General features: G+C 37.7%; 1 protein-coding gene across 3 annotated transcripts; it reads right to left on the bottom strand.

The window, feature by feature from the left end:
- Nucleotides 1-385: 385 nt before the first annotated feature.
- Nucleotides 386-118,604, bottom strand: PPP1R1C (protein phosphatase 1 regulatory inhibitor subunit 1C). Of its 3 annotated transcripts, XR_012000346.1 has the most exons (6): nucleotides 118,140-118,604; nucleotides 116,344-116,404; nucleotides 65,202-65,239; nucleotides 63,036-63,096; nucleotides 3,554-3,714; nucleotides 386-3,217 (listed from the first exon to the last, which is right to left on the bottom strand). XR_012000346.1 is itself a non-coding variant. In XM_072752102.1 (5 exons), the coding sequence occupies exons 1-5, from the start codon at nucleotides 118,218-118,220 to the stop codon at nucleotides 3,650-3,652; spliced, it is 306 nt and encodes a 101-aa protein (XP_072608203.1). In that variant the 5' UTR covers nucleotides 118,221-118,604; the 3' UTR covers nucleotides 386-3,649. The 3 variants fall into 3 exon arrangements, 2 of the variants coding, with proteins under 2 accessions (XP_072608203.1, XP_025874185.2); XM_072752102.1 differs by having other exon boundaries at nucleotides 386-3,714; XM_026018400.2 differs by lacking the exons at nucleotides 386-3,217; nucleotides 3,554-3,714 and adding an exon at nucleotides 8,135-9,317.
- Between the last annotated feature and the right edge of the window lie 3,474 nt (nucleotides 118,605-122,078).

Genomic DNA, 122,078 nt, shown 5'->3' with positions numbered 1-122,078 from the left:
TCATTGGGTGAGCATCTGCTTTTGGTTCAGGGTGTGACCCCGGGGTCCTGGGATCGAGTCCACATTGGGCTCCCTGCAGGAAGCCTGCTTCTCCCTCTGCCTGTGGCTCTCCCTCTCCATGTCTCTCATGAATAAATAATAATAATAATAACAATAAAAAAATAAAAGGTTTCCTTTCTTATTTCAGCAGTTACCTTATACATATGCATTTGTACACATGTATTTTGTATATACATATGTGTACATATGCATGTATACACACATATGTATAAATTCTGCACACGCACACTCATATATATATATATATATAATTATATTCCTTAACAGAAAAAAATATTTTAACTCCACATTACACAATGAAAGAAAAAAGATTTGTAAACAGTAATTCATTAAAAGGAGAAAAGCATTCAAATTTATTTATAGTTTAAATCAAAATTTATTGATTTTGGCAATTATTTTCCCCCAGAACATTGCATTAGATTATCTTCTACCAACCCAGCTTTTGGTAGTTTATGATGACAATGTCTAATTTCTAATACTTCTCTGCCCATACTCTTAAGAATTATTTTTAAGAATCTCATTTAGCTAGCAATGGGTTCCAGCGAAATAACTTGTTCCAGTGAACTGCTTCCTATGAAAACTCTATTTATAGTGACAATGAAAATAGATAGCTCAAGCCTGGCATCCTGTGAAAGTCCAAGATAACTGCGCTAGTACAGTATAGTTAGTAGAAGTATAATTAACAGTATAACCCCTACCCCGGTCATCCCTGGCCTTCACGTCAAGTTCAAGTTTTAGACCACTTGAGTGTTTTCAAAAGCAAATAAAGGACCAGATAGTGTTTAAAACACTTGACAAATATAACACATAAGTGGCAATTTCAAAATAGGAAATTCATGTCCCATTAAGGCAAAAGAAGAAAGATGAGAACATCTGGTAATGTAATTAGTATGATTAGAGAAACATCCACAGAATTTATGCTGCAGGGAAGTGTCACGTAACCTGCCCATCTACGACAGTGCCTCGGCAAATGCCAGTCTCTTTAAAAAATAAAGAAGAAAGAGAAGATATTCTCCTGCAATTATTAGAGAGATGGTCAATCAGCTATGAGCTTTTTTTTTTTTAGGTTCTTATCATCCCATCATTTTGATTCATATTAAGCCCATGCTATGCCTTTGCTACTGTAGGAGCCATAAAAGGTTTCTGGCTGGGTCTGAAAAGTTAAACTGACAAAGACAGAATAATAGGGAAAAAAGCATACAGATTTACTTAATATAAGTTTCACATGACATGGGAGCCCTCATCAGGAAATGAAGATCCAAAGAAACAGATCTGAGTGTTTTGTGCTAGGGTTGAGGAAGAATGGGGTCGGTCGTGGAAGACCAAGATGAGTTAAGGAGTATGAGGTCAGTGCAGTAAACTGGGGGAACTTAGAGAGGATAAGTGCTTGTTTGGATTCTCCTTTGAGTCCCTTTGTCTTCAGAGACAAGGGTGCTCCTCTCTTTTGGGCATAAAGCACTTCTCACGTGAGGGTTCTATGGCCCATTTCAGGGAGAAGGGCAGAGGGAAGCTGACCTTCCTGCTTCTGCCATTTTCTCAAACTCCTTCAGCCAACAATATTCACTGCCAAGGTGCTGTGTTTTTGCAGTGGTGGGTCCTGAACCCTATCGTTACTCTTGAGAAAAGAAAGGGATTTTGAAATATCAATAAATTGATTTCTCAGTTAGCTTGAGGAGAGCAGCAGTTAGAATGTTCTCTGTGGTTCCTCATTAAGTAACATACTGTTTTCTAATGCCATAAGAGCCATACTTTATTTCACAATTATGCATTTAAGTCTATGGTAATTATGCTTGTTTATATTATTTTTACTTTTTGGGTAATACAAATCTGGGAGTGGTAAGTAAAAATTAGTATTCTTCAGATCCTGGGGACAGGGGTGTAGAGAAAGGGGAAGGCCATAACAAAAAATAGCAATTTGTAAGATGATTTTTCAATTTATTATAAATCAAGGAAAAGAAACTTAAAAAGATCACTGCCTTTTTCTTTAAGAAAAGATTGTACCCAACAGTGGCATAAACTCAGTAATTCTCTCCTACTTTTTAAATATTAAAGATTGTTTTTTTAAAGCACAGATTTACATATAAAAAATATTTTTAAGTGAGTCACGTAGTTTAAAAGGAGTTTCAAATTTGCCTCTTTTATTGGACAAAGGTCATTTTAGTTTGAGGTCAATATCAAAGAATTGAAGTAGAACTCAGGTGCTTCTTTCCATTCCAGCACCTCTAACAAAATTATTCCCACCCACCCCCCCACCCCTTCCCACCCCCGTGCTTTTAGGTCTGAAATGTAGAATGCAGTCTACAAGACACTCTAAGAAAATGCAAAAAGCTCTGGTTTCTAAGGAAGATGGGCTTTGCCATCCTAAAAAGTATCACAATTTCTCAAAAAGAACATCAGCTAGTAAAAGGGTTTGCTGGATTATTAATTCGTTTAGGGCCATTTATTTTCCTTGGACTCCAGTTCTCTGATCTATAAACTGAATCCTAACTGTCATATATATTTAATGTGATTATTAACTGAGAAACATAGATGAGGCCACTTTATTAATTATAAAGAACTGAACTGATATTAACTGGCAGGAGGGGAGCAACAATAATATCCTTTACATTTTTATAACTGAAATATGGTCAGTGTGTAGTAAATTATCAATAGGTATTGGTGGAACTAAACTGAATCAAGACCAATGGATTTGAAAAAGAAACAGAAGAGTAAATAAATATTATGAAATTTGAAAAGAAAAAAGGAAATATATTTGAAAGCTTCTCTATTGTAAAGGAAGGCTCAGATTCCAGACTTAGAAAAAAAAAAATGAATCACTTAAAAGTTACCCAAATTCAAGATCTCCCTTTTAGTAGTAGAGAAAAAATAAAACCAAAAGGAAGAACTTGGCACATAGAATAGCATAAATAATCAGAAAAATAAATAAAACAAAGGAAAATTTTCTGAAAAACATGTCAATATTTATGCATCAAATATCTAAAGTGCTTCAGAAGGCGATCCAAGAGGGAGAAAATAACACACAATGATGCAGGTGGAGGTGACGCTGCTGGTGGTGGTGGTGGTGGTGGTGGTTTTGTGTTGGTATTTTTCCAAGCTCCCACTGGAGCACAACAGCACTGACAAGTCAGCTTCTGGTTGTTATCAACCCATTTTGCACCTGGTGGAGAAAAGTAAAACAACAAACTATTCCAGAACCCCGTGGAAAAGTTCCAGAGAATTTCATACCATGTCACATAAATCTCTGTAAAGGGAAAAATCTGGTATGCGACTTAATAGCAACAAAGCCTGAGTGCTAGGATAGAGTAAATTATCCAATTAGTGATTTGTAGGAGGAAATTTTTCTTGCAAGGACGTTTAAATCTTAAGGAAAACACTACCACAACCACAAATGAAAAAACGATCACCATTTTTTTAGGTCATCTTCTAAGGGGAAGTTTTAAAAGACAGAAAATATAATTGGTTACAATGCTAACGTTGCTAAATACATACGTACATATGGGTGTATATTTCTTAATGACAACAATTTTGTCCTGTTGACTGTCATACAACCATACAAAGATACCCCTTCCTCTTCTGATTCCATTCTCTCTTAATGCTGCTCTTTTCTGTCTATTCCTGTCTCTTCTTTTCTCCTTTGCTGCATGTCTGCAGTTCCTGAAAGAGAATCAGAGGGGAGACACAGATCTCAGAGTGGGAAGGAGCCTCCTAGGATCCTCTGATCCACCTACTCGTATCACTATATTTGACTCTTCAGAAAACTGGAGCCCATTTCGATTGAAGGGTTTCCCCAATGTCACACAGCTATGATCAACGAGGAGATGCCATCCTGTGCCAACATCATCTCATTCTTTTTTTTTTCTTAAAGATTTTATTTACTTATTTTGAGAGAGAGAGCGAGTGAGCAGTGCACATGGGCACGCAAGCACAAGGGTGGGGAAGAGCAGAGGCAGAGGGAGAGAGAATCTGAAGCAGACTCCACGCTGAGTGGGGAGCCCAACATAGGGCTCGATCTCACAACTCTAAGATCATGACCTGAGCCGAAATCAAGAGTCAGATGTCTAACGGAGTCAGCCACCCAGGCACCCCACCATATCACCTCATTCTATTTCCTTCCAGGAATGTATCACTATGTGGCATGATTTCATTTATTTATTATTAATAATAATTTACGTATTAATTCACATGAATATGAGCAGTCTTCAAACACTAGAATACACATCCATGGATTTGAGGACTTTAACTATCTTAGTAATACCTGTGTCCTCAGCATTCATTCATATGTATTTACTGAATAATAAACTAGAATATTGGTCTCTTGTTTCTAGAACACCCTTTTATAATGGACACCAAATTATCCCAGGAAAAATACTGTAGAATAATTCAGGGCATCTGAATTTTCCTATCTAACTACCACCTATCATAAACACTAACCTAATTTATGCACTTTAAATAGCAAAAATACCTAGTAAGTATTAATATTTTTAACTCTTCGACATGTATTGAATAGTCTATACTTCCTTTGGATACCCCAGGGAAGAAGAAATTCCCTGAATTTTGTTCATTTGGGAAGCAGATATTGCTCGTTGCTCAGCTGATATGATGGTCACTTCAAAACTTACAAAGAGAACCTTAACTGAGTTGGAAGGTCACAAGGTTCCTGGTTTAAAATACTTTTGGGGCACCTGGATGACTCAATCAGTTAAATGTTTGGCTCTTGATTTCTCTGCTCAGGTCATATCTCGGGGCAGGGGCAAGGGGTGAGACCGAGCTCCACATCAGGCTCCATGCTCAGCAGGGAGTCGGCTTGAGATTCTCTCTCCTTCTCCCCCTGCCCCTCCCACTGCATGCATGTGCACGTGCACACACACTCTCTCTCAAAATAAATAAATAAATATTTAAAATATTTACTTTCTCCAAGTCCTTTGCATCAAGGGCTGGTCTTGTGGCACAGCTCTGGTCCGTAAGACAGAAGTTGGGGGCTCTGAGATAGCTTTGCTTCTCTGCTACATTCTTTGCCTTTCTCTTCCCACTATTCTTTTTGCTCAGAACAGATTGGATGCCTGGAGCAGCAGCTCTCTTGGGAGCATGAAGTTACAACTTTTGAGAATATTAAGGAAGATGAAAAGTGTCTGTATGCCCATTGGAGTCCTGAGCCACAATTTTAGTCCTGGATGTTTAATCGCATGACATAAATAAGCCTGTATGCTATTGTTTGCAGGGTTTTCTATTATTTGCTGTCAAATACTTGTTCTGAATAATGATGATGAATCATTTGCCAAACATATTCTAATATTCTTCTCCTTCTAAGATTCTCATCCTAGTGACATATACTTCTAGGGTTCACTGTGCTCATTCCTTCACATTAGGGTCCTTGTTACTAAACATAACACAAAAGGGAAAAGATGCTAAGTCCTATTTGTACAGTAAGAAACAAAAAATGAAGATAAATCCAAAACCATTTTAGTTTGCTTTCCCCAGCGTTTTTCCTCAAATTCCCAGGCTCCTTTGAGTTCTCTCCTTTGCCTACTTCTCATCGTAAGCAATAATAGCTATAAAATCATGGGTTTGGAGCACCAATAGTGTCTTTTCTAATATGTATTATGACAATTTATAAATATAAAAATAAAAGTAATTTGTCCCTTACCGACACAAAATAATCAGTTTCCACAATGTAGAAAACATTGCCATAACTGAATTAAAATTTAAAATGGATGGTGAAAACACTTTTAAGAACAGAAAAAGTCTCAGAATTTTGTTTTTTATAAAGACCCTTACCCTGGCCCACTCTGGGAAGAAAAGAGGCTTACAATATTACTGTCTAGTAGAAAGAACCCTGGCCTAGAATTCTGCTCTGCCCTGACACACTCTATGCTTCGGTTTCTCATGTTTAGGGAGATTAGGGAAAAAACCCAACATATCTACCTGACATAACCTTTCTTAGATTCGGTATACACAATTAAAGAGGATCCATAGCAAGTGGCCAGGATGATGAGAAAGGTTGGGAGGACCTGGTGGTCTTTTACATAGAGATGAGGCCATGTATGAGATGACATCACAGGGTTGAATGGCTGTGATCAAGGAGGTGAAGGACAGGAAAAAGAGTTCACACAGAGAACAGAGCTCTGTGGCTGGGTTTGGGGTTCAGCTGGTGTTATTAAAGAAGGGAGGGGATCAACCACTGGTCTGTGATGTTGAAGAGGATCGTGTTTTGGGTAAGGCTTGGATAGATAGCATCAGGTCCTTTCCCACCCTGATCATAATAATAGGCACCAGTTATTAAATGCTCGTTAAGCTAGACTAAGCATTTTAATGTATCTTATTTAATTTCTACAGTAACCCATAGGGGTAAGTATGGTGGTACCCATTTTACAAATGGAGTAACTGAGTCTAAAATTTGAATGAGGTTGAATTTGAACCCAAGCTGAAGCGACTCAAAGCTCATCTACTAACTATTATATTATAAATGTGTCTGAGAAAGATAAAGTTTTTGTTTTGTTTTGTTCAGAAAGTTTCTTTAACCATTCAGCCAAACTGAAGCCAAGTTGTCTTCTTGAAAAAAATTTGTTGTAAACTATAATTGTGTGAAAAGGAAACTGAAAAGCCATTATCTCAGCTGGCTTCCTTCAGATTTCTGAGAAAGTCAACATATTTCCCAAGGAAAACTTATGCTTTTAATTGTAATCTCTGTTTTGAGAGTAGAGAACAGAATGGAATAAAGCAACATTTCCTAAGGAAAACTTATGCTTTTAATTTTTATATTTTTGTGTTTTTAATAGAGAACAGAAGAATCCAGAAGCCATGCTATTTATTTACCCAAATGATGTTACAAAGTCAGCAAAAGCTTTGGTTTCTTTTGTCTGAATAAAAAAAAAAAAAAGAAAGAAAGAAAGAAAGAAAGAAAGAAAAGAAAAGAAAAAAATTGAAAGTGTGTTCAAGGAAAGAGAAGAGCAAACTTTATTTTTTAGCACCTTGGGTATCTCAATCTCAAGTGCTATCAGAATGTTTTCCAAACACAAATAATTAAAAAATCATGTAAAACAAATCTGTGCCTTAATCATGTTTTAAGTAGAAAGAAATTTAGGAAATCAAATAGTCACAGCAGGTGATCTAGAAACTCCAGAAAGTATTGACTGAAACTGGCTTAAAAACAACAAAAAAAACCATAAAAGGCTAGGAGTGGGGTGGGGAGGAGGAGAGGAAGGAAAGAAGGGAGGAAGGAACAAAAGAAGGAAGGAAGGAAGGAAGGAAGGAAGGAAGGAAGGAAGGAAGGAAGGAAGAAGAAGGAGGACATGAAGGAGGAAAGACCCTTGGAACCAGAGTACTCATTCATACTTGGTGATACTACTTATCCATGAGTTTTGCATTTATTTTCTTGAGGAAAAGATACTAAGAAAAATGATTGTTATCTCTAATGCATTGTCTGATTCACATATTTCTCTTAATCTCTATATTATAAAGCTTGCATTAAAGATAAAAACGATAGTTTTACTTCTTTGAATCTTGATATAACATTCCACAGTGGATTTCACATTTTTTTCCTTCCAGTCTTAATTTCCCTCTTTACTGACTTCTGAGAAATATTTTCATTTTTTTCATCCATGAAACATTGAACCTCACCAATATCATGAGTGTGGGAACCAAACTGGGCATTCCATCATCCTTACTAAATTTGTGGCAGATACTTTACCTTAAATGCCATAAACAATTAATGGAATGCCTCGGTGGCTCAGTCAGCTAAATTGACCCCCTCTTGCTTTCCACTCAGGTCATGATCTCAGGGTTGTGAGGTGGAGCCCTGCATCAGTCTCCACGCCCAGCACAGAGTCTGCTTGAGATTCTTTCTCTCTTCGTCCCCCTCGGCCCCTCCCCCTGCTCATGCACGAGCTCTCTCTAAAATAAATAAGTAAATAAAAATCTTTAAAAAATAATTAGTATTGTCCTGGAGGCCAGAACTTTTTTTTTTCAAAGATTTTATAAATAAATTCATGAGAGACACAGAGACATAGGCAGAGGGAGAAGCGGGCTCCATGCAGGGAGCCTGACGTGGGACTCAATTCCGGATCTCCAAGATCACGCCCTGGCCCAAAGGTGGCCCTAAACCTCTGAGCCACCCGGGCTGCCCAAAGCCAGAACTTTAAAAACCAAAAGTCCTCTTCAATAAATATGTGTGTACTGTCCTGGAAAACCTGCTTTATGCTGATGCTTTATCTTCTCTGCCAGTTGTAAGGATGAGAAATTATCTTTCCTTTATTTTTATAACCCGAAAAAAAGTCGTTTGGTGGAGGTAAACTCATTAAAAATAGTTATTGAATTAATGAATAACTATATGCATGGAATAATGGAATTTCTTATTTGATAATAATAGATTTATAAAATTCTAATGATTTCTTAAAATGCAATAGGAAATAGCTCGCATTTCAAGTAATAGCCAAAAAAAGTGGAAGGGGAGATTTGGGCATATTTTATTTTAGATTTAGCATTTTTGTTTCATAATACCTAGTGGAGATGCTGGCAAATATCTCTCTCACAGCTCAGAAAAATGAGAATTTTGCAGTCCTTTAACCATTAGCATGTTGGAGGGAAACGGATGTTCAATATCTAAAGACCATTATATTATAATCTTTTGAATCATGAAATTGGACATTTCTTCATCATTTTGAAATAAATACCACGTACCGTTCTGTATACAGAAACATGATAAATGCCAATCTTAACTTAAAAGTTTCATTAAACATTCCTCTGTAAGTTAAACCCAGACACACACTCATGTCTAAATGTATTTAATATTTATTTTTTACTCTTAAAGTGAAGCTATTTACATTTGACCTTAGAAGGCAGACCACATCAGTAGGACATCAGGGATTAAGCTGGGCAGTTATTAAAGTTAGAACACTCACATGTTTGCAAATGTCTATGCAGATATCATTAAAAAGAAAAATCACCATAAAATAAATGTTTATTCTTTAATTGGAAGTAATTTCGCACAATCTGTACTTAGTTCTAAAGTTCAATCAAGGAGAGCTTCCCAGGAGGTGTATTACTACTGTATGAGTGTGGAGAGCAGAGGTGGAGAATGCTTCTGGAAGTCAAGCAGTGGCCTTCCATGGGATATTCAGAAAGTTAATAGTTCAGTTATTCCCAAGAAGCCTTCTTGCTGCAGACCCGTAATTAATGTTCCCACTGCTCCTCTCTTTCGTTTACACCTTCTTCTTCTTCAGGGAATGCTGATTCATTCTGGCCTTTCAGATGCTTAACCCCTGAAATTATAAAAAATTATGCTCTATATAAGTGAAATTTATTTCTAGCAGATTCAGTGCTTTGCTGCAAGAAATAAAGAAAGTGAGTGGAAAGTTTGCCCTGGTGTATACGTGTTTTCTCCAAGAATTTCAACCATCTAACCCTATATAAACCTTTTAATTCAAGGAGAAATAAAAACACACCCAGCCAAATTTCCATTGGAGACGGGCTTCCTTTATAATTAAATCTTCTCCATTAAGAATTGCATCACAGCCTATTAAAAACCTGTTAACTAAAAATGTGCTCACAGGCTCTTATCATAATTCTGATATATCATTTAGTTCAAATATTTCTTTTGGCATCCCTGAATTCCATTACAACGAGAACCACTGAAGAAACCCCTAGGAACAAAGGGGTGTGTGTGCCATGCCTGTAACTTGTAAACAACAAAAGAATCACAATATTGTTAGTCTCCTTCAAGAATAAGAACATATTCATTTGATTACGAAACTTCTGTATACAAAATTCTTCAGTAACTTCCCCCACAGCCCACAGAGAGGCAAAACCCTGGCACACCTCTGCCGGCCACACAGGCTTGTAGATCTGGGCCCTCCCTACCGTCCCAGGCCTTCCTGCTTCCCCTTCCACAGTTATTTATGGGTTAGGAGTGAAGGACACCAACCTACTCCCGCACATTCCTTGATCGCTCCAGGCTCCTTCAAGCCTCCATGCTCTTCTCTTTCTCTTCTCACTGCCAAGGAGCTTCCTACTCACCCACCCCATCATCCCCTATTCATGTCTCTGCCTCAGCTTGCTCCTCTGTGAAGGCTCTTCTAGTTCCCCAAGCGGACTTGGCTAGGTTTTTCTCATGTTTCCCTACTGCTCTTGGATCACTTTGTCTTGTATCAATTGCCTTATAGAACTGATTTGTTTACATATCTTTCTCATTGGAGCAAATGTTTCATCCATGAAACATTGAACTTCACCAATATCATGAGTGTGGGAACCAAACTGGGCATTCCAACATCCTTACTAAATTTGTGGCAGATACTTTACCTTAAATGCCATAAACAATTAATGGAATGCCAAAATTATACACTTTCAGTTCGGGGTCCCGGGCACAATACCTGGCAGACGGTATGCACTCCCTCATACTGATTGAGCAAATGACTGATACAATAATAAGTAAGTTTGTATGTGTCTTTGGCCTATTCTTTTTCAAAATTTCACATTTGGGAGTATAAACCAGAAGGCAACTACCACAACCATACTCAAAATCTACAAAATCACCTTCTGTTTCACTTGGGTCTGTTCTGTAAAAACACCATCCCAGTGGACACTCCACGCATTGCTACTGAACATGAAAAATTTTGTATTTTAGAAAATGGGTTTATGAGATTTTTCTAAGTGTCCCTGAAAAATATTCCAGTTAGAATTGATGAATGAAAGGAAGTCACTGCTCATGTTTGTTATGAAACAAAGAAACTCAAAAAAAAGTGTAGATTTGCATGCACTGCAGTCAGCAAGCCTCAGAGTGCTGTTTGGCAAAGAATGACATCCTTGGGCTTGGTGGATTATCTTGCAAAAATATTTGATCAGTTGTAATAATATTTAAATACTTTGATTTCATCCACAAGCACAGATCACTCACAATTCCTGTTGACCCAAAACTGTAGAGAGACATTTATTGTTAACAAATGGAATTTATTTTATATTATTATAAATAACAGCATGGGAAGGGGAGATCTAAATGTTGAGAAGGTAAGGGAGCTCATTTATTCAGTAAGTACCCAATCAGTGACTCTGCTAGAGTCTTAGTACTAGACCTCACTAAACCTATGACAGAAATACCTGGATGGTAAAATTTAGACTTGAAGACGGTAAGGGATTTGTTCAAGGTCATAAGGATGGTGTAGTTTTAAGATAAGTTATGACACATCATATTTCCTCAGTATGAGACCCTAACTCATGTTCACCTTTAGCCTTTTTGGATATTGACAAATATTTTCCTGTCATTCTCTAGGACTTGTTATAGGTTTGCAGTACCTATAAACCTTGCTTAGACAATGTTGGGATTCCCTCTGACATATTAAAGCACAATAATCATTCAGCCACCTGTCACTCTCCTAAGCTGAAATTGTCTGTACCTCTCTCAATTGGGGAGGGTTCTATGACCTCCAGAGCTCATCCCTTTCATCCACAAGGTAACTACAGAGTAATAAAGTTGTGTTTAAGACAGTTTTATTTATTTATTTATTTATTTATTTATTTATTTATTTATTTATTTTTTATTTATGATAGTCACAGAGAGAGAGAGAGAGAGAGAGAGGCAGAGACACAGGCAGAGGAAGAAGCAGGCTCCATGCACCGGGAGCCTGACGTGGGATTCGATCCCGGGTCTCCAGGATCGCGCCCTGGGCCAAAGGCAGGCGCCAAACCGCTGCGCCACCCAGGGATCCCAAGACAGTTTTATTTAAATTAGAGTTAGTAACTTAATGGCAACATTGATTTGTTCATTTGAGGGGCTCAAGCATTATGAAAATATGGTAACCAAGAAGACCAAGTTACTAAACCGTTAACTACTTCCCTTACTTGAGTATAGGCCTACATGCTTATCCTGACCTACATTTAATCTATTTTATAACCCAATAATGGTCACACATTTAAATGAGGAAAGCTTTTTAAAAGTAAAATCACTCACTTGGGCAAACCTTGGAAGATGTCTTCCTTAGCTTTTTTCAAGTATGACAGTAACTATTTCTAGGTGAAAGATTTGATGAGACAGGAGTTGGTAACATGAACATCTCTGCAGACCCACACATTCTTTGGTTCTCAAAGCAATTTACATTCATGTCATCTTTCCATTGGCTAATGGACAGTCGGTTACTTTGCGTTTTCAATCTTTTTTTCCTATCAGTAATATTGTTTGGTTACAGATGAAATAGTAGTAAAATTACAGTGTGAGGTCTGTGAGGATTATCTGATAATTTCTGTCTCCCCATGCCCTCCTCCTATGTCCAAACACACATAAATTTGTGCCTATATTTTCTTTGGACTTCCATTTAATATTAATGCAATTGTGGAGTTGGAAGAAAATAACTGGGTCTGGGGGGTTTGAGAAAATCCTCAGAGCCTCCTCCCCTGCTGAATGCTACAGGCATGTATTTAAACACTTTGCCTGCAGGGGACTGACTCCCACCAGCACACAGCAGAGAGCCTCCTGGGACCAGCCGACTCAGCCAGCCCGGCACACAGGCAGAGGGCAGAGATCCCAAAGAACACAACGGAGCTTCATCCCCTGTAGCCAAGGAACACGGGAAAAGGAAACAAATATAAGACCAAGATGTGCAATAGAAACACATGAAGAAATGAAAAAAAAAAAAAAAGCAACAGAGTTTGAGGAAAGGAAACTAGACTGAATAAAAGAAGAAAAGGAAAGAAATTAATGTTGCCCCAACAGGACATAATCTTCCCACTCTTCTCCATTCTGCAGATCACGCAGTTGGATGAAGCTGTGAAGTGACTGAGTGAAGAATCATGAATAATGAATCCACAGAGGGAAGATTGTATTTGGCAACTGCCGGTCAATGTTTATCAATTAATTTGGGGGGGGAGGGGGGAGGCAGGCTTATTTACATTGGTAGATAACACAGCACTTGGAGGGAAAGAAGGCATGATGAGAGACAAAACTAGCTTTCCAAAAGCTGTGCAAGAGGTGGGAAGAGGCTGATGTGGGTAAGGTGCAGGTGAGCAGGGGGTTTGTGTTTAGGAAGGTGACTTTGCTTCTAAAACAACGGAGAATGAGGGCAGCGCCATGGATGATAAAGGAGTTTCAGGTGACCACAATTCCAACATGACCCAGCAGAGTCACCTGTTTAGGGACCAGGCTCTTGGTGGCGTGGGCAGCACTTCTCACAGCAGTCAGCAGTTTAAGGAATTACTGCCCAACCATGTGTTTGTCAGACCTTTTCTGGAATATGCTGCCTAATTATGGGCTGTTTCAAGAGTTCCATTGAAGAAGGAAATTGAGATTAAAAGTAGTCTTATGAAGTCACTTTTCTAGAACAATTGTACTTGAAACTGGAATGTCTGGCATAGAGAAAATTAACAGAGGACAAAAGAGGCTGCCATTGAATTCCTAACAGACTGGAAAAAGAATTAAAATTTATGTGGCTCCTGAGGGCAGAAATAGGGTCAATAGCAGACATTTACGTGGGGAGGGCAGATTTAACTCAAAAAAGACAAGACAATTCTGAAACTCTTTGCCCAGCAATAAACGTGAGTGAGCCCTCATCACCGCATGGGTTCAAGTCTCAGCTACACGTCTGTCTCTGAGATGGGTCATAGAAGGAGGCCTGCACTGTGTAGCAGGAGGGACTGACCACCTCGCTGACCCTGAGATGCTATTAATCCACAAAAGAGATCTTTTTTTTCTACTGAAAAATTTGCTCTTGCTGTAAGTACTTGAAATTACAAAAAAGTAATTATGACTTCGAATGACATAAATGGCTCAAATACACATTTTAAAACTAATTCACACTGGGAGTAACAAATGCAAATGGATTCTTTTTTTTTTTTTTCAACCACATACTTTAGACCTTGAAAATCATTCTAAAGTCCGCTAGGGAATATGTGGGTGGATTTTACAGAGCCTCTGACCCTCTTGGCATTCTATTTATAGACGTATTTGTGCTTTTTTGGGGAAAAAGGCCCATAGTTTTCAGCAAAATCTCAGAGGGGTCTCTGACCCACAAATAATTGTGAATATGAATCCTGATCTAATCTCTTTAGCTTCAAGATGAAGGAGCAATTTCAGATAGCAAAGTGATTTGCTTAAATTCACACAGCAGCCTTTGGCTAAGCTGGGACACAAATCTTGGCCCCTAATTCCTACTGGGGGCTCTTCATCTGGGTCACCAGGACTCAATCTTGCCCAGTCATTGACCTTTTCCCAAGTTAAAACCTGAAGGAAAACCAGGCGACCAGGTCATAAGGGCCTTTTTTTAGTATCACGTTCCTTGAAAGAACTTTACGTGGCTGATAGTTTTAGATGTAACTTGTCAGTCTTTTGTTGTTGTAGCTGTTACTGTTTTTAACAGAATCTGGAATTGGAAAGATATAGAATTTAATCTCACCCAGGAACATTCCCAGAATAGAACCAAGTTCCAAATAATGTTCAGCGTATCAGAAAAGCACTTTTTCTCTCTGCTGTGCTCAAACCTAAGACAGGACTCTGGAAGACATAGAAAACACATCATGGTCTAGTCTGGGAGGTGAGACATAGTAGTCATCAAGCAATATGAGTTAAATATCAGGAAGTAATAAAGCCCCTACCGTGTGTTGAGCATAGGAGAGACACAACTACAGGTCAGAAGAGGATGTAGGTCAAGGGGTGATGATGTATACGTAAATGAAGTTAACTCTGTGAATATATGTTTCATACTAGTACTACAGATAATACATTTGGAGAGTGCTGATATGGGAAAAAAAGAGCTCCAACTTGGGAGATATTAATTTGGAGGGCTATTTACTGAGCAATACACTGGATAGAGTAAGGGAAACAGCAAGTCTGAGTTCTAGATAAAAAAAAAAACTATTTGCAAAATACAATTAATAGCCATTCATTTTCTGAAGGCCTCCTATGTACCAAAGAGTGATTTCAGTGGCCCTAGAAAGATGATTTTCTTTTTTTTTTTTTTTTTAATTTTTATTTATTTATGATAGTCACAGAGGGAGAGAGAGAGGCAGAGACACAGGCAGAGGGAGAAGCAGGCTCCATGCACCGGGAGCCTGATGTGGGATTCTATCCCGGGTCTCCAGGATCGCGCCCTGAGCCAAAGGCAGGCGCTAAGCTGCTGCGCCACCCAGGGATCCCCGAAAGATGATTTTCTAATGGTTCCTTGTGAGTTGACCCTTCAAATCTTATCAAAATACTCATCTGTGCTAGATATACTTGAAGGATGTATATTATAGGTTACATATAACCTATAATATGGTACCTATAATATGGTAACCTATAATATGGTACAGCGGGGCCCATCATCTCTCAGACTGAAAATGTGCTTTCCATTTCCCAAAATGCTTTCACATGTATTTTGTTTAATCTTCTTGTCATTCATTTATAATGCATAGCTATACGTTAATACACTTAGGGTCACAGAGATCAAGAGACATATTGATTTCATTTCAAAGCTAAACACATTATCATGTCCTCAACTCACTCTAAATCTATCCCTTTCTACTTTATCTGAAGTAAATTACGTACACACAGCACAGTCAGTCTCTGCTCTAATATGGTGACCGGTCAGTTAACATAAACTACAAATCAACACGTGGTCACTTCATGTAATACCCTATCACTTGGGGAAGCTTTTTCCTGGAGAGGGTAAATGTATGATATGCTTCTCTCTTCGCCATACACAGAAACAGGGGCAGCGTGTTTATGTGATATTCATAACCATTTGCAAGTATTATATAACTTAAGTATATTTTTACTATGACATATTTCACCAGAGCTCTTGCCCAAGAGCAAACCCTAGGTAAAAGATTTAGCAGCAAATATGAAGGAGAAGGTAGGGGAGGAGGTATACTTACATACTGTTTGCTAGAAGTGTGAATTCAAATACTGTCTTTGGAGAGCAGCTTAGTTTTAAAATGTAAAGTGCCCACCTCTTTGTCAGTAAGTATGAGGTAGGAGCCAGGCTTTTGCGAGAATCCTGTGCTCAGCCTAGGAAGAGAATCACTTTGATAGACTGAGTGCCTCTTTTGCCCTCTACAGTCAAGTGCCCTTCTAATACCCCTTTTTGCTTCTAAGCTAATGCATTCCCTATGAACTCAGAAATAGAGTTAAATTTTTAAGCCTACATATAATGGAGCTAAATGTGTTGAGCAATTTCACTTTAGAAAGGGACAGAAGGGCTCCCTAGCTTGCAAGACTTGACTGCCATTGATTGAACACAATAGCATGTCCAAAATAAAGAATGCATCAATCAGCAGGAGTCAGTGGTTAGCCTTGAAAGCACTAAAAATAAAGTAACGAAAGGGGAGTTGCATTTACAGCCACAGAAGCTAATGCTGTCTGGGTTTTTTTAAGCATGCCCATTGGAGGAGGTCCTGTGCTGGCATTTTAGAAGGTTCTGTCTTCCAGGCAGGGCAGTTTTCTGGTGAAGCAGTGTCTCTATAGGCCACCATAGCCTGATGCCAATATATGCCCCGAACCAAATCATCCAGCTCTGATTCTAATCTCACTGAGAAACCTTGTGAGAACAAAAGAGCTTCCTCACAAGGAGAAATGACCCTGACCGGCCTTAAAGAAGGTAGGAATGAGTTGTGGAGTTACCTAGAAGACCGTCCCAGGCAAATGGAACAAGAATTGTAAAGGCTTTGTCTGAGGCATGTCTGCCCTGGTCAAAGGACAGCAACGAGCCTGACGTGTCAGGAACGAGGCAGTAGGAGGAGGTGAGCTCAGAGAGATGAACTCAGGCAGGGAGCAGAAGGAGCTGACAATGTGGGACCTCAGGGGACGTTATAAGCATTTTGGCTGTTATCCTGGGAAGCTACTGACAGATATTTTTGGTGTTTTTGTTTGAGTAGAGGAGCAACATGATCTGAGTTTCAAAGCATTTTCAGAGACTCACTCTGTGGTCCAAGCTGCAAGAGCTTAGACGTCACCACTCTATTCTGAAAAGTAAAAAGCTAAACAAGCTGAAAAAAATCAACAACTTAGATCTACTAGAAAAGCAAGGTCACAGAGCAAACCACTTCCAAAATATAGAAATAGAGAAAGGTGGATACAGAGGAACATAGTTTGCTCGAGCAGAAACCCACGCGGAAATCAGTGCCAGGGTAGGAAAACCGGGACTATAACTGATGAATGGCTGAAGGCTCAGTGTGGACAAGACAGATTAAAAACTCCAGGGATGGGAAGGCAGCTGTTTGGGGCCCTCACAGTTTTGTGTATTTTACCTCCAGGAGTTCTACTCTGTTCTCACAATAAAAATCAGAGAAAAATCTCCTCATGCTTTTGAAAAAGTAAAGGAGATAGTGGCCATTTTAAAAATCAGAGCATTCTATTCTTAACAAGGTTGGCTTCAGGGGGTTTTTACCAGAGCCTAACCTTCTGGTATTATATTAAAGACTAACCCTACCTGGGGCGGGGAGAGAAATATCGAATTTCACCCCCTATAGCCATCCTATCCCACCTAAGTGGGGAGAAGGAGGACTGAGAAGCACTGGTGAGGTTTACGGTCCACAGGTACAGGCTCGCTAAAAGGCCGAGACCTTCTCAGAGACCATAGGACACTTCCTCCCCACCCCTTACCACCACATTACTAAAGATGATCTGTTTACCACAGTTGCTTTTACCAAGTAAAAGCATATTTACCTTTCCACAAAAATTACAAGGCAACTATAGGCAAAAAAACACAGTTTGAAGAGATTGAACAACCACCAGAACCAGAGTCAGATTTAACAGGAATGTCAGAATTATCACACCAGCAATTGTGTCTTAAACCATAATTAAGGGACGCCTGGGTGGCTCAGTAGTTGAGCATCTGCCATTGGCTCGGGCTGTGACTCCAGGGTCCTGGGATGGAGTCCTACATCGAGCTCCCCGCAGGGAGCCTGCTTCTCCCTCTGTCTACGTCTCTGCCATTCTCTCTGTGTCTCTCGTTAATAAATAAATAAAATCTTTAAAAAAAATAATTAATATCCTAAGGGTTTTAATGGAAAAAAATGGATAATCTGTAAGAACAGATGGATAATATAAGCAGAGAAATGGAAATTCTACGGAAGAATAAAAAAGAAACCCTGGCAATCAAAAACACTGTAACAAAAATGAAGAACATCTTTGACAGGCTTGTTAGCAGACTGCACACGGATGGGGAAAGAACATCTGAGCTTGAAGAGATGACAGTAGAAAATTCCAAAACTGAAAAGCAAAGAGAAAAATACAAAACAATATGCAAGAGCTGTGGGACAACTACAAAAGGTGTAACATACAGGTAATGGGAACACCAGAGTGAGAAAAAAGAGAGAAAGACATAGAGGCAATATTTGAAGTCATAATGATTTGAGAACTTCTTTCTAATTAACATCAGATACCAAACCATAGATCCAGGAAGCGCTGAGAATTCCAAGCAAGATAAATGCCCAAAACACTACACTTAGGTATATAATATTCAAACTACAGGAAAAAAAGGGGGCGGGGACAGAAAGAGAACACTGAAAGAAGCCAGAGGGAGGGGGAAAAAAAAAACACCTTGCCTGGAGTGGAACAGAGGTAAGAATCACATCCAACTTCTCCTCTGAAACTATGCAGGAGAGGAGTGAAGAGTAATATTTAAAATGTTGACGGGAAAAAAACCTAGCAATCTATAATCCTGTTCCCTGTAAAATTATCCTTCCAAAGTGAAGGAGGAATGAAGACTTTCTCAGACAAAAAAATAATTGAGTGAATTTGTTGCCAGTAGATCTGCCTTGCAAGAAAGTTTGAAATTCTTTAGATTCAAGGAAAGTAACAGATCAGCAACATGGATCTACACAACGAAAGGAGATCATCAATGAAAGAATAAATGAAAGTAAAATAAAAACCGTTAACTTCTTAATTAATCTAACAGCAGATGTTCCAAAATAATAATAGCAACAATGTATTCAATTATGAATGCTTATGTATATATGTTAGGTATATATGTTTAAGCATGCTTATATACCAGTGAAATGAATGACAGTGATGATATAAGGTACAAGAGAGAATAAGATTATTGTATTGTATTATTGTATTTATTATTATTAATAATCAATTGTATTGATTATTATAAGGTATTCACACTGTGAAGTGGTATAGTGTTATCTGAAAGTAGACTTGGAGGGACACCCGGGGGGCTCAGCGATTGAGCATCTGCCTTCAGCTCAGGCCATGATCCTGGGTCCGGGATCAAGTCCTGTATCGGGCTCCTTGAGGGGAGCCTGCTTCTCCCTCTGCCTATATTTCTGCCTCTCCCTCTCTGTGTCGCTCATGAATAAATAAATAAAATCTTTTTTTAAAAAGTAGACTTGTAAACGTATATTGCAAATTCTAGGGCAACCATTAAATTTTTTTTTTTAAGTATTACCAATAGTCAAAGAAAAGAAAGAAAATGGAGTGATACAAGATGCTACATTGAAACTACAAAAGGCAAAGAAAGAGTGAAAGACAAAAACAGAGACAAAGAACAGGGCGACAAATAGAAAGCATGGTATTTATGAACATAAGACCCAAACTACAGATTGTGTATAAAAAATGTCTTTAAACCAGGGTACCTGGGTGGCTCAGTCAGTTAAGCATCTGCCTTCAGCTCAGGTCATGATCTCAGGGTCCCGGGATCAAGCCCTGCATCGGGCTCCCTGCTCAGTGGGGACTTTGCTTCTCTCTCTCCTTCTGCCCCTCCCTACCTCACTTGCGGACTCTCTCTCAAATAAATAAATAAATAAAATCTTTAAAAAAAATAAATTTCTTTAAATATAAAGATATATACAGATTAAAAGTATAAATGGGTGGAGAAAACATATTTTGTTGACATTAATCAAAGAAAGCAGGAGTAGCTATATTACTCTTTCGCCAGCTAGACTCCAAGACCTGATCTTTACTGCCCACCTGTTGTACTCACCCACCTTTGTCCCATAATTTTCTTTAAACTCTTTTCCAGCTTATCTCTAAATTCAGGCAAATGGAAAGTGAAATTGCCCCTTGTGTGCGAGCAACTGCCCTGACAAGATCTCCGGTGGCCCAGACCACCCAGACCAGTTTGGGCATAACCACACTTGGGCCTGCACAGAGGATCGAGGAGTGACCTTGAGAATGACCGACAATTACACTTACCTCATTATAATACTAAAATCTCTGCCCAAGGAGGAGCACAAGCCTCATTTATATGACATACAACATACAACGTACGTACAGGCATGTTTCCTTAAGGCACATATACAACCTTATGGCTGCCTCTACATATGGTGACCAGGCTCCTCTTTTTCAGTATTTTCCCTAACCCTAAATAAAAGGAACCCATTCACCTTGTTCAGGGAGTCATGGCTTTGGAAGTTATTCCCTGTGATCTCCTTATTTGCTGCAAAAATAAAGTTGACTTTGTGGGACAACTCCACCTGGTGTATCTGTAACTCACCCAGGAGTGAACTCATGTTGGTTTGATTACACTTTCGGACTGAGTAGACTTCAAAGCAAGGAAAATTTTCAGAAATAAAGCAGGACGTTATACCTGACAAAACTGTGATTGAGATGAAACCCAACTCTATACTCCTAATCCCTGAACCTAGACAAGGAAACACAGCTGACAAAAAGTTTTCAACCACGAAGACTACTTTCACATAACACTTTGAACCACATTTCTTGAGGAAGCTTTCACATTTCCTGAAAGACATTTTATTTTCCTGTTTAAATCATTCTGAAAGATCTTCACTCCTGCAATGATGCCTTAATAGCACGGATGCTCAGTTTAACTGAAGAAATGACTGACTTCAATCTCACTTTCCTATTTCTTATCCATCTCGTATTTCCCAAAGTATAAATAATTTTCAACCTAGTCAATTTTTTTTTTCAGATGAGTGAACTTCTGCTCCATCTGTCATTAGATGTGACAAATTGGTGTAGACACCAACTGTAAAAACTGGTGACAGAAAAAGTAGAGTGCTCTTGATCTCAAGTTACTTCGTTCTTCTCAGTCTCCTGTACTTTTTTAGATTACCAGGCTAGACTCACTTAGTCATTACAATTCAAGACAATGTGTAGTAAGACTTAGAGATGGAAACGAGATAAACTGTACTTGCCCCAGTACAGAAGGTCGCTCTGATCCCCAAACACAGGTAATTAATCCCTGGGGGAATATACAGCTTTTACAACAAATGGGTTTAAGTGGTGTGGTCTCTCCAGTCCTCTCTTGTTACTTAGAATTTTCTTTTATTGGAAAGTGCTAATCCAGAGGAGTTGCTAGTTCACATCCAGCCCTCCATTCTGCTCACTTCTCTCCATGTCCTGAGGCTGTTTTCCTCCACTTTGTCTGTGGAGGGCCTCAGCTCAGTTTGCTTCTCATTATGCAGCTTGCTGGCCGCCAGGAAGCTTCTGAATGATGACATTGTTCTGCTGTTTCATCCTCTGCCCAACCCAAGGACATGCAGTTCACACTCTGAGCCTTGCAACTGTTTTGCTCTGACCCTGCTTTTCTGTTCATTTACCATTGTTCTCGTAGGCATTCTTGTTCACAGGCAGCTTAACTCTCTGACCATCCCTTTAAATAACAGCAATTCATTGTATTGCCATGGGGCTCGCTGACCTACTTTCTTCTTTGATTTGCTGCCCTACAGTTGGTCTGTTTTACTTGTCTCCCTTGTGTAAAATCACAGTATCTCTTCTTTTTACATATCTTTAGCAAACTCCCCTTAGATGAGGTGATACCATTTTATTTCTTTCTTCTTAAATTTTGGTTTTATTAAGAACATTTGATGCAAAGGAGCAATTGTATACTCAAATTCTCCAGGCAGTAGCAACAGTGGCAATTTTATATCGTTTACATGAAGAAGAAAAAAAAACTTATAACATTTTTTGGCTTAAAATGATAATTTTGTTATTTCTATCCTATGATATTCAAATGTAACAACAAGGGAAAAAAGTGTTTGCTTACCTAATTTCCTTAGTTTCTCAACACTTACTGGAAAAAAAATTCTTTTCATTACAAAATTGGAACCTTGCTCCAAACCAACCCCTTGGACATTACAAGTCAATTGCACTAAAATCATGGCTTTTGAATTTTCAAATTCTTCTCTTAAAAAAGTAAACAATCTTACCTTCAGTGTATACACGTTACATTCAATTCACAAAAATTCATTATCTTTGTATTAGAAAACTTCTAAAATTATTAATAAAAATTAATGTAAAGTTTTTCCAAAACCATGAATTTCATGTAAACCCACAGTTCACGAGGAAGGATTCTCTTGAAGTATGTTTATGGCTTATCACACCCCCAAATGATATGTTTTCAATTTGTTCCCCACATTTACTGTCCATCTGTCTATTTAATTTTCTTAGTTGTTTATTTCTATTTCTTCCTCAAATAATAGAAACTACTTTGAGGGAAAAAATACATAGATAACTTATAAGGTAATCACCAGATTTTTAGAAATAACACGAAATTATTGAGAATAAGCAACTAGTAGCTCAGAGAGCTGTCTTCCCTTGAGTAGCCATAGTGCTATAAGAAAAGTGCATTTTATCAGTTACTTCTGTAATTGTACTTCGGTACAAGGGTTGAAAGAACTTTAAAAGATAGCTTTGAATGTAAACAGCATTCCAACTTCCTCCTAACACACACACACAACACCACCACCACCACCACCACCACCACCACCGCCATCATATTAAGATGTAAAAAGCCAGGGCCTGTCTTCTGAAGTCTCACAGCAAGTAGCAGTCCCTTAGTCTAGAACATCAGTTGTCAGACTTTTATTCCATGTTCTCTGCATCATACCGCATTAGATGCAGAGAGTGCCTGGAAATCCCAGCAGAGTTCCCCTTCTTAACTTCCCTTACTCAATCATGATCTGGTGGCCTGATGTCCCCTAAGAGATGAAATGTATTCCATGGTGTGTGGAAAGCAGGGTCTTTAGAAAGATACTCCAGTGAATGTTTGGTGACATCGAAATGGACTGTTATTATAAAAACTTAAGCATATTATATTCTACTTTTATAAACTGACCCCCCAAAATACCACTAGTAGCATTGATTCCATGTCTTGTCAGGTTCAAATCCCTTACAAGTCAATTTAAGAACACAATCCTTTTTATAATTGGAGGCTGCATGGTGTGAAATCCGCCAACATTACTACCAGAATATAATTAGAAGTGGGTAGAAATAAGAGGTATAATTTTCTAAGTGTCTAAGGAAGACCTGTTTATTTCTCAACAAATAATATTATCCCCCAGATATTCCTGATCTGTTCTTTATAATGAATATGTATTGATTAGTCTTTTCAGCAATGCTCTCTACCCTCCCCTGCTTACAGGGAATGACTCCTTTCCACTGGCTTTCCTTCAGGAACCACTCCAAACATAGGGAGGGAACCATCAGCACTTGCCTGGTTCTTATGTCACCTTGCCCTCTGGTCATTGTGCCAAGATGAAGGGTGCTTGACCCAAGCTGAGCCAATCATGATCTTTTCCCCATGATTTTACTGTCTGAAACAAGTCATTACACAAGACTTTTGAAATTATAGGTGGTGTAAGACATTAAACTTGTTTGCTCTCGATGATCATACTTCCTCCATGAGAAGATGGCTCATCTGCAGGGGACTTTGACAAGGAGGAAGTTGACAGGCAAAGTGAAGGACGTGGAAGACATGTAGCCTTTGATTAATCTGTTTCCTGGAGCTCAACTGCTCCCCCTCCTTCCCTTCCTAGTGGTTTGTTTTCCCTTTACCTAAAGTAACCAGGTGATCTTTCAATGAATTTCCCTTTTGCCTGAACTAATTAGATTTGGGTTTTGACATGTAAAACCCAAAGTGACCTGACTAGTCTATTCTCCCTATATTATATCTTCCCTGGAACCTTCCTTTGGCATGGAAGACAGAAAAGAGAAATGGAAGGAAACTGGGTTATTTCTTTTTTATTATTTTCTTTTCTGTTTCTACCTCTATCTTTGAATGTAACATATGATGAGTTGAGAACCAGACAAAAATGGGGAATGTTCCATTATGTCTCAGGAGTGTCCTTTAAATTAAATCTAAATCTTAGACTAATTACGGGAACTACAGTAATAGAGAAAATTTAGGAAATCTTTTATAAAAATCAGCAACTGTCTCCTCATGGGCAAGGCAACTTTTGAAGGATGGATATCATAGACTTGCAGGTCAAAGGTCAAAATCATTGCAAATTATTTCATGCTTTCCTGAGGCAATAATTTTATTATTACAAAACCCTGAACATTTATGGCCAGCTCTCACTGTGTGGATTTGTAAATAACCAGATGACAGAATTTGAGTGATTCTAAAAGAAGTGTTTTGCCCAGAATGATCACAACCGAGGTTTTACGACACTTAAAATCTGTCAGTTTTCTCAGATTAAACATCTCCTTCAGTAAATTGTGAAGATATATTGACACACATGATGTTACAGCACATTCAAAGCAACCTCCTCCTGAAAACTCTAAAAATACATAGCAAAGAAAAGCTTTTTAAAATACCCAAATTAGCTCTTGAACTTCCTTCCTTGACATTATTTCAATTTGACTTTGAAATACAAGTAAATAGGATCTACAATTTTGGATGCCCCAACTTTTGTTGTTGTTGTTCATTTATGCCTTCCCACTCACTTAGTTTACTCTTATATTATGATCTCAGCCAGTTCTAGGTAAAAGTAAGGTTCAGGTGATGCACGGCTTCCCTCAACCTCCTGGCGGGACATTCAATCTGTCTTGGAGTAGATTACTTTGAAAGTTTCTTTTCTTTGCACCTTCATCCTATATTATCAATGTTTGGGATTAACACTAGCTAACCTAACATGGGCCTTTCTTCTGCTTTTCCTATTATTTTCCTGATCCTAATTCTATCATCCTGTTTATTAATAGTAATAGTATATTATAGCACCTTTAATTTTTCAAGGCAATAAATGCATTTTTCTATTCTTAACATAATGCTGAAAAGTGGGAGGGACTATTGATACTATTCCCATTTCACAGTTGGAGAAATTGTGTTTGCCAATAATTAAATGAGTTGCCCAGGATCTATTAGCAAGACAGTATCAGAACTAGCATCAGAACTCAAAATTCCTGAATTCTAATCTGGTTGGTTTTTTTACTACGGCATTCAAATTCTCATTCTCTTTGGGTCAAGATCTCATTATTCGAGTTACAAGCTTTTCTTAATGAAGGCTCTTCCTCCATTCCCTTGAGATATAATATGATGAACATTTTAACAATTTTTTTTTCCTAGAGAATTTGTATTCTTTTCTCATACCCCTGAAGAAAGATTCAGGTAACGGCAGTAGATGAGATATATAGGAAATTAGGACTCTGTACTGCCCCTTTACATCATAGTATATATAGATGGTCTCTGTTCTCTGCCTGTTTGCAGGGCTAATGCTACTAAGGGATATTTTTCGGATATTTTTCTAGGACAGTACTACTTTAAATTAATCTTAAGTATTTTTCTCATAAATTATGGAAATGTCCTAGGAATTCCAACATAGCCTAAACCAACATTATTGCAAAATTGCAAATGACCTCAGTCCTGATTTTTTTCCTAGAAAATATCATCACTAAGACACTAAAAGAATGCAGAGAGACAGATTACATCTGTTGAAGAGCCGATTACTAGAATCAAATTTTTCATTTTTTTCCCTACAAAGTTATTTTAGGAAGCTTATTATGATCTCCCAATTACTTTTAGATATTTGTTCTTAGGTTAATACTTTGTACACAAATAGCTGTAGATTAGTGTGTATTGACTCAGAACAGCTTGTACCTTTTTGTTACGCAACAAATATCATCATAAGAAGCCACATCCATTATATTTGAAGAAAATCCAAAATTAATGAGCATTTTTTTTCTAATTCCATTAGTCAAGAAGTCAAGAAGAAATTGTGTCCCAAAAATGTGTTTGTAAGATGTTTGGAACTGAATCTATTTTTTTTTTATAAGGACAGATATAAAATGTGGGGAATTTTTTTTCTAGATTGCTGATGTACAAATCCTCCAGAGGAAAAGACCTATATTTGCTGTTTTGATAAATTCACTAATAGTGGAGGCTCAGGCCTTGGGGTCTGGCCTATCAGTTGGCATCCAGGATTCAGAGAAAACTGTGGGGTATTATGATGTGAGAAAAAAGGGAACCTTTTGCTTTTGGAAGAGAAGGGACAGAATCAGAAGGGAGTGGACACTGTCTGAGGAAGGGAAGAGGAGGGGAGGCTCTCGGTTGGACCACACGAAAGGTAGAGAGACCAGAAAGGAGAGGAATGTCTCATGAGAATTTTGAGAGTTAATGTTGGAATATTTGATGTTAGACTCTCTCTTCTTTTTATCTTAAAGCGAAATTGTCAGTAAATTCCACACTGCTGCTTATACTTGTGTGCAATACATGTACTTGAAAGACCAGGAAAAGAAAAAGGGAAGACATAATTTGGGTTTCATTGTAGTTATTCAGGTAAGCTTCAATGCCTATTTAACCCATAAAGATCCAAAAATGCAATGCCAGCAGATCCATTTTAAGCCAAATCAAGACTGGCCTTTTTCTGTAAAACAAATACATTTCAAGTTATAATGGGAGGTTCCAGAAACAATTTCTTCAAATCCCATTATTTCTATCGATGGAGGAAAGGGAATGGCACTTTTAGTCCCAGTAATAAACTAATTTTTTATTCTCATGTTGATTACTCAGAATTGGTTTGGGAGTAGTGGAGAGTAAAGAATTCTCATGGTTTGGCTTTATGGATGCGTGATTGATTCCTAACTGGTATGTTTCCTATAATGCACATCAGAATAGAGAATATGATACATGTGAGTGTATGTGGACAGGAGTAAATATTTGTTAATTTTATCTACCCCTTAGGGATGGTTGATTAATATTCAAGTACACTAATCACAACTAACACTCCAAGGAGAGCTAGTTAGCATTTGAAGGACCTTAATGGAAAATCCACTTCAGAGGAGCACCATTTGTAACTTCAATCAGTATAAGAAAGTTTATTAATTAGTGTATAATGTGCTAGAAAGAATTTTTCTTCAGGGAAATGAGTGTTAATCAAGATATTTCTACTGGCTAGATACACTGAATGGGCACACTTGCATTTATTTGCATGAGTTAGGTTTGAGTGCCTAATAAGCCTAATAGCATATATTCTTCAAAGCAGAATCTAGGGAGTCCAATCTATCCTGTGTGCAATCTTTGCCATTTGATTCTGTCTAGCAATTTAAATTAACCCTACCACCAGGAGATTGCCTCCCTTGCCTTGACTAACCCATTCATGCAGGTTGCTTGTTGGAGAACTTAAAAGGGCAGGAAGCTGAAATTCATTGAGATTTCAGAACAACTTGTATGGTTCTGAGGGAAGGAGCTGCTTATTAACTAGCAGCCAGCCACGGTGATTATCTGAAGGAAAGAAACTGCGGTAAAGGAAACTGAAAATGTAAAGGCATAGAGACTGGAGGGAGCTTGACGTATATAAGAAAAAGGAAGTGGGCCATTGAAGACAGAAAACCAAAATGGATTTAAAGCCAAGTGGTGATTGTGAATGGTGGTCAAAGGATGGAAGCAGCCAGCTCATGTAGGGCCTGACTAGCCATGGTGAATTTCACCTACTTCTAAAGTTATTGGAAAACCCCATTGGAATAGAAATTACTTGTTAGTTGAATATTATCAATATTATTGACTGCAGATACATTTGCCCAAAGAGGCCAGGCAGGATGAAGCAGCCACACTATGAAAACTAGTAGCTCAAGTTCAATAATAAATGGTGACTGACAGTGGACTTAAGTGTTGAGGATATCATAGTGGATGGGTAGGACTTTGGCAAGTGAAGATCACGTGCTTTATCTTATGAGCCCACATCCTGGAAGGTGGTAGTGAGGGGACAGCCTCAAATCAAATCCAGGTGATTGCTGTTATGCAGAGATGAGTCAAATATTACCACATCCTCTTGCTTTCCAAGATAAGCCATTCATCTGCACCTCTGAGTTAAATCTAGTGGGTTTTTTTTTAAAAGATATTATTTATTTATTCATTAGAGACACACAGAGAGAAAGGTACAGACACAGACAGAGGAAGAAGCAGACTCCATGCAGGGAGCCCGACATGGGACTAGATCCCGGGACCCCAGGATCACACCCTGGGCTGAAGGCAGGCGCTAAACCTCTGAGCCACCTGGGCTTCCCCTAAATCTAGTGTTTAAATGATGGTAACTTATTAAAAATAAAAATAAACTATTATATGAGATAAACAAATGAATTTAAATAGGGCTTGTGAGCTATTTAAATAAGCCTTCTGATAACATCTGATCCAGTGAGTGGTTGACTTTCAGTACGTATGAGGTCTCTCTTCACTTTACTCTTCTTGTAAGTTGCAAATTATTTCTACTTAGCCGGTTAAAAATAAAATCCTTCAAGCTAATCTCAACATTTTTTAAATTCTACGATCCAGCATTTTTTCATTCAACAAGTATTTATTGAGTGCCCACCACGTTCAAGGTGCTTGAAATATGTGAATGAAAAAAGATAAACATCTCTGCCCCTGTGAACTTTATAGCCTTGGGAGGACACTTCCATTTAAAGTGTAAGTGCCAACAGTAGGAAATGAAAAGTTCACAAAAGAGATCGAGGTAGAGAAGACAAGTGACAAATATAGCAAATACATGAATTATACAGTATTATAGGAAGTAACTGATGCTACAAAGAAAAGAAAAATAGAGCAGAGTAAAAGGGGTTGGAAGTGCTGATGGTCTTGGGAGGATTCCCACACACATCCTCAACTCCAGTCTGCTCAGGGACCTGTCTCTGCCTTTTATCTAGAACTTCATTCTCTCCTCCCTCTACTGCCTTCTTCCACTCAGTTTGTAAAATGTACTCAACTATCTTCTATCCTAAAAGTAAGCAAACAAGCATAAAACTCCTTTAACCATGCATATTCCTCTTGTTTGTATCTTACCCTAGAAGAAAGGGGCTGTCTATGCTGCCGGGCCCACTTTCTCACCTCCTGTGCACTCAACCACCTACTCTGATATGATTTCCGTTCCAATCCCTTCACCAGAATTGTTGTAGTGACCTTTGATTGGCCTAATCCAACTGGTGTTCCTTAAGCTTTAACCTTATTTCACCATCCCTCAGCTTTTGCCACTGTTAAATGTTCACTCATCCTTGAGGATTCAACTTCTCTTGCCTCCTGAGAGATCATTCAACTGGTAGTCCCTGTGCTGCACTTAATTAAATCCTCCTTCTCAGTTCCCTTTGTGTTCTATTTTTCTGCTTTTACTAACTTCTTAAATGTCAATATTCTCCCAAGAAGTAATTTATTACTTCTTTAAGGTTAAAGAAAGTCCTTTACCAACACAGGCACCACAAACTCAACGTATCCAAAAGTATATACTCATTTATCCTCTTTTAATATTGATCTTGATTAACCACTTTCAGTATTTGTTTTTGGGAAAGGAGGGCAAAATTTCTGAATAACTTGACCTTCCCTGGGAAATAGGTTACCTACTTTCATTTTCAAATTTTAAAGTTTTTATTTTTTAAATGATGGTTTATACTCCCATGTAACTGTGAAGACTATGCATGTGTGAATATGGAATTTGGGTTTAAAAATTTAGTTTGAGACTTTAAATGTTATGAGAAACCAGTTATCATCTGAAAGCACTTGACTTTCAAAACCTGGCATATTATCTAAATTTATTCTCAAAGAAATTAAGATTATATTGGCATTCCTGGGAGACTTCATTCAGAATGATTTTTGTCTATTCATCCTACACTATCTTTTCAAAAAGATTCAGTGTAAATATTAAGCACGGAGTTTAAAGAAACTGAGCTTGTCTAGTCATCAGAGGTTAGAGCAGAAAGAAATTCTCATCTGGTTTTCATCTGTTATAAACAGCAAATGTCACCCGATTTACTACTTGTTTAAGGTTGAAAAAGCATCCTTCACCAATCAACTCCCTGCAGCCTTATTTTAAGAAAGTATATTCAACTACATACCTTCTTCTCTCCTCATGTCTCTCTCTCTCTCTCTCTGTCACACACACACACACACACAAATTTACAGTTCATGAGAATCGTTTAAAAGTAATTTGACACAGTATTAGGTGACAAAATGAATTTTGGTTTAGGTTTTCAACTGATATCTAATCAGAATTAGTATTTATCTTTAAACAATGTATTTTTTTGATAGGTTTGTTAAGTCTAGATAGACAAGAATGTCCAAATGAAACATATGTACTATACATGTATTCTAAGGGAAAATAAATCAATTTCTTCTGAGAGACTAAATATTTATACTTGACATGATTTGCTTTTGGTCAAATGTTCAAATGAAAACCAAATTCAAATGTACAGTTTATAAATATGTGAGTATTAAGAGAGAATATACTATAAGCATGTGAAAATGGAATAGATTTAAATAAATGCAAAGTGTTTTAAAATATTTGTGCTATTGGAAGATAGTTCTGAGCACAGAGTTAAACTAAGGAAACTTATTTACCTAGACAATGAAATTATTCAATTTAATTTTCAGAGACTGATACTATTATTCATTTTACTAGTAATACAGTATATAGCTAAGAATAGTACCAAGTTAATTAGCAATATAGTGATGATTACTGTGGTTAAAGGAAACTGCCAACTGGTGATCCACCATGTTGTTCGTATTTCCGTATACTTTAAATAATATTTTATGCTATGTAATGAAAATGAGACAATCTGTAGAAATATCTGTACCTGCTTGCATTTATAAAAAGACAAAAAAATTCTGCCCATTTTTAAACTGGATTATTTGTTTTTTGGGTGTTCAACTTTATACATTCTTTATATATTTTGGATACTAAACCTTTATCAGATATGTCAATTGCAATATCTTCCCCTACTCCATAGGTTTGCCTTTTAGTACTGTTGATTGTTTCCTTCACTGTGCAGAAGCTTCTTATTTTGATGAAGTCCCAACAGTTTATTTTTGTTTGTTTCGTTTGCCTCAGGAGATGTATCTAGTAAGAAGCTGATACTGCCAATGCCTAAGAGGTTACTGCCAGTGTTCTCCTCCAGAATTCTGATGCTTTCCTGTCACATTTAGGTCTTTAATCCATTTCGAATTTATTTTTCTGTATAGCGTAAGAAAGTGCTCCAGTTTTGTTCCTTTGCACGAGTAGACATTTTTCCAAAGAAGATGTACAGATGGCCAACAGACACATGAAAAAATGCTCAACATCATTCATCATCAGGGAAATGCAAATCAAAACTATAATGAGATATTACCTTATACCAGTCAGAATGGCTAAAACTGACAACACAGGAAACAACAGGTGTTAGTGAGGATGCAGAGAAAGGGAAAGGGGGACTTTCCTACACTGCTGATGGGAAAGCAAACTGGTGCAGCCACTTTGGAAAACAGTACAGAAGTTCCTCAAAAAGTTAAAAATAGAACTACTTTATAATCCAGCAACTGCAATACTAGATGTTTAACCAAAGGATACAAAAATACTGATCTGTAGGGATACATGTAGCCAGGTGCTTATAGCAGCACTGTTAACAGTAGCCAAAATATGGAAAGAGCCCAAATGTCCATTGACTCATGAGTGGATAAGGAAGGTGTGATGTGTGTGTGTGTGTGTGTGTGTGTGTGTATAGGAGTATTACTCAGCCATTAAAAAAGAATGAAATCTTGCCATTTGCAACCATATAGATAGAGCTAGAGAGTATTATGCTAAGTGAAATAAGTCAGCCAGAGAAAGACAAACACCATATGATTTTACTCATATGTGTAATTTAAGAAACAAAACAGATGAACATGAGGTAAAGAAAAAGAAAGGCAAATTATAAAACAGATTCTTAACTACAGGGAACAAACTGTGGGTCACTGGAGTGAAGGTGGGTGGGGGGAAGGGCTATATGGGTGGTGGGGATTAAGGAGGGCATTTGTGATAAGCACTGGGTGTTCTATGTAAGTGACAAATCACTAAATTCTATATCTGAAGCTAATATTGCAGTATATGTTAACAAACTGGAATTTAAATAAAAACTTGAAAAAAAGAAACAAAACAAATTAACATGGGGGGGGGGGGATAAAAAAGAGAGGCAAACCAAGAAATGGACTTTTAATTATAGAGAACTATGGTTACCAGAGGAGATGTGGGCAGGGAGGTGGGTTAAATGGGTGATGGGATTAAAGGAGGGCACTTGTGTTGAGCACTGAGTGTTGTACATAAATGATGAATCACTGAATTCTACATCTGAAACTAATATTACACTTTATGTTAACTAAATGGAATTTCTATGAAAACTTAAAAAATAAAAAGGCAAAAAAAGCTAATTATGAAACAAAATACACAATCCATGAGCAATTATGACTATTGAGGAAATTCACAAAAAGTTTATCACAAAACTGGCAAATTTTAAAATTTCCTGGAAAAGGACTAGCTTTTCCAACTTGGAAATATGCACATCTAGCAAATATTCATTCTCATGCTTGGAACAGTTTGAGACACCAAGAGACTTGAGGTAGTTGGGCCAGTTAAAACCACAAGCAAGAATTAATCTCTTCCTCTTATTATCCTTTCCAAGCTCCTGCTGAGTGGGAGGGCTCTTTAAGGATTTGGCTTTTATGTACCTGCAACTCCAAACCAGAATTTACTACTGATAGTCCTTTTCATGGCAGTATTTAGTTGTTCTTGGGTCAAGATAATCTAAACAGCTGGAATCTATTTCAGAATTGCCTGGCTTTCGTAGGATATGCTTTTGCAAAAAAAGTCTCCTGTTCGGTGCTGGATTTTTACTGTAATCACAGAACTTAGTTTATAAAACCAAGCCATAAATGGTGTTCTTGCACAGGGCCAGTTTGACCTGATTGCCTAAATAGAAGAAACCTCAACTGCTTTTTCATTCTTTTTCTCCACTATTTGAGATCATCCTAATTATATATATATAATTATATACATATGTATGTTTATGTACATATACATATATATCGTGTGTGTATATGTATATATATATAAAATATCATATCATATCAAGAAGCTGTAGAGATCTGGTTCCTACTGGGATTTTGTTAAGACTGTGTAAATGAATTTAAATAAGAAATGCTGAGTAGGGATCCCTGGGTGGTGCAGTGGTTTGGCGCCTGCCTTTGGCCCAGGGCGGGGTCCTGGGGAGCTGGGATCGAGTCCCACATCAGGCTCCCGGTGCATGGAGCCTGCTTCTCCCTCTGCCTGTGTCTCTGCCTCTCTCTCTCTCTGTCTGTGACTATCATAAATAAATAAAAATTAAAAAAAAAAAAAAAAGAAATGCTGAGTGCACCAAGTAAGGATTCTGATTCATTTACATTAAGTGTGTTCACAGGATGCTTGCTACTAGAAACCCTATGAGCAAAACTGTTTAGTTTTGATTACTTTGAACCAAACATGTAGAGCTAAGGAAAGAAACACATTACTAAGGAGCAGGAGTAAAGGAATAATCAACATAGTCGAAACATCCATGACTTTCAGGGTAAGAGGAATTAAGTGATAAGAAAACTGCCAAACCCTTAGCGCTGCCAGATGTCAGTCTCTGTGGCATCAGGAAATCACACCTTTTCCCTAAAGCCTCACTCTGTGTCACCATCACGTTACTACTCCCTATGAACTCTGATGACCATGCAGGTGGGTAAACACTTCCTATGGGACAGCCACGAATGAACATCAACAATCTTCTCTAAACTTTATCCAACTGTGGCTTCCAGTTTAGTGATAGTTTAGAAGTCTCTTGAAATGGAATTGTGGGCTAGAAAATTTCTATAGCAGGAGTCCCCAAAATTTGTGTAAACTATGTTTTTACTAGTCTAAATCATTTAGACCATCATCAGACTTTACTGATAGTAAAGTCCCTGGGTAGGAAATGGGGAGTTGTTACTGTCTCCTTACTACTTATCCCAGGAAAGCAGAGAGAAAATGTTCAAGGCAGTTGCCTGAGAGAGAGAGCCGCCCCTAAAACTTTGAATCTTCCATGCAATGTCTGTCTACAACCAGACAATGTATGTATGCAGGTTTTTAAATTTTCAAAATAGAAGTGAGGGAGAAAACCACCACCACAGAAGTTAAAAACAGCTACTAAGCACTACTGGAAAGAATTTTATTACTCAGAATGTAAGTGGAGCCATCTCTCCACTCCTAGAAGATGGGGATAGCATTTGGACTGGGTCATAGCATCGTTTGCCACAGCAGGTGATTACTGTCACTCCACTTCTTAGTCTATGGTTATGCCCTATGGGAACTCATTAAGTATTTACTACTTTTGTGTAGCTTATAAGGCTTCCTTTTCAGGCCAATGAGAATAGTAAAATTATCTCACTGGTTGTTGGCTGAGTTTGAAGAAGGAAGAATGTGTCTGAGATACTGTTTGAGATCACTCTGTGCAATTTATTATTTATGTGAACGCTTCTGGTCAAGGAGGAGGGGTTGGGCTGCCCCTCAGCCTCCTCCCTTCCGATCCCCAGTGGCTGTCAGTGGACCTTCCGGGGGCTTCTTCCCATCACAGCTGCCCTGACTGACCCAATAGCCACTTCACCTGGATCCCACCTGCACTCTATGCCATCCCTTGGCTTTTTTTTTTTTTTTTTAATTTCTGCCTGATTGGATCTAAATTCTGCAGTCATGAAGTCTCTTGAGTCCTTTTTGCTTTTATCTAGAGCCACCAGTAGCTGTATCATAGTGCTTCTGAACTGGCTTTCTGACATTGAATTGTAATCCAGATTTTGTAACTCTGTGGGAGAGAGGACTGTTTCTTTCTTTTGAGGTGAGGTTTTCCTTCTAGTCATTTTGCTCAGTGCAGAGTGGCCAAAAACAAGTTGTATTGGAAAAGGAGAAAAAGAGAGAGAAAGAAGGAAAGAAAAGAGAAAAAGAAAAAAGGAAGAAAAAAAAGAAGAAAAAGAGAAAGAAAAAGAAAGAAAGGGAAAAAAAGGGTGGGGGAAGCAAACAGAAATCAAAAAGAAAAGAAAAGAAAAGAAAAGAAAAGAAAAGAAAAGAAAAGAAAAGAAAAGAAAAGAAAAGAAAAGAAAAAACCACAGGGGAGTATCTTCTGATTCTGTATACTTTAAGTCCTAAACTAATTTGGAGCAACAAAAAAATATATGCTATCATAAACTATGGACTTATGACCAAAGGTGTGTCATGATTAATAAATTTGCTTCTCCCTCTCATTCATTCATTCATTCATTCATTCAGCAAATATTCATGTAGCATAGTAAGTGCTAAACCATGCAGTAGGCCCCGGAGATCTAGCAGTGACCCAAATAGACATGATCACAGCTTATAATCATTCACAGTCCATTAATTCACTCAATGGATATTTCTGGAGTATGTACCACATGACAGGCATTCTTCTGTATACTGAAAAAATGCAAGTAAACAAAAAAGAAAAAAAAATTTCTGACCTTGTGGAGCTTATTTTTAGTGGGAAATTTCCAGTAATAAGCACCAAACATGATAAACAAATAAATGATAAAAGATGCTAGAAAGATAAAAGTATCATGGAAAGATATAAAGTCGGGGAAGAGATCTCATAAGTTTGGTCTGACTGGTTATAATTTTAAATATAGTAGTCCAGGTAAGTTTCATTGAGAAGGTGACACATTTGAGAAGACTCAAAGGAGCTAGGAAGTTGGCCATGCAGATATCTAGAGAAAGAAAGTACTGGGACAGAGAGAACAGACAGTGCAAAGGCCCTAAGGCAAGTGGATGACTGGCATTCTCAAGGAAGAAAAAAGAAGCCATTGTGGCTTAAGCCGAGCGAGCTATTGAGAAAGTAGCAGGTGAAGAGGTCAGAGAGGTATCAGGGATCCAGATCCTGGGCTTTGCAGGTCTTGCAAGAAATCTAAAGAATCACTCTTGTTGATGTAGTTAGAATAGACTGTAGGGTGCAAAGTTAAAAACAGACCCATTAAAAGATAATTGCCATAAGCCAGGTGAAGAGTACTGATGGCTTAAACTTAAGGGAAATATCTTCTGAGAGCAGAGCCAATGGGATTTCCTTAATAGACTAGAAGTGAAATGTGAGAGTAAAAAAGAAGTCAAAGATTGAAGTCTTTGATCTGAACAACTAGGAGAATGTAAGTATCATTAACTGGGAGAAAGAAGGTTGGAAGGGAAGCAAGTTTTGTTTTTGGCTTTTTTGGGTTTTTTGTTTTGTTTTGTTTTGTTTTTCCCCCTCCTTAGTCAGGAGTTGCTAGAGGTCTGGAGATCATGGTTTCTGTTAGGGCCTATTAAGTTTGAGGTATCTGTTACATATCCAAGTGAATATGACCTGTATTTCCAAGGTGGTTTTATACGTGAACATGGAATTTGAAAGACATAAATTTTGGAGTCATTTGTGTATAAAGGTACTTAGAGCCGCTTGGCTGGATGACATTACCAAGGGGGTGAATATGGATAGAGCTGAGGACTCAAACTAATCTCTGGGTCATACCACCATCGAGAGGTCTGAGAGAGGAGGATTAAAACACACACAAAAACACACACACACACACAAACAAAAAAACAAAAAAACAAAACAAAACAAAAAAAAACCCCAAAAAACAAAACAAAACAAAACAAAAAAACCAAAAAGAACTGAGAAGGCACAACCAGTGAGGTGGGAGGAAAATCTGGCAGGCGCAGTGCTCGGAAGTCATCAAGAGAAAGTACATCACGAAGGAGAAAGTAATCACGTGTTAAATCCTGGCTGGCAAATCCTTCGGTAATTCACCATAGTAAGGGAAAGACCAGAAAGATCATTGAAAATATAATTAAAGTCACAAAAGAACCATTTGTAATAGACCTTCTCAGTGATAGGTAGTTACTGATCACCAGCTAGTAATAGATTTTCTTTCAACTCTACAAACAGTAAGTTGTGTGTTGGTCATCATTTCTCTCATCAATTCATATACAAACTTTAATGGCCTAAACTTAATGAAGAAGGTATAGGGTCAAATATACTGATATCCTATGTTAATGCTATCTTAACTCACCTCAATAGAGGGAGAGGGAAAGAGGTTTCTTAAAAGATGCATTTGAGAGCGAGAGAGTGACAGCGAGCGAGCACGTGCGAGCAGGGAGAGGAGCGGAAGGGAGGAGAGAAATTTCAAGCAGACTCTCCACTGAGCACGGAGCCTATCAAAGGGCTCAGTCCCAGGGCCCTGAGTGAGACCAGGACCTGAGCCAAATCGAGAGACAGATGCTTAGCTGACTGAGCCGCCCAGGCACCCGGAGAAAGAGATCCTTTATACAATTTTTGTATCATAGGGACCTTCCAATTTGTTTGCAAACTATATTCTTTACCTGACCAAAAAAATAGAAGAAAATTCAGTCCGTCAATACCTCTCATCCATGAGAAATTCTATCAGTCACATAATAGGTCTTACATCGGTAGTTGTTGTGCTAATTGATGGATTTGTACATTTATGTGATAGGAGTAGATTTAGATATATTAACTGATATTTTGTGTACAGGTGTAGAAGCCCATTGTTTAAATCCCTCGGTTCTATCTTGATTTAAAACTGCCTTTCATACTAGTAACCATTATTAATATTGCTGTATGTTTTTTTTAATTTCCACAATAAAATTGAGACCATACAACAGATGAGGCAGGTATCACCGTGAATCCAGGTTTTTTTCCACTTAACGTTTTATACGGTTATTTTTTCCATGTCATGTTTATAACAGATTCATAAATGCGGAATTTTGTAATAAGAGGTTGAATGTTTTTGTTTCTTGCAAAAGTGGAATGAATTTATATTCTAATAACAACGTGTGAATGTTTCTTTTCCTACGGTCTCACAAAGTTTGAATATTATCTTTTTAATGAGAATTCTGAACTTATAGGTATTTTATATTTCTTTGATTATGAAAGAGATTTAGCTGTTTGGGGGAATTAATATTTTTCTGCAAAGTTTTCATGCCTTTAGTTCATTCTTCTTCTAAATATTTGTTTTATATGCCATGTTTTCCAGTCTGCCACTTACCTTTCAATAATGTTTTGGTTTTCAGATTTTTTTTCTATTCACTTCTAGAATCTTCTCTTTCATTTTTTATTCTCTGTAAATTCTCACCTTAACTTTTCATTTAAGTCTTAGATATATTCTGTAAATATATTTTTATCTCCAGACTCAATATTGTGTATGCACCCATATTGTTTTCTAGGTTATTTTACACCATCATTTTACAGTTTTTATTCTATGACCCATTGAGAATTCATTTCTAAGATGTATTTACCAATATACTTTCATTTGACCAAAACACTAAAATAAACCGTAGGGCAAAATAGACCAAACATGTGTGCTATGTGATCAGCTTTCTTATCTGTCCCTTCTCTGTTTTAAGACAATTCCCCTTGTGGCATGTTGCAGTGTAGTTTATTCATCGAAGAAATACCAAATATTTGAACTTCAATTCTGTCATAAGAGTCAAAGCAGAGAGTTGCTTTAGATAGAAAAAGCATTCCATGCAGCAAATCCTTTAGGGATTGCTTTTAGTGTGAGAAGCTAGAGGCAATAAAATACACGATATTTCCCGGTTTGTCTAAAGTGAATTGAACCAGAGTTTAATTATCTCGTAGAAGTATCATCTTTGGCACCCATATGCACATTTATATTCCAATGGGGGCTGGAGGGTAAAGCTACATAAAATACCAACAGACATTTTAGAAAATAATTTTTAGTAACTACCTATGTCTTACAGTCAAAGGATAAATATTCAGGATGTTTTATTTTTATTGGAGAAAGATGTACATTTCCTACAACTATGAGACAAAACTTAGAACGTTGTAGTTTTATTGGAGCGAGGTGTGCATATTTATATGCATGGAGACGAGTGTGTGTAAGGGAAAACTTGCAAAATAAAATATTTAAGGAAAAGTTAGTTTTTATCTTTAATTATTCAACCCTGTCCATTTGAAGACTCGAACCAAAAACCTATAAACAGTTGGAAATACGAAAATTTAATCTTTTTATAATTTGATTTATAATTTGATTTGATAATATGCAACCTGAAGATTTAATGGGATCTTAAAATCAGTGAGTGATACTTTGAATCTCTTTTTTGGCTGTTGGACCCACCTTCTTAGGCCTCTTTGAAAATCCGCTCTGCCCTGTTGCTGTGTCCCAAGGCATTCAGGACTTTTCAGAGTATAAGCGTGTAACAGTGTTCACGCTTAAGGACATTCCAGTAGGACTGTTTTGAATCTGTCCCATCAGGTACAGCGGTCTCCCACTGGGTGTCACCAGACTCCACTAAGTGCTGCAGCGTCCCATCAGGTACCTCTTTGCTCCATAAAGTGCTGTCAGCTGGATTCCTCTTGACATCAAGGCAGAGGGTGGTCTGGGTCAAAGTAGGAAAACCTATCCTTTCTTCCTTCGTATCCTCGTTGATTAGAGGGGCCCCTAGTAATACTGCTTGGATCTCTGATGTGCAATCGTGCCTTTCCCAAAACAAGTCTTTCAATCTCTTATTCTTTCCTAGGTCTCATGCTATCGTAGTCAACATACATTCGGCATCTTTTCAGGCTGCACTCTTCTAGGGCTCAGACATGGGGCCAATAAAAACAGAGCAGGAAACAAGTGTGAGTGACAAAATGGACCTGGAGCTCAGGTTCAGGCGTCTTCTATGACTGAGGCTCTTCTCTGCATGACAGGCTGAAAGGGACTCCGTGAGGTGGGGCCCTCCGTCCTTGTCCTTCAGGGTAACTTTGCAACCGGTGGTTTCTATGCCATATGTATGCAAATATGCTTCAGAGGCAACACTTCATGATTTTGTCAGATACAATCTGAATCCTTGACAATCAGGTGAGACTTTTGCTACAAAGTATTTTCCTAACTGTACCTCCTCTGATCACCTTTCTATCACTTTAAAAGCAAACGACTTCCAACATCACATGCATGTACTCATCTCTTGCTTTATGATGTGTTTCTGTTCTTTGCGTACGTAGGTGCTCTGAGAATTTCTAACCAGCTCAGAGCATGTTTTTGTGTGTCCTTTCGGGAAACAGAGTGGTAGGTGCAGGACAATATGCAACCCTGCACAAATTTCAATATGTTGTTACCTCCTTTGTCAAAGTAATACTTCAGTGTTTATTTCTTTACGCTGCTTCAAAAAATGTACATATGTACATACATGTATATGTAGTTTGAGCTTTTTGTTATTTATTTTCCCACTAACTACAAAGTTTCTGCACATGAACCTCCTCTCCTAGACATTTATGACCTACTACTATGGAGAATATTGTTAATAAGTGGAATAAAAATATGTATCCACAGTGAAATGGGCATGGCCTTACTCAAGACATGAGGCATATGCAGCGTCCTCTGAGTGTTTTCAGCCACACACATTAGACACAGTTAATGTAATTGCTGTTAAATGCACTTTTTATTGACAGCACGACATTTTTCAGAAGAAGTCACCCAGAGGTTATGAAAACTCATCTCTATTTTAATCCTGCTAGTTCTATCTCAGAATTAAGGTTATCATTCACTTTACTGAGTGATCACTTTCAGCAGATTCTACGTGCATCAGAATCCCAACATTCAATAGGTGCTAAATATATGTTGACTTCTAACAATAGAAATATAAGGATTTTAAGATCGTCTATCACAGTGCTCTAATTCTTTCTCCCCAGATACCTTTTGTAACTTCTGCGCCATAATGGATGGCACACTTTTAAAAAAAAATTGGGGGGATGTAATTGACACACAATGTTACATTAGTTTTAGGTGTGCGACATGGTGATTCCACTTCTCGTGCTCACCACTGTAACTGCAGCTACCACGTCGCCATTCGATGCTATTACAGTATCACTGACTGTTCCCTATGCTGCACTTTTTATTCCCGTGACTTAACTCATTCTGTTCATGAAAGTCTGTATCTGTGGCTTCCCTTCACCCATTTTGCCCGTCGTCCCACCCAGATCATATCCTCTTTTTGAAAGAATGAAAAGAAGACCACCCATTGATATTCACCTAGACCCTGAGACCCAAGAACACTTTATTATGGCCAGCCACCATTTATTGAATGCTGACTGTGTATCGTTTAGTTCTTGTAACGTCTTTTAACCCCTTTTTATAGATAAGGACACCAGAGAGTGCTATGCTCAGAAGAGTACATCCCTAACCTAAGGATTTTTCCCAACAGCGGCTAATGACTCAGAAGCCAAGTTCTTCCTAACAATTGCACACACCGCACCCAAATCACATGGCTTTGTTTAAATGCAACAGAATCTGGAAATATACTTTAAATGAAATGAGCCACCAAATGAAACAACAAAATAACTGCAAGAATTTTAGGGAATTAAGGTCTACAAGATTCAAAAATTATATAGAGTAGTTAACACTTATTATGCATGTGTTAAGGGTATAGCACTATTCGAAAGCATTTTACATATAGTTTTCCCATTTAATTTTTATGTCAAATTTATGGGTAAGTATAATCTAAATGGATGATAAAGCATCATCTGGAGGAAAAGGAATTTAAGTAACTCTTTCAAGGTCACATTTTACTGATAAAGAAACTGAGGCCAGGGCTGTAAAATGTCTGGACAGATTACCACGCTTTTGTTTACATATTATACATTAGAAGCACCGTAGGTATTTTCCCTTATTCCCCTCAAAGTTTCTCTTTTCTAATAGAGCTAATTTACATACAGAGCCACTAAGCCCTCTTTATTATATATCATATCTCGTGTTTTATCATTAAGTCATTAAACAGACATATTATCTGAATTAAAGGAAATGTAGTTATTTTTCTGTGCTCTGAAATACATGTGTGCGTGTGCATTTATTGCGATTTACTGTGTGACTGCCCTTATGCTATTTCTCACTGGGGTGACTATTAAAGAAGCCTGTGCTGGAGAAGCGAGAGTATAACAAGTTCTACTTCTATCAGTGCTGAGGCTTTGAATCTTGGGAAATGAAAGGCAGGTAAATGAGGTTGGTGATGCCCCTTATAAGAACTGAGGCATCCAGTGGTTCTCACGTGGGGTGAAAATGAAGGCAGTTTTAAGTGGCTCTTGTTTAAGATACAGAGGGCCCTGCGGGGAGATGTCCAGCGCATATCTGTAACAGGGCGTCTGTAAGGTGGGTGAAACTGCCTGAACAACAGATAAAATTTTAGCAGTCAACCTTAGCCAACACATCTGTGACAGCCGTTGTTCCAGTGCCTTAACTGCAACTCATTTAATCCTCAGAACTGTCCTGTGAGGCATGTAGTAGGTTGAATAGTGTCCCTAAAATCCACGTCCACTTGGAACCTCCCAATGAGATCTTATTTGGAAATAGGGTCTTCACAAATGTAGTTAGCATGAGGTCTTACTGGACTGGATCCCAACATCCTGGGCCCAATGACGGGTGTCCTCACAGGAAGGCGACGGGACACACAGAGAAGACAGATCATGTGATGACAGAGCCGTAGGCTGGGCTGGGCTGCCACATGCCAAGGCACAGCAGGGGCCACCAGAAGCTAGAAGAAGCCAGGAAGGATTCTTCCCTAGACCTTCTGGTGGGAACATGACCCTGCTGATAATTTGGTTTCAGGCTTCCGGCCTCCCAATCTGTGAGAAAATACATATCTGTTGTTTTAAGCCATCGAGTTTGTGGTTATTTGTCAAGGCAGCCCTAGGAAACTGATACAAAGCATATAATTTTATATCAGTATCTTATACGTGAAGACAGTGAAGCACAGATGACGCATCCCAGGTCCTCCGCCAAGGTCCCAGAGCTAAACAGAACGAGAATTCATACCCAGGTTTTCTGGCTTCAGAGTTTTTCACTTAACTATCACCTGTTCTGCCTCTATTATTTTTTTACTATCTCATAATAAAGAGTGACCTAGCCTGTGTCTATAGGACTAGACACCGCACAGCACTCCCTAGAGGCAAACTGTCACTCAGAAAATAGAAACACTAGGCTTGGACTACTTTTCCCTATCTTGCTATTTGATTGTGAAACCATTATTTACTGTCTTGTCAAAACCTGATAGAGTAAAATAAACACTTTTACTGCATCTGTAGCAAAAGAGGGCTATCAAAGACATGAATTTATTTGTAATAATCTATGACAACCTCTGTAACTCATTATCTAAATCCCCTTCATCAGAGGACTTAGCCTCTGTGTACCTAGCTTCTTTTACAGCACAATTTAATAGGCTTCTGGGACCTACAATTCTGTAGGGTCGCCTATACTTCTCCTCTTGTCTCCATATCAAAAAAAAAAAAAAAAGAGGATTGGATTGTAGATTGTGCAACTATGGTGAGGTCAAATCATATTAACTTTTTTCATTAGAATTTATATGATTGAACATATGCTATGTGGTCATACTTTTAGAATTTTTGGAAGGGACATGGTTTCTCTTTGACACGCTCTGGATTGTTTGCTTCATTGGAGGAGAAATCCAAATTTCTTAGTAATTGTGATAATTACGATTAATATGTATCTGCCAGATGCCAGGCACTATACATAAATGGCTTTATTTAGCGGAGACTAGACAACGACTCCTGAGAATTTTCTCTCCGAATCAGAGATGTGAACAAGAAAGAGCAGGGAAAATAAAAACTTGATTTTGTCAAAGCTGGGATTCAAACCATATTTCTCAACTTCGGTCTTTTCTTTTTTGACTACCTTTGGCCTACTATCCCAAATGAAGATGGTCACCAATGCCATGAAAATGAGATGCACAGGATTTTAACTGATCGGTTTGAAAAAAAAAATGTTTATTTCTTTACATCTTTCACTTGCCACCCCCCGTAGATGGAGTAACGATACCTTAAGGCCTCCTATGAATAACGCCCTACCTTATGGAGGGATAGAGCTATTAATGTGGACCTGATAGGCTCATGAATCTTACTTTTGTTGGACTTGTCCAGAAAAATTACCTGCCTACTGCTCTAAAGCCTGCTTTTTAATGCAAAGAGTAAGATAGTACAGGCACATAATGGTAGAATGATTAAAGACACATAATGAGTACAGTGGCTCACAACTTGAGAAACCAAAAAAATAAGAAGTCTTTCTGTTGCTTATTTCTTCAGTTTAATGCCCTGGCCTCTCCGAAATGACATGTTTTTCTCTTAAGAGGCTCTAGGTCATAACATTTCCTATTGTATTTCTTAAACTTTGGAACCAGCAGAGGGAGATATATAGTCACAAGCAGTTTGTTCTTTTTAAAATGATGTAATAAGTACTGAATGTGAAGCTCTTCTTTCTGGTTTCATTGCCAATGAAGAAAATATGACCCTCTCCTCCTCTTGCCCATATAGTGTTTATTTAAGGGATCAAAACACTCCTGGGGGGTCTACTGGCCAATTACCAGGGGTAGAACAGAACATTATTTACACAGCACACACTGGAGTGGCTCCATGGTATCTGTCCTGTTCTATTGAGTAATTATATAATTACGTGAAAAATATATTTATCTCAGAGATCAGAAGGGATTAAAATGTCTGTCTGGAAAACTAGGAATGCTGATATAAATGCAAAGAATTCTTTGGTTTGGCTTTGCAAGTAAAACACGGGACCTGTGGTGATTCAACAATTAATTAATCTTAATAAAATGAAAGAAAGCTTTGACATTAACAAGGTCTTGCAATATTTACTTTTGGAACATTTTTCATTGCTAACTTCAATAAATTGATTAATTAAATTTATTTGCATTAAAATGAAGGCTATGCGGTTCTCCATTTTATCTTTGTTCAGCTCCTAGAAAATGTATCATAATCCCCCCCAAATCAGTTAAGTTTATGACATTTTAAGTTATTCAAAAACAAATAGCATACTGTAGCAATGTTTAAGTAATATGAAATTTGAAGCATATTTTGCTATGTCTTGGGATTCTTTGAGGTTATAAAAGACGGTTTTAGTTTTCATTTTACAAGAGTGTATTCATGTACTTTTTAAAATTTGAAGAAGGAACTAGAATCTTTTAAAGTTTTCATTACTTCTAGAACACATAAGTATGTCCAAGTAATTACAGAAGATTAATTAAATAATAATCAAATGACATTTTGCCTATCATCTTCTAAGAAAGCCTAAAGTAAAATTAACTCTATTACTATTTTTTCACAATGCTTAGGATGAATAAGATTGGTACAAAGGAGTATGTGGGGAGCAGCACTATCAAATAGGCTAAGATTCTTTGCCAACTGAATCTCTTTCTCATATTTTTTCATGCTAGGATTTGCAGGTGTGTTATAAAAACCTGGTGAATTACTTAAAAGTAGAAAAATTGTAATGTTGAAGAAAATAGCACAAGCAAGAGACTATAGGCATACATAATTGGGAAAGATCAATAGAAAATAATTTGGAGAAAATTATTGCACGAGTGCTAATTAATTTACTGTTTAGAGGAGGAATTACATCAAGGAGTAATAGTAGTGTTGGAAGATGTGAAAAAAACTCTGATCAACTTCATAACCCATCCAGGCTTAAAGGATGAGAAGGGAGCCGTGCCAGAGGGAAATTCCAGATGCAATAATCCTTCCCTTCAGTCCTCTGACCTAATGTTTACATGTGTTCTTCCTTCCAGAACATCAAAAGTAAGGGCAGGTATCTTTTGCTTGTGAATTTTAAAAAGATGAACAGATGGAAGGAGAGGACTTCTCTTCTTGTCCTATTTTTCTAGAAGTCCAAAATCCTTGATAGTTCCTCTGAAAGACACTAACAGCTGTCCCAAGAGATCCAGACTAATTCCCACAATAATAAAATAAATATTTTCAAGGCAAACATCAAAACAATAAATAGTGGAACTAAATTTAAAAGCTAAAAATAAAATATTCATTATAAATGCATACTAAAAATGTATTTTTAAATCACTTCGCAAAACGTTTCTTTTTTTCTGTATAGCGTCTGTATTCAGACCTCTCGTTACACAAGGGTTATCATGCGGTGCTAATTTTCAATACAAGAAATATGTTTATTTTTCTGCTTAATTACTAATAAAGGGCAAAACTGATAATCCAGAGATTATCCAATGAACCCAAATGGAAACTATCTTCAAAATTTGAACTAAGATGCTTTGACTTCATAGTTTCACATAAAACGGACAGACTCTTGCACAGGGTCAATGGTCAGCACGAATTTTAAATTAAGTGAATTAGTCCTCCAAGTGCCATAGTAGGGCAGAAGGATTTATTTTTACTTTCAACTATTTTCTGAAATAGTTCCCTGAAAGGAGCATTTCAGTGTGGTTATCTGTGGTAATAAATCCCAATGGCACTGGCAAATTTGGCTCCAGAAAGCTCACCACTCCAAAGTGAAAAATAAGAACACTTGCTATTGTTTCAAAGTGACCCTTTTTAAATTTTCCAAACCAGATGAAATTCTTTGCAGGGACTGGAAGAAAACTTGAAAGTGGGTCTTCACCTTCAGATTTCTGAGAAAGATTTTAAAGGAAACCTCTGCTGTGTCCTCTGTGTAGGAGGCAAGGTGCTGGCCTAGGAGCATTGCTTAAGTAGGCCAGATGGGTTTCCACACCCTTCCTAAGGTCCTAGAATGACTTGAACGCCACTGAGCTCTAGATCTCTCCCCATCTCCTGTCATCTCACACTCATCAACCCCGTGGGTCAATGATAACAAGAGTGGGTGGGTGTCAAGGCTTCAGAAAGGAAAGATGCCAGAGTGCATGCATGTGTATTTCCATAGAATGAGGAGCACACACCACACTGAGTAGAAACTATTTTTTTTTAAAGCAGGATTTAAAACCTTTCATTGTAGGGGCACCTGGGTGGCTCAGCGGTTTAGCGTCTGCCTTTGGCCCAGGGCATGATCCTGGGGACCCGGGATAGAGTCCCATGTCAGGCTCCCTGCATGGAGCCTGCTTCTCCCTCTGCCTCTCTCTCTGTCTCTCATGAATAAATAAGGTCTTTTAAAAAATATTTCATTGTATAGTCTCGCTTTCCTGCATTTTAAAATACATACTATAATTAAAATAATACGACTTTTTAGTGACTCTAGACCACCTTTCTGATCATCTGCTGTCCTGTGCAGGGCTATAGTTGGACACACTTGCAGTCCTTCTGCTTCTCCCTTGCTCAGACAGCTTTTGTAGCTCTTGCAGTCATTTTACTTGTTACTTCTACTGCTTCCTTTTTTTTTTTTTTTTTTAATTTGCCTCTAGACTGCCAGGGTCTAGGTGAAACAATAAGCTATAAGAAATTAAATATTTAATAATAGATTGAGCAATGGGCTCAGATGCAGAAGAGGCAGGATGACGTAATTTCATAATCTCAAACACTCAAAGTCTTTTGTCAATTCTAGTCCAGCTGTATTGAAAGCTAAGCTGTCTTTTGACTATTATACTGTTGGAAACATGTGAGAGCCTTGCCCTATGACGGCTAATCAGATATCAATAAGATACTTTTTTAAAGACTTTAAACAAATTTTTAGGTAATCTCTGCACCCAACGTGGGGCTCGAACACAACCCCTAGGTCAAGAGTTGCATGCTCTACAGATGGAGCCAGTGAGGCATCCCTCAATAAGATAATTTTAAGTTTGGTTTTGAGAAGAAAATCTTACAAAGTTACTCAAGAATGCAGTGAGTAAAATTTCTGTTAAAAAGAACCCCCCCCCCAAAAAAAAAAAAGATAGCTTCAGCATAACTATGAAGCATAAGGAAAGCACAGCATGGCGCATGGCTCCCATTGGTGATTATCCCAGAAAGGAAGGGATGTTGAATACAGGTCATAAATGCAGCGCTTATCATGTAATTTTTATCTTGTAGGCCTAGTAATTTCCTGAAACTGTAACCTTTGGACATTCTTTCTCCTACTTGGTATTTTGTCCTTTAAGAAAAAACCAAAATAGTAAACCTTCCTCAAAATTTGATCTGGGTCATTCATTTAAAGTAACACACAGCTCAGAGCTTCAGCACAGAGTTTGAGTTAAATAAATATTCGTATACTGATTGACAGCAACGCCGATACCTCTGCTACCCTATAATAAACATGCCACAGAAAGAGTGCAGCCAGCTCTGGCAACCAAAGGTGGGCTATTTTGTTGCAAGGACCTTTTGAGAAAAGAATTAATGAAACTTTAAGAAAGTATCTTGAGGTTCAGACTTTTTTTTTTTAAGGTTTAGACAAGAATATAAGGTTTTATGAGGGAAGACGTTTAGAAAAGTTTCATAGACTAGCACAAATTTGTAAAGAATGTAATCCTATCTTAAACTTACCCCCATTAAGTACAAGTTGCTCAATTGATCTTGACATTTTTATATTTTAACACATTACTAATTGGATTTTCATTAACTTATTTTGGAACATAATACGATGACTATTTCAGCTTCTCACAGGTCATAACGATTTTTTAGAAAGTCTAAATGCATTAAAGAAAAGGAAAGTGAGGCTGGTACTAGCAGTTAGCCATTTTTATATAAATAAGTATTGGAAACAGGCAGATGAACGGAGACAAATAAAATCTAAGGTAGACTGATCTTTAAAAATTAGCTCTGTAAGTCAACTTCTTTGTCCCTTCCCCTTACCCCCACTTTCAAAGCACTCAAAAGAACATGGTAACATATCATGGAATCTTAAGAACTGTCCAGAAGTCCTCTGACGTCTTGGGATAAATTCCCAACACCAGGGCACACGACACATGGGACCTTTGTTTGACAAGTCCCCAGCATCTCTCCAGAGTTCTCTCCTCCACTTGTTCCGCCCCCAGCTTCACAGAGTTCCAGGTTCACGAGCTCTTTCACATTCTGTGCCTCCCACCTGCTCCATCCTTTGCCTGGAATCCACCCCTCAGGCTTCTCTATGAAAATCTTGTTCATTCCCTCCAACTAAAAGATGGGGTTCATCTTTTCTTTGAAGTCTGCACTCTGTGACAGGGGCAGCTAGCGAGTCCCTCCTCTGCATGCAAATACTGCTGTTCATTTGATGTCATGGAATTTACTGTTATTTTTTTACACAACTTGCTTTTTTACTGGACTACATTTATCCTAGGGACAGGGGCTGCATTTAACTCATCCTGAACTCACAGAGCCTCATACATGACCCGGCAGAGAGTAGGCATTCTATCCATGGCTGTAGAATGAGTAAGTGGGCAAACAAAATACACACCAGAAATTCATAAAATTTTTTTCCACGTGGCTAAAATTAAGCTATTAAATTCTCATTTTTAAACCAGAAAGATTATTCACTCACTGATTCAGCATTTACTAAGAGCCTTCCGCAAGACAAGTGGAAGACAAATAAGGTGTTGGTTCTGTCCTCTAGGAATTCAGTCAAGCTCAGTGGGATTACGGATACATACAAATAGGTGTGTAAAATGTATTCTGAGTCTCGAACTAGCACGGCTCAAAGAATTTAGAAGAGGGGGGGGGGGGGGAAGCCTTCAATGCAAATGAAGCTGCAGAGCAAATGCCCAGGCTAGAAACCATGATTTATTTTCAAGGAACTCAGTATACTCAGCATTGCTGGGGCCTGAAATACAAGTGGCAGGAGATGAGGCTAGACAGGTATGAGGGGCTAGATTTGAACAGCCTTGCACATTCTTGCCAGGGCCTCATTCTAAAGGAATTGGTATGCATTTGAAAGGTAAAACAAAAAGTCACGGGGTCAGGTATGTGTGGTCAGCTGCCAGAGGTTAGGGGGAAGGTAGGTTGGAGAGAGACAAGATTAAATGCAAGCTTAGTCTGGGTACAAAAGTGTTATTCTATAGGGGCTCATGCTGTGAGTTTAAAATACAAGATAATTGGGAATCCCTGGGTGGCTCAGTGGTTGAGCACCCACCTTTGGCCCAGGGCGTGATCCTGGAGTCCCAGGATCGAGTCCTGTGTCAGGCTGCCTGCATGGAGCCTGCTTCTCCCTCTGCCACCCGCCCCCCTCTCTCTGTGTATCTCATGAATAAATAAATAAAATCTTTTTTAAAAATACAAAATAATTAAAAACAAAGGTGCTAAGCATTCTGTAGGAACTTTGGTATAAAAGACCTTGTAAAAACTTTCCATTAAGTTATGAGTTTGAGGGATCACTGGATTCTATTAGGGCAAACAGGATAGATGGGTACAGTAAATGGAAAACATGAGGCCTAGTGTTATTCCAACAGAAAAGCAAAAAAAAAAAGGCTCATGTCACAAGTTAGCCTTGTAAAGAAGAATGACATTTAACACAGGAATCCTGCTCTTCTGTGACCCTCACTTTCCTCTAAAATAAAAGATCCTACTTACCTTACAAGTTTGCTGTAAAAACAAATAAACTATATGAAAGCATGTATGTGGCAGCACAACACAAGTGTAAGGTGTTATAAATGTTACTTTTTAAAATTTAAAAAGATTTAAAGCAAAGCAAATAGCCAATCTCCAAGAAAGCTGCAAATCTATTACTAACTCCATTTCTATAAAACAGCAACACAAATGTCATCCCAGAAAACATTGTATTAGGTTTAAATGAAGGAAGGCAAGCCCATAAAGACATCTGTTCTTAGGCGCTGTTTTTTTTTTTTTCTTCCTGGAACTTCCATTAGCATTAATAAGAGTGGAGTGTGTGCATCTGTATGTTGATAGTATAGCATTAACCCTCCTAAACCCTAATGGATATGATCCACATAAATTTCTGCAGAACAAGAGATAGATTTCTCTATCTTTAGTAACTATGTGCTGACGCAAACATACGTTTTATAGTATACTGACTCAAATAAAAAATAGCATTGTAACATGAGGGCTTCTTGGAGAAATGGCTGATTCTAAGACAGGGGTTGGAAATACATAAATGAATCTAGAGGATCTTGAAGTGCCCGAAGAACATGCTCAAACAAACAAACAAAAAAATAAACCAACAACAAAACTCCCATAGTAATGGGAATGTCAAAGGGAACAGGAATTAAATGGAAAAGCTCCCCAGATCCCAACCTAGAATAATTCGTGCAACAAAATAAAGTAGTGCTGATTTATAAAGTATAAAATAAATATCCATGACTCTATACTGATAAAAATAAATGGTTGAATAATTAAGAAATGGAGGAGAAGAAACAAATGCCCTGTGCACAAGAATTCCAAATAATTTATACATTTCCTTCTAGAAGGCGGAACACAACTTCCCACTGCTTAAGTGTGAACTACACATGGTGACTTCCTTCCAAAGAATACAGTATGGAAAGAGAGTGAAAAAAAAAAAAGTAACTTTACTAGAAAATCCTGCCAAGTGCCACCTCAGCCAGTGATCGAGGTCAACATTAACAGTGGTAAGTCAGGTTACCCCGGATATCATGAGATGACAAGGTCACTTTGTATCTGCAGTCTTTCTCCCCAAAACCCACAAACCCAGTCTAATCCAGAGAAAAACATCAGACAAATTACAATAGAAGAACCTTTTAGAAAACACCTGCCCAGTATTCTTCAAAACTATCAAAGTCATCAAAAACAAGGAAAGTCTGAGAAACTATCATAACCAAGAGGAGACTAAAGAAGACTTGATAACTAAATGTAAATGTGGTGTCCTGGAAGGGATCTTAGAACAGAAAAAGGACATTAGGCAAAAACTAAACAGCAATGAATAAAATACGGACTGTAGTTAATAATAATGTATCAGTATCAGTTTATTAATTATGAAAAATGTACCACACTAACATATGGTATAAACAGTAGGAGAAACTGGATGCAGGGTGCATGGAAACTTCGAACTATCATCATAATTTTCCTGAAAATCTAATACTGTTCTAAAATATAAAGCTTATCCTTAAAGCGTAATTCGAGCTGGAAATTACTGTTTTAAAAGCGATATTATTAAGAGGAAAGACAAAGATGTGAACCAGAACTTTTAAACTGCAATCAAACGCACAAGGGTTTCCACCTGCTCTGGAGAGTGTTGTGTGCACAGTCCATTGGTGGGGCCTAGTTAAACTCGGTACCGGCGCAGAGGCCCGGTGATGACCCATGCAGGACTTCGCTCTCTGCATTAGGGTGTCATCTTAAATGCTTTTCAAGTTCATATGAACGGGTGGGATGAAAATGGTGCGCTATGTACTCCACGTTTCCATGACCCAGCCCGTTTTACTCTCCAGGCACATGTGGGAAGATGACTGTTCCTTCTGTGATAGGAAAGTGGCTTCACTCTCCGGTCCCCCAGGCCCAGTGAAGTCTTCTCAGGTCCTCTGATCACTTTGTCAGATCCCTATTCAAGGATTCACTTGGATGTGCTCTACCTGTCTACTTAAATGTTGCTTCCTTTAGACTGGTCTCCCATTGGGCAGGGACTTTGCTTTCCATCTCTGTAGAAACAACACTTTATTGCGGTATGTGATACACAGGAGAAGCTCGTCTGTGACTTGAGGCGGTACATGATCTGTGCTTATGCAGCTGACGTTTACCATAACGTATGTGGAAAACCTTGACACTGTATCTTAACTCATCTGTTCCAACCAAATGCAAAAGTTCATCTCCTTCCCTGCTTCTAAGATAGGAAGCAATTTTTAAAGTTGCTTGTTATTTATAGAGCAATGTAAATTAAAAAGATTAGTTTAAAAATAGGTAAATATATACAAATACGTGAATGGAACCATATTGGCAAACAGCGGTCTCCTTTGCAAAGTATAAGTAGCACCGCGCACCATGTGAGATTAAGTTTCTTGTCCCAAATATAAAAGTTGCAATTGAATTCATTTCCAGGTCCTTTGGACCTCTCAGCCTAATAATCATGGACAATGCTATAAAATATGAAGTCCACTTATACTTGCTGGCATTTTCCTCTTGCTTCACCCAGAAAAGAAAAAAAAAAAAAAAAGACATCAGAGTCGCTTTCAAGAAAGGGACATTCTCAGATCAGTTCCCTACCCTGACACCAGCCTCTGCATTTAAAGATATGAGGAGAGATGAACAAATACGTAGTGGAAGAAATTGAAGGAAAGTGAAGGAAGTGGATCTAGAAATAGAAGCACTCTTTTTTTCAAAAGCAAGACTTGTGATCTTTAGAAAGTTCCTTGTTATCTAGAAATCTGTTAAAATGTTTCTTGAGTTGCCTACGTAAGCCCTCCCCTACACAGTAAATAAATTGAGCCAGCACAAACAAAAAAAGCCAAGGCTTAGAAAGGCAAATGTGAATACCTGGAAAATGCCCAGAGAAGGACAGAAATGTTAAAAAAAAAAAAAAAAAAAAAAGAATGTAGTATGGTAGAGATTGCCTGAAGAGAAATTAAAAGATCTTGCTAATTCTCTCCCTGTCTTTAATTTTCACTGTGCAGGAAGTGATAAGAACTGGCTGGCTTATTGCTTCTGAGTATTTTTTCAGTCACAATGACAAGAGGCTTGACATCAGGAGGGAAAAATTGGTAACAATTCAATATAATCATTGTTAATCTACCTTGGTTGGCTAATTTCAGGCTGGATTGATATGATGTGATTCTTGTTCATCCTTCCAGTTAGACATGTATATATATTGCATAATCTTTAGCAATCCCTAAATTCACCATTAACCATCACTCTGTTCTTATGCTTTTTTGAAATACAAGATTTATAAATTAAGCATAAATACTTTTGAAAGGGTTGTTAGTTGAGAAATAAGGGACATAGCGTCTGAGGTGAAATCAAGGAAAAGCCAGCTGGATTTTGTCGAAAAGGAAAGGAAAGATCAAAGCCTACCTGCACAAATGAACTTGAGACAGGTGAAAATAAAAGTGGAGCAAATGTTGCAAAGCTGGGTAATAATCCATATGCTTAAAGGATGGGCACTCTTAGGTAGATGGCACCTTATGGGATTAGGGCACCTCTAACTCTGGCTTTTCCATTCCTGCCAAGATGAGAGCAAAATCCTGGCAGGGATTTCATTTTCCCCAAAGTCCTTTTGTTCCTCTTCCATCCTTCTCCTGGGCTCCTTCCTCCCTTCTTCAGGGCGCAGTGGAAATGGAAAAGGAGTGCACCTGACTTTTCATCCAGGGTTCAAAGAAGTTTTGAAGTAGTTGCAGCATATTCCATGCCTGTTCCAAACGTTCTCTTTTATATATTGTTTCATTATGTCTCCACACCGATCCTATAGGGTAGGTATCATCAACATGTTACCGATGAGACAAGAGAGGTTAACTAATTGAGTTGCTGAAGCCAAACAGTTCATAAACAGTGGCGCTGAGGTCTGAACCCTGATCACTTGCCCCTCAAAGTCCATGTCCCCTCATGTCGGGTCTGGTAAAATTATTATGATCAGTGGCTTTCCCTGACTTGAAGATTATCCCTCAGTTATTATGACATGTCACATCCCTGCTGCTGTCATCTACCACCCTCTAAAAACCTACTGAGGGTAGCCCTGGTGGCGCAGTGGTTTAGCACCACCTGCAGCCCGGGGTGTGATCCTGGAGACCCAGGATCGAGTCCCACGTCGGGCTCCCTGCATGGAGCCTGCTTCTCCCTCTGCCTGTGTCTCTGCCTCTCTCTCGCTCTCTCTGAATGAATAAATAAATAAATCCTAAAAAAATAAAGAAAAATAAAGAAAAATAATTAAAAAAATAAAAACCTATTGAACCTTCGTATTGTTTCCTATCTTAGGTTATTCCTTATTTGCATTTATTGCTTAAGTGTGAAAAGAGGCTGAGTTAGGGTAAAATATCAAGATCCCAACCATCCTTGGAGAAAATAGAACGTAGGAGTTCCAATGCTGCAAGCATTCAAAGATGTCTTTGACATACCAGAAGAACAACCTCTGGACACTGAAGTAATCGAAACTTGGCTTTAGAGAAATGAAAAAGAATGAGAGGAAGATCTTTTTCAGAAGTACACATAACATCTGACTTGCTATGCATTAAAAATGGTAATGCAATCCTAATAGAGCCTGCTATACAATGCCATTTTGAGCCAGCTGCTTGGCTTTGCGTTCAAATTTCCTTTTTAAATCGATGGCACTTGCTTTGCTCTCTTCAGTTGAAGGCATTTGCATTCCAGTAAGAAACACACACACACACACACACAAAATGAGGATGGAAATGAGTCAGCTATTTCCTGTCCCAAGACTCAAACCTACTTTGCTTTTCTGAAAACATGATTCCAGCTCTCCAACAATAATTCAATTGGCTGTGCTGTAAATTGCAAGGCTGACCACCAAATAAACACCGAAAACGTCCACATTGAGTATTCAGTAGTCAGCTGTCATTTTCCTGATAATCCTCAGAACTTTCTACTTATATAATTATAAAGCATTATATTACAAAGGGTAATGGAAAAGTAAGTCTGTTTTCCATGCAAACTTCAACTTCTGTCATTTTTGTGCATCATATGCATTATAAATTTATGACTCATCTGCACAGATGAAAAAATGTAGTCAGCACAAAATATCTGAAACACAACAATATATCTAACAATAATAATCATGATATCCTCTGGCTTTTTGGGATGGAGCCCTGATATATAAGTCTATTTGATAATTGGTTGAATGGTGGCTTCCAGGGGGACTGATAGCAACTAGAGAGAGAGAGATGTGTTCTACAAGGCCCTCTCTTTGCCTTGTTCTGTTTGATATGTTTATTACAAGTGTGGATAAAAATACCAAAGATAAGTTTATCTTATCTGTGGTGACACACGATTGAGATAAGAAAGGGATGAAAGAATCACAATACAAAATATGACATATTCATGTGACAGCCTGATTCTAACAAGAGGAAATTCAATTGGGATGACAGCACTGTCTTACTTTTTGGTTAAAAAAGGACATAATGCTAAAATGGGAAATGCATGGTGAATAGGAGGGTTTAAAAGCAATACGTAAGAAAGGCTTGAAAGTTTTGATTCGCTATTTTTCATCAACATATATGGATGACAGAAAACGTTAGTAAGATTTTAGGTTGCATTATTAGAATGAAATAATCTGGGTGGAAGGAGGGGATAAGCATAATTGAAGTCTGTATTCTATTCTGATCAAACCACACTTAAATATAAGGTTGCTAGTGAATGATGCACTTTTAGAACGATATCGGTAAAGTGCAGCTTATTAGGAGATCAAGAAAGAATGTGAAAAAAGCTGAATGGGAGGCATGATTGACATGGTGATTATTTTAACCTTGAAAGAAGTAAATTAAGGGTGAGGTGAGGACCCATTAGATGTCCTGAAATATTTAAATAGTTGTCATTTTGAAATTTGCCACAAATAGTAACAAGATGTAAAACAATACATGGACACAAATTTCTAGGGACTTCAACAGAAAAAAGTTTTCTAACAGACCAGAGAGAAGGTAATATCCTTAGGAGATGATTCATTCACCAATACTTGTGCATTAGGCATATTTTAAAAACTATTTAAAAATACATTTATAAGCACTGCTCATGTCCCAAGCATTATGTGAAGCCCTGCAGATACGGGACTAAATAAAATTGACGCTGCCCCTGTGGCCACATACATTACTTGCAGCCTAGTTGAAGACACATTAGTACATAGCTGGACCTCATGTTTACTTGCTATGAAAGAACTCTAGAGATGATAACTATCAATAGGGAGTTTATAGCTATAGAAAATTTAGACTGGAGGGTTAGCAAAAGCGCCTTTCAGAAACCGATCTTTAAGGACAGGGCTTGAATGATAAGTAGGAGTTATCCAATGAAGAATGAGGACAAGGAGGAGGCGGAGAAGAACATTCTGGGTGAAGGGAAGAATGTGTGACTTTCGTGTACCAGCGAAGAGCTTGGTGCCTTCAGAAGCTCGCAGAATACCAGACGTCTGGGACTCAGTGGAGGAGAGCAGAGACAGACTGGAGCCATGGTCCAGGAAGCTTTGAAAACTTTCCTCTAGAATAGGGTTTTTACCCAATGGCAAAGGGGGGCTATTAATGAGTTTTAACTGAGGAAATAGCATATAAAAGTCCACTTTGGCTACAGTATAGAAAACTCATGGGAGGCAAGAGAGAAAGACTAGATGTTGAGCAACCCGGTACAGGCATAGCTTGATTTATTGCACTTCTCTTTATTGCACACCGCAGATACTATGTTTTGTTTTGTTTTTTGTTTTTACATATTGAAGGTTTGTGGCAACCGTGCATTAAGGAAGTCTGTTGGTACAGTTTTTTTCAATAGCATTTGCACACTTTGTGTCTATCACATTTTGGCAATTCTCACAATATTTCACACTTTTTCATTGCTACTATATTATGGTGATCTGTGATTAGGGATCTTTGATGTTGCTACTATAATAGTTTTGGAGAGCCATGAACCGTGCCCGCATATGATGGTGAACTTAACTGAAAGATATGTGTGTTCTGACTACTTCACTGAACAGCTATCACCCACGTCTCTCCCTCCTTCTTCTTGAGCCTCTCTATTCCCTGAGACACAACAATATTGAAATTAGGCCAGTTAATAACCCCACAAGGCCTCTCAGTGCTCAAGTGAAAGGGAAGAACTGTAAGTCTCTCAGGTTAAATAAAAAAACTAGACATGATTAAGCTTAGTGAGGAAGACATGTCAACAGCCAAGCTAGGTCCAAAGCTAGGCCTCTTGCGCCTAGGTTAGCCAAACTGTGAATACAAAGAAAAATTCTTAAAGGAAATTTAAAGCGGTACCCAGTGAACACATACACATACACACGATTTAAAAAAAAAAAAATGAAACGGTCTTATTGCTGATATGGAGAAAGTTTGAGTGGTCTGGATAGAAGATCCAACTGGTCTCAATATTCCCTAACCCAAAACCTAATACAGAGGAAGGCCCTAACTCTCTTCAGTTCTATGAAGGCTGAGAGAGGTGAGGAAGGTGTAGAAGGAAAGCCTGAAGCTAGCCGAGGTCAGTTTACGAGGGTTTTTTTTCTTTTTTAAGAGAGATAAAGGACATGCATGAGCAAGGCTGGGGGAGGGGCGGATGGAGGAGAAGAGAGAGAATCTTAAGCAGGCTCCATACCCAGCACAGAGCCCCATGTGGGACTCCATCTCACAACTCTGAGATCATGACTTGAGGTGAAATCAAGAATTGAATGCTTAACCAACTGAGCCACCCAGAAGCCTCTGGTTTCTAAGGTTTAAAGAAAAAAGCCACCTCCATAACATCAAAGTGCCAGGTGAAGCAGCAAATGCTGATGTGGAAGCTGTACCAAATTTCCAGAAGATCTAACTGAGATCATTAATGAAGGTGGCTACACTAAACAACAGATCTTCGATGTAGATGAAACACCTTCTTTTGGAAGAAGATGCCTTCTAGGACTTTCGGAGCTGGAGAAGAAAAGTCAATACCTGGCTTCAAAGCTTCAAAGGACAGGCTGGCTCTCTTGTTAGGGTTAATGTAGCTGGTGACTTTAAGTTGAAGCCAAAGCTCATTTACTATTCTGACAATCCTAGGGCCCTTAAGAATTATGATAAATCTACTTTGCCTGTACTCCATAAATGTAAAAGCAAAGCATGAAAGACAGAACATCTGTTTATAAAATAGTTTACTTAATATTTTAAAGCCCACTGCTGAGAACTACTGCTCAGATAAAAAAAAAAAAAAAGATTTCTTTTAAAAGATTATTGCTCAATGGCAATGCACTTGACTCCCCAAAAGTGCTGATGGAGATGTACAAGATTAACATGCCTGCTAACGCAATATACATTCTGTAGCTCATGGGTCAAGGAGTAATTTTGACTCTTGAGTGTTATTAATCAAGAAACTCATTTCATTAAGCTCTAGCTGCCATAGATAATGATTCCTCGAATAGATCCGAGTAAAGCAAATCAAAAAGGTTCTGGAGAAGATTCGTTATTCTAGGTACTACTGAGAACATTCATGATTCATGGGAAGAGGTTAAAATATCAACATTAATAGGAGTTTGCAAGAAGTTGATTCCAACTGTCACGGTTGACTTTGAGGGGTTCACAACTTCCATGGAGGAAGTAACTGAAGATGTGGTGGAAACAGCAAGAGAACTAGAATTAGAAGTAGAGCCTAAAGATGGGACTGAATTGCTCTAACCTCATAATAAAACCTTAACAAATGAGGAATTGCTTCTTACAGATGAGCAGAGAAAGTAGTTTCTTGAGGCGAAATCTATTCCCAGTGAAGATGCCGTGAAGATTGTAGAAATGACAACAAAGGACATAGAATACTACATAAATTTAGTTGATAAAAAGTGGCAGGGTTTGGAAAGATTGACTTCAAGGTTGAAAGTAGTTCTATTGTGGGTAACATGCTTTCAAACAGCCTCACATGCTACAGAGAAATCATTTGTGAAAGGGAGACCATTGATGTGACAAACTTCATTGTCATCTTATTTTAAGAAATTGCCACAGGGGCTCCTGGGTAGCTCAATCAGTTAAGCATCTGACTCTTGATTTCAGCTCAGGTCATGATCTCAGGGTCATGAGATCAAGCCCCCAGGATGCCCTCCATGCTCAGCAGGGAGTCTGCTCAAGATTCTCTTTCTCCCTCTCCCTCTGCCCCTCTTCCTGCTTGCACTCACTTGCACTCTCCTCTCTCTAAAATAAATAAGTAAAAATCTGAAAGAAAAACAAAAAGTAATTGCCATAGCCACCCCAGCCTTGGGCAACTACCACCCTGATCAGTCAGCAGCCATCAATATGGAGGCAAGACCCTCCACCAGTAAAAGATTATGGCATGCTGGAAACTCAGATGATGGCTAGCATTTTTTAGCAACAAAGTATTTTTAAATGAAAGTGTATACATTATTTTTTTAGACATAATGCTTATTGCACACTTAATAGACCACAGTATAGTATAAACAGCTTTTATAAGAAACTAAAAAATTCATTTGATTTGCTTTATTGCAGTGGTTTAGAATACCTCTGAGGTATGCCTGTATATCCTGGCAAAGAGATGATTGTGATTGACTTGAAATATGGTGGTGACATCGAAGATAAGAGAGAAAGTGGAAAACATAAGAGGGCTAATGGGGTGAAACCCATGAACTAGTGTTCTACTATTGAAGAGACTGAAAGAGAAGGAGGGGCCCCTGGAAGCTCTCAGAACTCAGCAATACACAGGTAGGCAGATAGATATTCCACTTGCTGAGAAGGGAAACAGTGCAAGACAAACTGATTTGGTGTTGAGAAGATTCCAAGGTCAGTCTTGAACATACTAATTTTGATCTCATTATCTCTTTGATCTCCATGAGACATGTTAAGTAGGTGATTGGATATTTGAATCTGGTCAATCTTTAGACTTACTATAGCAGAATCACTTGGAGATTTTGATTATCTGGCTCCACCCTAGGCCTAATATGCTGGAATCCTCAAGAGAACATCGCCAATATGGTACCCCAAGGTTAGATGCATTGGAAAAAATTCAGTCATCACTGGCTAGTTGCCCTATTTAACCTGTAACCTCCTTGAACACATTGGATGCCTATAATGTTATGAATAAAAAGGCAGACCAAGTACTAAATCTGTTTATTACGTTCTAAGAGTAAATGTGTGGACAAACCATGAAATATCGCTGAAAAAAGAGAGCCATATACAGATTCTTCCATTTACATTGTCATGGACAATGTAACATTACATGTCACGTACCATACGATGTTGTTGTCTTGGCCATAACTAATTGATCCAGGTACAAGGCCCTAAAAGGCAACCACCCGATAATTCCAGTGGTCCTTGAGATGATCTTTCTTCAGAATCCAGCCTAACTGATACACTATTCTGGATGGTAAATAATTTACCAAATCATATTTTTCTCTTTGACCATAGGGGAGGGAAGTGGGGAAAATTAAAACTAGAACAACAGAAGCATTTGGATAAGTAGACCTGGACAGGTCTCTGTTTCCTGAAACTTGGTGGAGACATAAGCACCACTGTTAGTGAAAGAGAAAAACCAAATGCACTTAGGAGACAGGAGACTAATCTGTCCATGCGTTAAATGAAACAGAAATAGGTGGGGTGTAGCATCCTGCCCTCCTGCCACCTTGGCCTCTGTACCTGGTAACTCCTGAAAGCAGCAAAGGAAGGGGGAAGCAAGGAGTTTGGCCAGTTTGTTTTTTGTTTTGTTTATTTTGCTTTGTTTTGTTTTACTAACCAGTTATTTACTGGGTCCTTCATGAAATCCTGGTTGGCCTTTTTGTCAGAGTAGTTTTTTTAGAACTATTAATCACATCTGTTTCTGCTTTGCTCTCCCAGCAAACTTTTTTTTTTATACTCAATAACATATAATGATGCTCCACTGCAATTTGAAGAACTACACATTTCAGAGCAATTGTATTATCGTATTTAGCATCTCAATAACATTTCCTTTGCTAATTCCTCTTTCTTATGATTGAAGCTTCTTAATATGCTCACAATGCACCATATGTTACCATAGCTTAATTTTGTCTTGAAATATTCATTTCTAGCTCTTGGGGACAGGTAGCCTGAATAAAACATGTGGATTTAGCTTTCTCTCTCTCTTCCTTTTTTTCTTTTTTTTTTTTTTATCAGAAGCAGGAGACTTACCTAGGTATTTATTGGTTATCAAGAGGGCCTAAGTAGCTTGTAATAACTGCCTGGTAGCCTCTTGAAAGAATTACTATGCTTTCCCAAGCCTTTAACCCAGGACCACTATGACTGTCACTGAATGTTCATCTTGGAGGGACTGACGGTAGTAAGGTCACATGTGAAAATGTGCAATATGACTAACTTCCCTAAATGTTAGGATCCCACATTCTTATGATATTTGAGAGCTAAATATAATGAAAGCTCCTGGGACTTCGATTTTAAGAATTTCCTTTAAAAATAATATTATTATTCTCTGAGGATATGAGAACAGTATTTCTTTATTTAGTTAAGCCATCCCAAAATAGAACAGAGGAAATCATTAAATAGTGAACATATATCTTTTACTGTTGCCCATTCATGCCAAAAGTGATGTGTCTTAAAATTACAAGATGACTTACAATAGGAACTATATCTTCAAATGATTATATTTATCTTTCAGGAGAGGGAAGCCTGATAGTCTCAATAATTACCCTGGAATAAAGTACAATACTGGTGATTGTGTTATTTACTGCAGTCTTACAAACAAACAAACATGGTGTTTTATAGCTGCACAGGAAGGAAGTTTACTGAGAGTAGTTATTAATGTGTCCATTTATATTCCACCTTCCTGAAAAAAAGCCTCAAATCTAGAGAGAATACAGAGTGGAAAATTTCACTCCCAATTTAGACATTTCTCCAGACTCCAGAGGAAGCTGCTCAGCTGGCCTCTCTTGTAGTTGAAACTGAGCTTGATGAGCCACTGGGCCAACAGCCCAAGTGACAGGCTGGAGTAGGAGCTACTGGACAGAGCACACTCTGCCTCATGTCAGGAACATTTCTGTGTGAGAAATAAAAGAAGTAGGGCACAGGGGTGGCTTAGTGCTTGAGCGTCTGCCTTTGGCTCAGGTCATGATCCCGGGGGGTCCTGGGATCGAGTCCCGCATCGGGCTCCCCCCAGGGAGCCTGTATCCCCCTCTGCCTGTGTCTCTGCCTCTCTCTCTCTCTGTGTCTCTCATGAGTAAATAAATGACATCTTTAAAAAATAAAAAAAAATTTAAAAAATAATAGAAGAAGCCTTCCCTGGAACTGGTGTCAGTCAGAATTCCGACACACTTAGATGTTCTTTTCCCAGTTCCAGTTTTGGGGGAGAAATTTGGGAAAATGCCAGGATCTGAGCTAGCATTTCTAGTTGTTATTTGAACAGCTGTTACATGTACAGCGAATAGCTGTTTGATTGGGTTTCTTAGAGCTACTCTTGATACAAGGCAATGAGGCAACAGTTTACATTAAATTTGCCCCAAATTCAAGTTACTCTACTTTGCATAAGCCAAGAAAAAAAAAAAAGGCAATCGTCTGGCAACACTGGCAAGAGTAATTAGGGATTCTGGAAAGATCTCTTCAAAGAAAATATGTGAGGAAGGGTAAAAGAAAAATCTCTGTCATTATTTTGGAAAAATGAGAATTTCCAGACTGAATTTCTGAGACATTTCTAGTTATTCCTTCTTCAGCTACCTATTTTATTCTTGATGAAACTAAGCTTTCAGTGGATAAAGTAGCTTATTGAAAGTCACATGATCAAGCTGTAGAGCTGAGACTAGATCAAGCTTATGGTCCTTGCAAACAGACAGCCTGCCAGCCGTGAACTCAACGTTCACAGCAACCCGGCATAGTCAGTACCTGAACAGTACCTTTCATGGCCGGTGGTGTGTACACGCTCTGCTTCCTTTGCTTCGGGGATGCATTTTGTGACTGTGGACAAAGAGAAAAGAGGAAAAGTCTTATTTGAATAAAAATTAGCCCTATGAGGGAGATAAGCTTTGTGCCACATTTCAAAGAGCTTTCTGATTCCCCTTTGTTATGAAATACAACTCAAATCAACGAGAAATTATACACATGTTCGCTGATAGCACTGTTTTAAGAGATATATAAAGCTACTTTATCAGAAAACCCTTCATCCCTTGCAGTCTTGAAATTACTCTTTTACTCACTTCATAGCATTCATTTATTTTTAAAAGAAAAAAGAAAGAGACACCAATCCCTTTTGTTTGAGAGAAAAATCGTAAGTGCCAGAACAAAGTGTACTCCAAAAGCTATGTCCATGGGATAACTATACCTGCTCAAAGGATTTTTGATTGGTTCTGCATAGATAATGAGGGTCTTCAGTAAGTGATACCAGTTTGTAAACTTCTGGAATTGACATGTTCAGTCTATCTTCCCCATTTACTTGGAATTACAATGTGGAGATGATATTCTCTTCTTTTTTCAAAAGATAAATAAGTCCTTTCCTAACCAAGCTGCTGCATAACACTCTTACCTATGCACACGAGACCAATAAGACTCTCTTCTTACCGAAGAGAGAATGTTTGCATTAAAAATTACAAAAATTGCAACACAGAAACATATTTAGAGGCCAAAACAACAAACTATTCATATATATGTGATACATATATTATTTATTATGATAAAATACATATACACCATCTATACCCCAATCAGATTATGTCAAAGATTCCTTTTTAATCGTGTGTTGATTTATATTTCAATGTGGCAAAGGTAGGGGTCTTCGTCAATGAGTTTTAGTATCTAGAGCAATTATTTTTACTTTGACAAGGTCAGGTATGAATAGTTACAAGACACTTTTGGGGAATTATTCTATGCTTTGGGAATTTTTCTAGGTGTATTGGAAAGAATATACAGAGTCTGAAAAACTAGAAGCTGTTTCAATGACGGTAAATAGAATTTAAGGTATCTTTCCTTGTACATACTAAAGCTTATTTGCCTTCAAAGGTATCATCAAGATATAGACATTTGCTTGATGCAAAAACAATATATTAAAAAGTAAAAAAAAAAAAAATTTCAACCAAAGAGTTGTCAAATCCGTATCAACCAAACAAATGGTATGAGCAGATTTCTTCAGAATAGAAGGTCTTAGTACCACCAGTTTATTATGTTAAACATGTGGATGGTTGATATTTCTGGCGTTCCCTTACTGTATGCAGTCTCATCTGGTTGATTTCAAGAAGCAATCATTTTGGGATTTCTTGTATATTTCCATATATACATTCAAAGATCAAGTAGAAAATTAATCCTACAGGAAAGTTTGTTTAGCAACATGTAGTAAAACTTACTAAGCAATAAAAACTGCTTTATATGTATGAGTTCTGTTGTCAAAGTATTTCAAATACACAATCTCATTAAAGTTTTAGAAAAGTCTCAAAGAGATACTATTCGGTATTTTGTTCTCTCTACATTTTCCTCTGGGTATTGCTCTATGATTAATGCAGCCATGGGAATTGGCTAATATGTCTGCACACTACGTGATAATTGTTCTATTCCTGAGCATGAGTTTACTTATGTCCTTGTATTCAATTTATCCTACATTGTCAGCTGCCCTAGCCTCCCCTGGTTCCTATTTTCCATAGGAACTCTCCTCTGAACTCCTACATGCGTATGTGAACCTCTGGCCTCGGGGTCTGCTCGTGGCTTCACAGACCAGCAGACCCTTCCAGGGATGCCCGCTCCCCAGCTTCTTGCTCCAGGATCCGACTTTGGCTGGCCCTGTCTGTAGTTGGTCATAAACAGCTAGTCACTAAGTTGGACATATCAATACCATATCTTGCCACTAAAAGCAATGGTTTATCCTACCAGTTTTTTCAGGGGTTGGCATTTCGTAGGTTGACAACCAAAGTACCATAGGGGCAGAGATCTAATGACCCCATTTCGTTGTTTCTTTACTCAGGAAAAGCAAACCAGTTTTTACATGACATATTTTTATAAAATATTATACCTAACTAATCGTGTTTGTAATTAATTTTTAATGAACACCTATTTATACAAAATATAAGAAAACTTACTTCAGCTTGTGTGTTGGTCACCCTCTTGTCATCTATTTCTGCAAGAGAAGTGGATATAATTCGTTAGAAAATGGGTTTCATCTTTATAATATGCATATTAACATTTGCAACAATTTGATAAAAATAATTTAATAACTGCCTCGTGTTTCTTTTTAAAGATTTTATTTACTTATTTGACAGAGAGAGAGAGAGCATGCATAAGCAGGGGGAACGGCAGGAAGAGAGAGAAGCAGGCTTCCTGCTTTGTAAGGAGCCCAATGTGGGGCCCAGTCCCAGGACCCTGGGATCATGACCTGAGCTGAAGATGACCTGAGCCAGAGGCAGATGCTTAACGAACTGAGCCACCCGGATGCTCCACCTTGTGCTTATATGACATCTGTGGCTTAGAGAAAGGGGGACAGAAGATGGTTTTCTTCTGAGATAGCCTTTTCCCTAAGCTTTAAAAAAAAAAAAAAAAAAGGCAGATAAAAAGAAAAAAAAAAAAAAAAAAAGGAAAGGCATCCCTTTTGAAATTTCAAATTGCCCTCCTTCCAGTAATCCAGAAAGGAACCAGGGAAATGGCCCTTGAACCAACTGTTGGTGCCACCAACCTCGCAGTGTTAAGGCGTAAAACAATCTCCTCTGTGGATCTTGCTGCCAATCTACTCACTGCAGCTTGTCAGATTTCCTCAAGTTTTCCACTAAGCTGAACAAAGCTCCTTTTCCATTCCGCTCAGTCACTCAGACTCTGAGAAGCCCTTTTTCTATATGTCTCTGGAAAGAATCAGTTACCCTGTCAGAAATCTTCCTTATGACAAAGCAAGGGAAACATGTACCCTGCCTGGGGGAGGAAGAGCTGCTCACATGCTGCCCTTCGACACAAGCAGGGCCTGCAGGGCTGAGTTTCTTTCCTCCCTCACTTACTTTCCTTGGATCCTGATTTTTTTTTTTTTTAATATATTTACACATGTATTTGACTTCCTTTAAAAATCTGTCCCTCTCTCATCTGTACTGCAGGGGCTGGGTTTCTCCAAGTTTCAAGAAAATGAGACTTGGAGGGGCACATGTGTGGCTTAGACGGTTAATGGTCCCACTTCTGGTCTTAATCTCCGGGTTGGGAGCTCAAGCCCCAGCTGGGGCTTCAGCCTAGACATAGAGCCTGCTTAAAAAAATAAAATAAAAAATGGACTTGGAGACTGTTTTCTGCAACCAGACTGCAGCCAGCTGTGCGAGCCCCTGAGCGCCACGTGCAGGGCCGACGGCAGCACCAGCATCGGTACTGGAGGTGGTGGGGGAGGGCTCCCGCCCGGCAGGAGCAGGGGGAAGGCAGGTGCTCAAGGCTGCAAACCCCGAGCTACCTGCAGTCCCAAAGCCACCTGGCTTCAATCCTCCCGCACATGCAGCCGTGCAGGCCCCGACCTCCTTCGTCCCCCGCCTTTTAGAACGTTCGCGGCCCGGTGTCCCCGCGGCCCAGGGAAGCCTGCGGCCCTGTGGGGCGGCCGTGGGCGGGTCCCAGGATGCACGGCCCGGGCAGGGGCGGGGGCGGGGGCGGGGCCGGGGCCGGGGCCGGGCTTCCCGCAGCAGGTGACCGCGACCCTCCTGCCCTCGTCCTGCGTCTCCGCGCAGCGGGGCGGGTCCGAGCCCCCGGAGCGGATTCCGGGCGGCGGGAGAGCGAGCTGCGCCCAGGGGAGGCCTTCGGGGGCAAGAGAAGAGCCGCGGGTCGGGGCCGCTCCTGCATTTGGCTCCACCTTCACGCGCAGAGGAACGTGCCCGAGCGCGGGCCCTGCACGGGGGGGGGGGGGGGGGGGACCTCGAGGCCGCCGAGGCCTGCAGGTGGGGGCGCGTGCTCGGGCCGGGCGGGCTCCTGCGGGGCCCCCTGTCCGCCCGCGCGGGTCTCGCAGCTCGCCCCGTGCCCCCCAGCCCCGAGCCCCGCCCCAGCCCCTGCTCGTCCCGGTAGGCGACCCCGCCCCTTCCCGCCCGCGGTTCCGGCTCCACATCCCCAATTAGCAGCAGGTCCTACCCGATGCACTTGTGGGGGCGTCGGGGCCCGAGCGCTGCCCCGGAGTCGCCCCCAGCTTCGCGCTACCCGGCGGCCGGTCCACTGCGGCCAACCCCGCATGGGGTCCCCGGGGGAGGGAGGGGGCGGGGAGGGCCCCGGTGAGAGAGGGGGTGGGGCCCCCAGGTGAGAGAGGGGCAGGGGAGGGCCCCCAGGTGAAGGAGGGGGTGGGGCCCCCAGGTGAGGGAGGGAAGTGGGGGAAGGTCCCCAGGGTAGGGAGAGGGCAGGGAGGGCCCCAGGGGAGGGCGGAGGCAGGGCGGGCCGCAGGGGAGGGACAGGGCGGGGAGAGAGGGGGCGAGGCTGGCCCCAGATGAGGGAGGGGGCGGGGAGGGCCCACAGGGGAGGGAGGGGGCGGGGTGGGCCCCCAGGTGAGGGAGAGGGTGGGGAGGGGTCCCAGGTGAGGGAGGGACCAGGGCCCCCAGGTGAGGGAGGGGCCGGGGCCCCAGGGTGAGGGAGAGGGGTTGGGCCCCGGTGAGGGAGGGGGTGGGGCCCCCAGGTCAGAGAGAGGGGCAGGGGAGGGCCCCCAGGTGAAGGAGGGAAGTGGGGGAGGGCCCCAGGTGAGGGAGAGGGCAGGGAGGGTCCCCAGGTGAGGGAGGGGGTGGGCCCCCAGGTGAGGGAGGGAGCCGGGGAGGGCTCCTAGGTGAGGGAGAGGGGCGGGGGAGGGTCCCCAGGTGTGGGACAGAGGCAGGGGAGGGCTCCTAGTTGAGGGAGAGGGGCGGGGCGTGGGCCCTGGGGGTTAGGAGGAGGCCGGGGCAGGGGGAAGAGGCTGAGGGCATACCCGCCCCCTCCCCCTCGCAGCCGCCCGGTGGGGTCTCCCTACCGCCTAACTTAGGGGCCGAAGCGGAGAGCGTGAGCTCATGGCCCAAAAACTGAAGGAGGAGTTCAGCAGAGTAACTGGAAGGACAGTGATCGAGGTCTGCACTTGTGGATGTGAAAACACCGTATGCAAATTAAAAGGACTTCAAAACTCTAGGTATGGTATTTTTTATCGCATAAAGTATAGATGAACTATCTGGAGAGAGATGATAGAAAAATGCATGTGTATTCTTCTAGTGAGCAGGCATTACTTTTATAATGAAAAACTATATGTACCATGTGGATCTATAGAAACACAGGTATGTAGTAAAATTTCTAGGTAAGTCCACAGTACAGAACATTGGCGTTTCATACAGTAAGAGACCAAAACGGACAAGCAGCAGCACAACATAAATACATGAAATAAAATAAACTTTAAAAATGAAAATTAAAAAATAGACAAGCAGTTAGAATCACTAGTATTCGACACTATTATTTATGCTGAACTTGTATCCTGATCAGCAATATTTGGAAGTTATGGAACCTAATAATGAATTGACCCGTGGCTTGTACAGGGGTAGGCAGACAGGAGCTACTGGCTGGGGACAGCAATCACAGTTATTTGATAAAATCGCTGGAAGTATATTATATGGGTCATTATCAGACGGCTGTGAGTACAGTGGATGAAGCAGTTCTATCAATGCAAAATCTTTGCTGTCTTTTAAGTAAATATCAGCTATGATCCACTTTAACAGTGCCTCTTTGTGACCCACTGGATCGTTAAATGCCAATGTTTTGTTTTGATTGTTTTAAAGATCTATTTATTTATTTTAGGGAGAGAGAAACTCAAGCTCACTCCACCCTGAGCAGGGAGCCCACTCTGGGCTCCATCTCGCACCCTGAGATCATGATCTGAACTGAAACCAAGAGTCAAAGGCCTACCCAATGTGCCACCCAGCTGCCCCGGCCCCTACTGTTTCTTAATATTTTATTTATACCTTAGGAGTTGAGAATTCAGCCCAGGACTCAGAACCTATTGTTTTAAGAGCAAAATGGTGTCCAGTCATTCACCTTTGTGCTTTTTAACTGTCTGTGTAACACACTCTAAAAGAGTGTCTTTCTAGGGCAACTGTGTGGACGTTACTCGTTGCATAATTCAATGAAAAAAGGCTTTTATTCTTCTTGGTTAGTTTTTCTTATTAGTATTTTTCTTGAACTGATTAGGTTAGCCAGATAAGTCTTTTTTAAAAAATATAGAATTGTATTCTATAGTATAAGCCTGTTTTGCATGATTCCAAAATAGCTTATATTGCTTTTCTATTATGAACTTTTGGGGAGTTTCAAAAAAAGAAACATAAATTACTTTTTGTTTAGAATTCAAACATATGGTTTTTTCCCACTTCACTCATTTGGGACTTGTTCTCATTAGTTGACAGAAATATCGTCTATTTTAGTCTCCTGATGAAAATTATAATTACGCATTAATTATATGATCAAATGATCATTTTACTTTACTGAAAATATTAGCACATGATAAGAAAAACTGCATATTTTGTGATTTCAGTCATTTCACACCAAAAGGCAAAAACAAATAACTAATCCTAAAATATGGTAGATGATTTCAGTCATTTCACACCAAAAGACAAAAACAAATAACTAATCCTAAAATATGGTAGATAATTTCCTTCCGTCAATTTACAAAATTGCAGGTTGAAGCAGCGAAGCAACATTCTGCTGTATTGTTGCAATGATCTCACATTTGTTTTATTGATGTGGGAGTGTCCCTGGGCAAAGTAGTGAGGCCAGTCGTCATCCAGTCCAATGGAATTCACTACAATAGGATTGAATTTCACGAAACCACCACTATTGTGTGTGATGACAAGTGTCTCTCTCACACACACACCCCACCTAGATTATTTTATTTATCAAGGCATTCCTTTGGCATTATCTACACATAACTACACAGACCCGGCTAGAGCCAAATATGCCTGCTCAAATGGGAGGAAGGAAATTGAGATTTTCCAATATCCTTTTCTTTCTATGGCAAAGGCTATAGGTTTGTTTTCACTAATTCTTATTTCATCTGACCAATTTCGCATGGAGCCAGAAACTTAAAGCATATGCAGAACTTTAATTATAGATACAATTTTTTTTTTTTTAGATACGAATTTTGAATTGCTTTCGTGGTCCGTGAGTCTTACTCACTTGATCCAGTGTGTACACTCCATCATTTAAGTGCAATGTGATAGATTCCGTTTCCAAAGCTTTTCTTCTTTGTAGCCGTCGCCATAAAAACTATGCTTTAATCTGTTAGTTGCCTGCGACTTTGTTGGAATAAGATTAAGAAAAATCAGATTCTCTCATCCCTGTTGTCTCTACCAAAGGAAGGTTCAGGAATGTACACTGGAATGGCCTCTTTTATGTGTCTCTTTGCCATCCACATTGAGGTTTCTGTTGGATTGTCTCCTTATAGGGACACTTAAAATTGTTACTTCGTATTCTAACTAGTACGTACTTCTCCACTTAGGAAGAGGGCTATAAAGTCAAGTGAAAAGAATTCTAAAATCCGGAAAAACCTTGCGTATAGAACCTTCATATTCTAGTTGGTCATCATACCGTGACACCACCAAGCTTTTTGATTTGTAGCTTTATTTGACTGTGTAGGTTTATGTGACTGTCTACGTTACATTAACAAATATCTGCACTGAATATGTGGGTGAAAATGGACTCAGGGTTCTTAATTTCCTATCAATTAAATGTTTCATTGTATGTGTAATAAAGTGATCCATTAACTTACAGCACTTTCCATGACTTTTATTAATAACTGGAAGAAATATTACCTCTATTCCATACTAAGCAATCTAAGATAGTGCTTCTGCAGACAGATCCTTCTAAAGGCAGAGGTCATTGACACCTTTATACTTAAACTAGAATTACTCAAAATCATCCCTTAAAGTAAATCCTGAAAGAGACCAGACTAACTTCCTGGATTACCTCGAACCAAAAAAAAAGTAAAATTTTAATATATTTTGCTAAAATATTTGTTATAGTGTCACTTAATACTTTTTCTACCAAATTTATCATTAAAAAACATCAATCTATAATTGATGCATTATAGTTTTAAAAATACATAGTATGAATCATTGTATTATTACATTTTTAAAGTTTTATGAAATATTGACCATCCATCTTCACCAAACCTGAACTATTTCACATACATTTTTTATATCCAAAACCAGATGGCTTAAATATATTTGAAGAGTGGAAATAGATATGGAAAGGTCATTATTTGTCTGTCAACATTCACTTCTATATGCTAGTCAAATTTTTTTATTAAAAAATATTTTTACATGTCTTCTGAGGCAGTGAGACTCATCTGATGTATCTATAAGAATTCCATATGCCTTCACAGCAAAGTCTGAATTGAAAAATAGAGGTCATGTAAGTTTACAAGGCGTGATGACAAAATAATAATCTCTTGGCTGATTTTTCTTTTTACTTTTTAAAAATGTCCATCACTGGAAATACTGCAACTCATTGTGGTAATGATATTTAGTTACCAAGAAAAACCAGACTAGCTCTTATGAACATTACCACTTTTCCCTGGATAGTTCTGCACTGAAAAAGTCCCTCATTAAACCACAATATTCCAGCTGCCATAGTAAATATTACTAGAAGTTGATTTTTCACCTCTTCTACTAATCTACTAACAAGAGAGTAAAGGCAGCAGTTAGCACAGAGTTTACACACTAGCCAGCGTCTTACGTTATTATTCCTTTTTCTTAGGAACAGTAATAGCAAATTGAGCACAGAAAATTGTAGAATAAGTCTCATTCACGCACATGCTCTTTTTCCCATTTCTTTTTCTATCCTGTTGAGCTAGTGTTGGAAGGGAATTCTTCATCTTTTCTCATCAAATCCCTCAGTAAAATTTAAAGTATTCAGATAAGGATAGGTTATTTTTACATCCAACCTGTGTGTGTTGCTGGATTATGAAAGGCTTAGTTGTGGTTTTGTTTTTGTTTAAAATCAGAATGTACTTCCTTCTCCTTGGGAAGCTTCTCCGAACATTCAGAGAGAATGTTTTTGATTCTCTTCTTTTTAAAGTTAGCCAAGAGAAAAATATTTGACTGCTATAATACAATCTGGTTGAAATTGCAGTAAAATGTGTTCTGGACTCATACTCAAGGCAATGTATGCAAAGCATACCAAAATTGATAAATGATGTGGAAAAAATACTTTAAAAATTTTTTGTAAAGATTTTATTTCTTTGAGAGAGAGAGAGAGAGTGTGTGTGTGTGTGTATGTGAGACAGAGAAAGCATGAGCAGTGGGGAGAGGTGGAGGGAGCCCAATGCAGGACTTGATCCCAGGACTTGGAGATCATGACCTGAGCCAAAGGCAGACGCTTAACCAATTGAGCCACCGAGGTGTTTGGGGAAAACAAAACAAAACAGCCTTCTACATTAAAATTTTTTTCTTTGAAATTTTCTCTCAGCTTTACAGTTGTTTTATACTCCATTTTATTATAAAAATATAAGTACTGGTTTACGGATGACAAGTGGACAGATATGACTAAGTGAGGCAAAATGAGTATTTATTTGGGCAAGGGCCTAGAATAAGATAACTAAGCAAGGCTGTGGGGTCAGTGCATGACCTAGTACCAGAGTGTGACACTGATCAGAGAACCAGTGAGGGAGACATCTGAATAGCCCAGAGGTACTGTGACAAGCTAACATATGGACAAACAGAAGTTTGCAGAGTTTCATGTGTAGAGGCAGCAGTTTTATACCCAGAAGACCAACCTGGGACAAAGTCAGCAGATAGAGTAGAATTCTGAGAGGCAATTCAGTCCTAAAGACCAGAATAGGGATTTCAAGTTATAGTAGAAGCTGGCAGGGTCACATAGCTGGGAAAGATCAGCTTTCATGGAACTAAGCATTAAGACCAGGGACACAGCCATGGACAGTCTGGGCTGTTAGAGAATGGTTGCCAAGAGACAATAGAAATCACGGGGGATAGTCAGAGCTAGGAAAGTAAGCAGAACAACAACAAAAAATACTACTTTAATATTAAAATTTGAGGTTTTGCTTGGGGTAGTAGGTACCAGTTCACAGCAGGCCAGGGATACCGCTTATTAGAACGAGAAAAGCAAGATCAATTGCAGAATGCGTCAAGACTTGCAGAGCAAACTACCTCTGTATTTTGTATACAAAATGTATTCTATAAATGTGTCAGAGACATTTCAGAGTGAGAGGATGACAAGTCCTATTTGGCCCCTGGGAGAGGCCACTGTAGGGAAACAGAGAATCCAGAGATTTTGGTGATTGTGTGGGATGAGGGTAACAAAACTAAAGACTTGCTCAGTGTGTCTTCAGTTTTATGTTCCACTCCTTGCTTAATAAAAGGGTGTCATCTGCCCTGGCAGGGAAGTGGGATAACTATCCTAGATTCTTAGTGTATTTTCATTCAGCATTTCTTCTTTAATTTTCCCTAGCACTAATTTGTGGGGAAAAAAATTAATTCTCTTCTGTAGAGGAGTAGCAACAGAGGAAAGCAATTTATAGTCATCTTTTTGAGGTGCCTTAGAGATTTCATCACCAGGACATTGGTGCTATCTTTGACAGCCTCAGAAGGAATTTGCCATCAGATCTCTAAAAACAGCAGTGAAATCTAAATGGTCACATTTCAGTAGATTCTCTATTTTGGTATCTCACATATTTGAAGGTAGAACATCTTTCTTTCCAGAGACCCTTGGATCACAGCCGTTGACGAGATCATCTAAGGCTGTGCAATACGGGGAAGGGCAGAGTTAAAGACAGACATTCTATAGATGGCTTCAGGTCTACTAGTTCAAGAACAATCGCTGACCCACGAGGCTTCAGAACTGAATAAGATAAATCAGATGCAAATGAAAGAAATCATCTTGCATGGCTCAGCTCTTCATTTTGCATGTGTCATTACCTTGTGGTTTTAGCAGTGTGGCGTAGAACTGGTCCCTCTAAAGTGCCAGAGAAATCTATCATGTATTTCTTACGTAGAGTAAAGGACTAGAATACTCACCACCTCTTTTTAGTAGAGCAATGCAAAATCTCCTAAGACTGCTATAGCGAAGCCTCTCTTCTGACTTACTATCAAACTCTCCACTTTTGAAAATGAGCTTTAGTCAGCAGCCTTTTTGCCGAAAGCCTGCTGGGCTCTGTTGGAGGCCTATCATTTGGGGCTGTGAGTTAGGCCACTGGGCAGTGGTTTCAGCTGTGTTTTTCTTTGAGCGCTTAGATTTAGTCAAAACTAGGGCCCAAATTAAAACCACCAGAGCAATGAATTTATATGCACTGGAAAGGGGACATGGGGAAAAGAAGCAAACAGTAGAAATAGTTTCATCCTGTTGTGCCAAGATTCACACAGCTGTATTGTTCCTTCAATATTATTTGTGGCTTTCCACTTTTAATTGATAGAAGTAGAAACATAACCCCATTACCATATAGGTTTTTTTTTTTTATCTCTCAGAGCCCCCTACAAAATGGTTCACTTTAGATGAGAATCAACTACAAAGTGTTTTATTTGGAAATAGTGAAGGAGATGACAAGGAAAACAAAATGGATCGTGTTGGTTTATTAAGGACTCTCAATCAGCAATTGTCTTGTGAGAGAGGCTTGAAATCTTCCAAACTACTTTTATGTTTATTTTTCATCATTTCTGCTGCCACTTCCACACACAGTAAAAGAAGAACAGAAAAGTCAGATCACTTAAAACCTCAGAAGTCTGCTTTTCATTAGTATTCTTCATTTTTATAAACTTGGTTCCTCTTATAAAACATATTTTATCCTACCACAGAACCAGCTTACATGAGGGCCAGAGAACTGTTGCATCATCTTATCAATTGTGATTTTCAGTGATTGGTAAAGTTTTTCTGCCTTTTTGGAGTTTGAGTTTTGCACATTTATTCCAGAAAAAGAAATTGGTTCCTTTAATACATGTTTTATTATTTTTTTTTCAGGAGGGGATGGGGAATGATATTAGCTTAATCACTCATACTTGTTTTAGTAATTCTAATTTTTAAGAATTCTATCTACTTTTCATGGAATTACCTGAAGAACTGATTATGAATTATACTTTTTATTTTTGCATCAGTTTTATAGATATATTTAAAATTAATTATCAGATGTTTCAGGCAATGTGGACAACCAATCAAGTCATTGTTTAATGAGCACCTATCTTCTCACAATGTGCTATATGTCATTTTGACCTAATAAACTTAAAACATTAGAATTTGAATAATTCAAGTCTTAACCAATTTAAAACACTAAAATTTCATTATTTTATCACATATTACAAAGAGATGCTTAGTAGAGACCCCAGAAGAAGCCCTATAACCAGGCGCCTTATAAGTAGGAGTATGAGAAGTGACTGAGGTGTACATAAGAACATTATTCAGAGGTCAATCACTTGAACAGTAATGATAGAAAATTTTGAGGAAATTTTGAGAACTTTAGAGATGGGTCTGAGTGGCACTGGAGTTGGAAAAGAATTTGTTGCTTAGCAATATTTGGAATATTTAGTATATTTAGTAGTCTTTTCACTCCATAGAATATTTCCTGTCTTTTTATATTGGCTGCCAAAATTGAATGACTTATTAGCTCTGCTTTGCAACTTGCATCAGTCATCGGAGAAAATGTAATAGTTTCCATTTGTAAAAAAGATGATGGAATATAAAGGTAAACTTCTATAAGTGTTTCCTCATATCTCATAAGTTCAATTCCTTGAAATGATTATTCAACTTGAAATTATGATCAATGTATTTCTAGCTTGAATTATTAGTTCATAATTTTTGAAGGCCAAGTTGGAGCTACAGTTCATGCACACAAACTGACAGGCAAAGCTAAATTAGGCTTCAAGAGAGTCTTGTGAAACCAACATAAGTGGACATTTGATAGTTTTGGGGCTTCTCTACCTTTGTCAAACTACTGAACTACAAGATTTCCTATTTAAGTCAGATTCTTATTTCTTAATCATGCTATTTGATATCCTTCACTGAAAAACAGTTAAATTTTTTTCCAAACTCTTTTGTGTTTCAACTGTGTAGACACACCTTTGTGAATTTCAAAATAATTTTATCTGAGTAATTCTACTAATGAGTAGACCATTGTAAAATGACACAAAGTAAAGCAACAACTCCTTTTAATGAGAATTTTCTATAACAAAAGGCAAATGTCCCTGTTTTTAGTTGTAAATGGAAGACATATTCATAAAAATTACAAAGTGTCATTCTATACATTAAGTACACATGAGTATCTATAAACAACATGATAATATTTTCGTGGCTTAATCAACTGAAAGCAACCTATCACTGGTGGTAAATATGTTTCTCTCAGTAACGGAGAGAAGGGTCAGTAGAGCTAACTTTAAAGTTCTACTTGACATAACTTTTTGTAGAAAAAAATCTTAAAAGTCCAGGAAAATATAGAAGTTAGCTTTTGTCAGTAGATCATCTATAAACACTTACCTCACATTGTAAGCAATATTTTTCAAGAAAAGATACTTTATTCATTCAGTTTTAAAGATTGAAGGAATTAAATATCTGTGTAATTAGGTTCTCTTTTCAACTCTGGGTATTTTACCTGTCTTGGAAACCTTAACCTTCATGCTGTTTCTCAGTTTTTTATCTTTTTGTTTTTGTCTCATATATAGTTTACTTGAGGACTTCACAGGATAGAAAGCAATGGCTATTTATAGTAGATACATGGAAGAACTATTAGAGGAAAAAGTACTATAATCAGATATTACTTCAATATGTTTAGCACCAAGGTCAGAGAAGACAACAGAAAAAAATCATGTGTGTGTCAGGAGGGAAAATAAGCTTTATATTTATTTGTATAAGTCTTAAAACATTCTTTCTTATGAATGGTGATATAAGAGGAAAATTAAATGAAAACACATACTTAAATGCAGTTTATAAGTTATATGATAGATTATGATTTTTAGAAAGCTGGTCATCAGGGATCTAAAATGCATCTCATGTTAACAATAGTTTATTGCATGTATGATATGTGTAGGGCATCCATGGGATCTAACCTTTCTAGAGAAATTAAACTCTATTGAAATTAAAGAAACAACCTCAGTATGATAAATAAAGGTTGTCATAGAGGAAGTACAAGGTGAAGTAAAAGCATATGTCAAGGGTGTCAAAATTAGTTTTGGCGGAGCCAAGAAAGACTTCTTAGAGGAAAGGGCATCTAAGCTGACGTGGCCAGCAAAGCTAGGTGGGATAGGGAAAGTTGATGAGACAAGAAAGTTGGGTGGGTTAGGACTGGGGAGGAGAAGAGGTTTTAGTTAAAGGAAACAATTTATGGGAATGTCCTGAGGTGTGAGAGAGCATGACAATTTTTTGGAAATTGAACAAAACTCAGATATTGGACTGTAGAATGCCAGGGTTAGGTTCAGAGAGAAGAGGGTGAAGGCTTAAGAAAGAGCTGGATCATTTGTGGTTTTGTAATAATATGAAGAAGTTTGGAGTTTATTCTAAAGTGATGAGAAACCACTGATGGAGTTTAAGCAGAAAAAGGCATGATCAGATTTCCCTTGTAGAAAAATTGTTCTTTTGTTTTTTAAAAGATTTTATTTACTTATTCACAACAGACACACAAAGAGGCAAAGATATAGGCAGAGGGAGAAGTAGGCTCCCTGTGGGGAGCCCAATGTGGGACTCGATCCTGGAACCCCGGGATCAGCCCCTCAGCTGAAGGCAGATGCTCAACCACTGAGCCACCCAGGTGCCCCTAGAAAGATCGTTCAGACACTCCATGTGGAGAATAGTTTGTAGGAGTCTATTTGGAAATAAGCTAGTTCAGCTAAGAAGGTGTCCCAGTAATTGCTGTGATGGAATATGATGATTTGAATGAGGTTAGAGAGATGCTTAAGGGAAAGAATGGACTAGATGTGGGAGGGGAGTGACAAAGGTGGAAAAGGGAACCACATATTACATCAATTTCTGGCTCATAACTTGAGTATTCATGAAATGGTTTATTTTGAGGGACTTAATGACCATCAAAATGAGAAGAGTTCAGAAACTGTCACTCTTAGAAGTGAAAGCAAAGTAAAGGTACAGGTCTGGGAGTCATCAGCATCTAGGTGGTCTGTGATGCCAGGGGAAAGGCTGACAATGCACAGAGAGAGAGGGTGGAAAACTAGGGAAGCTGAGGGCCCACATGACAACCCTAATAACAAAGTAAAAGAGGTAGGCTGGGGAAGACATGCCTGTAAGATGGAGGAGCAGCCAACGGGTAGATGGGGAAACTTCGCTGGTGATGTATATGATTTAAGTCATTCTTTAGAATGGTCATGAATTTGTCCTGGGTCATTCATTCCACTTTTAGACTCCTGGCATATGTGTAAACTGCTTACACAAGGCTTGTCGTCTAGATAACTTGTATTATACTCTATCTGGGCATATATATAGTAAAAATAGATACTGTGTTGATCTTTTTCCTTTTTGTCCATGTATTATGCTTGATTTCAGCATGAATGGCGTTGTAGCAGATACTTTTTTGCCTATTTTTTGCTTCTAATTAAAAATTCAGCATATTTGAGAGGGTTAAGTGCAATAGCCATATTTCAGACTTTTTGAGCAGGTTTGGCAAGAGGTCAGGGATATCATAAGACTTGTTGGAAATCAGTTCTTGTAAAATAAAATGTTGGTGGTTTGAGAAAATAATTCAGGAACAGATGGATCAAATTTACTTCCACACACATGAATTTGAATATGAAGTGGTTGACCAAATGCATTTTGCACTCATCTAAACATAACTCCGTGAATATAGAATTTTAAAATGCTGATCTATGTGTTCTTTTACTTCTAATATTTGGCCATCATCATTTACTAGTTAATTTCCTTCTTTGATTTCTCTGGAGGCTCAGTATTTGGAGTTGCATACATAATTTAAAGAAGAAAGTACAAATCAAAACTATAGTAAAGTATTAGCTCACACTTGTTAAAGTGATTATCAAAAAGACAAGAAATAACCAGCACTGGTGGGGATGTAGAGAAAGCGGAACCATTTCTGTAAGGGTTAGTGGGATTGTAAGTTGAGAACAGTGACTCTGGAAAACTGTGTTCCTCAGAAAATTATAAATAGAACTAAATTATAAATAGAACTAAATGGTACCATTGCTACTATCCAGCAATCCCAGTACTAGGTATATATCCAAAATTAATGAAACCACAATCTCAAAGAAGTGTCTGCACCCCCATGTTCACTGCAGCTTATTCATAAGTCATGACCTGGAAGCAACCTTTGTGGATGGATGATTATATCAAAAAAGTGACTATATACATTCATATATATAATGCAATAGAATATTATTCAGCCATAAAAAGAAGAAAGTTCTGCCCTTTGTGACAACATTGATGGACCTTGAAGGTATTATGCCCAAGTGAAATGAGTCAGATGGCACAACAAGGGTGATTGACTGCTCTTCTGTGAGGGCGCCCTGAGGAGTGGGGGACCTGAACTTTCAGTTCTGGGGCTGAAGGGTGGGGCACCACCTAGTGGAGGCTTGAGCTTACACCAAGCCCTGCCCACCCCCCCCCCCACCCCCGCCCTGTACCCTGGCCTGCATTTCCACTGAACCAAGTGAGCCTGAGAGTCAGTGTAGCAGGCCCTTCCCCCAGAAGACCAGCAAAAACAACTTGCTCACACCAAGTCAACTCACCACGGAGTGCTGCAGTTTCCACTCTAAGGAAAACAGGATATAGCTTCTTTTTTACTCTTATTCTTTACTTTTTATTATTTTTGCAATTCCCTTTTTAAAAATTTTTATTATTTTTCCATTTTTATATGTATATCTTGTATGTATGCTTCTGTTTATTTTCATAATATATATTTGTATGTATGTATGTATTTTGGAATCTAGATTCTTTTAACAAGCAGACAAAAACACCCAAGATCGAGGGGTATTTTTTGTTTTGGGGTTTTGGGTTTTTTTTTTCTCCTTCTTTTCTTTTCTGGACAAAATGATGGGATATAGAACTTCACCTCAAAAGAAAGAACAGGAAGTAGAGCTCAAGGCCTGGGGTTTCATCAATACAAATGTAAGTAAGATGTCTGAACCAGGATTTACAAGAATGATTATAAGGATACGAGTTGTGCTTGAAAAAAGCATAGAACACACTAGAGAATCTTTTGCTGCAGAGATAAAAGAACTAAAATCTAGTCAAGGCAAAATTAAAAATGCTATAGTTCACATTCAAACACAAATGGAGGCCATAAAAATGAGGGTGGATGAGTCAGTGGAGCAATTCAGTGATATTGAAGATAAAATTATAGAGAATAATGAAGCTGAAAAGAAGAGTGAAAGAAAAGTAATGGATCATGAAGATAGACTTAAGGGAACTCAGTGACTTATTAAGATGTAACAACATTATTTTCATAGGAATTCCAGAAGATGAAGAAAGAGCAAAGGGAAGAGAAGATTTGAACAAATTATAGCTGAAAACTTCTTAGTCTGGGGAAGGAGATAGATATCAACATTTAACTCCCATTAAATTCAACAAAATCTACCATCCCCAAGGCCTATCATAGCCAAATTCACAAACTACACAGACAAGGAAAGAATCCTGAAAGCAGCAAGGGAAAAAAGTCCTAAACCTACAAAGGAAGACAAATCAGGCTCCCAGCAGATCTGTCCACAGAAACTTGACAGGCAGAAGAAAATGGCAGGAAGTATTCAACGTGCTGAATGGGAAAAATATGTGGTCAAGGATTCCTTATCCAGCAAGACTGTCATTTAGAGTAGGAGGAGAGAGAAAGAGTTTCCCAGACAAACAAAAATTAAAGGAGTTTGTGACCATTAAACCAGCCCTGCAAGAAATTTTAAGGGGGACTCTTTGAGTGGAGAAAAAAAAAAAAAAGACTAAAAGTACTAAAGACTAGAAAGGCCCAGAGAACATCACCAGAAGCACCAACTCTGCAGGTAACACAATGGCACTAAATTCATATTTTTCAGTAATCACTCTAAATGTAAATAGGCTGAATACTCCAATCAAAAGATAAAGGGCATTTGGATAGATTTAAAAAAACAAGATTTATCTATATGCTGCCTACAAGAGACTCATTTTATTCCTTAAAGTCACCGCAGATTAAAAGTGAGGGGATGGAGAATCATCTATCTCGCCAATGGACATCAAAAGAAAGCTGAAGTAGCCATATTTTATCAACCTAGATTTTAAAACAAAGACTGTAACAAGAGATGGAGAAAAGCATTATATCATAATTAAGGGGTCTGTCCATCAAAAAGTTCTAACAATTGTAAATATGTCCCCTTCTTGGGAACACTCAAATATATAAATAAATTAATAATAAACATTTAAAAACTCATTTATAATAATACAATAATAGCGAGAGACTTTAACATCCCACTTACAGCAATGGACAGATCATCCAAACAGAAAATCAACAGGAAAACGATGGCTTTGAAGTCTTTTTTTTTTAATTTTTTTTATTTTTTATTTAGGATAGTCACACGCACAGAGAGAGAGGCAGAGACATAGGCAGAGGGAGAAGCAAGCTCCATGCAGGGAGCCCGACGTGGGATTCGATCCTGGGTCTCCAGGATCGCGCCCTGGGCCAAAGGCAGGCGCTAAACTGCTGCGCCACCCAGGGATCCCGGAAACGATGGCTTTGAATGACACACTGGACCAGATGGACTTAATGGATATATTTAGAACATTTCATCCTAAAGCAGCAGAATACACATCATCAGGGAAATACAAATCAAAACCATGCTGAGATACCACCTCACAACTGTCAGAATGGCTAAGATTAACAACACAAGAAACAACAGGTGTTGGCAAGGATGTGGAGAAAGGGAAACCCTCTTGCATTAGTGGTAGAAATGCAAACTGATGCAGACACTCCCGAGAACAGTGTGGAGGTTCCTCAAAAAGTTAAAAATAGAGCTACCCTATGATTCAGAAATTGTGCTACTATTTACCCAAAGGATGGAAAAATACAGACTCAAGGGGGTGCGTGCACCCTGAAATTTATAAAAACATTATCAACAATAGCCAAGCTATGGAGAGAGCCCAAATGCCCATCGACTAATGAATGGACAAAGAAGATATATAGAGACATACATATATATACACACATATCTCACACACACACACACACACACACACACACACACTATGGAATATTACTCAGCCATCAAAAAGAATGAAATCTTGCCATCTGCAATGATGTGGATGGAATTAGAATGTATTAAACTAAGTGAAATAAGTCAGTCAGAGAAAGACAAATATCAAAAGATATCACTCACATGTGTAATTTAAGAAAACAGATGAATATATGGGAAAGGAGAAAAGAAAAGAGAAGGAAACAAACCAGAGACTCTTAGCTATAGAGAATAAACTCAAGGGTGATGGAAGGAGGTGGATGGGGGATGGGCTATATGGGTGATGGGTATGAAGGAGGGCACTTGTGATGAACACTGGGTATTGTATGTAAGTGATGAGTCACTGACTTCTACTCCAGAAACCAGTTGCACGGTATATTAGCTAAATTTAAGGGGAAAAAAAAAAGTCAGAAGGAGAAAAGCAAATACTGTATAATCAAACATATATGTTGAATCTAAAAAAACTGAATTTATAGAAATAAAGTAGAATGAGGTTATCAGGGGCTGGGTATGGACAAAATGGGGAGATGTTGGTCAAAGGGTACAAACTTCCAGTTATAACATGAAAGGGTTCTGGGGATCTAATGTCCAGCACAATAACTCTAGTTAACAATACTGTATTTTATACTTAAAATTTCTAGAAGAGCAGATATTAAATGTTCTCATCTCTCACACACACACACATAAACACGGTAATTATGTGAGGTGATGGATTACCTTATTGTTATAATTATTTTGCAGTATGTACATGTATCAAATCATCATTTTATACAACTTAAACTTACACAATGTTACATGTCAGTTATATTTTATTTATTTATTTTTAAATATTTTATTTATTTATTCATGAGAGGCATAGAAAGAGAGGCAGAGACACAGGCAGAGGGAGAAGCAGGCTCCATGCAGGGACCCCAACATGGGACTTGATCCTGGGTCTTCAGGATCCCGCCCTGGGCTGAAGGCGGCGCTAAACCTCTGAGCCACCGGGGATGCCCTCAGTTATATTTTAATAAAGCTGGAAAAAATTCCTACTCAACGTGAGAAACCTTTCTGTGAATCCTAGCAGGCTTTCAATATCTAAGCATTAGAAAATTGTTTTCCATTCTGAGCTAAAATCTACCTCCCTAGAGCTTCGGCTCATATCTTCATTACTCTTGTCAGTGGATGGCCCTCTTAAAGCTGATTTTCAGAATCGAGCACTATATTCCAAATGAAGGTGTATCATAGTTCTCCTAATGTTGCAAAATATTATATCACTTGCCATACACAATAGGCTCACACAGCCTATTATTATCTTTTTAAATCTATAGATTTGATTCACATAAACTCTTTGTTCTTTGTTCTTTCTTTCCTCCTTTGACTTGAAATAGTTAAAGAAAGGATCTTACATTCCTCCCTGATATATTTATTCTGGAAGGCTTGCAACCAGTTTGTAAGAATACCTACATAAATCTTTCCAGCTTTGGGGCTTTAGAAGACTTAAAGTCATTAATAAAAAAATATTGAACAAAATGGCTCAAGAAGAGGCAAATCTCTAAGCTATTTACCAGGCCCATGTATATCCACTGATCTTTAGGTAAGGTTCCTTTAAAAATTATGAGTTGTCTAAATGCATTATAATCCAAGATTATTTTCATATATATATGAAATATATAATTTATATGAAATATATAATTTCATATATATGTGAATATGAATATCAGGAGATACACCAAATATCTTATTGATACATACATGTTTTTAACATATCAATTGACCAATTAATACAGTATAATCTGCTAAAAGAGTAGAAATAAAGTTGTGGGAACATGATTTGTTTTCAATGAAACTACTTGTGTCTAGGAATCACCATTTTAGGTTACTAAAACGTCTACAATAGACTTTCCTTCAAATTAAGGTCAGATTAACAGTTCACAGTTTCTACGCTCCACTATTTTCTCAGCCATAACCGTCAAGACTCCCTACAGTCTTTGGCCAGTTTACTTATTTTACATGTATCTTTACATGTTCACAGCAACAGCTCTTTGGTCATAATTGCTACTCTTTTATTATCTGATGATGTATTTTTTTCTTGAGCTTGGGAACCTGAACTTTAACAAGCAATACTTTCATTTTGTTGTTGTTACTAAACGTGTCTTCTTTTAACAATGCTCATGGCACATTTTCACCTGGAGGAAAATTCTCCTTGTAGAAAGAGATGAAAGAAATATAAAAAATTTAAGACCTCTTTTTGTTTGTTTGCTCTTGTTTTTAAGCTAAGATTACAGCATCTTAACAAAAACAATGGGGAATGCCTTTTTACCCCCCTTACTCCTAAAAGGATCTAAAAGCTGTTTTATACATGGGTTTTATTTTCAGGCTTTAACTTGTTCTGGTATTTAGTCTCTCTGATAAAATTTTTACAAATCCACAAAATCTCTTAAGTTTATGTGTTGCTATATGCTGCTGCTGTTTTCGTCTTTGTGTTGTTTCTCAAAATAATGTATAAGAGTTTGTTCTTTTTAAAACTAGCATAACAGAAGGATAGAATAGAAAATATAGGCCTTTAGTGAGTTAACCTTGAAAATGCGGCTTATAAATGTAAGTACTCATGCATGAGTCATTTAATATTGTATACACACACACACACACACCCCTCCTTATATAGCTATACACAGTGATCTTTTTAAAACAATATTTTGATAATAGAAATTATGACTATGTCAAATATTTTGTCAGGAAGTATAAGTTATGATTTTTACATTGTGTTCTCAATAAATTTAGAACTATGAAGTGTTGATAGTGGACTGCATAGAACTATCTTAGGAATCATCTAGATGAACGTGTAGTTGATTATTAAATACTAATACTAAAAATTATATTTATACTGAGAAGCAGAATTAAGAATTAGTTTGCCTGTGTTTTATGTTTAAAATGTGAATTTTATTTTATTTTATTTTTTGAGTGTGAATTTTAAATATGCATGTGGAGATGAGCAGTAAATAACAATAATAAAATAATCTAATCACTGCTATTCAGTGAGTATTCACTTTGTCAGGACTGTGTTAAGTCTCGTAACATATGTTATCCTATTTAAGCTTTTCAGCTTTATTGAATAGTTATCCTCAATTTTTAGGCAGTAAAAGAGACAAATCAAATAGTAAATGGTAAAATCAGGATTTGAAACCAGATATGAGCAGACTCACTGAATCCTTAAGAGGAGAAACTGTCTAGAGTTACAGACTATAAGAGAGAAAGGGGCTCTTGCTCTACTGAATAAATTTAAACCCAGTTTGCTTTGAATTTATAGCGGCAGCCCTCTGTTTTCCTTGAAAGGACTTGTTTTGGAGAATCTGTTTTCTCTTCCACAACTTAGTCACACTCCTTGTTTATAAAGAAGCAAACTAAGATGTGTTTAGAGCACAATGAAATGAATGAGTATAGCATAGGTCTCTATAGTAAAGCCATTGTTGGATTAGTCAGAAACAAATTAAGCTCTTTTTTCCACCCTAAGGTATTTAGAGTTGGCAGCAAGAATGCCAAGAAGTAAACTCTCTGCAGAAAAAAAATAAAAAAATAAAAAAAAAAAAATATATATATATATAAACCTCATGGCAGTTATTTTTTTTTATTACTAAGGCACTTACATGACTGGTTAGAGGTTTTTTCCTCCAAAAAATAAGTTGAGCAGTTATTAAAAGCTGATGAAACATTGAGAAAATATTTTACTTAGGCATTTGATTTTAAAACCTAGTTTTTTCTTATAACAACCATTTTTTTCATTCATTCATTCATTCATTCATTCACTCACTCACTCACTCACCCACTCATTCATTCAGTAAACTTTGTGAATCAAGTATTCTGCTCCATGCTGGAGATGAGAAGAAGCAACGTGATGTACTGATGAAGATTCCAGATTCTCTCAGACTGCTGAGCTATTTAACAGACATGTACATGGGCATACAGTCATTTCTCATTCCCTTTCCAAGTAGTTATTGAGCAACTAGGTGCCAGGCACTGGGATAGGTACTGGAATAAAAGGTGAAAAATCACATTGCAGTGCAGTAAGTATTATGTTAAAAGTGTGTAAGGGGCTATGGCAGTTCAGTTCCATCTGGATCTGGTTGTTGTATATTTTAAGACTATCATTCTGTTGGAAAAGAGAAGTATAAAATCAAAGTTGGCATGAGGCAGACAAGGTTATTGCAGAACGAAGATGATAAGGGGATTTTTATGTCCACTTTTATATAACTTAAGGATTTAATAGGAAGAGAACGGGAAGGGGGGCTCTGTTGGTCTTGGCTCTGCTATATCTTCAACATCTTACTAAATTCCCCACCTTCAGATTTATCCACCGGTTAGTAATGTATGTTATCATAAGAGGGATGTCCTTACTCTTCCCATTATGTATGGAAGCCTGAATATGATGATCTCTAATGGATTCTCAAGCTTCTACTAAGGTCCTGAGATTTTATAGCAGCAGATGACAGCCTTCTACTCTTCAGGGTTTTGTTTTCTTCCCCACTACTTTTATTGGATGCCCCTGAATAGAGGTCTCTCTAAATTGAAGGTTTTATTTTATTTTATTTTATTTTTAAAGATTTTATTTATTTATATTCATGCGTGTGAGAGAGAGAGAGACAGACAGACAGGCGCAGAGACACATGCAGAGGGAGAAGCAGGCTCCATGCAGGGAGCCCGATGTGGGACTCGATCCCAGGTCTCCAGGATCACGCCCTGAGCTGAAGGTGGCGCTAAACCGCTGAGCCACCTGGGCTGCCCAAATTGAAGGTTTTAAATAAAAACACAGAGTATATTATTGTACCACTTATGGGGATGTAATTGAGGATGGTGGAGAAATAAGGAGCTAGTCTGAGTTGGGATAGAATCGTCTATTGCTTTTCTTGGCTACCACTTTTTAAAGTTCATGGCATGTGATTTTACTCTTTAACCCTTGTAGGTACTGCTAGTTTTTATCTTATTTCTTGCTGGTTTTACTTTTTTTTTTTTTTTAATATTATAAGGAACTGAGAAAGTACAAAAAAGTAATGCAGCTCCATTAAACTAGCTTACCCAGGTTTATGAATTATGCTTTCTTTATCTCTGATTTTCCCCCAGGGCCTAGCACAGAAGTTCAAAATACATTTTGAATTTCATTGAAAATGTAAATTGATCTGAGTGCAAAGATCACATAAGCCAAGAAATTTTTCATCAACTTGTTTCCTACGGCATATGGTAGGGATTTCTTTAATTAAATTATTTGTTTCATTTAAATAACAGCATAAATTAAACATTGGTTACTAATTCTGTTTAATATTTCTCAAGAAAATACACAGTTTGGACAAGACTAGAAGGAACATCTACTTACAAATTATTAATCGACAACCCCTTGTAGAGTCTTGTCTTATCTTCTAATGCTGATTGTAAACCATACTAACTATGCCTTTTCAACTGTGGCCTCTCCTTGCTATTTTTGACTGTCTCATTTACAGATAACTGTCATTTTTAATATGCCAGTGAGTAGCGCTGATATCTAAAATGTTGGTTCATTTTTACAATAACCATTTTCTTTTTTTTTTTTTCTGGGAAGAAATAACTTCTTGACACTTTCTGGAGTTCACTAATTGCCCCTTTATCTGACTTTATTTTACCTCATCAGCTTCCTTCTGCCTAATTGTCCTTCTTTCCAGAAGTTTAAAATAAGCAAAAAGAAATAACTAATGACTGCTTTCCTGTATTAGAGATTCTAAAATCTTTTTTTTTTTCATCTCCAAAGTCATTTATTGGGCCAGCAAGGCTGGGAGTAGGGTCCCAGCCCCAGTCTGGAGTATCCAGGACTGTGGTGCCCCTACCCCTGTTCCTGACTGGATCAGGTCACCTCCTCTGGCAGGCTACTTGGTTCACTCCTTCCGGGATTCCCAGACCTCTTATTGAATACATAAGGCTAGATGATTTGAGCCTTGTAATACATTATAAAGAAGCAACCTTTTGAGGGTCTACTTTAAATAGTGGGGGGATCTTTTCTACCACATTTCTGAGACATAGTCATCTGAATTCCGCTAGAGTTACAGAAGATTCACGTCTACTCCAGCTCACATTTCCATGGTGGAGACTTTGATTATTATAATGTAATGCTTTATATTGTATTAAAATGTGTCCCTATAACCTCTGCCCATATGGTCTGCATCAAAATTATGTACTTTCCTGACTCTAAGCTACACATATTTTGGATTATTAAAAGGGCTCCCTTGACATTTAAAAAAAATTGTTCTCTCTGTTGAGGTTCACAGCTGGTTTCAACTGTGCCCTTTCCTTCAGACACTTGACTTTAGTTGGGAAATGAGATTGTACTGATCTTATTAGAACAAATCTTTACTGCCACTATCAGGAAATTGTCAAAATATACAGTTCTATTATGTCTATGATGTAAATGTACTCAGGAGGTTATTTTTAAAAGGTTCATCTCAAAAATATTATGTAACTATAAGTTTTGGGATCCCATTCAAGTTGAGGCATAACTCTCAAAGAGATATATCCCAGAAAATTTTTAGAGTCATAGAATGATAAATTCTCTATTTACAAAGCTCTAAACTTGAAATATGTTTGGAAAATTCATCTGTTTCAATAGCTGAATTATTTTAAAGTGGAAATACAGTCCACAATCATTGATTAGCTCCCTGCCATTTGTAGAGCAGTCTCACTCTGTAAATCTGTCAACTGGAGTATACAGAGAGTACCATAGATGTTTGTATTAAACATAATTGTTATTTAAATTGGTAAATGCTGAAGGGACGCACAGTAAGCTATAGTTAGCTGACAGTTGGTAACACTGATTCTGAAGCAGAATAAACATCTGAGTCCACGTATTGAGGGTGGTAGAGACAAAGAGCTACCAGTCAACAATACTGAGCAAGGAAAGTCGTCCTGGCCATGAAAGAAAAAGAGGGCATGGAATGACAAAAGGCCAAGGTGGAGAGAATTTCAAGAAGGGAATTGTTACTAGTTTCAAAAGCAGCTGAGAGATTCAGAAAGGTAAGCACAGAAAAAATCAACTATGTTTGGATAAAGTGACCTTAGATGATTTAGTGAAAGCCACATGGAAGTGGGTTGAGTGACTAAAGAGAATCTAAAAGCAAGGGCAGGCTAACCTTTGAAAAGTGAGTCATCAACAGCCAGAGAGAAATCACGTAACATATAGAAAGGGTTGGCCAAGGTCAGGACAAGAGCTTTCATCTTAAGATGCAGGCCACTCTTCAAGTTACAAGGCAGAAGAAAGGAAGAGGGTAAAGATGCCAGAGAATAGGGGATTAAGAACTTTATTAAAAAGAGAGGTAGATAATCTCAGAATAGAAGGAGAAACTACATGTTGATAAGAGTTATGATTTCCTCTTAGGCTGTCAGGGGAAACATGCAAAACAGTGTTCGGGGTGGGAGGGACCTCAAAGGGCCATTATTCTACTTTAGCTTTCTTCAAATGTTTCCCTTTACTCTTAGATACCTCATAGTTAAGAAGAATCCTTATATGGTTCTCAGAGAGAAAAAAGAGAAAAGTATAGGTTATATAGTCTTTCTTGTTCTTACCCCCCAAATCTAGAATCTCATAATTTTTATTACTTATTTCCCCCCTTTTTCTTTTTATTTATTTATTTATTTTTATTTATTTTTAATTTTTTAAAAATTTATTTATGATAGTCACACAGAGAGAGAGAGAGAGAGAGCTAGAGACATAGGCAGAGAGAGAAGCAGGCTCCATGCACCAGGAGCCCGACGTGGGACTCGATCCCGGGTCTCCAGGATTGCGCCCTGGGCCAAAGGCAGGCACCAAACCGCTGCGCCACCCAGGGATCCCCTCCCTCCCTTTTTCATCCTCTAATTCTATGCAGTGATAATATGGAAATTAAAATGTGTAATCTACTTACTTCAGGTTTCCTATGAGGACTCATTGCATGAATATTTATGAATACGTTAAAATAATTTATCAAATAAAAAATCAGAATAGTGCTACTTTCATTTAAATACCTATAGAGGATTGTAGTCCTGTTAGTGTGTCCTTTAGTTGTCTATAATCTCATGCTCTAATCTGAGAGCTAATTTTATTTCTGAAGAGTTTTCAGTATTAAATGTCAAACATACATCTAATTTGTTTAAACCAGTTTCGACATGCTCATGTTTTTAGAGAACTGATTTTTTAAGCATCTCAGTTATTTGATATATCTGATATACTAAGTTACTGTTACAGAGATGTATCTACATGTCATTGCCTACTTTGAAGAAAACTTCAAATGTGTGACTAACCTTGGCTTTAGTCTAGGGATTTCTGTTTTCTGTCCTGCTAATTTAATAAGCCCCTGGATCTGATCCCCAGAGCTTGTTTCTATGCTGTCTTATGATACTGCGTGGCATTCATGATTATTAAAAATTCTGTGGTTAAGAATAGAGGGTTTGTAGTCAGATTGGAGTTGAATCCCAGCTCTGCCACTGATTAGTCATTAGCATCCACCACATTACTCAATTTCTCTGGACTCATCTCCTCATCCAAAAATGGGGAAAGGAGCTTAAGTAAAACCTGAAAGAGATATTTTACTTCTAAGTATTTCAGAGCTCCACTACTGGGTTAATCCCAAGAAGAGAAAGGCTTTTTTTTTTTTTTTTTTTTAAGAGAGAGTGAGCATGGGGAGGGTCAAGGAGAAGAGGAGGGAGAGACAGACAGAGACAGAATCTTAAGCAGGCTTCATGCTCCGCATGGAGTTGGATGCAGGGCTAGATCTCGTGACCCTGAAATCATGATTTGAGCTGAAATCAAGAGTCAAACACTCAACAGACTGAGCCACCCAGGCGCCTGGAGAGAAGCATTTTTGACCAAACAGAGCATGGTGCCATTGAATCATTTGGAGGCTCAGGGCAGAGGGTGGCTACAAACTGAAAAAAGATGTGCCTGGTGGTTGAAACGTTTAAAGTAGTAGCAGCTGTGCCTAGTGAAGCAGTAAAAATAATGAGAAGTGGTACACATGTGATGCTTCACCCAGGGGATCTAAGAAGACATTAGGGAAAGCACTTTGCATGGGGCTGGAGCACCCACATTAGCAGCCAGTGGCTACCACACAAGGGAACTTTAGGAATTATAAAGAAGGTCATATCTACATCCCTAGGTTGGGAAGACCCAGGAAACTTCAAGCTGCATCTATGACAATATAGACCTCTATTTTTTTTTTAAAGAATCTAATTTTTATTTTAATTTTTAAAAATATTTTATTTATTCATGAGAGACAGAGAGAGGCAGAGACATAGGCAGAGGGAGAAGCAGGCTCCCCACAGAGAACCTAATGCAGGACTCGATCCTAGGATCTCGGGATCACGACCTGAGCTGAAGGCAGACACTCAACCACTGAGCCACCCAAGTGTCCCTAAAGAATCTCAGTTTTAAATAGACTACCATTTGGCTTTATTTTTAGAGTTTGTGTATAAGCATGCTGTCATGGCATAAATATGGTTGTAACTATAATATATGTAAAATATCAGCAATGTGCCTGTTACATATACTCTGGATTTGTTTAATGTGTTATAATGTAGCTACACAACCATTACTGTTGCATTCATGATTAACTTCCATTTTTACTACAAAATTACTTCCCTCCTCCACGTCTTCCAATCCCCCTATTGGAGGCCTGCTTTACTTTTTGAGTTTCCTCATCACATAACCATTCAGGCCTTCAAGGATTCAGGGGATAAATTACTTTTCCACTACGCCTCACAACTTTGTCTTTCACAATCCATTACTTTGCCATTGCCCAGTTTAGAACCTTATCACTTATTCCTAGGTTACCCCATTTGTCTCCCAAATGACCCTCCTGCTATTCCTCATTCTGTACCGTGTGCTGCAAGACTGAGCTTCATTTGATCACAACCTGCTGTAGCTCATACAATCCCAATAATTTCCACTTTGCAAGACAAATTCAGAATTACTCATTCTAGCACTTCTACACATTGGCTCCCACATACCTAAATCCTCACTGGTCTCCTGTGTTAACCGTCTGCTCCAGTCCAGTTGACCTGAGCAATCAACTTCACACATTCTACCTACGTAAAGATATGCCTGAGATGAAACTCCCATTACTCCATAAAGTCAACTGAAGAGCATCATAAGGGTTCTTACTCCCCTGAACTCTTATAAGCATATACTGTTGATCATTCATTAAATAATGAATCATCCGCTGTCTTACTTATAACTACTTTGTATTGTTTTGCACCTCTATTATTTTTCTAATTTCCTTGTCTTATTTCCTAAAAGCAGTTTGTAAGCTCACAGATCGGATCTTGCAATCTATTTTATCGAGCACACATAACACAAAAACTGAACTATAACATTCTCAATGTTTTTATTTTGGCTTACTTTGGACATACCATTACAACCAAAAGCTATATGGTGTGAAGTCATTTTTCCACATTACTCTCCATTTTCTCTTTAAGTAAGAAGATAGGAGCACAAAGACAAGACTTGAGAGAAATCAATAAAAATAGTTATTATTGATTAGTCCGAATGGACATAGAGTCTCAAAAACCTTGAACTATAACCATGTCCTTTTCACTAACATTAACTCAGAGTAACAGCCATTCATCAGTATGAACAACACATTTTTTTAAAGTACAAAATGAAAGAGCATTATTTTTCTTTTTGTTGACTTATCCGAGAAATCTAGAACTTTAGCGTTGCACATCTCTTTTGAGGCCACAGAGGATTTGCAGTATGTTAGTTTCAATGAAAATGGTGCATTTGGTAGTGAATGAATGAATTTTGCCAAATACAGCACAGGTTATGCATTTCAACTTATTTTTCTTATGGGACAGGATACAAATTCACAGAAACTTCGTATTGGAGATAAGGCCTTAGTGATTAATGACTCCTCCACCCACGGTTCCTACTAGAATAATGTCTATCAAAAGAATGTAGCACTTCATCACTGTATCTTCAAATGCCTAGAATACGTAGTCAGTGCTCAAAGCCTATTTATTTATTGAATAAATGAGTGAAAGAAAAATTATTTTAATTCTGTACATCTTTAAATGTTAACATTCTAATGTGCACGGGCAGTGCTGGAGTCCATGAAGAAGAGATGCAAGATGAACAAGACACAGAACTGTTTTTTACAAGTTTATAATCAAATTGAATTAACTGAGATCCGTTGTAGAGTCATGAGATTTGAGCAACTGGAAATACCTTTATCCTATCTCATTCTAACATCACTCATTTTTCATTTATATGAAAACCTAAAGCCAAATGAGCAAGGACAGTGAGGAATGAGAATGTAGTATGAATTTTGTAGTAAGTACGATGAAAAATTAAGATGAAAAAACCACTTTGATAATACTGAACTCAGAAATAGGAAAAGGATAAGCTTGAAGAGTTAAAAATGTATAGTTCTGTCAGAGATTAAAGAATACTTTGGCACAGCTTTGAGAGTTTAACAGATTTCTACAATGATATATTTACTTTGCATTATGTAACTCTCATATGTGTATTTGTACAAAAGTTTTTAAAAAAGGTGTTTTTTTTTTCTCTTCACCTATAGAGCTAAGCAGGATTTTCACAAGAGGTCCAATGAAGCAGTAAGCAACCTCCACTTTAGAGATCTACCTTAGCCTTCTGGAAACCTCCCCCCATTTTCTTTTTTTCTCAGTTGCCTTTTTCTTTTATCTCTCCAGCTTTATTTATTGAGATATAATGAACAAATAAGATTACGTTGCTCCCGTACTCCCTCCCCTGAATATGAGTGATCATATGATATGTGTATACACACGCACACACACACACACACACACACACAGGTGTGAACATTTTATCTTTGATGTCAGATTTGCACGAAGATTTTGGTTTCTCCTTTTTGTCTTTGGTTATGCCTCAAATCTGTTCTATTGAATGAACTTCCACTACCTTTCTCACAGTAGCCTAATATATAAACCCTAGTGAAACCATGATCTGGACTTAGCCTGGACTCTGAAAGCCCATGCAAGTCTCATCTCACCAAGGATAATAAGATAGTCCTTCATTTTATATATGAGCAAACCAAATGCCTGGTAAGGTTTATTAACCCGCTCAGTGCCGTAACAAATTGGAAGCAGACCTAGACTAGAACACTATTAACTGTAGTTTCCACAAAATATAAATTATTAACTCCAAAAGGTATTGACATACCTTGATTACATATATTTGCTTCCAGAAATGTAACTTTTTTCTTAGCTGATTTATTAATTTGTGAATAAATTCATATGAAAGGAATAAATATCCTAAAGATACAGTTGATCCATTTGGAATGCTTTCCTTTGGTGGAAACATAAAATCTGTTGGTCTTCCAGTATTTGGCAAAGACTTCAAAGATGGCTAAACCTCTGCAAAGATAGATGAGTGTATATTGTCATGTACTTATGATGACAAGGAAAGATTCTGTTTGGATCATGGATGAAAATGAGATTAAAACTTTAGTTCTGTATTGGAAATTTGGCTATAAGTCACACAAATTTAATATTTCAGAGCCTAGCCTTTTAAATGACATAAAAACTAAACAGATGTCTGACTACTTTTAAGCAGTAAATAGAGGGATAAGTGCAATTAGCCATATAATCAGGAACCCAGACTCTTGCAGTTAGTTATCAGAAACAGACAAAATTAGATACTTAATCTGATGAAATGATTTAAAGAAGCTGGAATGTTAACATGTTTTAGCTACAAAGAATAGGAGAATGAGAATCAATTTCTCTTCCAAACATTATATATATAATTTATACTATTTAATAATATAAATTTAATAACTTAATAATTTTACAAATAAACTAAATTTAATAATAATTTTAATTATATATAATTTCTTTAAAATGCCAAATCAATAAAGTTTTGCTTAAAAAGGAAACTAACAGCTTATTAAGAAACTACCATATACCATTCACTATTACTTCATTTAACCCTCATTTAATATTCATATGAAATGAATAACCCTGTACTGCTTTCCAGGTAAAGAAACTGTTCCAAGAAAATTATGTTATTTTTGTAAGGTCCCTTAACTACTTAGTGGTAAAACTGAGATACAAACCTAGAACTACTTTTTTTTTTTTTTTTAAATTTATTTGAGAGAGAGAGAACAAGAGAGAGAAAGCACCTGAGAATGGAAGAGGGGGGGAAGGGCAGAGGGAGAGGGAGAGAGATTCTCAATCAGGGTTTGATCTCAAGACCTGAGCCAAAATCCAGAGTCTGATGCTTAACCACTGAGCCACCCAGGAACCCTAAAACCCAGAACTATCTTACTCCAAAACCTTTATTCTTTACCCTACTATTTTCAAAGATAAAATTATCACAAAGTATTTTCTTAAGTTTTCTTTGATTGTAAATCAAGAATTATAATTAACAGCATTTTAAAAATTGAACATAATCCTTTGGTTATATCCTTTAAAGGCATTGATTCTGTTCCCCATTACCAACGTGCCTTTATCAAAGGTATGAGCGGTGACTTAGAGGGGTCTATCTTATATCATACCAAGCATATCACATATACTCAGAGCTTACATTAAACATAGTTTATTTTTAAGTACATTCTTTGGGTTGTAAATAACTAGCTGAAACTATATTTTATAGAAATTTATTCAAATACATTGATTTATGTTTTGAAATATTTTAAAATACCTACACTAAATCCATTTAAAATTTTTAGGCCCTCCATTTTTCAGTAAGTTCAGATACAATGCATAATCTCCAGGCATTATACTTTTATTGGTTAATGGGAAGAAGCCAGCACTGAGAAAACAAAGACAAAGCACCTTACCGAAGTTAGTTGGTTAGTGGAAGTGAAGACAAGAACCCCTATTGTCTAGTTTTCTTTTACTTTATCATTATATGACTCAGTATTACACTATTCTCAAAAGCATAGAATTCTGTACAAGGCATTATATAGGCATATTTTGGGATCTATGTTGAAGTGGTCTCTTCTATGAATGCTCAGGCTTTGAGCAGAATTTCAATTGGATATTTGATGACATTAGGATTTTAAAGGAATTGTAAGTAAGGTATTAATGGTATTGGTATTTTCTAAAATAAACAAACCAAAATATAGTCATGGGATGATGGAAAATGATAAGCAATCAGGTATATACTGTGTTAGAATATCTGTGTAGATGATAAATCTCTGTATGTGTGTGTATGTATATTATGACAATAACTATACAATTGTTAAATTTCAATACAGAGAAAGAAGATACCATCTCATCAAATCATTTCATTTCACAGATAGAGATGAAGTTATTAACCCTTTCATATAAGTAGATCATGGCAGACTTGAAATTAATATCTAAATTTCCTGAATCTCAGTATACAAGTCATTGGCTTTGTTTTTGTTTTTAATTGTTCCCATGCTGCTGCATAAATAAGGTAACAAAAAGCAAACAATCTCTGTGGATAAAACATAAGATAGGCAGTAACGTAACAAATATTCCTTTGAACAAGAAAATTTGTACCCTACATCCTCTTTTTAAAGACCAATATGATGAGTACACTGGAAATCATTAACAAGCACTGAAACAGCCGGTTAACCAGCTCAGATCCTAATATTGCAGTATTTTTTCAGCCCATGGTTTTGACTTTGATCATTGCTCAAAACTTTAATCTTCTTTCTTTTCTGGTAATACCTCAAATATTTCAATGGCTCATGTGTAAGATTGTGTTTCACCTTCTTTGTATTTCACTCATAATGGCACATGACCTCACATGCATGTGTCAGCACATCTGCCTTACAAGAGAAACTGCTTAAAACTCAAGGCCACTACTAACAAAAGAAAAGACATAAAAGATGTCAGGAAATTTTAAAGACAATTTTTGAATTAGTCCATGCAGTTTTGTTCACATTCAACAATAACATTTATCCTTCAATATTAAGAATCAAATGGGTGTCACCAGCAGCTATAGACAAACTGGCTAAAGGATCACTTTTTTTTTTTTTAAGTATTCTTATTCTTTCATTGCTCTAGACCATTTGTGCAGATCTGATTAACTTAAAATCCACTTGTAGTCTCTCTCATCTAATCCTTATTTTCTAAGAAATTAAAAGACAATATTTTTAAAGAATCTTTGGAAGGTTCCAGTGAAGATCAAAGTAAATATCTTTGATCTTTTATAACAAAAGCCTTACTTTCAAATATTGTTTTTATTGTGTTTAGTAAAATCTTAGGCAATAATAATAGATTTTAGTCCAAATTCTCTTTCATGATTTTTGAGTTGCCAGTTCCTTAATTTTAACCAGTTTTTTTGTTTTGTTTTGTTTTGTTTTTGGTGATGCTTCATCCACCCAATTCATAAAATCACAATTCATAAAAACACAACCAACAAGTGCAATGACTACATTGGTAGGCCTTCCAGTTGAGGAAAGTAAAGCACACATACTCTTTGCTTCGGCAAACTAAAATATTAATAGTTTACTCGTATTGCTATCGGCTCTAATACTGTGATGGCATGCCAACCATTTTCATCTTCGAAACAACTCTGTGAGGTAGATATTATTAATTATATGTTATATGTGAGCAAACTGAAGTTCAAAGATGATGGTGACTTACTTAAAGCCTGAGAACTGGGAAGTGACAGAGGTGGGATTCAGGCCTAAGCCTTTCTGGTTCCAAAGGTTATGTCTTTTTTATTATACTATGCTTCTAGATATATAGTTTTTCTAAGGTTGAGATGGAATGGACTGAGAACAAGAGAATGACAAAGTAGATAGTGTAGTCAGGCATTTACTTGAGACCAGGTAATAATGGAATAAATAACACAAATGACAGAAAATAGGTATGTTTATATGGAGTATAACAAATGCCATCAGTTACAGATTGAAACAATTTGCTGCTTCTGACTTCCCAAATCTTCAAAACTTCCTAGATCCATATTTAGATAACTTGTTCAGCGACACATGCTCATTTTGCTAAACACTGAAAATGAGAAGGACATAAAACTCATCAGATAAGAATGAGAAATGTTGTTCTAATTGGACTTTGAATTTAAGTAGATGTGTTGAACTGAGGTCATACGATTTAGGACTAGTTATTCCTTGGAGCCCACGCATATAGAACAGCTGCCAGAGGGAGAATAATACCCATCCCCTAGATTGTCTGGCAGCATGTTAGTGACTGAGCAGATAAGTAGATGTGAGCAGTTAATCTTAATTGCTTGACTAGTGGTGTATGTGTCTAATTGGAGTTTTTAATGATTAAGAGCAATAACTGTTTTTCAGGTAGTTATACTGAGACTATAGTAGGTATATTGCCAACATTATTAAGATAGTAATTACTCGGTAAACATTTCCTTCTTATAAGCACATTGTGCTTACTCTTAAGAGGCTCTAGTAAATTGATTTTTAATACCAGTGGCTCCATTATTGAGGTATTACTTCCAGGAATGTTATGCATATTTTATATTGAAAGAGAATGAAAGCTAATTTATTTTATCCACTATATCTAAAGTAAAGTGTTCCTTGAACTCATCACCTTTCTACAGTCCTCTGCAAATGTGCTCTGCCTTTTTACCAAAGGCCCTAGCATCTACAGCCTTACGCAAACTTCTTTTTTATCACCACCTGCCTGTCTGCCATCCAATTACTCAAGTCCACTGACTCTCCCTGCACTCAGATTTTCTTGCACATACCCATTCTTTGCAGCCTCAGAGACCATTCTAGAATAAAATCTGAGCATGTGAGCCCTTCCATTGGTGGTTCCAAATCATAACTCCTTAAAATTGTTTACAATATCACCACCCCAGTGCTTACTTGGTCTCCATCCCCACTTGATGCCATTCTTTGCTGCATCATACTGTACTCCTCTCAGTACCTTGAATCTTCAGTGCTTCAGCCTACTTCTGAAACTTTGTCCCTGTTTTCCCCTTTGACTTGAATGGTTGGTCTTCCCTGCCTTTTTTTTTTTTTTTTAAGTTTCCCTACAACCTTTTTTTTCCCCCTTAAGCCTACTGACTGGGTTAGGTGCTCTTACTATGTGTTTCTAAAGTATCCTGTATTTCAGTTAGCACAAACTCCATCACATTTTATTGTGAATCCTTACATGTAGCATACTATGTGGCCAATGGTAGATGAGCAATAACTAACTGTTAAATGAGTAAGATGTGGGTACTATGCTGAAAAGTATGAGTATCATCATGGGCCAGAACTGCAAGATTCCTGAAAGCCATATCATAAGTGTAAAGCTAAATATAAAGTTTTATAGAAGAGAGAACTGAGGGCAAAGGAGGTAACTGTCCCCATATGAGAGGTTCTCAGTTGGAATAGGTATTACACTTTTTCTGAGATCTTATCGAAGGACATACCCAGCAAGATCAACAGTTGAAAGTTTCCAGAAGGATAATTCAACTAGATATAAGGCAGAACTTTCTAACAATTAGAGCTATCCAGTCACAACATGATGCTTCAAGCACATGATGCTTCAAAAAGAGCTAAACTGTTCATCACTGAAAATGGTCAAGTAGAATCTGATCATCCCTTGGAATCCCTGGAGAAAGTAATCCTGCATAGAGTTGAGACCAAAAGAGAACCAATACCATGGCTTTTACCGGTTTTACTGCATGCTTCTTTTGCTTGTCAAAATTAATGAAAGAGGATGGTTCTAGTGGATGGTAGGGTGGCTATTGAGCATTCCTTTTTTTCAATTATTATTTACACTTATGTCAACTCCAACTGATAAGGTTCATTTTCACACACACACACACACACACACACACACACAAAGAGGCAATTTGAAAAACATCATAGAGGTTTTGGTAGAGTTGGTAGGCTAGAGACGCCACCTGTAAAGGAGTTTGGAAACTTGTGAATGTAAGCCACTACCAAACTGTGCTCTACATAACAGTATTTTTTTCAGCTCTGATCTGCTAGAAGACATATTTCTGATAAATATCTGTTTCTAGAAACGAGTGAAATGAAATATAGATATTAAAAACTGCAGGTATTTGGTAAAATAGAGTCATGGTAAGGGCATTCTAAATAGGAAAGACGTTCCATTCAAAGATTTCAGTTGGAAATGGTTAGAGGACAAGCAAGTAGCCTGTTTGACCAGAGATGCAGGTTAAAAATAAAATGGAGTTGGAGAATTTGGCTTGATCCAGACTGTCAAGGATCTTGGATATTAGGATAAGGAATCTAAATATTATTCTATAAGGAGCAAAAAGTGAGCAAAGGCAGTGAAATAAAGGAGTATTATTGGGAAAAGATGAGGATATATAGAGTACATCTCAAATATAAGTGCAAATTACATATGCTTTTATCACAATAGTTTAAAATTTTAACAATTTAGGTGTTCTTTTTAAAATTTCAGTCGTGTTGGTAACAGTTGATCCTTGAACAGTGTCGAAGTTGGGTATGCCAACTGTTCATGCAGTTGAAAATCCGCGTATAACTTTTGACTCACCCAGAACTTAATTACTCATAGCCTACTGTTGACTTGGAAGCCTTACTGACAACACAACATGTAAACCATGATGCTTAACTTTTGTTAATCAATTTATGACTTTCTTCTTTTCTGAATTTTTGCTTTTCCAAACTGTCCCCTGTGACAGCTGATCTCCATATTTGTGACTTCTGATTGAATTCAGCAAAGCTGTCTGACTTGTATTTCACTTTCTGCAGAGGGCATTTCTATCACAATGACAAGTAGTCTGTGAAATCTTATGTACTCTGCATGTGGTCAGTGAATTATAAGTATTTGGTTTTGTGCGGGCACCTGCAATTACTTTTCAGTTGAGTGGAGATACTGCTGCACTTATAAAATATGGCATTTTCAAGCATTACTGATTTTATTGTAGCTTTTTGTCATTGTGTGTTATTTTCAGCTGTAGGTGCTAAAAATGCAGCTGTATGTAAGTATTCTCAAAGTCATTCTCTGTTAAAAAAGTCCTTATTTGGAAAATGCACTAGAAGCAAATCTTACAATAAAGTAAGTTAAAGACCAGAAAACGTCACTAAGAAAATCTTAAGGAAGAGAAAATACATTTATAGTTCTGTACTGTATTTATAAAAAATATATATCCACGTATAAGCAGACCCAAATAGTTCAAATCTATGGTTGTTCAAGGGTCAACCATAGTTGTCGTGTTATTAACCACCACCATTCTTCACCAAAGGAAGCTCTTTGCTATTTGCTTGGCTTCTGGGAGAAAATATAGACCAATCCTGAGTTAACCATCAACAGGATGGTTGATGGCAGTTTTTTGGGTTTTGTTTTTCGTTTTTGGTTTCACCATGGCTCTGCATTGAATAATTCTATAAGTTATAGAAGAAGAAAGTGAGAATTATGATGTACAGATATTTAGGATCAACTTATAAACACATCTTTTTTTCACATGTGCTTCCTACTATCAAATGCTTGGTGGAAATTAGTATGGATGCTACTGTATTTGTAATTTGGATTTGAAGTGTTTAAAGCATGTAAATCACTGTAGATAATGAAGGGTATTAATGAACAAACTTAAATGCCAATAATTTTATTTTTCAGTTTTGAAACATTCAGTGCTTTCTTAGTCATTTTTTAATCAAATAATTAAATTAAAGCTATTAATAAAAAATAAAATCTGAGTATTCTGTTTTAAGAAATCTTACTACATTATTGATAAGATATAAATTTGATGACTTCTGTATAAAGTATGTTTTAAGTTGCTTTTATTTTTTCTTTTGTGTTGTTTTCAGTTTGCATATATTCGTTAGTCTGTAAAATTTGAAGTAGGAAGTCAGTAAGAAATTTTATTTCTTCTTAATTTACATCAGAATTTCAGGTTTCTTTTACAACTAAGGAGCTTGATGCTAAAGCTTTTCAGATTTTTTTACTGAAGTGAAATGTAGGCCTATAGATCTAAAGGCAATGAGAGCAATTCAAAGTTCTTGCTACTGCACAGAAAAACTTAAAAGGGAAAAAAAGAATCTCAGTAGAAAGTGAGTTGTGGTATGTCTGGAAAAATTGCCAAGAAGAATGTCAAGCTAAGTTAGAAATGGGAAATGGAGCTGATGCCTACAATGAACTCATTTTTATGTATTATACTAGCAGTGTGCCCGTAATGATAGACATGTTAATAAGTACCCAGATAACAGAAATACATAGAATACAATCTTATCTGACTCAGTTAGAAAATAGTAAAGCAGCTGGAATGTTGTAATGTGAAGCTATGTATAGATATGCTTGCAAATAATTCACTGGGGCCAAAGTAAATTGTTTCAATGGTTTCCTTGTGTAAAAAGTGAGGGAAAGGAAGAATAAGATGAAAGATTCATTCCAAAATTATTTTTCTTGCCGTCATTAAGTTCCACTTACATAGAAATCTTACACATAAATCAATCACATGGATTTTTTAGGTAAAATTGTGTAATTTCAAATGCTTTTGATAAGTAATGGACTGTTTGATTTTCAGTATTGACTACAGGTTGCTAACTCTTTGCTGGTAGCTTATCATTTAAAAAAAGAGTTGAAGAGGAATTACTAGGTAAAATGTTTATTTCACAATTCAAAGGAAATGAAAAGAAAATCCATCCCTTATTTATGGACTTAACATAGAAGAAAAGTATATAACCTTTCAGTGCTCCTATTTGATGGTATTGAACTGAACTCTTGAACTCCCATACTCTTGTAAGAAAGCAGCCAAACTGATTATGTATTCAGTTTTCCACCATCACCATTTTACTGACATTTTAAAATCAGTTTCAATAATTTAAAGACAGCAAAAGAATAAAATTGGTCATCAGACAAAACATACTCAGGCTTTAAATTGTCCTGTAAAACATAACAAGTCCCCAAATTATTATTATTACACAAAATTATCAGTGTATTGCAGTCACTAGTTGCCTATAGTGCTTAATTCAGAGCATTTCTATATGAAAATAATGAAACAACCAGCTCTAGTTATTTACTACTAAAATTTACTTTCTCAGATCCTTAAAACACTATTCTGCAGCAACTGTTACCCAAAAAGGACTCAACTAAAGCCTGATAACACATGGAAGGAACTTGTGACCCAATCTTTCTTTTTCTTTTTTCTTTTTTAAAGATTTAGTTATTTGAGATAGAGAGAGAGAGGGAAACTACAGAGGGAGAGTGACAGGGAGAAGCATACCCCTCGCTGAGCAGAGAGTTTGATGTGGGACTTCATCCCAGGACCCTGAGATCATGACCTGAACTGAAGGCAGATGATTATCCGACTGAGCCACCTCGGTGCTCCCAATCTTTCTTTTTTCTGACTCAGATTAAAGTTGATTATTTCTATAATCCATTCCTTGAGGGCAATACTAGGTGACAAAGTCATCAACAATCATTTAGAACAAATGAATTAATGGATCCACTCACTGACTTGCTATTTTTACTGGAATAAAGCCTTCTAGCTGGAGTGGCTAATGAAGGTTTCATGGAAGAAGGGGGATTTGATCTTACCCTAGGGGGATAAGAAAAACTATAGTAGATAGGAAGGGAAGATGACATCCATGTATGTGTACAAATCAGTCATGTTCAAAGTCAACTAGAATCCAGGTGTAAATGTTAGCTTCCAAATAATTTTTTGAATTAAGACTTTTTAAATAAGTGTGAGCATATAAGTAGGCAAGCAGAATCATGAATGAATAACAACATCTAACTAAGAATGGAAAAATGGGTGAGATTTATTTTCTTATTTGGTTGTCTTTTTGCTTATATAATAAAAATTATCAAAGAAAAGAAAAAGAAAAAGGTGTAGAATTACAACTATAAAATTTAACCCATTTGCATTGAGAGAGAAAGAAGTACATTCTGGCATTATATCAAAGAGAATCTCACTTGGGGGCATCTGGTGACTCTGTTGGTTAAGTGTCCAACTCTGGATTTTGGCTCAGGTCAGGATCTCAGGGTCGGAAGATCAAGCCCTGTGTCAGGCTCTGCACTCAGCAGGGAGTCTGCTTTAGATTCTCTCCCTATGCCCCTCACCCTGCTCGCACTCTCCCTTTCTAAAATAAATAAATATAAATAAACAATTTCACTTGGCCAAGCTACAGTGAGGAATTTGCTTATAGTTACTTTCATGAGGAAGACAGAAATAAAATAGCAAGAATATATTACTTATTTGTAGAAAGAAAATGTTATTAATGTAGTTAAAAGTGCATTGACCTTGGGTAGATACCTATGTATAAATTTCAGATCTACTAACTTATTAGCTTCTTTAAACTTGACAGCTCACCTATCACCTTCCTTCTGTAAAATGAAGGTTGTAATATTTATCTCACAGAGTTGTTGAGCATAAATATTACAGGTGAAAATTATATTTTCAAACTACAAAACTACCAAAAGGAAGATACATTACTATATAAACCTCTTTAAATTTGCCTTTGAGATTGATTGATTGGTTGGTTTATTTTATTTATTTATTAGAGAGAGAGAGCATGAGCAAGAGGAGGGGCAGAGGAGGAGAATCCTAAGTAGACTCCTCCATGAGCGCAGAGCCTGAGCTAGGTGATCCCACCACCCCTAGACCATAACACAAGCCAAACAAAGAGTTGGCTGCCCAATTGATTGTGCCACTCAGGTGCCTCTGCCTTTGAGTTTATATGGTTTTTGATTTTTTTGTAGCTTTGAAGGGTTTTTTTTTTTGTCTTTTATGTCCTAAATATACATCAAAATATACTTGAATATATTTCTTATACTGTAAGTGTCCATATAAACAGTACAGCTAATTTTTGCCTTGGTTCTAGTGGTGGCTATGAACCACAGCACTAGTGTATGAAAATGTCTTTGGTCATCTCCAAGAACTTAAGCAAAAAGATGCCCTTCATTGGATGACTAAAGAAGGAAATCTGGGCTATTCACCAAGTTAAATGACCTGTAGCGGAATTTGAGATGAGCCATTTTAGCTCAATCATTCATGACATTTTACTTCACTAAAATGTGATGCTGAGTGGGTCTCTGGCCTCATTTCTTGAAAACCTTTTAATCATGGGGGGCAGGTGGGCGTGCTTAGGATCCTTAGGATGAAGGGAAAGTGGATAATCCTTAGAGTAGCTTGGACAGTAAATCCAGCCTGAGTCTGTCCTGCTTAATCTGAAATTCCTGCACATATGGAAAAGTTATTTTCAGTAGGAAGGTACCTATGGCAAAGGAACAAGTTTCCTGTATTCAGTTTTAGAGCCCTCACCTAAAAATAAATGAGGCAATAGAAAAGAAAGTATAAAGCAATAATTTTAACCATAATCTAATACAATTATTGTCATTTTCTCTGTGTATTTCTTTCCTTTTAACTAAATCTCAGCTTTAGTACAGTTATCAACAATTTAGGTAATAAAGATTCCTACTTAAATCAAGAAACAGGAATGATGTGCAGATTATGATTAAATTTATGAGCTCCTCATGAGAAGACCTCATATGTCTTATCATAGCTAATTAAGAGCTTGAACAGGTAAAGTATAGGATACAAATTACAGCTTATAACAAATCAGTTATGGAAAAGTAAAGCCGTCTTAGCCAATCACGCATTATATAATTAGGTCTGCCAAAGTCTCTCACACATACCAGAGTGGAGAAAAAAACAAATCTACCATCAATAGTGTTGCTAGCATACATCATCTCACTTGATTCCAGCAGTACAACCAGTGTTGCAGTTACTGTGCTCCGGGCTTCATGGAATTGGAAACCAAGACAGCAGTTCCCACTCATGCCATGTTTTGATTCTAAGTCACGCCATGTTCACTGATTTTAACATTAGGGCTCAACTGTACACAAACTCCCTACCAGTGTTAACGTCATGGAAAAGCAGTTTGGAAGTTACTATATGATTTTGGAATAAAGCAATAAATGTCCTAGACAAAAGCAATGAAAACATAGAGAGATAGAGTCAACCTATTCAATAGAATCAGCAGAAAAACCGTTGATAGATTTAGGGAGCTAAGGGGGAGAGAGAGGTGTCAAAGGTGATTCCAAGTTTGTGTGGTTCAGCGAGTAGAAGAATGAGGATACTGTTAATGTAATTAATATAATCAGAGGTTAAGAGTTTAAATGTTGATTTTAAACAATGTGGATGACACATTTTGGTTAGACATTAACTATCAGGTGGTCTCAGGATGAGCTCACTTTTTATATCTAGTTATATTATTTGTATTCATGAATTATGAAAATGGAAATACAAAATCTACTCAAGTGAGAAAGATAGTCTTAAACCAATTAATATTTAGTAAATATATTTTTAAATGCTCTTTTGATTTAAAAATAGTAAATCTCATCACTTAAATTCAATAATTTCAATGTTTTTTATTTTTTTATTTTTTTAAACATTTTATTTATTCATGAAAGACACAGAGAGGGGCAGAGACACAGGCAGAGGGAGAAGCAGGCTCCATGGAGGGAGCCCAATGTGGGACTCGATCCCTGGACTCTAGGATCATGCCCTGGGCCTAAGGCAGATGCTCAACCACTGAGCCACCCAGGTGTCTCTGAATGTTTTTTATTCATAGTTTTTCAAACTTTGTGATTAGTTTTTGATCTGTTGATTTTAAGTTTAAAGGGTTAGAAGTTCAAATAAATTATTATTTTTATTCCATTTATAAGCTGAGTTCACAAAGCTTTTCTAGATACTTTGGTAGGTCCTAGCCTTTTTGTAAGTCAGGTCATTTAGTGGAGGTTGATTTCATTACATGGATAAATTGCCTGTGATATTTGTACACAAAGCTGGGTACTTGACTTATATATGAGTATACATGTGAACATGTAGATCTGTGTATATGTTTTCTGATAGTTCTGTCAGGTAGGAAAAAAAAGCATAAAATGATGTTGCATTGAAGCAAATTATTTGAGTCAAATTATTCTAAAAATTGAATTCCAAAATAACTGTTGTTCTCAATCTTCATTTGTGCACTTTGTGTCAGTATGTATTTATTTGTAAAGAGTATGATTTTGAAAATTGTTTCCTATAATGCTAGAAAATTGCTCCCAGAGAATGGAAAGAAAGAAAGAGGGAGCGAAGGAGGGAGGAAGAAAAGGAGGGGGGAGGAAGGAAGGGAACAAATTTCCTAGCTTTTCTCATTTTACACAGGACTTTTTCCCCAGCATTATTGCCAAGGTCAAACTGTAATTGTATTCTAACCAGACTGTCAATATATCTCCCTTTGATGATGCAGATTTTGGCAATTTATTTCACCTATTAGCTTTGTTAAGCGCTGTAATTGTCATTATATCAAATTACTCTGAGTGATACAAAGCCATTGAGTTAAATCAAAGATAATCTTTTACTCACAGCCTAAGGAAGGCTCACAGATATGGATGTCACATTTTTCAGCATGTGCCAGGGGCCCCTGAAATACTGGGGAAGATTGGAAGGGGGCAGGGTGTGGAGGAGACAGTGGCAGCATTCGGACTGGGAGTGGAGATGAATTCTCAGGAGTCTGCTCTGCAGCTGGGACATCGGCCTCAGGACATCCCTCTCCCTCAGGTTTTCACAGGTCCCTTCTGAGCTCCAGGCAGACTGCTTTTCTAGTGTTGGGAAGAACGTGCTATGTCTAGTCAAGTACTTGCAGTTTAGAAGGACAGTGTATGTTCTCATTCATTTGGTGAATATAAATAATAGTGAAAGGGAATAGAAGGGAAGGGAGAGGAAATGTGTGGGAAATATCAGAAAGGGAGACAGAACATGAGACTCCTAACTCTGGGAAATGAACTAGGGGTGGTGGAGGGGGAGGAGGGCGGGGGGTGGGGGTGAATGGACGGGCACTGAGGGGGACACTTGATGGGATGAGCACTGGGTGTTATTCTGTATGTTGGTAAATTGAACACCAACAAAAAATTAATTTATTAAAAAAAAAAGAAGGTAGAGTATAGTAACCATAATAACTTTGGAAGGTACAACTTGAGGTAGTAGGGAAGCTGCCCACTTGGGCACCTCCATCCCTCACAGTGGTCTTTCTTTCTTTCTTTCTTTCTTTCTTTCTTTCTTTCTTTCTTTCTTTCTTTTTCTTTCTTGTTTTGTATGTTTGTTTCATTTGAAAGACTTGAATGGAGCTTGCATCCTCCATCACAATGTCCCACACGGAGCCCCGTACTTCTCTGTGTCACCTGCCTGAGACCCTGGGGCATTTCGGTTTAATTCCCTGGTAAACTCTGCTACCAAATTGTGTCTGGAATTGCTGGAACAGTGTCAGGTCACTGCTTGGTCAAATTCAAGAGAGAAAATGGTGGGAGAAAGGGAGAAAAAAAAAAATCCCAAAGCTTGAAGCTTGTTCTTGAGCAATTCTAAGGTAAGGAAACATGGAAATAACTCCTCTCCATTCATTATACAGCTTAGCTAGAGTTTTTATTAGAGGTTGCCAAGTACCACTAATTTACTATCTGCCTTAAATATGGCTATGAACTAGAAACAATTAGAAAGAGCCATTAGTAACTTTTTCAGTCTTAAATTTGAGACAGAATGTGCCCTTAAACTCTCCATAACAACTGATAATGATATGGTACATGTGTATTATTCTGCAGACAAAAAATGCACATCTACTTGTTCAATGGTCTCAGAATAGCCTTCTTTAATGAATATATTTTGCATTTACTGAAAATTGATAGTATTAAAAAAAAGAAACATGCATTTCAGAGGCACTTGAACCCGGCTTCCTCATTTAATAGGCCTTGGGAGGATAAGCCACTTTCCTTGGATAAACGTTATAGGCAGTAAGCAACCATCCGAGACCTATATCTAGACCTGAATGATTCCAGCGTCTCTACTCCTAAGTGCTATGTGCCTGCCTCCCCAAAATAATAGTTGCCATTTGTCAAGCCACCTAGTCTTTGTACTGTACTCTATAATATATCAGATTTCCCAAAATGTCCAGCAATAGACATTTCTGTACTGACATTTCTATACTGAATATAAATATATTTTATATATCTGTCACATTCTGTTGTGACAAATTCTCAATAAACATGTATTAAATTATAAATATCTCAGGTAGGTTTCTCCATGAGGGCAGAGATAGTGACTTATCTATTTTATTTCCTAGAACAGCTAACACTGTTTCCTAATCAGAGTAAATACTCAAAGAGTTTGATGAATTGCCATTGGATTTGAGGATCTTTTTATTTATTTATTTATTTATTTATTTATTTTTAAGAGATTTTATTTATTTATTCATGAGAGACACAGAGACAGAGGCAGAGACATAGGCAGAGGGAGAAGTTAGGTCCTCACAAGGAGCCCGATGTGGGACTAGATCCCAGGATCTGGGATCATGCCCTGAGCCGAAGGCAGATGCTCAAACACTGAACCACCCAGGCGTCCCTATCCATTTCAATTTAATAGCTTATGGGCATCTAACATCTACTCAACTAGGTATTCACTGTACTAGTTTGGAATAAATAGTAAAATTTTAGCTCAGCCCTAATCCTTAAAAACTTAAAGCCCTAAGATCAAAATAAGTCACTTAAATGTTTTATAGATGAGGGAACATGTGAAATAAGTTCTTCTATGTCTTGGCCAGAATTAATCTTACCATGGTCTGAGCAGTTGGGATTTCTGTCATTTACATTTGTATCCTGGTTCATGTACACGTATTATCCCCTACTATTTAAATCACACATTCCTGGAGGATTTAGAACAAGGACTCAATAAATACTTACTGAATTGTATTGGATATATAAACTGATAAATAGCTTCAAGAGTTGGAAGTGGGATGACTATTGGAATAAAGAAGCCAGACAATGGATGAAACTAGTCAGGGAAAATTTTTGAGATTTAAGTGAGTTTTGGGCTGCAATTTAAATTGGTGGGAAAAATGGAGACTGATTTACACAAATGACCCTGTCTAGACTAAGCCTTAAGATCTGGCAGAAGAACTAAAAGAAGGAACCAGAAAAGAAAGCTTAGCCAAAACATGGTGCAGGGATGGTGTATGGAAGGAAGTGAGGACAGATGGAGTGGAGATAAAAGTGTGAAATTAAATGAGTGTTTGATAGATATCCCTAAAAGATTGTTTTAAAGATTTTATTTCTTTATTTGAGAGAGAGACAGAGACAGAGATAGCAAGAGAACACAAGCAGGGAGGAGAGGGAGAAGCAGGCTCCCCACTGAGACGAAGCCTGACGTGGGGGTTCAATCCCAGGACCCTGAGATCATGACCTGAGCTGAAGGCAGATGCTTAACCGACTGAGCCACCCAGGCACCTACTCTACAAGATTTTTATAGTCAATAATCAACCTTCTTCCTGTGCACATACTATTCGAATATGGATTTCATTTTTGGTCAAATACAGATCTGCTACAAAGATCTCTATTGCTTTTTGTAATTTTATAGACATCGGTAGCTTGCTTTTTAAAATTATTTATTTATTTGAGAGAGAGAGAGAGAGCAAGCAAGCTGGGGAGGAGCAGAGGGAGAGGGACAAGCAGACTTTTCACTAAGCCCATCGCAGTGCTCTAACCCATGACCCTGAGATCATGACCTGAGCCGAAATGAAGAGCCGAATGTTTCGAATGTTTCACCGACTGAGCCGCCCAGGTGTCCCAGTAGCTTGCTTTTTTTTTAAAGGAAAATTCTAAGGGACTTTATTTTATGGAAATTTTATTGATAAGCAAGACACACTCAGTTGGACAAGTATCACAGTATAAGATACATAACAATTCCATGATTGTGTATTCTTATCCTGATGAATTAGGAGATATGATACATCTTCTCTCTTATCAAGAACCTCCTCTATCTCTTGAGGACACTGACAGGTCTGGCACCACAGTCAGAATAGCAAAGGAGCTGGGCCATCTTCTGATAAGAAATATAGGTTTTAGAAGAACACAGCATTTCTCGGCTTGGGTATAATCATGCAGGAGGTCTCATGTCTTCAGAACCTACCTGGTTGCAGGCACTGTGCTATGCATTTTCTCACACCTCAGTGTCCCCCGTATGATAGAGGCAAACTACACACACAGTGTCTCACCACCCGTAACTGGCAAAGCTGAGATTCAAACCCACCTCTTACTCCAAAGCCAGTGCTTTACGTGCTACCAGCACTGCCTCTCCACATCATGCAAAAGTACCTTAGAGTTATTTTCATCTGCTGATGAAAATAGTAGGCAGAGGACAAGAAAAATGAAGTAAATTGACTCCTACCATCGTTTTGTCGTATTTCACTAAGTTATTTCTAATTAAAATCAACATAAAAAGTAAGCAATTATCTATTATTATTCAAAATGAGCAAAAGTAGTAATTTTGCTGAACTCAAGAACTGTTTTATAGTTTTATGATTTGCCCTTTCATGTTTTTCTTTCATTTAATTTGAAGCTTATGCTAGTCCCTCTCAATACTTACAGTATAGCAAACCTTGACATTACTGAGAATTAGAATCTCATCTTTGGCTCATGGTTATTCTGACTGAATGGACTACTTGGCTGCACAGATTGAGTATTTATGGAAAAATAATTCAATCAGTTGTGCAGTACATGAATCTCTGAAAGCCACATGTGTCACTTGTCTTTAAATCATTCAGCATGGTTTGGTATTTAATAACTCATAGAAATAAATCTGAAGAGGAAAAAATGGCTTTTTAAAAAGATTTTATATATTTATTCATGACACACACACACACAGAGAGAGAGGCAGAGACATAGGCAGAGTGAGAAGCAGGCTCCCTCCAGGGAGCCCGAGGTGAGACTCAATCCTGGGACTCTGGGTCACAACCTGAGCTGCAGGTAGATGCTCAACCGCTGAGCCACCCAGGCCATCCCCAAAAAAAAGGATTTTCTGAAAATTCCTTAGAAATAATACCAGTTACTTCCCAAGTATTTTCAAACATTGAACTTGTCTTTGTTTTATATTTATATTGCCATTAATAGTGAGAAGGCAAAACAAATGCTGAATAATCAACAAGGACTGTGGATCAGAATGAATTACAGCCACATTCCCAAAGAAGATAAGAAAACTGAGAAAGAAACAAAACTGTATGGACTGTGAGTCCTTTGTGCATTTTGAGTGGATTTTATTGGAGGTCCTTGGAGGTGACAGGCACCTCTAGGTATGGAGTTCATGATGTCTTCCCTGTCCTGAGGTTCCAGGAAAATCCTCCAAATGTGATTCTTGGAGCTTGCACTCAAGATGCCTGTTGCCTTTTGACTACAGAAGTCAAATAATTTGGTAAAATAGAGGGCCCCATGATAAGAGATTGTGTACAGATGACTGTCCTACCACTGGAAACAAATCTCCACTTTAACTTTGTTGACCCTGCAGAGCCTCCCATCATCGGAAATTCCTGGAGCCCCTCTGTTTTGAACCACTCAATCTCAGTCCAGCAATGTTCTCCAGCTGTCATTCAAAGTCTCAGAGTTATCAATCCAGAGCTTCCAAAACCTCATTAGCTAACTTAATATCAGGGTCCGAAAATGCAAGCCTCATTTAGAAAGTCATATGCAATGGGACGCCTGGGTGGCTTAGTGATTGAGCGTCTGCCTTCGGCTCAGGGCATGACCCCGGGGTCCTGGGATCGAGTCCCACATCGGGCTCCCCACAGGGAGCCTACTTCTCCCTCTGCCTGTGTCTTTGCCTCTGTCTCTGCCTGTTATGAATAAATAAATAAAATCTTTAAAAAAACAAAAAAGAACCTTATATGGAACATTGAGAATTGACTGTGGCTTCTTTTTCCGTCTATGGAGTCAAACAGCCCAATCAATTTGGAAACCCAGTTTTCTTTACTGACTAGACTTACTGGCTCAAGGTTGAGCAGAGGCAATGTGGTATTTAGTTAGTATGTCTCATATTAACTAATTTTTTAGGATCCTCACTTATGTGAGAAAATCCCTTTGTTCTTATTCCTCATTTCTAAGAATGTGTAAAGCCAAAAGTGTCGAAGAGAAAGTCATTCTCCCCAAAATTCAGCTGTGATAGGAAGTTCAAGAAACAGCCCCAGAAAACTATTTTACTTTGTATTTCTGGTCCCACTTTTTAGATGTACAATAAACTTTTAAATGATGCCAAAACTCTTCTGAGTACCTACCCAAACCTTTACTAAGCTCCAGGCCTCTTAGAGTTCACTCATGCATAATAGGCATCAGTCAGGTTCACTAAATTTAATCGTAACCATATTGTTTCTGCTTAAAGTACGTGGAAGAGAATGAATGCCACAAACTGTAATATTCAGAAGGTGTAGGATGGCTTCTTTTGAAAATACCATGTCCAGTTCTGGGTTCTAAAGGCCAAGAGACAAGGAAAATTTGGATAGAGTTCATGAAGGCTCTCATAGGGACTAGGAGTATTCAGTTTAGAAAGAAAATAATAAAGAATTCTTTTTTTGTATTTGGAGAGGTGAGTAAATAAACTTTTATTGGAGAGAGTAAACAAGCAGTTATTTTATAATAAAGTGGGAGTATTACTCAAGTTCGATAAAACTATTTTCTAACATCTAAAATTATTGGATCAAGAATTGAAAAGTAGGGGTAATTATGGAATCTTCTTTGAGGTATACAAAATGGAGCAAGTCTCAGGGACTTGGGTTGATTTTTGTATCTTTTACAAAGATATGTGGTTAGATTAGGTATTTTCTGAAGTTCTTTTCAATTCTAGATTTCTAATACTGGTAGCCAAATATAAAATCTTCTCCTAAGTTTACTTACAGACAAATAATGTTTAAGTAAATCTAGATATTTGAAGTAAATTGAAGAAATTGACATTGCCATTTATTTCTCAATAGGATTTGTATGTATTACACTAAATAAAAATAGACAAACCAAGCCGGTTAACTATAGATTATATAAGAGTAAAAGCGAACAGCACACAATGTAAGAATAGACAGTGAAGCTCTACTGTATAGCCTCAGAGAGCTCATCATAAATAGGCCCTTAGTCAGAAGATGAACTGAAAATACAGAAAAATAAGCAGTTTGCTACAAGGTCACTCACACCGCTAGCCCCAGAAAATATTTGAAAAAGTTGAAATTTGTCTTCTGTGCTTTTCTACCTTTACATGGTCAGGTTTCACGTGTCTTTTTACTGCCTTCTGGCACTTGAGAAGCAAACCTAGTTTCTGCCCTCTCCACCATAAAGACACGCTCTTTGCTATCAATTTTTTTTAAGGCATGAGGACTTCGATTCAAAATTTTTAGTTCTGCTTCCCATTGTTTTTGAGTTAAATTGTGTTTGTTGCCCTATGCCCAAGGGTGAGGTATCCAGGTTATATGTCTGTTTCCATAGTGTTTCTACTGCTGAGAATTCTGGGCCATTGGATAGAAAAGGACTGAGGGCACATTTTGCTGCCCCTGAAGTCCTACCAATCAAATGCCTGCCTCATCTATGTGTTTAGACCAGCACAGATAAACTAGCAAACAATCTGGATGTACATGTTAAAATATCTTTCTATTCTGCTTCCTCTCTATCAGATATAAACAATGCATATGTTTTTCTGAATCTAAAAGCAAATTTTTCTTTCAGATACTTTATAACTGACTATTCTTGCAAACTCCAGGAAAGGTTAAAAAAAAAAGAAGCTATGTTTAATTCATTTAACAGTGGATTATAAGATATCTGTCTCATTATATGAATTGGGAGGGTTTGTTAATTGTGTCTGTATAATGGAAAATTTAATATTCTTTGCTACATTAATTCAAAGTAAAGTTTTTTTCAGAGATTTGAATTTTAAACAGCATTAATGACGGGTGATTCCAAGAACAGGCAGTTACTTCCTGGGGAGATTCAGTAAAATTGAAGAGTTTTATTTAGTTTACCAGGGTTTAGAGCTGAATGCAATTTTTGTTAAAGAAGATGCAGCTTTTTGTGGCTGGAAGAAACAATTGCTTAAAAAAGCAATTTAACACTTGAGGTTTTTGTTGTTGCTGTTATTTTGTTTTGTTTAGTACAGATGTTCAGAGAATAGTTGGAACATGAGGAATTTTGGGGTCTGGCAGAAATATTTAGTACAGGTGAGATTATGACAATCCTGTTATCTGCTAAATATCATGCAAAGATTGTATTCCAGAATACATCAGCTAATGACACCTAAGATTTGTTGCACTTTACAGTTTTTAAGGAGTATTCACATTAATTCTTTCAATCATTGCAAGAACTCTGTAAAGTAGAAAGGATGGACATTTTCTCTATATTGTAGATAAAATAAAACTTGGAGATGTTGTCCCTTACCCACCCCAAACCACACGGATAGGGAAGATTAGTATCTAGGTTTGGTTTGGTTCAGTGTGGTGGTATTCTTTTTGTTACTGTTTTTTGTTTGTTTGTTTGTTTGTTTGTTTGGTCCTTAGGTTTATTTCTCCAGTCATCATGGTTCTAGATCATTTTTACTAGGGAAGCTATGTAAGTGTTTGATTTTTTTGCTGCAGGAACCTGAAAAAAAATCACACTACTTTGCCTTGAAATTCTTAAACAAATCATTCACTACAGCTTGTATTTAGACTTACTATGTTTCTATTATTCAAACTCCTTTTGTCCACCCACATTGTTCAGACCTATAAAAAACCCAACACCAAGTCCTGCCTGTGCCCAAATTAATGCCATGACCTTTGCTGTCTTACTTGTATTTCTAGAAACAGCACTTAAATGTGAGATTAAAATCATCTCCATTCAATAAGTAAATAATGTTTGTGTATTGCAGATCACAGTCATTTATCAGGAATAAGGCAGCTTTACTTTTTACAGGAAATGGAAAGTAAAACCTCAACAAATGGATGCAACCCTTCAGAATGGACTCTCAGATGGGCACTGCTGAAAATTGATCTGGTTACTTGTCAATTGCATTTTTCAGACATGACATCAGCAACAGAGCTGTAGCCAGTGCTAGCTCATTGCCCCATGACAAGCTTTCATAAATAAAAAACCTACTCTGTAAAGATACAAGCATCTCTTAGACTGTAATTTGAGCTTCGGAACCTAATTAAACAACTTTCTACTAGCCTCATTAATAAGCACTGAACCAGACTCTATACAAACAACAAACCATTTTATTATATCATCACCAGTGTGTCATCCCATTCTAGAGGAAAGCAGGCTGTTGACTGAGACAGTTTCTATATTTATTTCTGATTTTGTTTATGACGCATTTTTATAGACTAGCATGTTAAATTATGACTGACTGAAATCCTAAATTTAAATCTTTTGGCAATGACATACTCTTTGATGCTCTTCAAACAATTCTATTCTGTTCCATCAGTGCAAAGACATCATGCTTCTTTACCTGGGGGATTATGTTCATTGAGAATCACAAGCGATGCTGGTGTAGGTCTTCTTTTTCTTATCTGTGAACAACAAAGCCCCAGCTAAGGTCAGTGAGAGTCAGACATTCCCCCCAGTTACTCTACAGCTTGCAAAGCTGTTCCATCCTCATCTTTTCCCAACATAAAAAAAAAAAAAAAACAGGCAAATTTCTGGAGAGCGTACAGTAGGTGTTCACTATTTTGAATTACAGAAAGCCAGGGAGTAGAACTTTCAGATATTAGTATCGCCTTCTAGGACCAAAAAAGCTGTATTTTCAGATATTAGTATCGCCTTCTAGGACCAAAAAAGCCAAATACAAGTTTTATTTCTTGTACAACTACAAGAAATAGTTGTATATAATCAAATGATGCCACTGAAATAATATGCAGTGTAGGTACAAGGATGACTTGCTAATTTTAATGGCCCTCTTGGAGTCCCATAATGATGCTTTCAAGATCCGTTATCCTTTTTCTAAATAGGTTAAGAGAAGCTTAGAAAACTTAAATTTCTAGCAGGTTAAATTTAATAACAAGAGTTCTTCATTTTTATTAATATTATAAGGTTTTCTTATTTTCTAATAAGATATTTAGGACAAAGAAGGAATGAGTATGGATTTTATGAGAGTAATTCATTTAAAACTAATAGGTTTGCTGTGGATTCTTTCCTTATTTTAAGAGTTACAGGAGCATATTATGATTAGACTTTCTAAAGTGTTCTTTATTTCCTAAACATATAGGTAAGTTCTTAAAATATAAGTCAGTAGGATAGAGGATAAAATTTGCCAATGACATTTTGTCTAGGACAGAACCAATGTCCCATTCAATACAGATACATGTTCAAGGTTATGTTTGTCTGGCCTGAGTCTGGGAGGATCTGTTTCAGATTATCAAAACATCCTAGAAAGGTATGAATCTTAGTTTCAGTAATTATTCTTAAGATGTTGTATAAAATATTTGGAAAAGTGTTCAAGGATAATTTAGGTTGTAAAAATTAATGAGTTAGATTGAAGATCCCATAAATTTTTTTCTGCTTTTGCCTCCCAACTGTTGTATTTTACCACAAATGGTCTTTAAGTGGTTCTATTGCATCAAGACTCTAAGTAAATCTGAATATGAAAGGTGATACAGATGTAAACCAATCTTAGATGAAAAAGAGAGACAAAAGTACAGAAATATAGTTATATAGATATATTAGACATAGAAAAGGAATCCAAGAGGTATTTAATACTATTTTAATATCTGAAAAAATGTCTTTAAAATTATACATACCATCTACAAATCCTGTCATATATTAGCTACATTTATAATTACTGCTTTGAATATATGATGAAAAACATTAAAAATATTAACCCAATAATCTGAAATTATTCCAAGGTTTAATGCTTTCATTGTTAAATGAATCTATTTTATAAATAATGAAATAAAAGGTTGCTAATTCTGATAATTGTTTGTTTCTCTAAATGTTGAACTTGTTAATTTAGTAAGCAAAAGCAGACATTTCCAGATCCAAATCTGAATCACTAATATAACCATTTTTTTTCCCTAATGAGTGCTAATATTTTATCACATGAAGGGCTGCATTTTAGCCAGTAGGTCCCCCAGTGCAACTCAAATACAAGTGCCATATGGAAACCAGCTTATTTCTCATTCACATATCCTGGAGAGTCACAAAGTTTAACAAATTCAAGAGGTAGAGAAGCTTTCAATGAAAGCTTATATCCAGGGCCTTATATATTACCTTATATACAGGACCTGGTCCCCACCCAAGTCCACTTACCTGCTCTGCTGCTTCAGGTGCAATCTGACTCTGGAATAAAGGCACAGCAAATTGTATCTTTTTAGGACTGTTGGGCTCCATGATAATGACGAGAATTAGAGACGGGAAGCGCTCAGAAAGACTAACCCCAGGTGGTGTCTGGGATGTGTATCCTCAGGCACACTCCGCCCAGCCACACAGGGCACTTCGTAATAAATAGCTGTAATTCCAGAGCGAGCAAGTGAAGATGCCGAGGTATGGGTAAATCCCTTCTTCAACTCCACAGTGATGCCTGGCTTGCCTGTTCCCCCACCAATCTCTTAGAACCTCTCAGCACAATACAGAAAGGAACAATAAGCTAATTGTGTGCTTCTTCACTAATACACATGCCAAGCATTCACTCAGCAGCTAATTGAAAATGCAATGCTAGCCTTGAAGGACCCGCTGCCCTGGGATTTGAAAGAAAGGCTCTATCCACTGTACATTACTAACCGGCTGCTCAAAAGTGCAATGTAAGCTCCCTCTGAGTATTGCAGGGATGGGCCATTCATTATTGATGAACATAAAGCAGGAAGTTTTTAGAATTGGGGGCAGGGTTTGGGTATGAAATCATTTCATTTCTCTTGTAGTAACTTGTAAGTCAGACACCTGTGCCATTTTGCATTCAGCCACCAAATTGATGAATGGCCACAGAAGGTAAGCCACACCCAATAATATCAGCTATATTTATGCTATGAGATCTGGTTAGGTAAGACTGACCAGGGGAAGCAGAGTATCTGTGGCATAGTAAGGATACCACTGCCCTAGACTGAGCAGATTTTAATTCAAGTTCCACTTCTACCATTCACAAGCAAATCACAGCCTACGTCTAGGCCCCCGTACCTCCATTAGAAAAACGATGGGATTGGACTTGGTGACCTTTAAGCTCCTGTTCTGTTCCAGCATTCTATAATTGTAGTTCACAGTTATCATTAGAGCGGAAAGTATTGGACAGCTAAATTTAGCAAACAGCTTGAAAGTCACTGCTGCAATAATGACCTCTGTTTCATTTCCTGGTGGAGCCAGCTATATTCTCTGATTTGGAAGAAAACAGAAGTGACTAGAAAACATTAGTGAAACCTCACATTGTGCTTTATTGTCAATAGTGGGGATATGTGTACAGAAAAGGACTTGGAAAAAAAAAAGCATAGAAGGGGTTTTCTCCAGAATGATAGAGGAAGATGGTCATACTGGCTGTGGGGAAGGTAGAGGCAGACAGTAGCCTGACCTCACGTCAGTTAGTATCCAAGGGGAGGCGACAGCATGGCTAGATGGCCTTCCTGCATCCAGCTCCTTTTGCAAAGGGAAGCCTGAAAATGAAGCTGTCTAATGGGAGAACGAACTTGAGTGCTCTGGTCTCTTATTTGAAAGATTTGGTTTGAAGAATACTAGATTTTAATGTGTTTTTAGATTTATAGAATACATTTAGGTACTGAAATATTATTCCAGGTATTTACAAATGAGGTTTTTTTTCTCTTTTGTTTAAATTCTGAGTCCATACCAGGAATCCATCTTAATGATTTAAGTATGCAATGTTCTGTTGAAAGAATATGGAAAGTAACATGCATTATTCAAGTGGTTTTCTATACCCACTAGGGGAAAAAGCAAATGAAGATGTGGATGTGAAAGCACTTTCAGCTGGAGAACAGTGCTGACCGGCAAGACATTTTGTGATGCACTCATCCTTGTCGTGTCGAAGGCAAACTTATAAATTACATTTTGTGTAACAGTTTACAAAGATCCCAGCCTGAAGCCTGAATCAATATCATTAATGAAGTATTTTTTTTGAGTATTTCCTCAAATTATACAAAAGAAAAACAAGACAGTATTTCTAGTGAGTCATCAATCCAGAACTTCACTTAGAGGTTTAGAGCATGCACTTGGCAGCCTTGAGTTCAAAGCCTGGCTCTGCTACTTAGTTTATCAACTTGGCAGTAAAGGAAATTTCTTCTTGTGAGGTTTAGATGAATTATTTCTTTATAGGAGTGTGTTTTGAGGCCAGTACATGATAACTACTCGGTAAAAGATAACTATTATTTTTCTTTCAACTAGACTCTTCAATAGGCTTGAAGATAGACATTTTAAGCCTGAATTAGTAGGAATCTCTACCTGTTTGGAATGATTTCATACCTGTTAGAACACTAGGTGATCAAGTGAAATTCCAGTGCACAGCATAGTATAAATAGCAATAAAATCATTTTCATTTACTAACTGCTCTATTTTGAATACTTTGACCAGAAATAGTATCATAAAAGAACTATCTAGACCCTTTAAGTTTCTTCTCCACCAGCTCAACTCTTGTGCATCGTTCAGACTCAGCTGAGTTTTGTGGCCTCTAGGTGGATTTTGTACATTTACTTCTATCCACAGTAGGTTTAGGCTTACCTTTTCTGTGTTCCCAAAGCACCCAGAATATGTCTACTTAGTATAATAAATACCCATTTGTCTTTTCTGTTTAGCATTTCGCAGTCACTCATTTACATAGTACATATTTATCAAATACATAGTACATCTGCTTTATGCCAGGCTTTGTGTTATGGCACCAGAAGAGAAATTATGTTAGAAGATGTTTGAGGTCTTTTTCAAGCTGAGTTGTTATTCCAAGAATCACTTAAAATGCAACTTAAATTTGAAATAATAAAAAATTTTGGGATCCCTGGGTGGTGCAGTGGTTTAGCGCCTGCCTTTGCCCCAGGGCGGGATCCTGGAGACCCAGGATCGAATCCCACGTCGGGCTCCCGGTGCATGGAGCCTGCTTCTCCCTCTGCCTGTGTCTCTGCCTCTCTCTCTCTCTCTCTCTCTCTCTCTGTGTGACTATCATAAAAAAAAAATTTAATTGAAATAATAAAAAATTTTATATCTGTTTATATGGGCAGTATGGTTACACTAAATAATGGTGTCCATTTTTTCTCCCCATTAGAGATAATACTAATAGCTAACACTTATACAACACTTACCATGTGCCTGGTGCTACTTTAAGTGCTTTACCAGCATTATTTTATTTAATACTCATAATAACTCTTTGAGGTAAATACTATTGCTATCCTCATTTTTAATTTACAAGGAAGAAACAGAACCAAAGAATTTAAGTAATTTACCCAAGGTCATACAGCTAATATGTAGCAGAAACAGGATTCAGATGCTAGTGATTTTGTCTAAGGCCTGGGCTTTACTCAGATGGCTACTTCCCCATAAGGGCCTACAGAGAAGTTGGTGGAAGGCATCAGAACCTAAAATGCTGAGGTGTTCTAACCATTCTAGTTCCATGGTAAAAGATCTTAAGATGAAGTGGTGTGTGAATAAAAGGAAAGAAAGTAGCAGACTCTAAGATACTAGTAACCAAGAAGATCTTACGTTTCAAATTAGATATCAGAATAAAATGAAGACTCCAGAGATGAGTGTTAAGTCACCATGATGACTTTTTGCTTTTCTTTCTTTTTTTTTTTTTAAGTTACGAGTTCTTTTTTTAAAAAATATTTTATTTAAATTCAATTTGCGGGGACGCCTGGGTGGCTCAGCGGTTTAGCGCCTGCCTTCAGCCCAGGGCATGATCCTGGGGTCCCGGGATCGAGTCTCACATTGGTCTCCCTTCAGGGGACACACTCTGCCTGTGTCTCTGCCTCTCTCTCTCTCTCTCTCTCTCTCTGTGTGTGTGTGTCTTTCATGAATAAATAAATAAAAAATCTTAAGATAAATAAATTCAATTTGTCAACATATAGTATAATCCCCAGTGCTCATCCCATCAAGTGCTCTCTAATTTTTCCCCAATTGGCTTCCCTCCTTTCCTTTATAGTCCCTTTCTCTATTTTAAAGTAATGAGTTCTATCATTAAAGATTAAAAATGCCTCTAGAGCAAGCAATAACTATATTCTGTCTTCAAGGTAGATGATACTGTGAATAAAGAAGGTACTACACTAGGAG

Source organism: Vulpes vulpes, chromosome 3 (genome assembly GCF_048418805.1).
Source record: "Vulpes vulpes isolate BD-2025 chromosome 3, VulVul3, whole genome shotgun sequence".
In the NCBI taxonomy this organism is placed as follows: Eukaryota; Metazoa; Chordata; class Mammalia; order Carnivora; family Canidae; genus Vulpes; species Vulpes vulpes.
This window is presented reverse-complemented; position numbering and strand designations above follow the sequence as displayed.

What these genes read in the sequence shown, in the direction of transcription:
- PPP1R1C (XM_026018400.2), bottom strand. Translation starts at nt 118,220, where the DNA reads ATGGAGCCCAACAGTCCTAAAAAGATACAATTTGCTGTGCCTTTATTC. An exon ending in CAATGAACATAATCCCCCAG is followed by an intron (nt 65,240 to 116,343) that starts GTAAAGAAGCAT and finishes CTTCTCTTGCAG; the next exon opens with AAATAGATGACAAGAGGGTG. An exon ending in TGACCAACACACAAGCTGAA is followed by an intron (nt 63,097 to 65,201) that starts GTAAGTTTTCTT and finishes CTTTGTCCACAG; the next exon opens with TCACAAAATGCATCCCCGAA.